This window comes from Blennius ocellaris (genome assembly GCF_963422515.1).
Source record: "Blennius ocellaris genome assembly, chromosome: 20".
NCBI classification, from domain to species: domain Eukaryota; kingdom Metazoa; phylum Chordata; class Actinopteri; order Blenniiformes; family Blenniidae; genus Blennius; species Blennius ocellaris.
Genome location: NC_137669.1, coordinates 13,126,728 through 13,246,282, shown reverse-complemented (window position 1 = coordinate 13,246,282; position 119,555 = coordinate 13,126,728). Strand labels below are relative to the sequence as shown.

At 41.3% G+C, this 119,555-nt stretch overlaps 6 protein-coding genes across 6 annotated transcripts; 4 read left to right on the top strand and 2 right to left on the bottom strand.

Moving 5' to 3' along the window:
• Positions 1 to 1,767: 1,767 nt before the first annotated feature.
• Positions 1,768 to 13,541, bottom strand: LOC308144432 (cathepsin K-like; the record flags this gene model as incomplete). Its single annotated transcript, XM_080515547.1, has 15 exons — positions 1,768 to 1,867; positions 1,961 to 2,063; positions 2,139 to 2,304; positions 2,382 to 2,603; positions 2,682 to 2,828; positions 2,908 to 3,030; positions 3,191 to 3,267; positions 3,487 to 3,494; positions 6,306 to 6,401; positions 6,496 to 6,601; positions 6,976 to 7,141; positions 7,963 to 8,187; positions 8,271 to 8,423; positions 9,451 to 9,573; positions 13,443 to 13,541. 15 exons carry the CDS (start codon positions 13,539 to 13,541, stop codon positions 1,768 to 1,770), a joined length of 1,914 nt encoding a protein of 637 aa, XP_080371673.1.
• A 2,796-nt stretch (positions 13,542 to 16,337) lies between these two features.
• LOC308145213 (leucine-rich repeat and immunoglobulin-like domain-containing nogo receptor-interacting protein 1) lies at positions 16,338 to 18,167 on the top strand (the record flags this gene model as incomplete). The annotated part of the gene is made up of 1 exon (XM_080516577.1): positions 16,338 to 18,167. One exon carries the CDS (start codon positions 16,338 to 16,340, stop codon positions 18,165 to 18,167), a length of 1,830 nt encoding a protein of 609 aa, XP_080372703.1.
• Positions 18,168 to 19,961: 1,794 nt separating this feature from the next.
• Positions 19,962 to 26,173, top strand: vps72a (vacuolar protein sorting 72 homolog a). Its single transcript, XM_080516261.1, has 6 exons — positions 19,962 to 20,322; positions 23,694 to 23,846; positions 24,477 to 24,597; positions 24,726 to 24,902; positions 25,082 to 25,226; positions 25,432 to 26,173. Exons 1-6 carry the CDS (start codon positions 20,206 to 20,208, stop codon positions 25,820 to 25,822), a joined length of 1,104 nt encoding a protein of 367 aa, XP_080372387.1. The 5' UTR covers positions 19,962 to 20,205; the 3' UTR covers positions 25,823 to 26,173.
• An 11,252-nt stretch (positions 26,174 to 37,425) lies between these two features.
• On the top strand, positions 37,426 to 77,764 carry syngap1a (synaptic Ras GTPase activating protein 1a; the record flags this gene model as incomplete). The annotated part of the gene is made up of 19 exons (XM_080516422.1): positions 37,426 to 37,525; positions 47,567 to 47,655; positions 47,818 to 47,939; positions 55,004 to 55,157; positions 56,416 to 56,514; positions 56,635 to 56,895; positions 56,992 to 57,327; positions 57,445 to 57,589; positions 58,278 to 58,422; positions 59,120 to 59,356; positions 62,344 to 62,545; positions 63,953 to 64,143; positions 65,195 to 65,399; positions 66,010 to 66,585; positions 70,770 to 71,450; positions 71,563 to 71,724; positions 73,387 to 73,598; positions 75,433 to 75,505; positions 77,645 to 77,764. 19 exons carry the CDS (start codon positions 37,426 to 37,428, stop codon positions 77,681 to 77,683), a joined length of 4,029 nt encoding a protein of 1,342 aa, XP_080372548.1. The 3' UTR covers positions 77,684 to 77,764.
• Positions 77,765 to 85,945: 8,181 nt separating this feature from the next.
• On the bottom strand, positions 85,946 to 87,157 carry LOC308145088 (relaxin-3 receptor 1-like; the record flags this gene model as incomplete). Its single annotated transcript, XM_080516421.1, has 1 exon — positions 85,946 to 87,157. The coding sequence occupies one exon, from the start codon at positions 87,155 to 87,157 to the stop codon at positions 85,946 to 85,948; it is 1,212 nt and encodes a 403-aa protein (XP_080372547.1).
• A 15,109-nt stretch (positions 87,158 to 102,266) lies between these two features.
• LOC308144873 (zinc finger protein 516-like) lies at positions 102,267 to 107,139 on the top strand (the record flags this gene model as incomplete). The annotated part of the gene is made up of 4 exons (XM_080516121.1): positions 102,267 to 103,602; positions 104,180 to 105,460; positions 105,547 to 105,611; positions 107,089 to 107,139. The coding sequence occupies 4 exons, from the start codon at positions 102,267 to 102,269 to the stop codon at positions 107,137 to 107,139; spliced, it is 2,733 nt and encodes a 910-aa protein (XP_080372247.1).
• Between the last annotated feature and the right edge of the window lie 12,416 nt (positions 107,140 to 119,555).

Genomic DNA, 119,555 nt, shown 5'->3' with positions numbered 1-119,555 from the left:
AAGGCAAACACCAGCTCAGACTTCCCCTTGCAAAGGCAAGGGGTGTGTTAAAGGTGTACAGGACTTTTTTTTTTAAAAAACAAACTTTTTTGTTGTTGTTAATGGCATGATTTCTGTCTATTCAACTCCCGAGAGCACACAGACCAGTCCTGAGTGTATCCTGAAACATGGATCAAGCCACGCCAGAAAACAAAACTCCTTCAACTGCGAGAATCCTGAATGACTTTCTGTTTGTGTTTTTTCTTCAGTTTCACTCTGACCTGTTTATTAACTGACAAAAGTTCTACTCTTAATGTGAGTTCAATTCAAAATAATTCAATGTACTGTGTGTAGAAAACTGTAGATGTTTGTATGTGCAAGTATGGAGTTTGTGCAACAACAAAAAAACAAAACAAAGGGAAACTGTTCCGAAAAAAAAAAAAGTTCAATATGACACAAAGAAAAAAAAAATCTATTGTGTGTTGTCCTTGTGTTTTGTAAATGAAGACTGAAAATCTTGGTTAATTCAGTATTTATTACTTCTGGATATTGAGAATATTTTAGTGATGCTGAAAAGGTGCTGTATTTATTTTATGTGAGAGTTGTTCATTATGCTGGGATTTGCACGCTCGTGCCATTTCTCCAGTTCTATGAAGAAAATGATAAATCATAAATAAAACTTGAAGAAAACCAATGTCATGGATTGAATTGACTCAAGTGGATTTGTCAAAGTATGAGACCCTCCAAGTTGAAATCTTCCTGATTTTTATAACATCCAATACCGTTTTATTCACAAAATGTTTCATCTAAAAGGCTTTTTTTTTTTTAAATCCATTACTTGCAATGAATTTAGTTCTTAAAATTTACAAATTTTCCTGTATACATTTCTTTAAAATATTTATGTTGGGAAAATTAACTCCAGTGCCCCGAAGCTTTTTCTTGCAACAGCCGAAAGGACAAGCCCACGCCATGTTATCTTTATGCAGTCAACATGAAGCTCAATTCAGTTCAGTCTACTCTAAAGTCTTGCTGCCTTGGGGCATTTTTATACATTTACATCGAAAAAATTGGAATATCAAGAAGTTACTCATTTCAGGAAGGCAAAGATTCACGAATATTTCAAGCCTTCATTTGACATTTGGATGATTGTGGCACACAGAAAATGAAAACCCAAAATTAGATTTCACAAGGTGTTCGCCACCAGAAATGTCAGGCTTCTGAAAAGTGCCTTCATTACTTGGTTGGCGCTCGTATTGCATGTGGCACTGCTCCGCTGCAATGGAAGCCCAGGTTGCCTTGACAGCTTTGTCGAGTCTGGCGTCTATTCTTCCTCTCCCCGGGCTTCAGATCAGACCAGTTTGCCGGCCGCTTAAGCACAGTAGCGCCACGGTCACTAAACCAGCCTTTGTACCTTTGGCAGCGTGGAACATGGAAATCCGCATCTCCATAAAGTGCTCAAATATCCTGCTAGATGGCAGCATTGAACTCTTATTTGTGATTCACCTGTAGATCATCTTCCTCTACCAACTTCAGGACTAAAATTGGGGCGCTGTAGTATAATTCCAGCAAAAGATGGAATAGAATTAGAACAAGTCACATGGCCAAAAATAGTGTCCTGCAACAATTATAGTCAAGTGTGAACAAGGAGCGGCTCAATCAAGGATCCCAATGCAGGTAAAATGTGCAGAATTTGATTAAACAACCTGACGGGAGTGAAACTATAAATGTAGGACTCAGACCATTTAAGCAATAAACTTTATTTAAATGTTGAATTTCCACTTCATCCAATCACATGATGGGAAAGCAAGAATAAAGGCCTATGGCACACTGGTTTCGTTTGTTCCGGGCCATTTTGATGTAACCTTTGTCTCCGTACTTCACGCCCCAGCTATGGAAGAAAGAAAGACAAAAAAAAAAAAAGAAACTTAGATCAGAACAAATTCTCAACTCAAAACATTTGTCATTGAAACATCTGGCTGACCTGTTTTTAACCAGCCAGTAGTCTTCTCCTCCTTCAGTGCCGTAGCCCACGACCAGCACGCCATGATTGACATTGTGAGTACACGTGCGGTCCCTGTACACACCTGTTGGCCAACACCAGGTCAGTAAAGCTCACTTCTAGTTAAAAAAAATAAAAATAAAAATAAAAATCACCTCACCGTTGCGGTAGAAGAGAAATTTTGGCCTGGAAGCATCAATAGCAACAGAGATGGGTCCAATTGAAGCCAGAGCCATTTTTAAAGTATCCTCGTCCCCCTTTGGTAAGAAGTTGTACCCCGTGCAGTTCGCGGCCCGATACTTGGGGCTGTACTTGCAGTGACCATGCTGAAATTAATTCAAAGATTAGGTTTCATCTTTTAGTCCAATCGATTTGCCACTAACCCTATTGGGTTATTACCCACCTTCCCATTATACGGGTAAGCTGCTTCTGAATCGATGCCTTCGTTTTTCATGACGTATTCAAAAGCGCTGGACATGAAACCACCGTTGCACCCGTTGTTGCCAAACTTGGAGCAGTCCACCAGATTCTGGGGGCTGAGGGACATCAAGAATCCTGTCGCCTTCTTCAGCTGTCCCTCCAGAGCGCCAACGGCACTGAAGGCCCAACAAGCGCCACAAGTCCCCTGCAGGAGAAGAGCCCCCCCCATTAGAACACAATGCAGAGGGACGTTCCACACTAGACCGATCTACTGGGACCGTACCTGCGTCTTGACTGAAGTCACCAGGCCTTCATCCCTCCAGTCCAGCGATTCTGGCAGGGAGACGTTTTTCACGATGAAGCTCGAGTCAATGTTGAGGTCAGCTGGTACTCTGGTGGTCATCAGGCTGCCAGTGATCTCCTCGTAGGTCTGCGCACAAACGGTGTCAAGACACACGCAGCATTTATTCCCAGGTTTAGATCCGTGTTCGACAAAACCACCAACTGACCAGGTCTCCCAAGTGGTTCATGGACAAATCAAAAGAGTGTAAACCCAGCGACGTCTCCAGGTTATGGACATCAATCATTTCCAAGTTCTCCTCCCAAATCCGCCTGCGTCCCGACTCCTCAATCTGGAACAAAAACAGCCTCATAATTATGCAAATGTGAACATCAGGATTACAAAACACCCAACTCCAGTCAATCATTCTTGACCTTTTGGTATTTACAATTACAAGCAATCAAATCATTGTTAGTGACCAGTCCAAACTGGTTTAAATACAGCAACTTTACCTGATGAGAATAAGCTTTGTTGTGGATTTTCTTCCACAACTCCCAGTGTCGATCTCTTTCTGAACTGCTGACGGCCGCTGCCAATCCACACATAATCGCGAGAAGCAGGCTCCGAAACATTTCAGGTTCTGTGGTGAAAATCAGATTGCACATCTACAGAAGCAGTCGAACGCCATGTAGCAACAGAAACTCCTTTAACTTTTGAGTATTACTCAGTATTTTCAGTTGCATGGTATTCAGAGGGCACACATGCATTAGAAGGAAAAGCCACGACAGGTACAAGACGTTACTCTCACCTTGATTACTGGGACCAAGAGACACAGCCGTCCTCAGAGAATTGAACCTGAGAGCACAACCCACCAACGTCTATTTATCCCTCGTCTCTGTGCAACACCTGGGAATCATTACGACCTAATTTCTGCCACAAGGTGGCAGCACAAACAAGCCATCACGTCACTGACAGCACAACTGCAGAGCAACTCTTCTCCTCTTCAAGTCTGTTGACTATTTTTAGCTCTGATTTTTGTCCCGGCTTCTCTTGATGGGACTTTAAGCTGTTTGATGTTCAACCCAACCTCTACTGTTTGGTCCTGAACAGGTAAGATGGTTCCAGGAACCTTTAGTCAGGAACCTTCTGATGAAGATTCACTAATATTGTGTTTCCATATTATGAAACTCGCTGAACGTCTGTCAGTTTGAGCCTGATATTGACGTTCCACTGTAGGTTTGTCCTACTGGTTGCCTCAGATAAAATGCTGGCTTTAATGGTTCCATCATAGTTTATTGAATCAGTAATGCTTTTCTCTGTATTGCTTTGATTCGGGTCTGAGCACTGACAGTGGATAGGACTCTATTGAAACGGTAGAGATTATGATTGCACGATGCACCTCGTTGGTTTCTCTGTCTTTTGATTTGTTTTGTTTATCATTCTGGGTCATGAGGTTTGTGACCTCAGTCTCTCCGGTCTTTTGGACTTGTTTCAGAGTTTTGAACCTCTGAACTAAGCTGGCTGAGTTTCTCCGGCCTCCTCCAAATTAGTGAGCAGCACTAAAGGTCCGCAATAAATCTCTCCATGTTGGTCATAATGGTTGTTCACTCGTCATTCTTTTCTTGGAGTTCCTTTTGGAGATGGACACACTTGGCCTGTTTAAGGGCCAAATCAGCCAAAACAGCGAGCGTCGGTCTCACAGTCGGCCTTGTCTAAACCATTGCACCAGACCTGCTGCCGCTCACTGACTTGACTGCATCTCTCGTGCAACTTCCTGTCAGCTTCTGCGCTTCTGGCGGAGCTCAGAGTTCAACTGTTCCTGATGCGACTCTAGAGCTCTGACCTGGCTGCTCAAATCCTCTTTCAGCAGTTTCTTAATCTGCGTCTCCATACTGCTGTGGCGCAGACGGATCTGCTGTGGTTCTGCAGTGATATCATGACGTCCATGGAATGAAAGCTGATGTTGTCATGAGTAAGCCTACATGGGTTGATGTTGCCATGGTAAAAGGGTAGCATGGCAACTGCAACATTATTTTTTTCTTTTTCTGTATTTTAACATTAGATGGAATCAGTCATATGTGCAATAAATGCAACTTGTAATATGTTGTATTTCTGTCTTTTACAAATAATTGAGAGGTCAAAAAAGGGGCATACCCTGTCAGTCGCAGCGCCACCTGGGGGACATGCTTCAAATCTCTGACAAGCAGGGATGCAAGGACCTGTCCAACCCTGTTGGCTGCTTTGCTTCAACATGATCTATCTATCGCACGCTGAAAGATTACTCATTTATCCAAGGGATTATTGGGGAAAAAAGGTTATTTTAATATTGCTTCTACTTCCTGTAACACGAGGTTTAGTTTAATATTTTTTATACTCTTGCATGATGGTTTTTTCCTCTGAACTTTTTAGTCAATTGACGTTTAGTCAATTTATTGACATTGAAAGTTGCCCTGTTCAATGATTCTACTTTTTTGTATCTGCATTACATTTTTTCCCTTAAATTAGATAACGAATTATGTATTCTGTTTTTTGTAGACACAATGTGAACTTTATAGTTTCAATCATGTTTCAAGCGATTATTGTATAAAACAATCTGAATAAAAGGGTGTGACACCTTTATTTATTATTCACAATGAACATCTCTTTCAATAATTGTAACCAATTTAGGTGAATCTTATCCTTCACATCAGACCATGTAAATGTAAAGGTGAGACATAATCATGAACAGATTAATTTGAAAATAGTACAGAGACGACATTTAAAGGAGAGGATGACATAGTTATCGCCTCTTTAAATTTAATTCCCCACATTAACAAAACTCCTTAAACCATGTGCTGCTTCTTGGTATTTCTAAATACGAAAATGGCTTGAAATTCAGTATGTAAACCAACTTTAAATCGGTCACACTTGGAAGTTTCTACATATTCTAATCATCCTCATAAAGATACTGATAAGCCCTAATTGTCAGGCCAGAGTTGAAAAATGTAAAAACACCAACAACTAAAAAACCTAAAGAAAACATATTCACTGAGTTAACACACCAAAAACCATGTTTTTCCACAGCTTTTATTCAACCTCTTAAAAATGAGGCTCACAAAGTGCTTGAACAGACACATACCCTTTCACAAACCATAACAAACAAACGAAGTGACAGAATTCAAATGCAAATGATGAGATAAGAGGGAAAAAAAATAGCACAAAACTGCAAATACATCACATTTTGTTATTGTAATTATTGCCACTTTACAGAGGAATGTTAGAATGAAAACACTCATCTATGCTGACCTTATTTAGATATTTCCAAAACAAGAAAAATGTATAATATCACAGTACAAAATTAACTGTTTTAAAGCTGAAAAGACATCCTTTTTTTTTTAACATATTGTTATCACTTATATTGAATTCATTAACATGAGTAGCTTCCACCACAAATATGACTATTTAAATAAATAGAGACTGCATAAGAGCTCACTATGACAAATATACAAGGTACCTGGCAAAAAAGGAGGTGTGCTAATAAAGGGGGGGTAAAAATAAAATGAAGATAAAAAAAAAAACCCAACAAAGATCGGACCTCTGATATTAAATTGAAAAAAATTCTTTGGGAGGGTTTTTTTTTTTTTTTACAGGGTTGGGTAAACTGCAAAGCTGGCAATGCCACACATATTATTCTTGTTCCTTGCCATCCGAATGTAGCCCTGCTCTCCCCATGCCGTCCCCCAGCTGAAACCACAGAGACACTCACAGTTAACATCAGGTCGAACTTATTAACTCGGGGAACTGCTTCTAATCTTCTGCCCAGGAGAGACCAGTTCACCTGTTTTTCACCAGCCAGTAATCTTGTCCTGCATCCGTCCCGTAACCCACCACCAGGACGGCGTGGTTCACTGACTTTGGGTTGCAGCGGGGTACATTGTATAAACCTGGAAGGTGCACACATTTCAAACCACTCACTCAGAGACTAAACTCTAAATATTTAAACTCGGCACTTCATTTGGGGAAGTCCCAGATTGAAGGGAACTGGGAACAATTTTTACAAATATTAGACCATGAATTTCTGGGAGTGAAGATCTGCTGAGGAGTTTCTACAGATATTTGAATAAAAACAAGAAATGGAGAACTGAAAATGTGTTAGTGACTCTTAAACCCACAAATGTCGGACAACTGATTTCATTGGGTTCATTTGCGCACATTTCTCAATTTTCTGAGTTATTACTGGAGCCAGACATGACAGCTCCAAGCTCCTCATTAGGAATCTGTTAATAAAACCCACATATTGGAGACTGATGAGCCTCACCTCCTCTGTACAAATGGAAAGACGCCAGCCTGGCGTTCACGGCCACAGCGACTGGTCCCACTGACGCCACCACAGCCTGCAGCTCCTTCTCATCTCTTCGTGGAAGGATGTGGAAATTAGAGCAGTATGCAGCCTTTCCCTTGACTGAATAGCGACAATTCCCATTCTACAAACACAACAAAAAATGGCTATAATGATACCAGAATTTGAAATCTAATATGATAATGTGAAAAACTTTGCTTGCTCGTGGGGTTTGATTAGTTTAACTTGCTTCTCTGCCGAAACAGGCTTATTGAGAAACAAGTATGTTTAGCAGAGCAGCAAACTGAACATGCTCCTCTTCAGAGCTTCTGGTCCTAGCTTACGATTGTTGCTGCTGTATTAAACAGGATCATGTGTCCAGTTTGCTGTGTGTGGGTGTTGCTGCTCTGTCAAAAATAACAGCCCATTTGCGTTCTGTCTTGAAAAGTTCACTGTGGCTGTTCATGGTCAAAAAGACCTGCAGGCCGATGGAAAATATCTGTCATTTAAGATCTGTAGTTGATTTCCTGAAGTGGTTTGATTTGTCAAAGAACAAAAGAAGCCGGATTTTACATTCTATTTAAACTATAATGGAATTCACAATACCCTATTTAATATATGGTGCAATATTCATCTGAATGCAGATATTCCACAGAATATTGTCTGCATCTCACATACGCAGTTTCAATGAATAAGTAGAGAGCGCGCAGTGCTATGCAAATTAGAATTCTCACACCGCCGCTGATAAAAAATGTATGTGTTTGACACTTTATGTTTTGACATGGTTGTCCTAACATAAAGCTTTAAGGAATTCAGTTGTTGTGTAATTATCAGTTCACATCCAGGCCAGAATAATGCTCCACCCAGAAAGAGTTCAAAAGAATAAATAAATCACAACCGAAACTGAGAAAGAGGCGGTAGCACCTTATTAATTTCACATTATGCAGACTGTGTGCTCTGCCTGACCTTGTGTTCGTAGGGGTAAAAGTCCTCCGAGTCCACGCCGCGGTTGTGGATAATGTAGCTGTAGGATTTGGAAATGTAGCCTCCTCTACAGCCGAGGTTCCCCTCCCTGCTGCTGCAGTCCACCAGGTTCTGTGGACTCAGAGACACCAGGACACCTGTCCTCTTCTTCATCTGACCCTCGAGAGCTCCCAGAGAGCTGAAGGCCCAGCATGACCCACACGGCCCCTTTAAAAGCAAATAAAAAACATGTTTACCGACCCTTTCCTGACAGATTGTTCTCATTTCCATATTTTAATAGCTGTTCTTACTTGGTTTCTGACAGGACTGACCATGCCCTTCTTCCTCCAGTCCAGACTCTCTGGTATCCGTGAGCCACTCGCTTCCCTAAACGTGCCATTTTTGAAGGGAAGAGTCTCCTCCTGTTTCAACCCGTTGAGCTTCTCATTAATCTCCTCGACTGTCTTAACAGAAATGAATAAAGCACCTCGAAGTTAGTAAAAGCGACTGCATTGCGAAGCTTCTCTGACCCTCCTGCCATTGAAATTTGCTGAAGTAGTATGTTCTCTACATATTTGTGTATTGAAGGCCATCGTGAATTCTGTAGCCCTCTTTAGAAAACCCGGCTCGAATGGAAACGGCCTCACTGGGACTCACAAGGGCTCTTTAACTGTGTGCCGTTGTCTTTCTATCAGTTTTTTCTTTTTCTGCCGGGGGGTTTTGCACTTGACTCTGCTTCCACTTTATCGTTGCACTATTTATTCTGGAGGTTTGTTTACCTCACAGTGGCTCCAAAATGCGATCACAGAATTAACAACAGCACATCTTAAGGTGAATTTGCCTTTCATATCGCATACATCACAGACACTCGAGCTGCGTTATGAAGTTCCACGAGGCAACACCAGGTAACACACTGTCCTCTGAAAGCAGGCCAACAGCTTGTGTGAGTCCCAAACATCTCTGCCAGTTTCCTGCAGAGTCGTACTCGTCACACCCATCCGTGCCTCGCTGCTCAGCCTTCCCCTTGTGCAGAACCCTCCTCCTCCTCCTCCTCCTCCTCATGACACCTTCGAAATACCCTTCTCCTCAGGATTCTTTTTAATGACAACCTCTAAAGGGAACTTCGCTGCAGTGGGAAGGAGTCGTGTATTTTGTATGATGGACTGAATCCTGCCCAGTGTGTGACGAGCTCCCCGCCACCCTAACATGGATATTGCGTGGACAGAAACTAGATAAATAGATGTTGTATAGGTCAGTGATTTTCATTTTGGGTTCGGCAGCTCGTTTGATTTCTGCTCACTACTGAATGATGCTTGGTGATTCCGTACTTAAGACATAAATCCATATCAATATGTTGGTTTTCTGTCCATAGACTTTAAGTTCTCTCCCTGTTAATTGGAAAGGACTTGGAGTGAGGCGCCACCTCATGAATGCCTTTCAATTATTTCTGATTCATTCTCAATTCTCAGTACTTTATCCTTTTTCCTTTACCATGTCTGCCAGGTGGTTGAGTCCCAACGTGAAGCTGTGTTTTCCCTCTGAAGCCTCCAGGTTGTGCTTCAACACAAAACGCACGTTCGTCTCCCAAACTGCTCGCCTGAGGACGATCTCAGTCTGAAATACAAACGCAGAGCAATCTGAACTGTGTTGTCACATGTGATGCTGAGAAGAGGTTTTCTTTCTTTTCTTTTTTTCCTTTGTCCCACCTTGTTACTATAAAGCTTGTGGTGTTGAAGTTTCCAGTCTTCCCAGGCTTTGTTTGAACACGGCGAAGAGTTACAGCGAACCAAAAAGGCCAAAAGCAGAATAACACATGAAACATTCATTCTGTAACAGAAGAAACATAAACCGATCACTTCATGGTCTCTGTAGAGAAAAGACATGAAGACCAGATACTACAAATATACATAAACTTGATTATACATTTATTTCTGTGTTTACTTCAAAGAAGAGAAAAAAACAACGTTAATAATGTCTTTTTAAAGCCTGCCAAAAAAAAACCAAACTAGTAAAGTTTTTTATTATCTTACACTTCTTGTTTATTTATGAGCTGCAAAACTATACACACATATTAAACACATTATGTCCTTTTCGTGTATGTAAATGTGGCCAACACATGTCTCACGGTAAAGAATTGTAGCTCAACAGCACTGCAAACCTACAAGTTTAAACGGAATACTTTGTTAATTTCAACTCAATCTGTTTTTAATATTACATTACATGTTTTGTAAAGGCAGAATTAAATTACATGCCTGTTTATGAAGCAGCTGGTGAGTATGAATTTGAGTAAGCCAATATGATGTGTTTGTTTTCTAAACATCCCGAGGACAACACAACAGTTTTCATCAAGGAAATCTCCGTCTGTTTCAATCTACACTTGCAAAACATCCGGTTCTTTAAAATCTAAAAACAAACAAACAAGATAAATACAACATTTTCTAAATATAAAATGCACAAAAAGTATAAACACTCACAGTGTTGATATTTTTGTAAGTATCTTGACAGAGGATTCAGATGAAAATAATTGAGATGACGATTGATGAATTAATTTTAGCACTGCTCTATAACAGTAACTTCTTTTTCTCCAGGTTTTGTCACAAAGGAGAAGTTCAAACATGTTACTGTTATCTTAAATCTTCTTCAGCAAACCTCTTCTCCTATACCCTTTTCATTCACACATCACTGGAACGCCTAAGTTCATTATAGCAAATACAAAATGAGGGTTTTACCTTCTTTCAGAATGACAAGAAAATTTTTGTTGTTCTGTCCAGGGAGGAAAATGCGCCAGTTTCCTACCGGACCAGTATATCTTCACACTTTAAAAAGGAAGTTTAGTTTCCTGGCATTCACTTTTCTCTCTGACTCGTCATGTGAATCTAATTTAGAAGCAGCAGCTCCAACTGCCCCTCCAGCACGAAACGCAAGAGAGAGGAGTTTAATTATGAAAATGTGTGCTAATCCAACTGTTTGCATAGAAAATATGAGTGGAATGAAAAGTTTAGCCATAAACCGACCTTTGCATTAGTTCAGAATTGACTTCTTCACAGCTGGTTCGACTTCCAACGAAACCAAAACATGAAAGCGCAGACTGCTGTGTACTGCCAGTAATGGTAATCTAATTTAACCAGGGTGACTTTTAACCAATGATTCATAAATGACTGAAATGTTTTATTTTTCAGAGTTAGATAAGAGCCTTGTATAGTTTGACGCTTGCTTGTCTTACTGAATTGTAAATCTGCTCTCATTACCAAGTTACCGCCACATAAATATGGACTATAGACATTATTATTATTATTATTATTATTATTATTATTAATATGGAAGCCCTTTGGTGAATAAATACCTCAAATATATGAACACACATTCATAAAAATAACAAAACATACTTGTAAACTGAACAAAAATACAAATGCAACACTGTTTTCGCTCATAAGCTGAACTCAAATGTCTATGTACGCAAATTCTCACATTCGATGGCGTCTGGTTCTCTGATCTGCCACAACTGTGAGGTGGATGGATTATCTCGGCAAAGGAGAAATGCTCAATAACAGTTTCAGACAAACCTGTGAATAATATCTGAGAGAAATAACATTCTCTTTGAAGTTATCCAATAATAACCTTTTCTGATTTATTATGAATACATTGCTCCTATAGGAAAGGGCTTCCAGAGGTTTACCATAGTATCACACTGATAATGAAGACACATCCACGCATATATTTATCTTCTATAACGCTTTATCCACTTCAGTTCAGGGTTTTTTTTTTCCATGTGACACATTTTTCATTTTGAAGAAATTAATGATAAAGGTAAATTTCAAAGATTGATGATAAATTGTCCTGTTTCACCAATCCAGAACGGCATTAGGTGGCTAACTAAATCAGGAATTTGTATTTATATGATCTTTTACTTGGTTCCATTTAGTAGAAGCTAAATAAATCTCAGAAAAAGGAAAAATGCCCACATACATCAGCGCAGTCCCTATGAGGAGGGAGGAGCCGTGAACACACAGCGTGATGATAAATAAACAGGAGGGTATTATATAATGTGGAACCTCGATCCGGCACCTTGCTATAATTAGCGTCCTCCTTTGACCTCTCCTCCTCCGAAATCCAGGTTTGGACTGAGTTCTGCTGATGAATGCAGCTTGTCTTTGGTACCAGATGGCAAGATCATGACTCATCAGCACAGCCTCTTTTTTTCCCCCTATAGTGATCATACATGTTCAGTGTTGACGCACAGAAGGGGAAAACCCTGATGAAACAAATGGATTGTTGCTGTTTTTTTTGCTTCAACAAGTTGTGATAAAAAATGAAGGAGACGAAACCTGTAGAATGTTAAATGAACCAGAGACGAGTTCCTCCGCTGAAACCTGAAACAGAAAGAAATATTGGTCAGACAACTTTGTTAATCATTTCCATCCACTAGTAGACAAACCATATTCTCAAATATCAAACGATTACAAATCAATGTTGCTAAAATGTTACATTTTGAAATAATAGATTTCACTTAAAACATTGGAAATGTTGAAAAGTTGGACTTAGCTGAATTAAATTATAATGAATGGAAAATAAATAAACAGTAAAGATAAAAAAGGAGAAAAAAAATGATTTGTTAAGCAGCTTATTGGCAGGAGTTTTAAATTAGCCATGATGGATTTTTGTGTTTTTACTTTAGCTTTTCCAAGTGAAGAACTTGTGTAAAAGCAGGGACATTCAACAAATTGCACCAGTCAATATATTTTCACTTGTATCAAACTCCTTGAAGACTCAGTGGAACCAACGGGCTGGAAAAGAATCTTCTTTTATTTCCAAGTGTCGGCGTTTAAATTCGATCCCATCTGGTGTTGCTCCGAAATTTCTGCGTTTGGCTGACCTGCGCCTGCCTCCTGCCTCATCCAGTGCAGCAGGCTGGATGGAGTCCAGGAACGAGTGCATATAATCCCCCAGCATGCACCGAGCCCCCGCGCATCCGCGGCCAGGTTGTTGTTGCCATGAGGACGGAGGAGCAACACGGGAACTGAAGCCGTGCAGCATCACGCTCTTCCCTCCCCGAGTTTGGGGGTGTTCAGGATGGGACCACAAAGCGTTCTCACTTCTGTTTCCTCTCAGATGTATTTTTGGAAGTGTTTTTGAGCTGCACTGTGTTTTCTGTTTTTTGTTTGTGGTTTTTTTAATTTTTTTATTTAAGGGTTGTTTTGTTTTTCCAGGCGGTGCTGATGAAACCAGGCTCTCGGCTGTTTGAATCATTTCAGACAATTCATCAAGACAGTTTAGAGAGAAAAAGGAAAAAAAAAAAAAGTGCATTTGCATCACAATGACGAGCGCTGCAGTCTGAAGAGAAGGTGAGTTTTTTTCCTTTGCTTTCAATGAGAATTTCTCTTGTTGTCATGTGGCTTTTATACAATCCCTCCGTTGTGCTGGCGCTCTCAAAGCTGTTGAGGCACCGCTAAAAACTGTAAGATCACCTTTGGTACACTATTTACACTTCCGGGCATGTGCACTCCCTGGAGGTGTTGAGGGGGGAAACATCCTCCATCACTTATTGCCGTGGGGAGCTGCTGTCGGCACCGACTCTGTCCCATGATGACATTTCCGCCTGAAAAGTATTGTCTCAGATAGAGGAGGAGAACATTTCAACCTGCTGCCCCCCGTGGCATGTTTGTTTGCTGTTTTCGTTGAGTGTCTGAGGCGATCGCAGCTTTTAGAATAAGATGTTTTATGTGGAACATCTTTGAGGCAATAAACGAAAGTGCAATGTAAAAGTTAGGCCAACATAAGTCAGTTTGCACCGAGGGGGGAGTGCAGTCATCAAGTCGATCTTTGTTGTTCCAGTCTTTACATCAGTGAACTCGTCTGTTTCTCTCACAAATGTAAGTAAATCCTCCCTGCTGCAGCCACTCATGTTGACGTGCTCCGCAGAACAACAACATGTGAGCGAAGCTGCCAAAACCCGAACCGAGGGCGGCATCACACTTTGAAGGCGTTATTATATTTTCTGTCACTCTCTGCGCAATTTAAACAGCACGTCCCAGCAAGTCACACATTTTATGATGAGTTGATCGCCCACTCAAATTTCTTTGGACAGACCTACAGTTTCATAAGAAAGAGTGCTGCGTTTTGAATGCTTTTTCTTTTTTTACATCTTCACACACATCCTAACACCAAAGTTCCATGTGTTTTCAGAGAGTTGCACCCCCCCCCCCCCCCACACACCCCAAAACGAATGAATTATAATAGTTTGCTTTTGTCTCCTCCTACCGGGTCATGTGATAACGATGGAATGACTATAATGAATCGAGGAAAAGTTACTATCTGCACCGGATATCCTTCCTGTCACACATTTTAAAGTTACAGGAATATCAAATCCACAGCCTTTCAGTCTACTGTCATTATTATTGCTCATCTTTTTGGTATGGTTACATGGACAGATGACATAAGAGGTTGAATAGTGAGAAACCAAGCATCATTTCACAGTGGATGAGGCCAAGGCTCTGGCTGAGGAGAAACACACGTCTTGTTCGCCTGAAACGAAAGCAGAAACTTTCATCCACCTTGCATCATCCAGAAACAGATATAAATCGATATGAGCTCTGCTTCAGTGGGTATGAAGACCTTTACAGAATAAACAAATAAACCCTGAAGTGAAAGCCTGAAACGTGCCTCCTTCTTTTCTTTTGTAATTTTTCTCCTGATAAATGTATTCTGTCATTTGTGTAAAATACAGAATGTGCAGAGGGATGTCAAGTATTAAAAAAAAAAAATGTATAAATGGAGCTACAAGCTACTCCTACAGAAGCAGCTGCATCAGAGTAAACAGTAACACATCAGATGTAATAACTGTGGAGCAATAGGTGTTCTTTTCACATTGCTTTTTGCCCCGAGAGAGAGAAGAGAAAGAAAGATGATATTTACAGTAGCTGCAGCCCTGCTGATAATTCAGTGTCTCAGTCCTCGTGTGGAGCAGGTTTACACTTTCTCCCATTGTCTGCTGTCAATCTCTATAGATTAAACAAAGGCAGAGTGGGTATACAACCTGCTATTCTTATTTTGGGATTTATTGACTCCTGCTCGAGCTGTCGAGCTGAAATGAAATAGTCCACAAGCCTGCAGACTGTGCTCTCGGCAACCGAGGTGATGCTTTATGCTTTACTGTGAGGAGCATGTGGGTTAATGATGGGAGAAGTGATTGCTTCCTCAGGGGTGGCACTCGTTATCTGTTGATGCCTCCTCACTAAAAGACAGCAACTGAATGGATGAATGAGAGGAGGTGACAGCTGATCTACAAAGTTATATAGGGTGAGTTAAGCTCTGATGATTGAATGGCATTTTTATTTAGAGATTTACCAAACAGTGATTTGGATGTGTAATTCAGGGCCAATTCACAAACAAGCAAGCTCTCAATTTTGGATGAATTAAAATGATATGGCTCATGCCACTATAGCCCTGTGCCCACCCGGAACAGATGTACACTGGTTATAAATCTTGCCTCGTGGCAAGAAGCTTCTAACTGGAAGTTTTCATGTTTTCTTGTCCATGCATAGGTTTGTATCCAGGTACTCCAGTTTGTTCCCACAGTTCAAAAACGTGCATTTGACATTAATCGGTGACTCCAAACTGCCCACCGAGATGAATTTAAGTGCTGCTCTGTCAAGGGTGTGCCCTGCCTTTACTTATAGTGGCTGGAGGCACATTTTTATAAGCTTTCTTCTATTTTCAACCTCTATGTGCAACATGAAATCTCTATTGTGAACTCCTTCATTTGTCTTTCAAGTTGAAGGAAGATCCCAACACGACTGCTGTGTGATGTATGTCGTAAGGAACCATATGGGCATAAAAATAGGTTCAGCGGAATTGTCCACGTAAATTCTACTCTGAACTTTGTGCTGAGAATCTTGTGGAGAGAATCAAAGAGAATGAGGCGTCAAGTTCTCAGGTTAATATCGGCCATGAACCAAATCTGTGACGAGATGACTGCACGGGACAAGAGGTCTAAAGGGTCAAGACTCAGTCATGATTTGAGAAGAATCAACTGTATACCTAATATGTTCAAACAATTGAGAAGACAAAAGTTCACCTTGAGGCAACATTTTTAAAAAGATGCACATATTGCATAAAGAAGTAAAAAAAAAAAAGATTACAAAGATAGACAAAATAAGCGGGATGAAAAACTGTTGACATCGGTATTCCAGTTCCATAGCAAACATCTGAGGTGTATATATAGTGAAGATTAAAAGCACTGATCACAATTTATTCTCCCTATTTTAGCCTAATAGAAGTCACTTAATCTATTTATAAGATTTTAGTTCAGAACTTGACGATAAAATAAACTTCATATTTTCACGGCTGTGTTTTTCTCCCACATGCAGGCAGGCCACCAGATGTTTGAGGGATCTGTCTTCCACCAAAGGCTATGCTGGGGAGCGCTCTACCTGCTGGTGGCAGGCGTGGCGTTAACACCCGAAACACGCTGGCTGTGTCCACCGTCCTGCCGCTGCAATGCCGTGCTGCTGGAGGCCAACTGCTCCAGCAGTCAACTCCCATCCGTGCCCGATGATCTCCCGCAAGAAGCCAAACTGCTTAACTTGACCCACAATGCAATCAGAACTCTGCAGCATCAGCAGTTTCACTCCTTCACTCAGCTGCTGGACTTGGATCTGAGTGACAATCTGTTGGTGTTCGTCGAAGTCGAAGCGTTTCTTGGCCTGCAGAGCCTCTTGAGGCTGCGTCTTTCTCACAACCACCTGAAGATTATTCCAGTGGGGGCGTTCGCCGGTTTGCCAAACCTGCAGTTGCTGGATATAAGCAGCAATCAGATCCTTGTTTTTCTCGACTTCACTTTCAGTGATTTGGTGAGCCTCCAGTTTCTCAAAGCAACTGAGAACGACTTAGTTTTTATCTCTCATCAAACTTTTACAGGACTGAGCAGCTTACAGGAGCTGTACCTTGATGGTGGGAACCTCACTGCCGTGCCAACAGAGGCACTCGCACAGCTGAGCGTCCTGAGATGCCTTCATTATTACCACCTGGGCCTCAACACACTGCCAAACTACTCCTACCGCCCTCTGGTGCGCCTTAAAGAACTGGTCATTTCTCAATGCGTCTGGCTTGAGACGCTGTCAGGAAACAGTCTCTTTGGTCTGAATCTCACATCTCTAACCATCACGCACTGCAACCTGAGTGCTGTGCCCTACATCTCTTTACATCATCTTGTCTATCTCGTATACCTTGACCTTTCTTTCAATCCTATCACCTCCATTCGTGGGAACCTTCTCGGGGACCTTCTCCGCCTCCAGGAGCTGCGTCTCATTGGAGGCTCGTTGCTTCAGATTGAACCTGGAGCTTTCAGGGGATTGATTCGTTTGAGATCACTGAATGTGTCCAGTAACTTTCTTACTACACTTGAAGGAGGAGTTTTCCATTCAGTGGACACCCTGAAAACCCTTGGGCTTGAAAACAATCCATTGACGTGTGACTGCCGTTTGCTCTGGATGGCGCAAAGGCAGCCGTCCGTGGACTTTGGCGGACGCCGACCAACTTGTGCTACCTCGGTTCAGCTGCAGAGCTGGGATTTCCTGGAGTTTTCCAAGGAAGAGCTCCAGACTCTGCTCACCTGTCGACCGCCTCGGATCCTAAACCGTAAACCTCAAGAAGTGCGCGTGGACCAGGGACACACGGTGGAGTTTTACTGCAGCGCAGAGGGTGATCCTGTGCCATCTGTCAGCTGGCTCAACCCACAGCTCAGACTTTTATCGCCCTACGGTAGAATGCGAGCGCTCTCCAACGGCACGCTGGAGGTTCGTTTTGCTCAGCCTCAAGATAGTGGCACTTACCTGTGTGTGGCAATGAATGCAGCAGGAAACGACAGCTTGACAGTCAGCCTTCATGTCCGAGCGTTCACATCATCGTCAAGAACCCCCGTCCGTCTTAAAGGTTGGCCCGTGTTACCGTCGCCCTCTCCGGACAGGACTGCCAATGAAAAGCTCCCATTTGACGTCAAGACCCTACTGATAGCAGTAACCATTGGCTTTTTCTCATTTTTCAGCTCCGTGAGCCTGTGTTTTGTTTTTATGTTGTTTTGGAGTAAGAGCAAAGGACAAATAAAGCACACAGCCACAATCGCATACGTGCCCCGAAGCGTTGTGTCCAATAGTAATGGAGGGACCAGCAGCAGGCAGGAGACAAGCAGGTTCACCATGAAACTAATATGACAACAGATTAAAGTTACAGTTTTACTTGCTATGACTGTGTTACAATGATTGTATTTTATTGTATGTTACTGCTTCAGAGGATGATGTTTTATAAAGTCTAAAATATGTATTTGCATGAAGTTGTTTAACATGAACTTAAATAAAGCAGAAGACAAGGAATGATTAACATTTTCCCAAAATGAGATTGTGAGGAACGTCAACCATTGCAAATATTGTTCAAGACAGAAACTGTACTGTAACAAAGGAAAGGGTGTAAAATAGCCAAATGTTTTTAATGCATGGGAATGTGAAAATGTATTACTTATAATAATCTAATGTTTTAGTTTGCTGCCATGAATCTTCTCTTTTTTGTGTTTCTTAAAGCAAACCACGACGGAGGAAATGAATGTTCACCTTATATTTAGCTTATTCTTCATTATACCTGCATCACTTGTTATATTCTTGATTCAACTATTTTGGTGGCATTCCTACCAAACTTCTTCTTCTGATGTCACACTTTTTTCATTGTTCTAAAAATATTCTCATTTGAGATGGGGTGTTTTTTTTTTTAAACCTTGTTTATGTTGACTATATTAAAATGTTTTGTTTTTTTTGCAGTGTTTGATGTTTATTTATTGCTTTTCACATTTTTAATAATAAACACCAGTTTCACCCTGTAAGTTACAATAAATGACTATGAATCAATAATGCAGCATTTAAAAAAATCTGATGTCATTAAAAACAAATGTTTGCATATTTCATTAAATTCTTATTATTTTTTTTGAAGTTTGTCTCCTGTTACTCTAATTTCTTCAACAGTTTTTCACTTCTGACAATCTTTGTCCTTAATTTTAGATCCAACTTTTAGATCCAACTTTTGAAACAGCACTGTTGATATCATGATATGTCAATATGTACAGTAGATTTATGAAAGGGTATACAAATAATGATACTTTATGGATTTTTGCAACTCAGTCTTATCATTCAAATATGGCATATACATAATATATTAATAAGAAATATACATATTTGATAATAAATATATATGTATACCGTATATCAATAAATATAGTTAGACTATAAAAGGAATTGGTATTGATAAATAGTAACAGCACTAGGCTATATTGGAGCGGTGGGAAGCACCTCACAGTGACAAGGTCATAGGTTCAAATACTAACTAGGCCTTTCTATGTGGAGATTGTGTGTTTCCTCCAAATCCTCCTGTTTTCTCCGACTTTTCAAAAACATGCATGTGAAGTTAATGGATTACCCCAAATAGCCCCTTGGTGTGAATGTGAGTGTGTGGTTGCCTTTCTCTCTGTGTTCACCCTGTGATGGACTGTTGATCTGTCCAAGACTGGGACTGGCTCCAACGCCCCGTGACTCTTCACAGGATAAAGTATGCATGATTGAACTTTGGCTGACCTTCATTTACACAACATACAATTTAAGGATGAAAACGTTTTATTTTGTATTTGAAAGTTTTAATTATAAGTGTGAAATTAATACAAACAGGGTGATAAGTGTGGACATAATGTACAATTACAAATACTGTTGTATTTGAATGTGCCTTTAACATATGGCGCATGCAAAATAAAATATGTGATTTTTCTGTAATATTTAAAAATTTTGGAAAATACATTTAGAAAATAAGGAATTAGAACATAGCCTCCATATAAAGTGGCTCTTTACTACACATTTAATACAATCTAACACAAGTAAAATTCTCAGCTCCTGCAGTTTCACTCTGAACACCAGGAAGTACATCTGCTGCCCTGGAAGTGACGTCATCAGAAACAAAAGGGTCCTGTTTTAGCTGTTAGCTCGTTGCTCAGATCGTTGTTACTATAGTTAATTTCAGTGCGACATTTCGCAGCCGAGTAGATGTAACTGGTCCCGCTTGATTTTAAATGGTCCCGCTTGATTTAAAGTGAGCAGCGAACAAACCGATGAGTCAGTGCAGTGAAGAAAAGCAAGTTATTCCAGCCTCTCCGTACAGTCGATAGCGGCTAAAGCTAAAGGAGCTAGCAAGTGTTAGCTGTGTTTGTGATATTCCACCATGAGTCTGGCGGGGAGCCGTGAGCCCAGAAAGACTGCGGGGAACCGCATGTCCAAACTCCTGGATGCTGAAGAAGAGGACGAGTTCTACAAGACCACGTACGGAGGCTTTAACGACGTGAGTGAACAAACTGACACTGCAAGTTGTGATGAATGAGCTGCAGGAAAGCCGAATAGGTCCACGTTGTGTCTGGTTGTTGTTGTTGTTATTGTTATGATGAATGAAAACGGTCATTTATTTTTTTCTATTGGGCTTCAACTGAGGGTTAAAGTCATCTTGAATCAGTTATTTCACAGATCTGATAGAGTAGCTGCTCTTAAAACCTTGTTTATTATTGTTTGACAAAATACATTCCTCGATCATTACAAAGAAGTCGCTCAAAATACTACAATACAATGGAAGCGATTTCTTCATTTAATGAAAAAATATAGAATTCAGGTTGTGAAACATGAACTTAAAATATTTAGAGTCTTTTCGTTTTTTAAGAATATATTCAAATTTCATTGCAGATGTAAAATGTAGGAAAGGCCAACACATTTCTTTGTAGATTGGTGTATTTCTGGTTATATATTTCTTCTGCGGTAATTATTATCAGTTCATGATCATTTTTGTATGCTCGGGTTCTGTTATATTTCTTTGGCTGCAATATTAAAGTGATTTAAGTGACTCTTAGAAGATCTTCCTCATCGATTCTCTATTATGTACTGAAACCAATATTAAAGCTGTGATGACACTCATTCAATCAGCTGTCTTAAATCATCAGTGCCTTGAGGTCTCTCTTTGACTTTGAATTTGGCGGTGGTCACGAGATGTTTGTTTTATTCGGCATTATTTAAAACTAGAAGGAACATATCTGTGAATTGTTTAACTCCCCCTGCAGTTGCACAAAGATTGATTATGGGTTGAATTGAGGACAGTTAGATTTATGGATCCATTCCGATTTTCTGAATTTCACCATGTGGAAATGTAATGTGTAATGCTGTTAAAAAAAACAACTGTTGTCCAATCTTTTTGAGTAATGAATATACCTTTAATACTGACTTATTTTCTATTTCAAGATAAGATAAATCAACATTTATTGTTGGAACCAGTTTGTATCTTGCAGAAACACTTCTATAGCTTATTTGTGATGTTTACAGTTAATTTTAAAGTAAATTAAAAAAAAAAAGGTTTTATGTTGTAATGTCGATGCATATTATGAATCAAATCCTAGAAGGTAATGAGGAGACATCTGCTGATTTTGGTCTCTACAGTCATGACCAATGGAGAGTTCCTGTGTTAGACTGCATAAGTTGTGTACCGGTACCTCCTATCTTCTTCAGCGTTCATCTCAAAAGTCCCACCACCAATAAATGTTATCCCACATACACAGATTTACTGGCATAATCCCTGCAGTTAATGCAGACAGATTAGTGTGGGGTTTTAAAAAAGCTTTCTCTGACTCAAAGTTTAGAAATTTGAGATGTCAAAGCAAATTCATGTTAAAAAGATTAGTCTACACCAGTGCTTCTCAAATGGTGGGGCGCGCCCCCCTGGGGGGGCGTGGTGGGGTGTCAGGGGGGGCGCGAGGCGGGCGCGACTTTCAGTATTAGTGTCTTTATTCATGCTTGAACAATAAAAAAAGGGCCTCCAGCCACTAGGTGGCAGCAGTGCTCAAACTAATCAACAGGCTGCCTGTTCACCCAGTAGAGAAGAAGAAGTACTACACATGAACACCGGTGTACAGAGCTGGCGGAGGAGGAGGAGGAGAGATGGAGAAGTTTCTGACAGGAGTGAAAAGAAAAAAGGATGAGGCATCAGAGGAAAAGAAAACAGGTGACAGTAACCGGTATAAACCTAGTAAGAGCAGGAGATATGACGATGCCTACATAGCCCTTGGGTTTACCGTGAACACGGTCGGAAACGAGGAAACACCCGTTTGTGTTTTATGCCTAAAAACTCTGGCAGCGGAGCATGAAACCAAATAAATGAAGACGGCACCTGGAGACCATACACCTGGAGACCATACACCATACACCTGGAGACCAGACACCATACACCTGGAGACCATACACCATACACCTGGAGACCATACACCCGTTATGTCAGTAAGCCACTGGAGTTTTTTCATCGTAAACTCCATGAGTATCGCCAACAAGCCGGTCATTTCGTCAGCGCGGCATCAGTAAACAAAAAAGCACTGTTAGCCTCTTACAAAGTTGCCCACCACATCGCAAGGTGCATAAAACCTCACACCATAGCAGATTTATTTTGATAATCAGGCGATTGTATGCAGAATGCTGGTGCCAGCAACTGATACAGTGGTTTATACAGATAAATAAATACATATTATCAAGTTCTCAATGGTAGTACAATTCGGGGGGGGGCCCTGAAAAAAATTCTGTCCTCTAGGGGGGGCGTGACAGAAAATAATTGAGAACCACTGGTCTACACAAATGTGTCAAATATTAAAGTCATTGTGTTCCATCCGTTCATTTTTAGACTGGCTTCTTCATCTCGGGGTCATGTTAGAGTGGAGCAGATCTCGGCTGGTTCCACTCTGGACAGATCACCAGTCCGTCACAGGGGGAGGAAGATAGAGAGACACAATCAAACTATTGGGAAATGTAATAACCCACCAAACCGCAGACATGTTTCTGCAGCATGGGAGGAAGTTGGTAATGGGAAATAATGCAGGAATGCACAGGGAGAACATGTAATCTCCACACTGATCAGCCTCCCAAGGCCGACTTGCACTCTTGTCATTGACTGTAAATGTTCTCTTGGCTGTGAAGATGAACAGGATGTGACTGGATTACCAACGTTTACTGTTTCACAGCCAGGGAGAGAAGAGAAGCCCACACTGACTGACTATCCTGTGTGGCAGCGCACACCGTAGAGCCTGAAATTACATTTTAAAATACTAACATTGCTTCCTCAATTTAAAGCCTGGCTCATTTTCCTCAAACAGCTGCTGGTTCAAAGGTCAACCTGTGTAGGGGGATTTGGCAGTGGCTGCTCTGGCAGTTCTGACAAGAGTGGTTGGATTATTTATTTGATTTCTTTTAAAGCATCTCAGAATCTGTGGGTCCTGAGATGCCTTCGTCATCTCTGCTGAGACTCCGATGAAACATTGTGACCGTGTCTGTGTGCATGCTTATACTTGAAGGACAGTCTGTTCTCCAGCATTTTCACCCTGTGGCCTGTTCTGCCGCTTGTCGCCACAGCAGATCCAAACTTTCACGTGCTGTCAGTTTCCTCGTCACTGTTGGTTTGTTCACCTTATTTAGTGTTTACACAGCGCTCTTGCAAGTCGTTCTTTATTGAATCTTTCCTATTTGATGCTGGTCCTTCAGTTAAATTCTGATTTATGTGCTGTACAATTCCCCCCAAAATCCTAAATATTGCTGTATTCTGCGAGCCTGAAGGTTACAAACTATGTATTTGAACCCCGAGTCGAGGGTGCTGAGCTAACCTCTTCAATCCTGCACTGGTGTTTGCTTTTTCAGGAATCGGGAGACGATGAGTATCACGGTGAACATTCGGACACGGAGGATGAGGTGGACAGTGACTTTGACATCGATGAGGGCGATGAGCCGGACAGCGACCAGGAGGAAGACGCACCTCGGAGGAAAGGCCGGGTCGTCACTAAAGCTTACAAGGTGATATTCATGTACATAAGAAGCTGTGAGACTGTCTTCTGCACCTCGGCGCTGAAAAATTAATTAAAACCATTGAAGGCTGTATTTCTAACTGAGACCTTTGAAAATCACAAACAGGCTGTCGTCGTTGCACTCTTGTGCTTCTCTCCACAAATTTTGCAGCCCGAATTCAGAAACTGTTTGTTTTCTCTCCCAACAATCAAATTTAGGAGCCGCCAGCATGTTTTTATCCCTTTGTAACTCTCCAAAGTCTTTTGAGCACATGTGCACCTTTTCAGCTTGATACAACTACACACTCAGAATCCTTAAAGCTGCTTCTTACCATCACTGCTCTGCAGCCCCTCTGGAGCCGCCATGAAATCCTCTCCCACAGCAGCTGATTGAACAGACAGCATCACAGATTCCACAACACATTTTTGTAGGATTTTTACATCCTTTTGGGGGAGAAAAGTGCTTATTTTGTCGATTACTGGTATTAACGAATGAAGACGGGCTTGTTTTGACGTGTTATTTGCTCCGTCGGTTGAAAGGAAGTGTGTCGCAGGCGCTATGAAGCGAAGGCTGTTCATGCAACTGTTCATTGATGAGGCAGATTTGAAATTAATTGATAGGTTTGTTATTCGATTTAAGGAACCTATTAAGGTGGCAAAACCCAAACCCAAGAAACCTCACGAGGAACAAAAGAAGACTGAAAAAAGCAAAGTGGAGCTGAAAAGGAGGATCCCTCAGGAATTCCAGGATTTTGCTGAAAGTAAGATTTCGGCTCACTGTTAATTGGGTCACATCCTCATCTTACTTACATGGTAATGACACGGTTAATGCATCGGTTTTAAGCATTGTCCTCTCTTTTTGTCCTCTTTTATTTAACTGCACCCCCAGCCCGTAAGTCTGTGCGACAGTCCACCAGTGAGCACACGCGCAAGACCAATCTGCGCTTACAAGAGCGGCAGGATGCCCCGCGGCGGCGGCGAGGTGCTCACCGCGACAGACCCCTGACCCAGGAGGAACTGCTGGCCGAGGCCAAAATAACAGCCGAGGTCAACATCCGATCCCTCGGTACGAGAACGTTTCAATGTGTTCGGCAGAAAGTCAACAGAAATATGACAAGTCGATACACAAAGGGAATTCCTTGTGTTTTTGCTGAGGTGTTAAAATGTATATTTATTTTGTGGCTTGCAAGTGATCCTCCCCGGGGAGGGGGATTCCATTTCCATTTGTATATTTTGTGCCTGTAGAAAACTATGAGCGTCTGGAAGCGGACAAGAAGAAACAAGTCCATAAAAAGCGACGTTTTGAGGGGCCGACGATCCGTTACCATTCTGTCCTCATGCCTCTCGTCTCCCACTCCGTCCTAAAAGAAGAAAACGTCGACGTTGAGGGGTACGTACGACCCGCACGCAGCGACACGGCTGCAGAATCAGTCCGGCAGAGGTTTCTGCTGCTCTGTTTAACCTGCTTCCGGGGTGTTTAGTCCAGTTTTTGTGGCGTCTGTAATGAATCTCATGGATTTGGCTGAAAGCCAACCCATTGAGAAAGTCACTGCAGAGCTCAAGCTAATTCCCATCATTTTCATGTCGTTCCAAAGGCTGGATCAAGATGTTCCTCAGACTGCTCCCCAGAACCCCGCCACGCCTTCCCAGCAGCCCGCCGGAGGCCTGTGCTCGCGCACTTACATAACGTTCAGCGACGACGAAGCCTTCGACGTGGCCTTCCCGCACGGCGCCCAGTCCAGCCCGCAGCTGCCCGTCCAGGAGGTTTGTCCCGTCACCCACAAGGCGGCGCTGTACCGCGACCCGGTCACAGACATCCCCTACGCCAACACGCGCGCCTTCCGCATCATCCGGGAAGCCTACCGCAAATACGTGGCCGCTCACGGATTCCCGAACACGTCGGGAGGAGCGGCGGGACTCGAGTCCTCGGCAGCCAAGGGCGCGCGGCAGAAAATGGTCGTCAAGCAGAGCGCCGCCGCCACATGAATGACAAAACAAGTACAGACGGATGTTTGTTTGTTTTTTAAAGACAGACTGATTTGATTCTGAAAATGTCCACTGGTCTCGACCTCATCAAAGACCTGCTCGCATCCTTTTCCCTGCAGGAGTTCTGGGGCTTGAACAGCCTGTCATACTTGGATTTAAGTACATAAAAAGTACAACAAACATGGAACACAATCAAGTCCTTGAATGTGCACTTGGCCTTATTTGAGATGCACCTGTCTATGTGTTTGTGAGAGATCAAGATAACCCAGGTGGAGTGGAAGAGACACGACGACGCAGAATAAGGTCGTATCTACACGTTGGCAGCTTATCTTTTTTTTTTTTTTCCCCTCCCCGAATGATTTGTATTTTATACTAGTTGATTCTTTTTGTTCCTACAATTGTACAACAACAAAAAATAAAAAGATTGAATCTCGAAATGATTAAGCTTCACTATTCCTTTTGGCTTTAAAGTGCATCTCACAATAACAGCCGCTGAGAAAAACAAACCACAGACATGATTTTTGCTCATCTAATATAAACAAAGAAGTATTTTTACTCTCTAGTCGTTCCCATCCACCACCTCTTGAATTATTTGAATGTGATAGAAAGTTATATTTAAAAAAAGAAAATGAATAAAATCTTGTTTCTGGGAAAACAAGTTGAAGTTATATGAGAAGTTGGACCCAGAAGTATCAGTTTGTGTGTCTGATTCATCATTGACAGTTTCAGTTGATCAAAGCCTTTCACACTTTAATTCCTTCCTTTTTTGTAACATATTGCCAAACAAGTGAAATCCTCTGTTCTGGGATGGTGCAGAAAAAAAAAAAAACATGTCCTCTGTCTGCTCGCTGCTTCTCTGAGTCGACAACAGGATCTAAATAAAGCAGACAATTTTACAAGCATTTTGAATATGTTCAATCTGGTTATGAAGCTTTTACAAAATGGGTTGGCGGGGTTTTTTTTTTTTCCTCCCTACATTCATTGTTAAGAGCAGAAAATTGTTTGGCCTTCAGTGGTGAATAATGAAGCTCCGCTGATCCTTTGTAGGACCCCCAAATCAGATTTTCTATATTTATTCTCCCAGTATACAATCACGGAGTACCAGAGTCACCGCTGCTGGTGTCCCGGAGCCGCCGCTTCATAAAAAGGCGCCTGGGGAACAGAAATAATCAAATGTTATGAAATCACAGGGCATGAATTAGTCGGGGCTATAAAAAAAAATCACACCAGCACAATAAGTCCATTTTTGCATTGCGGCTGTTTATAGAGTTCGGCTTCCAGAAATACAGGCAGACGTGATGATTTATACTCAAGCTGGGAACATGATGATGATGATGAGGAATCCGACCTTGAAACTCTTGGGAGGTTCAGGCAGAAGCTTCACCTTCACAGAAAATCTCCCATATTTCTCAGCCGAGTGCCAAAGAGATCATGTTTCCTACCGTTTTTCCTGTCGGGTGACGTCTCGTAAACAGTTCAGAGAAATGAGAAACCAGGTTTTAATGCCCGAGCCTCATCTGAGGATTTTATTTTTATCCTTTTCAACCTGTTTTCCTCTTTGATATTCATGTCCTGCTACTGTACTTCAGGAAACCTTGCATGTGTTTTTTTTTTTTTTTGACTGATGAAAGCTGCCAAAATGTTTCTTTTTATAACTTGAGAGGAGAAAAAAAATCCCGGTTGCCAGGAAGAAGTGGACCTCAAATCCGCAAAGATGAGCCATAACATTATGAGCGACGACAACAGATTTCCTCTTCATCACAGCACCTGGTGCTTTGTGGGATACATCCGACAAGAAGTAGACACTTTGTCCTCAGACCTGATGCGCTAGAAGCTGGGAAAGCGGACAAGTGCAGTAATTTGTGGGAGTTTTTGGAGAAAGGGTCAGATTATGATTGCTGAATGACTCAGTCTGAACATCTTGAAAAAAAGCGTTGCTCTCAATCAGCAGAGCTCGCTATTGGTGAAAAGTGGCCCAGGGATTGAAAAGCAGTAAGCCGGCATCAAGTTCACGTTCAGCCAACACTCACTGACACGTTGAGGCTGCAGTTTGCTCAGGATTTAAAGGATCGACGACGCGGTGCCAGGTAACAACACTTCCAGGAGTCTTTATAGTTTGTAGTCGGTTGGACTGCTAAACTTGGTGTTTTGCCGCACGCTTTGAAAACCACTAACGACCAAAGAGAGACTTTCCGCGTCATTAGGCCGGTGTTTATTCTGTCACGACTGATCAGTGCGTTTGCTAAAAGAGAAGCTTTCAAGGGCAGTTCAGAAAGCAAAACTGGTGATTTGATTTAGAAGCCCTTCAAAGACACTCAAGGTCAGTTTGTCAGAAATAATAAAGCTAAAAATACACATCAATTTTATTTTATTTCTTTTTTTAAATTTTTTTATTTCGGTTGAATGATGGGGATGGTCGGAGGTCTACAAAAGGATATGACAAGGGGAAAGAGTGGCGATGAAACGGCGAGATAGATACCGTATAAACCATAAGGAGCTTTTAATGGTAAGAGGATTTCAAATCGTATACACAGTTTTGACCGGGAGCCAGTTTGAACGTGGAGCAAGAGGAGTAAACATGATCTGTGTGTTTGTTTATGCGATAATCCGTGCTACTGCACACAAGTCATCATTGTCTTTTCACATGCTCTTGGACTGCAGGTGGATTATTTATAATCAAAGTAAATGTTGAGTTTTTAGATGTATTCTCCCACTAAGCTTTGAGCTTCGTCTCTTTGATCGCTTGTGTTTTTTTGCTGAAAGTGTCAGTGGATTGAGGACCCTTTTAAAATGCTGTCACTTGACACTGTTGTTGATAACCAACACATTTATTAAAAACAGTGATCCACCAGGGGAAAAAAAAAACATGTGAATAATCTGTTACATAAAGCCTATTAGCATAATTATGAATATTGATTTAATGCTGCCATTAATAGTAAAATGCCACATTTTAAAAGGGGTTGTGGAGTCATCATAACAAAGCAGGTGACTCGCATGACAGCAGGAGCAAAAATAAACTTTTCATCTCTGTTCAGGGTTTTTTTTTTTGGATGCAAACCACACTGCAGTGCTGCAGGAGAGATGCAGGCACACGTCAAGCATCTGCAACGGGCCGTCCCACAGCCGTCCTCACCTGAGTCAATTTCAAATAAATATGACAATCTTGTTGCGTAAAATTCACATTGCATGACAAGAGAACTGGACAAAGAAAATCCTGACACTGATGTGAGAGAAACTGTGTTGCTTTGGCAGGAAAAAAAAAATCCAGGATATGATTAAAGGCTCAAAGAAAGATGGCAAAAAAAAAAAAAAAAAAGAAGAGTCAGTGGGTGTAGCAGCAAGGTACTGTCTTAAGTAATTTCCCTTGTTATTTTATGACTAAATACAAGTTATAATTTTGTACACGCACACATGCACACTGTGCATTGTCGTCTGCACGTCGTTGACACAAGTTTCACAGTCAAACCCCCCCGAGACAAACCGTAATCCACACTGTGGCGCCTTCACTTCATGATGCAGATTCCAGAGAACAAGCTGCACGAAACGTCGCCGTCACGGTGTCACTTCACGTTCATGCCAAGCCGCTCCGCAGAGGAGCGAATTGTTTTTGGTCTGCCTTTTCTTATCTATCGTCCTCAATACTTGTTCTCCTGAAAGCACCTGCTGCCCACACACTGTGCCACTTGCTTTTGGTGAAGAAGAGGAAGAAAAAAACTTAACACATTAATGCAAAAATAACAAGTTATGCCTTGAAGCGATGCTGATGATGATGATGATGATGATGATGATGATGATGCTGATGATGATGATGCATTCAGTGTCGGGCAAAGACGACGTCCCTGGTGGATGGATGAACATGAAATATGCAGTTGAAATATTTAGCCAGCAGTGTTTTAGAAGAATGATACTTTCATGCTTATAACATAAAATAAACCAAAAAAAACAACAACAAACAAATGAACAAACTCCTCATATCCTGTGCAACAGCAGAAAGGGGAGAAAGCGTTGTCTCCCACATACTGCTCGGTGCATATGGTACCAATTGAACAGTTTTCAGAATAGGAAGAGAGGGAACTGCATTATCACCCGTTCTCGTGCGGTAGTTGCCATGGCGACGAGTGTAGGTGGTGTACTGTGCTGTACTCTGTGCTGTACTCCTTCCCCGGTCCTCTCCCCTCCTCGGGAGCCCACCCTCCCCGCGCTGCTATCTGCAACATCCGCACAACTTTAATTCCTCCGCTTTAACTCGCGCTCCTCTGCTTGTTTTCGTTCCGATGGTTGAACGGTCGAATTTGACGTTTTTCGCCGCGTCACGTTACAAATTACACTCAAATAACACGAAGGGGTTGAATTTAGTCCGATCGCAAGAAGTTAATTTGGGTATCAGCTCACCAGTTTGTAAATGGAAACAGATCACATCGCCATCATATCACGTTCCCTTCATTTTGCAGTGAAAATGATCTATTTCTAGTTGACACCTTTGCACACTGTGCGTCTTCCTTTTGAGTTTCGCAGCATTTTGTCGTTGTGCACATCTTCCTGAAGACCTCTCTCTGTTTTCATTTGTTCTGTGTGTTTGTTTCTTGCTGACTGCTCAAGTTCTGATATATGTTATGCTTTGTCAATCGCTTCTTTTCACAGGCCAGCTATTCTTTTATCAGTTTCCATGGTGATGTGTGTGTGACTGAGTGAGCGTTGAGAGTGAAACTGTAAGGATGTGTCGTTTCCAGGTTTTCTTCTTGCTGCATTTTTTTCCCCTCCCGAGGACTGCATGTGCCATCCAGAGTCTTAAATAAGACTTTCTCTTGATATAATTTCATCAAATCTTCTTCTGCTCCCTGCTCCTTGTTGTTTGGCGAAGATGGATTACACTTTTTAGATTCTCATAAAGAAAAACCCCAGTAGACCTTGAATTTACTCCAGTTTATTCTTGGAAAATAGAAGAATACAAGAAAAAATGATTGTCATGTAAACACAGGACAAAAGTAGACACACACACACACATAGAATTTAAAATCCAGACTTTTTTGTGTGTGTTTCTAACAGATGAAACATTTAATTAAGTCATGGATCCATTACCATTCATGAAATGTTTCCTATAATATGATATTATACCAAAATCCCATGTTTGTGATGTAAAGGATGGAAACCTTACTGGGCTTTCCGGGATTTACGTAACAGTCTTTATACATTCCCACAAAATAATCTATGACACATGCAGCAACAATTACCATTACATCCTTATGTAACATGTTTACATACAGATAGCAAAATAAAGATCCTTTGAAACAGAACACAAAATTCTCTGAACACAAAAAGCATCACTTGGTACCATTAAGGAACAATCCACATTTTAAGCAAGTCTGTTGAATAATGCTCAGTGGCCTACATGCACATCAACAGTCATTGGCTGAGAAAGTCGTTCTTTTGAAATAGGGAACAAAATCCAGTCTTAATTACTGTGCAAAAAAACCTTTTCTACCATTCACCAAGAAGATTATACAAGGATTTAAGCAGTTAGTTAAACCAACTGTGGATTTTTTTTTAAGTTATCTTTTGTGTTACTTAATTTTAATTTAGCGAGGAATCACTGTCTTAACACAAAATGAAAATCCAATTTTTTTAAACACCAGCTCAGGCTCTGAATACATTAAATCTTCACAGTTCCAGACTTTCAAAAAACACACATATATAACTTTCCACTTTTTCAGCTGGTAGGACAGACCTAAAGGGTCACAGTGGCTATATGATGTCGCTTTTAGGCACCAGAACGACCACAGGTCAGAGGAACAAACAAACTTTTGGTTAAAATCAGTAAAATAAGCTTTGGTAAATGTTTTTTTTTTCTTTTTCACAGGGATAATGAATAGTAGTCTCAAGTGTGAACATCATGGATTCCACGAGCCCCATTTTGTCCATGTGGCTTCTTTTAAGTAGCAAACAAACTGTTTTTTATTATTACAGAAATGCACTTGTTGCCATTTCATCACTGCTACCTTACAGGTCATACAACATATTAAATATTTGAAAATCTAAGTAAAAGGCTGTGACTTTGGAACATTCTGTAACTGAAGCAGTAAAGTCTGTCAGTGAGCTTTTGAGATAATGCTGCGACTCTTGTGCTGATCCAAGGAGTGTGTCCTGGATCAATACTCGGGTTGTCAAAAACCATCCGTCCGTCTTCCGTATTGCTTTGTGCAGCTGACTGGAGGTGATCCCAGCCTGAATCACTGACTGAGTCACTGGTGACACACTCACACATATCAGCGATTTCGCCAGACCAGTTAAGGTCAAAAACATGTAAACTCAACTCAAAGTCAGAAAGTGGAGGTTCTTGTGAAGTAAGATTGCTAACCAGCCTTGTGCATTGGTTTCAATATTGATATTTGACTTTGTCAGTTAAAATGCAACAGAAACGGATTGTCTCATGACCTGTAAGAATGGAAGAATTTATTAAAAAAAGAAAAAAAAATCCAACTCCTCTTTCAATTTGCAATTAAATACGTGATCATTGAAGATTTCTGAAAAGACTCCAAGTAATTATACAGACGCACAACCTCAATGGATGTATGTACAAAAAGGAGTAAGTGTTAAAGCTTTCCATTGTGTTCAAAGTTACCACACACCCGTGGCCCTTGGGAATATTATTACCAGAGATCTGTAGTGACACACAGAGTGAGATGTCTGTCTTCATCCGTAAAGGTGGATGAGAAACAATCAACCATAAATATTCTGGATAAAAATAAGCATGGGGACGTTTGGATGCCAACCTGTTAGTACAGCACCCACGCTTCCATACTCCAGTCTGCATCAGACATTTGCATATTGAAGAAGTAACTTAAGATGAACTTTGTAACTCCCCTGTCTCGTTTCTATTATAATTTTTGGGCGCAGTGGGCGTCACATCGCCTTTTTTAATTTTTTTTTTTAATTCTCATTATTATTTCTACTGTTACAAACTCCCAGATGATGGTACATCGCAGGGCGGACTCAGCTGCCATTGGAGGCGTCGGTTCTCTGTTTGTGTCTATCTCACACTCCATCTCCGCCCTCCAGGGAAGAGACTTCACTTCACCCACCACCTCCGAGCGCAGATGAAGACGAAGGTGTGACGGACTGGAAGCGCGCGGAGGACGCGGCGACTGCTTTTTTTGGTTGGGGTTTTTTTTTTGGTTTTTTTTTTGAAGGGGGGCTCCGGGATTTCTTAAGCCCTCCTCTCTCCCTCTCTTTCTCTCTTTCTTTCTCTCATTCTTCCTGGGATTATGAGGACGTCGCTATGGCACAGGGGCTGAACTACGCGCCGCTTCCTCAGATCCAATCTCCCCAGAAGATGCGCACGAATCCGATTTGGTTGAAATTTGCTGCAGCGCGCCTCGGGTCCGTGAACGCCACAGGACGCGTCGTGTTTCCCGGACGCGTTCGGGGTTTTTAAGTGCGCGCGATGTGCAGCGGGGCTGATCGCGGCTCAGAGTTGAGCTCCATCACCGTCACCATCGTGTCAATAGCAGCGTAAATCGCCGCCGTTGGTTTGTAAAGCGCGCAGGGTCGCTAGACGTGAGTATCGGAAGACGAGATATTGGACTGAATGCGCCAACAGGAGTTCATATCATCCTCACATTAAAACGCAACGCAGAGGGGTTGTGGGGGGGTGTCTGTTTTTTTATTTTATTTTTATTTAAAATTTTTTGGAGGGGGGTGGGGGAGTCACATGCGCCCAGAACAAACATTTAAGATGACAAAAACCATCCCCAGAAGAGATTGTTTCTATTTCCGAGGAAGCTGCATTGGGATCACATCCCAGTTCCTGGATTGCTACAGAGTTGGAGGAGAAGGAGCAGAGGAGGAGCAGAGGAGAGGAGAAGCTTTGGCTCCAGTGATGGACTGATCTGAAGGTTGACAGTCAAGCTTCACGTTATCCCCAAGAATCCCCCCCCCCCCCCCCCCCCCCCCCCTCACCCCCCCACCCCAACACACACACAAACACACGCTGCAGCACAGGTGGGGGACAAGCGGAGCTGCCCACTGGACACCACAGGTCGGCCTAATGTTTCAGAGAGGACAGCACTGGCCTTTAATTTGGAAACCTTCTCTCAGGTCTGCACAAACTGTTTCTACCTTGGTCCCAAAAAGCAAGTAATCCTGGAAACTCACCCCACCCCCTAACCCCCCCCCCCCCCCCCCCCCCCCAACATTCTCCCCCCACCCCACCCCCAAGTGCCCTGAAAGCCCTGCAGGATTCAGTCTGCACCCACAGATGTAACTAATCTGTCAATATTTCTTCACCAGGAAGTCCCGAGATATTGGGTAAGTGATGTGTGAAATGTGTGAGAGGAAAGTTGCATGGATTACCCCCCCCCCCCCCCCCCCCCCACCCCTACACCCCAACCCCTCCCTATTGAAAGTGTTTTATTCAAGTCAAGTGTTCACCTGGTGTCAGTGACAGCTGATGTAGGGAATACTTCCCAGCCCAGGTGTTGCAGGTGGCCATCCACCTACATCAGCTGGTAATACCGGCGTGAAACTCGGCAGAGCTGCACACAGAGAGGAGGAGGAGGAGGAGGAGGAGGAGGAGGAGGAGGAGGAGGGGAGGAGGAGTCCACCTTCTGTGTGTGTGTAGCTCATGCGATGAAGAAATACAGGCTGCATGACCTCCGATGACTCAGTGATGGGTTCAGGCAAAGCGGGACACGGATCAAGGTAGCAGAAATGTGAACCGGCTGCATGGTGGACCAGAATTGTCTCAATGAGGTGCAATTATTTAGGAAGCAACCGGTTCTTTTGTGGACGAATTCTCCTCAAGACTCTATGTTGCTTAGGTGATTTGGCAGAAAACCAGATCTGAACCACTGTAAGGATTTGTTGGCTGTAACCAGAGGCCGCCCCCTCCTTCAGCTTTAGCAGCATGAAGGCTTTTTGATAAGAGTTTTTTCCACAGATGCAATTCTCTGCATGCACCATTTCAGGCTACGAGGCCCCGAGTATCACAGGCTGCATTACAACTGCACTTCTGCATGAAATGCCTGCAAATCCTTACAAAGGGGAGTTTAGGAAGCCGTAATGTCGTGAAAAACACATCGCATCCCTCCGCACACATTGTAACGGACGTGGAATTGGACCTGGCAATTCAATTTGAGTCACGTTCATTTCTGATTTGATCCTTGCACAAACCTGCTGCTCTCCTCATGTCAAGTCTTGATTGTTGAAGGGGGGGGGGGGGGTCACTTTTGAATAAGTTAGACTTCCGTGCCATTTTGCTCTAATTGCACTGATACCTGCAGTTAGCTAATTGGCTTTCTCAGTGTTGCACACTGAACCCCTGCATGGTTTATAGGAGGCCTCTGGGAGCTGAACTCCATGATGAGATGTGAAAGAGGGTGTATTTGGATTCCTCTACTGATTCCTACTTTTTAGGTCGTGGGTCAATGAGAACCTGGCATTTGCCATGAAGTGTCCCGGCTTTACTGAACCTTGCACTGGGATCTCTAGATTTTAGAGGAACGGAGAAAATATGTGTGATGTTATTTAATAACGACTATGTCGGTTTTCTTCCCTCTCAGCGGGTGACAGACAGCCACCATCTTCATGGTCTATGATATTACACTTAATGCTCACTTCTTTCATAGACGTCCCCATTTTGAAGCAAAAATAAACTAAAAAAAATAAAACATAATGCGGTGGAAATAGAAGCCCTTCACTTAATGAAATGTCTAAGGCGGCGCACTTGACGAAACAAGATGAGTCCGGTTCAGTCTGAGTCACTTGCCCTCGGTGGATTTCCTCATCCTCCTTCACGTGAAATGGCTATCCCAGCAAGATAGGCCAATCTCATGCAATCTCTCTATGGAATTATTCTGTTAGCTGGAATCGAAAGCTGTGATTCACCGACGCTTATTAATCTCGTCGCAATTCCCTCTGAATTGCTGAGAATTTGGACTCCTCTCGCGCGTTCGGTCACAGTTGTCAGCCGGGAGCCTGACAGCCGGCAAAGAGCCGCCCGCCTCTGCTCCAACACCAAGTTTCCCTCGTAATTCGCCTGTTCTTCAGCCATCTTCAATGCAACACACAGAGGGAGCTTTTTCTTGCTGCCAAGGACAGAATGGCTTTGTCAGTCTGTTTGAATGTTCTCGACAAAAAAATAATAAAAAAAATAAAAAATAATAGGAGGTACTGTCAAAGCTCGTGTCCTGCAATTTTCTCAAATTGTTTTCTTTAGCCGCAGGCCGTAAAGTCTTCCCCATTCTCATTGTTTGAGGGGAAAAATACACCCAAAACAAACAAACAAACAAACCTGAAGATATTTCTGCTCTTCTGGTAATTGTCTGGCTACACACTGTCTCACGATGCAGAAATGTCCTCCGAGCAGGACTTGTCCAGGAAGCCAGGTCCTCGATTCCTCCTCCTTATTATCTGTTCTCACATGACCAACTGGAGGAAGCCATGATGGATTTGCGTGTGTGTGACTCGCTGGCGTCTCACACAGCTGGAACGAACACTTCCCCGTCGAGCAAACGTCACAAGCGACACAAAACCGAATTGACCGCTGCTGCGTTCACATATCGTAACAAAGTGAAGCCATATTTGATCATTTCTTATTCTGGAGTGCAATTTTCACGACACAAAGGAAGAACATTGAATTGACCTCAGTATTTTCTGTGTGACGTCAGGACTTTGACACGGCAAAGACTTACTGTACATCCATCTGCGGAAAGTGAAAACGTTTCTGAAGTTAATCAAACTCTGTGTGGAGATCAAACATAATCTAATCAATTTAAAGCTCTTCTCAGTAAAACATGCGTCTCATATTTACTTGTTAAACTTTAAAGCTAAGAAGTTTGAGCACATTTAGTCATTCTGAGTGTTGCCGTGAGGCAAAAGGCCTGTCAGTGTAGTTTTTGTTATTATTGGTAAACAGACAATTAAATCCTTTAATGGGAAAATCTTGTCCGACACAAATTATTATTCAAAGCAGAGTATTCTTTTTATTATTATTATTATTTTTTTTTTTGCACATCTTCCCATGTGCCTGGAGGGGATCTTTAAATGCCGGTGATGTCTGTAGAAATGCTTATCAATTAATCATAGTAGCAGCTTGAGGTTGAGCACTGTTGTGACATTTAGCTCGCGACTCCATAAAGGGCAGCTGTGATCGGTGGAGGAGCCTCCTCCCGTTGTTCTGCGCCGCACACACCGACACGTTTGACGACAACTTTGTGAGTCTGTGCACATGCTCCGCGGCCGCTCCCGACTGCGCCCCGTTGCATTGGAGTCACGTTTGTCGGTCCCGGCTGGAAAACCTGCTCCCTCCAGAGTCCTCACACACTTATTATAAGGAGGATAAATACGGCTGATTGCGTTTTTCGATTGTTTAATTTGTGCAGCATGATCTAACATTGTCCAGTTTGTTTGGTTTTTTTTTGGTTAAATTTCATCATACCATCTATATTAATGTTGTTTTATCTGTTATTCTCATGTACATACTTTGCTGCCCAAACTTTGTTTGGTTATTGTTGTTGTTGTCATTCTAGTGCTATGATTGGTAACCCATCAAATGTCAGTAACCTAAAAGGAAAAATACTTGACTTGTGTCTGTGTCATATAGCTGCATGGACACATCCTCAAAGACGTGGCTGCCGCATCAGAGTCAGTTTGGGTTGGTTGGTCAAGCGGAGGTTTGCTGTGGCGGACCTGGAGTTTTAACCCCAAGTGAGTCAGTTTAGTCCAGATCCGGTCACAGTGTTACTCTTACGCTGTTATGCTCTCGGCTTTGCCTGCCTGTCATTCCTTCAGCTTTCTCTCCCATCTGTTGTGATCTGATGAGATTTTTTTTATATCTGTTCTATATGTTGTTTTTCTTTATATGTGCCCTTTAGTCCGCTGTTCTCTCTGAAATCCTGCTGTTGCCAATGGTTGAATGAAGGGTTTAGCATGCGCTCTCACCTCGGCCACACAGCTCAGCTTGTCTCTCTCTTTGCCTTGTCAGTCCTTTTCAGCATTATAAAGCCCTACAAAGGTACCTCAGTATATTGAGGATTTTTTAGATTTTTTTTTTTAACCACTCACTCCTCCGCTGGAGCATCACTCACCCTCTGAGCCCCTGCTTTGTCACACTCCCGGAGTTTTATTTTGACATCCTCAAGGTTTGATAGCGCCATTTGCCTTTTTACACCAGCTTTGAGTCGTCGTCCTCCGTGTGCTCTCTTTACTTCCCCCACATGAAAGCAGCCATCCCTGTTCCCTCTGGGGGACAGGGGGACAGGGGGACGGGGGGACGGGGGGGGGGGGGGGACAGGAAGAAAATAATAATTTGCAGTTAGTTAGCGCTCTGTGTAAAGCTTTTGTTTAAGTTCCGACATCAGCAGCTGCCACAGCAATGTTTAGTGGCGATATGAGGAAACAAACGGGGTGGTTGGGGCTGTAGGGGGGCTTCTCAGTGGAGGCTGGATCTGTTTTCAACTGCGCTGCGGTGAGACGCCGCAGGAACATCAGAGTGCAGTCGCTGTTGAGGGCTTCAAATTGCTGCTTGATCTCTTTGATTTCATTCTCAGTTCTTTAATTTGGGTCTGCTCATTTACAAGCATCGCAGTAATGCCTCTAAATACATTAGTAAAAATGAAGGTAGTTTGGTGGAGAGCGGTGCACAAGCTGCAAACACGTTCCTATGGTAACTAGGCCACACTCCTCTTGGCTAGTACACACACACACACACACACACACACACACACACACACACATACACACACACACACACAGCAGAAGGACAGGCAGGAGAGAAACTGGCATCATGCTGGAAAACACACATGACGGGTAGCAACTTCATTCTGTTTACGGAGGCTACTCTTTTGCATGTGTGTTCAGAAATGGTGGCGACACTGCAGAAAGCTGGACGTCACTTTGTTTGCCGCCCCCCCCCAGAAATATCTGTCAGATTCAAGCTGATGGCAGGTTGTTTCCTGTGGCTCCCACACCAGCCCCACTTCCTCAGCCCTTCCACCCACCTCCTCTCTAAATCCTGCAGCTCTCCCTCTCCTGTGCAGTTTACATTCACTTGATTACAGTGCTGCTTCTAAACATAGCAGCACAGTGACTCTGAACCAAGCACACTTTCTCAGCGGTGTCACTCAGCAGCAACCCATCAGCCTAAGAGTTAAAAAAATAAAAAAAGTAAAAATAAATAAATATATATATATATATATCGTTATGTAATTAAGCCTTATTAACTTTTGGGTGCCATGTATACCAGGTTCATGAAGAGGAGCTATTTTAATTTCTCCATGTTTGGGTCTGGAGGCGAAGGGTTCTTTAACAGCTTCAAACAGCTGTAATGTTTCCCTGGCTTTGCATTTGAAAGCAGGCAGCAACATGCCAGCAGTGTACATCTCCAGTGCCGTTTCCCGTTTTGTAAATCGCTGCTCGCGCTCACACCGTGTCGAAGCTCCCGGGGCACTGCTGCCAGCATGTCAAAGAGCCATGAAGTTGATGAAATGAGGTTTTGCTCCTGTCAGTCATGCAAGCTGATTGTTTGGACGGCGCGGCGCTAATGAGCGGCCTTAACTTTCTCCACACATTGACTCCATCTGCTGCGTTTCAACAGCTGTGATGCCGCTCTAATCCACAAAAGAAAATGAAGCATCTTCAAGCTTCTTAGGAGTTGCTTGAGTCCTGTAATGCGCATTTATAGAAGTGTGCATTGTTTAAAAAGGGTGTTTACTTGAGAAGAACCAAAATATATGACATACCTTTCTCTTGCGATATGTGGAGACATCTTCTTGTAAGGCTTTTAGTTTTTTTTAGCTCTTCAAATAATGTTGGAATCGACACACACAATATAGCTTTGTTCTTTTTCTACAAAGCTTTTTACACAACAATTAATTATTTGATTGTAAAAAAAACAAAAAAAAAACAACTGCAGCTGTAGTCAGCACTGTAGCCTGGTGTGCTACATAACATCACAAACCAACTGCCAAACTTAATTAACTCCCTCTTTCAAAAAAACACTTAAATTTACTCTTATTTTTATGAGACTTGAAAATAATAATAATCTGTAAAGTGCAAAATTTGATAGCATTTAGGTGAAATTTGCCCCTAAAAAGTCCATAAATTATAGTGATTTTTACATTTCACAAATCAGTTTGGCTCCTCGAGACATTACACTGTTGGATAAAACATACAGTTTATCAGTTATAGTGTCACACAGCACATAATATGATGGCATTTTCATAATGTGACCCTTCAGAAGCCATAAGAATAAAAATAAAAAACATTTTACACATAATTTACCTACAAAATTGAGCATGCAAAGCACTAAGTGAATAACATACATACTGTATGCATCATGAACTGTAGAAAAAAGGACACATTGAATTCATAATAAAAGTAGGCAAATCATTAATATACACAATTGCCAACATATGATGTTAAAATGTCATATATTCGCGGAAAATATTAGATTCATACGCATGTACATTCATCCATTACAACTTTACCTAAATCAAGGTTGTGGAGCCCAAAGGTAAATACAGATGGACACAACATACACCCTGGACAGGTTGTCAGTCCATCATTGTGCAAATAAACATGTGAACGTTGTTCTAAGGACACAAATCCAGGTTTTTACAAAAACAGATATTTCCCCCTCTATGTTTACATGAAAGTCTTAATTTACATGGACCTGCACATACACCTAGTTCAGAGCTACTACTCACAGGTTTTTAAATACCCGGGTACATGTAAACGTGGCCCCAGATTGCCAGAAAACGCCACACACAAAGTTATTTCCTATAGATATATGTAGGTTACAATATGTGTTAACAAAATATTGAAGTCCATCTAAAACTTAAGAAAAGTTTGATCGTTTTTACCATTTTTATGAGAATTTACCAACATATCAAACCAAACGGTCTTCATATTCTATGAAATGTATTCAGTTGCACAGAAATAGCAAAATAAATAAAATCATGGCTGTGCAATATAGTGCGAATCAATCTTCATATCTGCATGCAAAATATATATACAGTATGGCAAATGACCAAATGAATGAATAAATTCTATTGCACTGATAGAATTTTCAATCTGAAATAAAAGTGAAATTAACTGATTAATTCACAAAAATTGCCAATTGATTTCTTAAACCTTTTTATTTTCAAAAACCAATTTACATCTCTCACTTTCACACCTGTTGTAGAAGTAATAAACACAAAAATCAAGGAAAAATAACCAAATACTGCAAAGCCAATGAACTAAACATGGCAGATGTGATGGAAAATATGGAGAAAAAAACCCCAAACAAACAAGAAAAATAACATTAACTACTGTATTTAAGTGTATATATATATCTATCTATTGGAAACAACATAAGTATCATGTATGAGCCCAGATATAAATCTATTAGAAATTAATTGTAATGATTTTCGCTCAGTTTTATCAATTTTTTGCCATCTATTCAGAAGTGTCACATTTGGACAAAATAGTGTGTTGAAAAGAAGCAGTTAATCATGAGTCGGGTTCTGGAGACACATTTATATTCTGGACACTGGGAGCTGTCAGAACAAGAGCAGAGTCCCGTGTTGTAATTAGCAGCTGGTTGTGCACATGAACAGTGTTTACTAGTTGAAATATGGCAATTACGCAGACAACATGAGTGCGACATGAATGAGTCCGCCCCAGCAGGCCCGTCTGTGAGTCACTGGAGGCTCCAGACCAGATGTAACGAGATCCTGCGAGCGTGACTGGAAACACTGCCACAAACTGGACGGCAACCATCACTACTACCAACAGTCACAATGGTGTGAAGCCCACTCAGTTTGTCTGCAAAAAGATGTGGCTTCCCACATTAATGCAGTGAATCAAACCATGTTCGTAGCCATTGTGACTTTGAAATGTGCTGCAGACACGCAGAAGGTACCTCAGAGATGCTTTTATTCCTCATTTAAAGATGTTTTTTTTTTCTTTTGGACTCAGTGTGCCAGTGACAAAAAAAACACCCACGTCGGCTGGTAAATACTTTCATTATTTAAATGTTTCAAAATGTGACTCACTCTATACTGTACATAGTGACTTTATTTCACCCATTCAAATGCTAAAAAGCATAAAACATGCAAATTATGTCTTCTGAATTCGTCTCTAACGTAACCACCCTGAAGCTTGTATTGTCCCACATTGTTAAAGAGAATCTGCACCGCACTCTTCTTTTTCTGAGTCGTATCCTCCAGATGACACAGGTATAATTTGAGAGGAGGCAACGTCTTAAATAGATTTTAGAACAACTGCCACTGTGATCTGCTATTAACGGCTTTTATAATATACCGAGAAATCAGCTCATTTTGTGTCTTTGGATCTGTTTGTTTTGGATCAGTGTTGGTTAAAGACGTTTTAAAACAGTAGTTTTTGCATTAGTCAAAGCAAACATTGGTTACTTTCAGGGATTCTGCATCTCTGTGTCCTGATCACAAAGCAGACTATGAGGATTAGCATCAACATGCTAATATTGCTCATAAGTGCAGCTTGGTAGATTAGAAACGTTTTTATTTTGGGGTTTTTTTCATCAAATGACGAAATGAAATCAAACTTTCAGAAACACTTGAACAAACATGGTTGTGACAAAAAAAAAAAAGAAGTCTGAAATAATGAGAAATAAAAGCCTCTTTGGGGAAAAGTTGATCTGACATTCATTTTGATTTGTTTTACGTGGTGGGAGAAGGTTTCATGTTATTTCCAGCAACAAAGGAAGTTCATGACGCTTTCAAGCCACTCTGTTATCCACCTTCACACAGATGTCAAAGTGCTGCAAGAATGACATTTCCCTGTCACTTAACCTAAAATTTCGCATCACCCTGTTTCTAACAACAAAGAGCAGCTGTTTCACATGCAGCACCTGCTAACATGTCTGTGTACAGTTATTTTGTGTATTTTACCTTTTTGCCAAAAATACTTCACTTGAGATATATTCCTGAGGAAGCTTTCAATTTAGAATAGTACAAGTAAACCTTCAAGGTCAAAATTGTGGGAACGGATAATGTAATAACTGCCAGTAAGATACTAATTTTGGCCATTTTGAATGTAATAAAGGCATTAATGTAATAATCTGCCAATATTATAATAAAATAGAATGTCTTTTCACAATCCCGATTGAGAGTGTTCAAAGTATAAACCCTCAATAAATGAATATGACGACTCAATATGTACATATTTTTACAAAATTGACAAAATATCCTGTAACACTATTGACAAGTTATTACTTCATTGGTTTTATTACATTTAAAATGGCTAAAATTATGCGATTGTCTATTATCACACGATTAGCTGTTACATATTGGCTCAAAATCATTGTTACCAAATGAAACGTGAAATTTATTGAGCTCCTACTCACAAACCACTGACTTCTATACAAAGTGAATTCTGCAGACTTTGGATGCTGTATCCTTCATGATGCTGTTAGACGCGGTAACATTGCTGTGAGCATTTCTGTGTTTCAGTGCAGCCTGAGTGAGCTTCTAGCAGCTCTCCGTCTCATTGACCTCGAGTAGATCTGTGTGAGGAGGGTTTTTTTTTCTTCCTTTTTTCTCCTCATGCAGTGTGGCGGTGTTATGTAAGTTAACATGGAAGCAGGAATCAGTGGCATTGCTTGTTGTGATTGATCGAAGTAAACCAATAAGACAGATTTGCTCAGGGTGAGTGATTAATTAAATAAACTTATGATGATGGTGCAGACACTCCTCTTGTTGCATATTTGGAAATAAGTCTGGCTTCGCTTAGATTGATAGCTGAGGTTTGAATTTGCGTATCTCATAGCAAAATGAATAGAGGGAGATTTCATGATTATTTGAATTACAATTTTATAATTAGGATTTTGTTTGGGTCGTTCTGTTTACGTGCCGTAGAGGTAGCACGTTATGTGCTTTTGCTTCATCTATTTATATAATCTCCAACAGGAGAAAAAAACTAAACAAACAAAAAACACCATCCTGTTTAAAAGGTCAGGATTTTATTCCATTTATTAAAAAAAAAAAAAAGAAAAAAAAAGCTAAGTTTCCAATCTGTATTAATAGCGATATCTATGCTAAAGGTTGAGTATGTTTCTGCAACACCCACTCACAGCCTTACTCTCTGTCTTTCTCTCCGCCTGTATCACAGTTAGCTAGAGGCTGTTGCCACCCACACACTCCGTCCTGACAGCAATTTACATTCAGAATAGCCCGTTGCGAACACATCCATGTGTTCTGATTTGTCACGTTTACTTAGATCGCTGCATGTTGCGGGAGACTGCTTTCAGTGGCAGGTGGAAATATGACGACTGTTCCCCCTGCAAAGGTCGTTGGATCTGCATTGTCTCTCGCTCTCTCGCAGAACAAACTGAAACGTCTCCTCCCGTCGAGGAAGATTCCTCGTCCTGGCGGGCCGACAGGCTTCGACCGCTTCGCTCACACACGGCGGAAAACACAAGTGTTACTTTGCTTTTCTCTCTCTCGTCGTTATTGTGCAGTTTTATGCCAACATCTTCTACAGTTCAAGTAGGAGCCCTTGGAGTTGTTTCCATGGATACCAAACAATTAGCTAGGATTGAGAATAGAACCTGGAGAGAAGCCTATTTACAGGCTTTAGGAGCAGGGAAATCATCAGATGACAGAGTGTCTTCATTCTCTGCTGCAAAGAGGGGAAAAAAAAATAGAAAAAGACAACTCCTTTGGGTAATAGGTAATTTAGAAAAAGGCTCAACAGATCAATCACACGTTAAGATGAAAGAGGCGAGTGAGGATCAACGTACAGCTTGATCACGCTTTGACACGTCACGTGAGGCTGTTGTTGTCATCTGCGCAGCCATTATACCCACTTTGTTCATGAAACAGTGATGCAGTGGTTCGCAGTCCGTCCTCACTGTGAGAAGACCCTCAGTTTGATTCCAGGCTCGATGGCGGCATTCCCCCTGCATGCGTGCAGGTTTATGATGGAGGGGGGAAGCATGCAAGCACAGGAAACGTCTCCAAACTTGGGATTAAATGGATGGTTTTTCCTCACTTTGAGATGCGACTTCTAACCACTAAACTATTCGTGTGCATAAACAGTTTGACAAAATGCCTCCAAATAAAACAGGTCTGACTTCATTGAACACATTTGAAAATCATCTCATGCAAAAAGCTGCGTTTTCTCTTTTGACGGGGCTCATTCTGCCTCGTGTTGCTGTGTTATTACAGAGTCCGAACTGTGTGTGGCTGGAAGTAGGACACCTATTCAAAAACCGAATGACACTTTTTTCCTCCTTTTTTTTTTAAGAGGTTGAACAAGAGAACACATTTTTTGTTGTGCTCATAAAATGTCTTTATAAGGATACAAAAACTACTACAAGTGACGTTCGACAGTATTGAGCCCTGGTTATTTGTTTCCCTGTAGATATATCGCCTTCATATCTATAAATTAGATCTAAGACAACAGCCAGGAGCTGCTTAGCTTCGCTCTGCAGCATGACTGTATGTTCAGCAGGTAACACAATACCATCCAGCTTCTTTGAAGATGGCAGATTGAGACGGCGTGTCTTAATACTTTGATCCACGAATTCAATTCGGAGGTAAAGAATTACACAGCGTACATGTATTTGTTCTTTTTATAGGTATTTATTGTTTATTTTTGCATTTTAATCGACATGTATTTGCTGTTCACTCACACAACTTCCTGCATCACTAAGCTAATGTAACGTGGTCAAAGAAAGCAGTGATAAAACAGTTTAACAGAGCCAAAGTAAAATCATGAACGTTTATCCTACTTATTGCATTCAGTGGAGTTTCTCTTGCTCCTTCAGCTGCCAGAGCCTGTAATAGCTCGCTGTCAGGGCCTGCAATATAGGCTTGAAATGACTAAGTGCTGCTCGAGCGCAGCAAAGCCCACAGTGCAGGAAAATAGCACACAGCCTGACATAGTGAACCTGCCAGGCTAGATTCAGGGCAAAGAACACCCAGTTTATGGACAAATCTTGAAATAATCCATCTGATTTAGAGGCACAAGGACATATCAAATGTCACACACACATTCCAGGTACGGGCACAAGGATTATACACGAGCACAAATGATTGTTGCCATAATGGCCGACGGCGAGCTTTATCCGGGGATGTACTTGCGGTGAGGTCAGAGTGCAGCTTGGACAGGACTGTAGTGCATTGCAAAGACACAACTTACTGAATATGACTCCTGTGACGGGAGAACTGAAGTGACATAGCTGGAAGACGACCAGATAGTTGATGCTGGAGCATGTTTACTGTACTAACGGTTAATCTTTAGCCTTATTCAGAATGGGTTTAAAGTTCAAAGAAGAGAAAAGTCTTCCAAAAATTCACTTTTACACTTTGTGGATACTCTGTAATTTGTAGGAAGCCTATGCACAGAGAGAACATGCAATCTACACACAGAAAAGCCCAGGCCTTTGTAATTACAAGAACGTGATGACTGCCCTCTCTGCGAGACAGCAAATAACTGTCAGTCGGAGATTCCAGGAAGAAGTGCCTTCATTGCATTGTTAATAAAAACTTCTCCTACATTTCTTCTGCTCGCACACAGAGGTAAAGATTACAGCGCAATATAAGATTCTTTTGCATTGGCTCCATCCCCGGTGGTCAACACACAGCCATGTAGAGAAATCATAGATGATGATTCCCTGAAGACAGTTGCTCATGCTTTTATAGATCCATGTTCTTTTTCAGAGTTTGTACTCACCCGAAGTCAGACTAAGACCATCCGTTTCAACATGACTCATTGGAGTCTTCCTTCCAATATAGCTCCCGCATCAGGCCTTCGCCTCAGTTCCCACCGGCCCCGGATACAAAAAGTTTCTGATGAAAAGTAGCTGCATTTCCAGAGAACATACAGATGTCTTTCACTCTGTCACAGTGTTATTGTTGTTTGTGGGTTGGTTTTTTTTGTTTTGTTTTGTTTTTTTCTGGGGGGGAGCAGCTGTAGCTGTTTGTTCTTGTTGGTGTCAATCTTCAGCTTGAGCTTCATTGTCCTGGTTTCCTGCTTGTGAAAAGTGTTTGTGTTTTCTAATTCTGTTTCCCCACTTCTAAATGTGACTGAGGCAGCTGTGCGTTAGAATTAACTGTGTGCTATGAATGACCGTGTCAAGAGGTCCTATGATTTGAAGTGATGATGCACAATGTGAAAATGTGACATTTCAAAATGTTATTCAACATTGCAGTTACAGTATCTGCTCAGCCGTTTTGCGACCCTTTATGTAATAATTATGCAATACTCTGCCAATGTGTTTTATTCTTCTTAGATCTGTTGTTTGAATTCTCAGCAGTGTGTGAGAAATTTTGTATTGTGAGCCAACACACACAGTTAATTGTCAGTCACACCTCTTTCAACTATAATAAATTGAATCGGTTTTGGCTCCAGATTCAAGACATTAAATATTTGGATAATCCTGAAAACGACATAATTAATTTGATTTTCTGTATTTCTATCTTGTAATTGGCTGCCAAATTAGTGTAGCTGGGGTTTATTGACACATGCTGCATTGTGAAATTTGATTGCATTTATATATGCAGTCCTACAGCAACATGATGAATGAAAATCGCCATAACACAGCAGCTCATGAATTCGACTTTCATGAAATAGTAAGAGACCAACGAAAGCAGTGGGTAAATAAAGAAAAAACACAGTATTACATTAAAAAAGTAGCTTTTCCATGTTTGCTGTAAAGGTTTAAAATCTTTCCCCATCTTTTTTTTTATTGTTCACTTATTTGGCACTTTTTCCTTGTAGACCAATCTCGCAGGGCAAGTTTTGCCTCTGTAAGACAGTCAAGCATGGAGACACCGCCGAATGCGACCCCGCAGCCCTTCAGACAGCCGGTGAGTACGGCCAAGTCACACCAGGGCCACGAGGCGCACGACAAAAGCTTTTCAACATTGCAGATTTATTTTTAGCCCCACTGGAAGAAGCTCATGGAGTGATGTCGTTGTGCCGGCTTGATAAAAAAATGACCTTATTTCTTTGGTTTGTGCAATTTTCAGAGTTTTCTCAATCGAAGGCTGAAGGGCTCCATCAAGAGGGCAAAGAGTCAGCCCAAACTGGACCGGACCAGCAGCTTCAAACAGATGATTCTGCCCCGGTTCCGTAGTGCTGACCAAGAGAGGTGAGTCCCCTCAGACCAGCGTTTGTATGATCCCAGGTCTCCTCATCTGTTTGCCGAATTCATGTCTAATTGATGGTGTGGATGTACCAGTGTGTTTAGGGTGAAAGCCAATAAAACTGATTTCTAGGTTAGGGCAAGGAAGGCAAACAATGCCACAATTCATGGTAGTCTTCTTTAATCCACTGAAATAAGGTCATCGATCTCCTTTTTATTGTGCAGTTTGGATAATTCTTCAGTATTGTCTATTAAAATGCACTACAGCATCGATTTGTGAGTGTCGTGGGAGGTTTAATGGTGCAGAGACAACATATGCAAACACGTACGTGGAACGTAAACCGCATGAAGAAAGGCCTTTCATTTTTTTCGACTTTTTTGAGAGCTGAAGTAGGGCCTTATAGGAAAACATTAGGAAAGAGTGTGTACTTGTGTGTGTACGTGTGTGTGTGTGTGTGTGTGTGTGTGTGTGTGTGTGTGTGTGTGTGAGAGAGAGAGAGAGAGAGAGAGATAAGGAGAAATGGGTAGATGACATTCAGCAAACTTCCCCAGCTGGAGGTGAATCACAAACGCCGTGGTTGGCTTGAATATTAGCAAACTTAAGACGGATAGTGCACTGCAGCTGACATTACTGAGCCGATCTACGCTGTTAAAAAATCATAACAATTAATGATGGTGTTTTTGCAACGGCTGACTTGTAATCAGATGTAGTCCCTGCATGTTGGGGACATTTGGAGCGTACACACTCTCCTGCAGAGTGGGTCCACTAATGTTTCTTTCAAAGACCATTCACACTCGTGGGTGCATTTCATGTTTCTTCAATATGCTTGTCCTCCGTCAACAACTTTATTATTGGTGTGTGAGCTTTTGGAGCTTATTTTTTTTTTTTTTTGTTTATTTAGATTTAATAGGTTATCATTAAACTGTGGTCATAAGCAGCTGTAGCTGCAGTTGGTAGTTCAATGCCGATTCACTCCTCGCTCATGTGTCAGTGTCCTTGTGCAAGAAACTGAATCCCAAATAGCCCCCAGTGGAGGTTGAACAATTTGCATGGCAGCCGTCACCAGTGGTGTGTGTGTGTGTGTGTGTGTGTGTGTGTGTGTGTGTGTGTGTGTGTGTGTGTGTGCTACATTGCATGAATATGACAGTTTAAATCGCTTTGAGGCTGCTGAAGCAGCACCCATCTGTCTTCCATACAGCTTTATCCAGTGTAGCAAGAGCTGGCGCTCGTCCCAGCTGACTTTGGGAAAAGGGCAAGATACACCCTGGACAGGTTGTCAGTCCAACACAAGGCAAACACACACACACACATGCACACACCCACACACAGACAGACAGACAGACACACACCACCTCTGGGCAATTGAGAGTCACAATTTAGCCTCAAAAGCATGTTTTTGGGTAGAGAGTAAAGAGACAAAACCCTCACACATAGAGGGAGAACATACAAGGTCTTCACAGGAATCTGGAGATTTTCTCTCTGTGAAGCGAGAACACAAACCACACCATTGTGGTCCCAGATAGCCCTGCAAAAAGTTGTGTACACCTTTTTCGCCGGGTTTACTGCTGCTTTGAAATAGCCGTGAATCTTTGTGGGGATGTTTCTTGAAAAGAGATGCTGGGACCAAACGCAAGTGTCCTTTTGAGGGTATTGCGTTTTATACCTGCAGAGAAGCTCAAAGAAAAAGGTGCAACAGGAGCTGTTGCAAAATTAGAACTGGATTTCAGCACCACAGTGGTAGATTTGGGCAGTGAAGCATAGAACCGAGCAATAACAGATTTTACATGAGAAAATAGTTTCTTCAGTAATTCATCGATGTACTGTTTGACCGATTTTAGATTTTGATACTTCTTTGACACATTGAACTTCACTTACATTTTGAAATATTGATCTATGCGAAAAGACAAAATAGCAAATCGCTATAAGAGCTATTAAATTAATATGCTGGTTTTCAGGCGGAACTGGATTACTGCTTCGCTGAGATTTACTCACTTTAAAAAAAAAAGTGATGAATGCACGTGCAAATGACAATGTATTAGAAAATGCAAAACATACAAGGAAAAACCATCCGACTCTGACAAACACTATCCTTTTTTTTTTTTTTTTTTTTTTTTTAAATATAACAATAAAACAAATAATTTTCAAAAAGTTAAATATTTAGAATATTATGAAATCCCTTCCATCTAGACAACCAGACAAATATGTAGATTAGGACTGATTGCACACAGAGTAAAAACAAAGTCTGCTACTTGTCCTCTTTGGCTCAATGCAGCAGAAGTGACACCAGCATTCGATAATGTATCGTTGACTCAGCAACAACAACTTAAAAAGTGATTTTGGATGTCTTTATGCTTGGATGGGGCAGAAAACCAAGCGGTAGACCAGGGTACATGGCTAAAAAAAAAACCCACAAAAAACTCACTGTATACAGTCTAATATATCAAGCAGCATTCATCCATTCATTTATTCATTCGGGGACTGTAGTTCCAGAACTAGTGAAGTTGCCAGTTTTCAGGATTAGTTAATGCACTGCTGTTGCTCTTGGCATCCCTCTAGTTGTAGTGTGCCTTAAACATGACCGAATCTTTACTATATGTGACAAATTGATCACCATCAAGACATGATTCACAAAAACACATATTGTAAAATTTTGACTGAAAACCCAAAAATTGTGTTTTCATGCACTGTGCATTCATGCTCCGCATCAGATGCCCCCCGATTATCTTCTTGACAGTGGATCTTATTTAATGTCATTGTTTTAACACGAGTAACAAATCCTTGGTACCAGAAATGTGACCCAACAACAAGTCAACTTCCTAATGCTTATGACTGACAGTTGCAGTGCGATTTTATTTACAGAATGTGTCTAATGAGCCTACAATTGCTGCTATTTGGTTGCTCTGTGATTTTATTCTTTAACAGTTGGCCTCTAATTGGCTCACACAGTTTGCTGTCCTCACCAATGTGGCGCTCTTGGCAGTTGCCAAATCCGCCTCTCCGGCCGTGCCAGCGCTGCCGCTTCTTTATAGCGACGACCCAAGTCAGATTCTTACACGAGCATCGTTTTACATTTTTCTTGGGGGGGGTTATTTCTTTCGTCCATTAACCGCGGAGTCCAAGTTGTTGCGTAACGTCAGGAGCCTGTTCTGTCCTGGCGTGGACGGATCCTCCACCCTCCACTCTGACTGTGGCTCCGCATCAAGCACTCTGACGAAAGCAGAGCCCGGATGAATGAGGGACACTGCCTTTAGTGATACCTTCACAGATGGCTCCGGGCTGCTTTCAGGCAGCGACTGAAGATATTCATTAGAGCGATATTAATAGCAGCATTACAAAACTGTTTCTCCAGCCGCTGCAAGGCTGCTATCAGAGCTGTGACGTGTTGCAAATTAAGGGAAGAGGTGCAGGCGAGTGAAAAAGCTCATTGAATGTGGAACACGTATCATCAGTACTTAGAGAAGAGGACTTAGGTCTGTCTGCACAAAGGATTAAACAATAGGAGCCTAATTATATGCACATTTATTTAAATAAGTGCTCCTACTCTCTGGATTCATGCATTTTTTATGGGGTTTTCATATTGCACTGCTTGAATTGTTGTGAGATGCAGATTACCCTGGGCAGTTCGGAGCTCTTGTAAAACACATGAATGACGGAGTCAATTTTTAACACTTTGACAGTAATATACTTTGATTCCAAACCGAGCTGCAGTTACATGGACCGTAAGGAACACAATTAAAATTGTGTCACATAATCAGACTAGTTAGCGTAAATTGATGAAGCCACTTTCATCTGACGCCACAACGTAACAGTGTCTTGGAAAGGCGCTTCGTAACGCCATAACTTGACACCACAACATGACGCTGCCTCAGTACAGTGCCCATGAGCAGTTTTGGCCAAGAGTCCTGCTCAGAGACCCACAGTTTTGATCGGTCAGTGGAATTCCAAGCTTCGAGAAGACGACTTGGTCTTCTTGGTCATGTCATCAATGGTCAGCATCAGAATACAAAGCATTTTAGGGATTGATCCACCGATTGAATCAGATGATCTTCATTCAGGTTTAAAGAAAATATGGAAATCTGCTCGATCAGTCAGAGAGAATTTAGTCAGATTGACAAAAAAGTGACCGTACAAACGCAGCCGCTCTCCTTTTTTTAAAAATTGGTGCAGTCGGTTTAATAATGCAAACATACAAACTAAAGCCGCCTCTTGTTAGAGAAGGTTTATACCGAAGAGCCTCCTGATGGAAACCGCAGGGCTGCTCCACACTTAAGGCATCGGCGTGATTTCTATGGAGATCTGGATACGATCGCTTGCAGCACTGGAGGCTCTCATGACAGCTGTTTCTTGTTTTGTATTCTGAAGTGAGGTCAGACCCCAGCGGATTCCTGCTTGCATTGCGATCAAAATTTTATGCAGTCCTTGCACAGACCAGTCACGAAGCACATATGCGAAAGACGTAGACGAGGAGAGAGCAAAAAAAAAAAAAAAAGGTACTGCTGACAGCACACTTTTCTTCAAGCCACAAGAGAGACGTAATAGACATTTTCAGGGCAGGTGTGGACGTCCAATGAGATAAACGGTGTATCATTTAGCATAGGACGAGAAAAGAAACCCAACCGTGAAAACAATTGCGTTGACAATGATTGATGATCCCGAATGCAGGAGGCTCCTTCAAATGTATAAATGGATTAAACCCCGAGATGTTTGGGGCAAACGTAAAGGTGTTGGAGTTAAAGAGGCGCACGTCCTCAGCCGCCGCGCTTTCCCCCCCAACCAGAGCTGCTCACCGCTGCCGCAGACAGCTGCCTTCACAGCCTGCTTTGAGTTCTGCCCACACACACTTAATTCACTCAGTAGTGTTAAGTTGACTTTGCTATAAACCCGCAGCATCCAACTTCACACTCTTAGCTTTCCAGCGCAGCTGCTCTGCCTCTGCTGCCAAGTCGCTTTACCAGAGTATTTTTTGCGAGTGCTGCCCTCTGCCAGCGTCGGTTCCTCAGACCGGATGATTCACTGCCGATCCACATTAAAGCTGCCCTTAAATTAGTGTTCCCTATTTGCTGTATGATTAACATATATTTCTTCGAAGCTGTAACCCCCCCCCCCCCCCCCCCGTTATTTTTGTCTCCTATATTTAAACCCAGCGTGCAAATCTTCGTGCAGATGAACCCCACATGTTAAGCTCTTTGGAGGCAGTTTGAGAAAAGCAGCCAGAGAGTAGTTAAACATTAAATTCGCTTGTTTGCTTTAATAGGAATGGAAACCAGGAGTACACTGTCCCAATATTGTTTCAACTTGGGTTTAAACCTGATTAGATGCTATCATATCACTAGAAAATTTCAAGAATTTTGGCTGTGGCTGCTGCTTATTGCCTCCATTTTGTGTTTTTCAACAAAAATCTCACTTGCTTTCACTGGCAATTTTTTATTTTTATTTTTTTGCAATTCTTGCATTTCGTTGTGGAAACAATGTAAATCAGATTTTCATCAGTGGATGCAACAGTCAAATTGGCATGTTGTGGGAGGATGAGCCTCTCGTCCCTCAAGTACTCATTTTTGTTCCAATACTAGGTTTCTCCAAGTGTTTCCCAATTAAAGTACAATAAGACTATATACGTAGTCTGCAACTGTCACGACTGTTACACTGTATATTTGGTATTAAAGTTTATCCTATCCCCCCTGACCCCCTGATTTTTCCTGCTGCTTGAAGTTGTCTAGAGTCGCCATTAATCTGTAAACCGCTGTGCTAAATTGAACCTGAGATGACAACCTAAACACACCCTGAGGCTAATGTAAACACACCCAAGGTGCATTTAAGGAAGATTAGAGGAAATCTGCCTGTTCATGCTGAGCACCCAGTGATGGAATCATTCACGGCGAGATCTCAAGCTAGAAACACTCGTATCTATTAATGAATTCAAAGGTATCATCAGAATTTATGCTAAAGGGTGAATTTTTGTTTTGAGTAAGTTTTCTCAGTCGTTTCCCGTGCTTTTTTTAATAAACTAAATCAACTAGTTTGAGAAATGTGTTTTTGGTTACATAACTTGATCTTTGCCATCCGTATCTCACATCTCCTGCAAAACGATTTACTGGCTCACAGTGTAAAGCTTCAGCTGCACTTAAAGGGCAGGCACCCACTCAGCTGCTTGGACGCACGCGCGCACGCACGCGCGCGCGCACGCACGCACGCACGCACGCACGCACCCACCCACCCACCCACCCACCCACGCACGCACGCACGCACGCACGCACGCACGCACGCACGCACGCACGCACGCACGCACGCACGCACGCACGCACGCACGCACGCACACACACACACACACACACACACACACACACACACACACACACACACACACACACACACACACACACACACACACACACACACACACACACACACACACACACACACACACACACACACACACACACACACACACACACACACACACACACACACACACACGTTGTCTCAATAAAAGGTTTAATTTACTTCTCCTGCTTTTCTGCCTCTGCTCTCAGCTGCAAAATTCCTACATTTTTTGATTCGACACACTGACCCTGCTTCACCTTTTCTGCTTCCAATTCCACCACTTTCCTGCTATTTGATCGCACTGCCCCGTTCCAAAGGTTACTCTATGATCAGGCCATTTTCCACCCTCCCGACCCTCCACTTCTATACTGCAGAGTTGTATTTCGGATTCAGGTCAGAGCAACATTATGTTTCTTTATGTCTTTGGTACATTTTTGTGACTGTGGAGACAAATACAAGGAGTTGTATTGTCAGACCACCCTCCACTCTGAGCCACTGCGGGCCTCGAGTCGACAACAGACCAAACTGCAAATACAACAAGTGAAAATCTGGACGCGACTACTATTTTTTTCTCCCCCTTTTTAAGAAGCACGGAGCTAAAAATGAATCATTCTGAAATTGCAGGAGAGACACATGAGTACTTTTTTTTTAAGCTGTAGTGATGCGTGATACATGAAACGAAAATGGCAGAATAATTATATCCGACTTCTGAAAGTGAATTTCTCTTTTCTTTTTTCCCCTCCATTAGGACTCGCTTGATGCAAAGCTTCAAAGAATCCCACTCCCATGAGTCCCTGCTTTCTCCCAGCAGTGCTGCAGAGGCTCTGGACCTAGTTCTGGATGAAGATGCCATAATCAAACCCGTCCACTCTAGCATTTTAGGACAAGAATACTGCTTTGAGGTCTGTTAAGTGGTTTCACCTTTCTCATCCCTGTGTCATTATCTTTAACCTAGTTGTATCTTTTATTTCTTTCATTAAAAACAAACAAAATTAAATAAATTATTATTAAATTTGAATCTTAGACCTGGAGAGACATTTGAGTACATCTCCCTTTTTTTAGGCGTGTACAAACTTTTCAGACTCTCTCAGACAGAAACGAGCATGTCTTTTATTGGTAATCTAATGTAAGATAAAATGCAAATTAAAACTAAGTTCACAATAAATTCAATATAAAAGAACCTGGTGATCATCAATGACACAATGATAAACGTGACATTGGTGGTTTGCAGTTTGCAGTGGAGCTAAAACACCAAGTTCACATCTTCCATCTGCTTCTCTACTAAATGTCAACAATTTCCATCCTGTTTTCTTTTTTTTTAATAATTGCTTCCCTCCACAGGATCACTGTTAGTGAAGCGGTTGCTGAAAAATAGCATGTTTAGAAATGACTGACTTAATCAGAGAGACCTAAAAAGCACCAAAATGAGGAGATGCATTTTTGAATTTATTTATTTGCAGTTGTTTTGAGTTGGTCAGAGTTGGATCCTCTGATTTATCAACCCAAGAGTGTAATATATGATAAAAATGAACTAAAAAAAAAAAACTAAACAAAAGATGATACATTTAATTAAAGGGTAGTAAAATAGTTTGATGTGTCTGTAGTTACATCGAAGAGGAGGCGGAGGTGTTCGGGGTAAAAAGAGACCAGGGTGCAAATAACGTTGAATACTTTCATTTGATCAAAACACAGATGCTTTGATATCAAAGTGTGTCACACACTTACTTTACATCACTTCAAAATCATCAGGGTGAAATCTTCACAGATAACAGTAATAGGTAATTTCATGTATGTTTCATTACATGCATCATAGGGAGAGAGTTGCAATTATACTGAACAACATTTAAATTGTACTTTTATATGTTTTAAAGCTTTTTCAAATGTTCTGAAAAGATATTGATTAACCAAAGAAATTTTTCAGAAAGGATTAATTGTATAACATTGCCCTAAAACAAAGGTTTATTGGCTACTATGCCATCATTTATAGAATAATAGATTTGATTGGGGAAAATCATGTTGGCCATTTTGTTTATCTTAAAACCCACAGGTGAATTTAACGGCAAAAGCGATCAATTAGCAGTGGAAGCTATCATCTGTCGCCTCCGCGAAATGAATATTTTATGGGCCTGAATCTACTATAATAAGGAGTTCTGTCTGCAGGTAACCACCAATTCAGGGACAAAATGTTTTGCCTGCCGTTCAGCTTCAGAAAGAGACAAATGGATTGAAAATCTACAACGAGCGGTCAAACCGAACAAGGTAGAGTCAGTTCCTTTTTAATGTTCCACAAACACATGGTGGTCTTCCACTCTCACCCATGACATATATATCCAACTAATGAAGGGTGGGACATTAAGAACAGTTATAATCCAGTAACAGAACTCCTCGTTTCAATTCCAGGATAACAGCCGACGGGTGGACAATGTGCTCAAACTGTGGATCATCGAAGCTCGAGACCTCCCGGCTAAGAAACGCTACTACTGCGAGCTCTGTCTGGACGACATGCTGTACGCGCGCACCACCAGCAAACCCCGGACCGACACCGTCTTCTGGGGCGAGCATTTTGAATTCAACAATCTGCCTACCATTCGTAGCCTTCGTTTGCACCTCTACAAGGAGACGGACAAAAAGAGACGCAAGGTAAAAGGGGGTTTCCTATTCGACTGTGATTGATCGTCAGTTAACGGTGAAAAGACGTCATATATGACATGAACACAACGATGTCTTGTCATCCAGGAGAAAAGCACATACCTTGGCCTTGTCAGCATCCCCATATCCAGCATCACGGGCCGGCAGTTTGTCGAGCAGTGGTACCCGGTGATACAGTCCAGCGTGTTGGCCAAGAGCGGCGGCGTGGGAAGCACCAAAGTCATCAACGCGTCACTGCGGGTCAAATCCCGCTACCAGACCATGAACATCCTCCCGATGGAGCTCTACAAGGAGTTCGCCGAGTACATAACCAACAACTACCGAACACTGTGCGCCGTCCTGGAGCCGCTGCTGAGCGTGAAAAGCAAAGAGGAGGTGGCGTTCGCTCTGGTGCACATCCTCCAAAGCACAGGGAAGACTAAGGTAAACCTGGTTCAGGCTGCGACCAGCGCATTAATTTCTGCACACTGCTCATTATCGCTGTGAGTGTTTATTGCAACAACAACAACTACAAAAAGAGGCTTTGGTGCAATCTCTTAGGAGTTCCTGTCAGACATGGCGATGTGTGAGGTGGATCGATTCATGGACCGAGAGCACCTGATCTTTCGGGAGAACACACTTGCTACAAAGGCTGTGGAAGAGTACCTCAAACTGATCGGTCACAGATACCTCAAGGAAGCTATAGGTGATGTTCCCCGTCACTGTCTTTACGATTTTATTATGAAGTGACTCTGCACCTATCAAGTGGCTGTCAGTGTGTGTGTTTGTGCAAGAGACCCATGAAATAAGGAAAAAAGGGCTTTTTATTATTTAGCATTTACCATTCACCTCAAGGGAAATTACATTATATTTACATACTATACAGACTGGGTGACATTTATATATATATATATAATACCATCTTGCATTTGGTAGAGTAAAACCCTAAATTGTTGTTAAATCTTTTTCATTTACGTCACCACTGTCAGAATAGTGCAAAGGTCACACCAGCATATAAGAATAATGTTTTCTTAACTTTGTCGTTTCACACAAAGTTCATCTTCTGCTTTCTTTCCCAGTAAAATGAGCTCCTGCAAGACTTTGAAGCCTCTGCAAAAGTTGTAGCTTGATTTGAGGTTTAACTGGATGCAGCTTATTTGCATGTTTTGTCATTTAGTGTGTGCAGGTACAGGCTATACTGCATACTGTGATTATAATACTCAACATTGTCGCATATTGGTTAAACCAACGTTGGTATTTTTTGTACAAATCTGTGTTCCTGCTGAATATATCATGTTTATAGGTACATTTTCATAAATTCACTCTACTAAAGTCAATTTCTAATGTATTTTTCAGAAACAATGTTTAATGACAGTGTGGCCTTCGGCTTTCAGGTGACTTTATTCGAGCCTTATACGAGTCTGAGGAAAACTGTGAGGTGGACCCCATGCGTGTCCCACCGTCAGTCCTCGCCGACCATCAAGCCAACCTTCGCATGTGCTGTGAGCTGCTACTCTGCAAGATCATTAACTCCCTCTGGTCAGTTTTGCCGACACAGAAAACATGTGCATCTCTTGAGTTTTCCCCATTCCCAGAAAAGAACATTATTTAATGAAAGTATGATGAAAAAACAAATTTTACATTAAAAAAAAAATCTATTTATTCAAAGAAATAACAGTTTAATTGAACATTTTCTGATTTATTCGGCTTTGATTGAATATTATGAAGCTTCAAAGGCCTTCATACATTCAAATTGGTAAACCTTTACCGCACGCGTCTGCCTTGCCTGTTAGAGCTCCATTGATTTAAGTGTCAACAGCTGTGAGAATTTTATATCTGACAGCTGACTTTTACCACATGACTGATCCTTCAACTGTTGACAGCAGTGCCAATGTAAAGCACAACACTAAATGTCAGACTTCATACAACAATCTTGTAGTTCATCACTGGATCGTGGCAGGAAGCTAAATTTCCTGGAAAACCTACGTATGAGGACAAAGAAAGAACATGCAAACTCCACACAAAAAGTTTTTTGTTTTGCTGTGAGAGGCCCCTGCCTACCATAGTGCCAACCGTTTTTATTTAGCATTTAACATGTTCAGTAAAATCTTCTCAAACAAAGTCCAGAATTTTCTCTCTGTTTTAGTCTTAGTCTGAATTTGAATTAGTCATGTTAAACTCTTTTGCACAATGTTCCTCGACATTTGTTCAAAGTGAAACGTGCTTTAAATTCCAGCATATTCCCCCGGGAGCTGAAGGAGGTGTTCGCCTCGTGGCGAGCCCGGAGTGCCGAGCGCGGACGGGAGGATCTCGCCGACACCCTCATCAGCTCCTCCCTGTTTCTCCGCTTCATGTGCCCGGCCATCATGTCGCCCTCCCTGTTCAACCTGATGCAGGAATACCCCGCCGAGCGCACGTCCCGCACGCTCACGCTCATCGCCAAAGTGATGCAGAACCTGGCCAGCTTCAGCAAGTGAGAGTCCCATCGCACTAATAACCCAAAGCCAAAGTCACACTTATGACGCAACAAAATATGGTACTTTGGTGTCAGTATATAAAGTAAAATATATAAACTACGCACAAAAAGCAGAGGTAATTATATCGGTTGTGCCCTGTTAGAGCCTGATATACTGTATAACAACGACCCAAAATGCAACAAGGAACCGATTATTATAAAATATAATGTAATAAAACCAAAAATGTAATAACTGGTCGATAATGGAGCAAAGTTCTGAGCCAGAAATGCAATGTAAAAAAATAAAAGTAATAAAACCAAAATGTAATAACTGGTCAATAATGTGACAACACCCTTCTGCCCAAAACTTCAAAATGTTTAATATTCCATTATGGGGCAGGCAAAATATTTTTTTTGCCCTTATAGTGTATGAATTTTATTACATCATAGTCAGTCAATTTTTTTATTGTTTGGACTTGAACTGATTTAACTTGAATCACATTGAAAGAACGAGTTCTAAAAGTTTGGACTATTTATGTATGATTGCTGTTGCCCAAGTCATTTATGGTCTTCTGTTCTCTATAATCTGTAATCAATTTCTCCAATCATCAGTACAAAAAAAAAATGTATAAGCATCAAACATATTAAATTCTTGGTAAATCTTTTTACATTATTGACCAGTTCTTACACTTCAGGTTTTATTACATTATATTTTAGATGAGAACAAACATGGCCTTTGAAAAATTTGCCATAACATAAAAATCCTTCTGGTTTCCTTGGTCTGTCTCAGAGACTGTTTCCTCCGTACACTATGGCGCTCCAAGAAACATCATTACAACATATGAGCTCACATATGTTAATTCCTTACTTTTTAAGGCAATAATGAATGATGGCAGCAGTGACAGTGACTTGTGGCTCAGTTTAAAGTTTGCAATGTTTGTATTTTTGGTGCTGGGATGTATTTCACACTCACATTTATGTTTTTCTTTTCTTTTTCTTTTTTTAAATATCCAACTAGAATCTTTTTTTTTAATAGACTTCTGTGACTAAGACATCAACAGTGTGACAGTTAGTAAAATGTTGTAATTTTACTAGCTTCACTCGAAGAGTATTTGATGAAATACTCGCACGGTCGCGCCTGTTCTCGTCTCGGCACCCTGAAGTGTTTCACTGGATGTCATCAGATATTTGATGAGGCGAGTGTAGCTTTCGCACCGACGCTGCTTTATCTCGATGGCTCCCTGCAGAGCGGAGACAATTAGTCAGTGACTTGACGGAGAAAATAAACCATCCACCATCTCATTTAACAAATTCATCCTACAGGTTCAAAGCAGTGGAAGAAATCCACACGGGATCCAAACTCATCCAATTATAAACTATACTGGATTTTCCAAAATATATTTTAGTTTTGGACTGACAAACAAATAATCTGAAACTACTTTGGCATTTGAGGAATTTCATCAGCAGTTTATCACTATGACCTGAACAATGGTTAGTTTTTTGGCTGAAAGTTGTCGTGAGTTTAATGAATGAAGTTGATTTCCTGTCTCTCAAATCAATGAAGCTAAATGCGCTGAGTTCACGTCGGGTGAAATTAATTTGAATTCTTGCTTCTGTTTGTGTTACATTTTTGCTTGTTTGGTTGATTTTCTTTGCACAGATGTGTGTAATTTTAAAATCCAGCAGCTAAATTGAAAAGATGAAAAAAAAAAAAGAGAAAGAAGTATAAAATTAGCCCAGTATGACAAACATAAATAGTTGTGGTCCATCGAATGAGACAGTTCTTTTAGAGCTTTTATCTGCCCCTGTCAGCTATGAGTGGACTGGAAGATTAAAGAGGATATTCACTTTTGATGGAAAAGATACCTCTGAAAATTGACCATGTTTCTTTTTTCAGGTAAAGAAAGAGCTGCAGTTATGAATGTTTTATTTCAATTCGATACGAAACCAAAGCTGGTGTCAATCATTGTGGTAGACTCACCCCCTCAACTTGAAATTACACAAAAGGTTCCTTCTTGGGGATCATTTAATCATACCACTTCAGAGCAGGGGTAAATGGTGAATGGAATTCACTTCTATAGTGCCTTTCCACCGCTTGATCGGTCCACAAAGTGCTTTGCATTGTTAATCACATTCAGCCATTCACACACGCCCACACACAACAATGGAGGCTCTCAATCCATCCATTGGGACCGATTCAGTTCAGTCACTTGCTCAAGAACATTTTGACATGTGGACCGAGGGAAGATCGAACCTGCAACCATGCTGATAATATTTGATTATTTGACAATAAGTCCATTTAAAAACAAAAAAGTTTGCTTGTTGGATAACCTCTCTGCCATTACTGGGATTCGAACCCGAGTCCCCGCTTTCAAAGTAAAGACTTAACCCACAGTAAAATTGCAATATCAGAAAAATAGAATGAAACAGGCTCAGATAAGATTTAGAAAAAAAAAAAAAAAAGATGGCTGAAGATCTGAAGGTAAAACCCAAACAATGCAAACTCCTGCTATATGGTTGTTGATTCTGTGTTTATACGCTACCAGCAGGTTCGGTGTACCTTCAATAAGCCACTCCACCAGGCAGCCACAAACTTTTAGATGTATTTTACCGTCATGCTTCCATCATTCAACTAAAATATAACTGTTACTGTGTCAGGAACACAAAATACTGCAAGATTTTATTTTTACACAACATCTCAATTTTCCACTTCACTGAACCCGAGGTCTGGTTTTCTTTCATAGCACTGCAGTGGTTTTGAAGAGCTTTTATTGTGGCACTAGACATAACCTGACTGTGCTCACAATATCAGGCAAAGGGTTAAAATGGCTGCTTAGATGTCTGTGATTCAGCACCAGTCTTTCTTTTTCTTCACTGCAAAACAATTGCAACTCAGTAGATGACAGGTGTCTTAAAATATATATATATAGATTATAAATATGTTGCCATATAAACCTAAAGTGGTCCCACAGTATGTATCTAGCCCTTGTTTGTATTGTGTGCAGATTTGGACCCAAGGAGGAGTACATGTACTTCATGAATGAGTTCTTGGAGATGGAGTGGGACTCCATGCAGCAGTTTCTATACGAGATTTCCAACATGGACGCTGGAGGAAACGCTGGAGGCTTTGAGGGCTACATCGACCTCGGCAGAGAGCTGTCCATGCTGCACAGCTTACTGTGGGAAGTAATGGGCCAGCTCAGCAAGGTAGGGCTGACGACTCTACTCTATCAAACGCTTGATATGGCTTCTCGCTCGCTGTTTAACAAAAAAAAAAAAAACATAGACTCAAGTGCATGAAAGTGAACAGCTGCAGGTACCTAGTAGACTGAATATTAATCTTGATGGAAACTCTATGTCAAATTTAAGTGCTCTCTCCTGTAATTAACTACAATTGCTCAGTTGTTTCTGTATAATGAAAGTTGTGACTGTTTCAGGCTCAGCTGCAACTTGTATTGAAGATTAATCGGCTTTATAAATGACGTTCATCTTTTTTGAGTGGCGGTCTCATCGAATCTAATGAATGAAGCGCGGGACTGCGGGACATTTTCTCAATTCATTCACATTACAAAGCTACAGATTTCCGAAAGTGTCGTGCGGATTGGTCGACACCGAGGTGATGGAGTTCTCTCCTTCTTATTAATATTGCACAAAATAATGGCTATAAGATATTTGTGAACTAATTCACAACCGCCTGGTTCAGTCTGTGCTTCAGCAAAGACAGTCGAACAACTTTAATGCAAAAACAGGTCACTAATCAGTTTTACTGTGTCTTTTTATCCACATGTAAGGAACTGGACTTACCACTGCAATCAGAATACAAATTATACCTGTAAATATTAGTGGAGCAGTGCTATTGTCATCATCTTAAATATCTTTCTGTATTTTTTAAAACAATCCATCAAAATTAAGATTTATTGGCAAATATGAGCTCAGTTTGATCAATATCATGAAAAGCTTTGAGCATGGACTCGTCATTAACATTGATGTTTTCAATTGTACATTTTGGATCCGAGTTAAATTTAGTTTCACGGAAAATGTTCATGTTTACTCTGACGCATGTTTTGCCATGCAGAACTTTGATCACCAAACGTCATGGATTTCTCTTAGATTTTCCAAAATGCAGATGACCAGCACTCTGGACTATCCCAGAATACACCTCAGGCTGTGTACGCTGGTAAACAAACTGCTCACGCCACATCACACCATTACCAACGGGTGCTTTTAGTGGAGGGTTTTTTTTTTTCCTCCAGGTTTTTAGGGAGCTGTGAGAAAAACACTTGAAATAGAAGGAAACCTTTAATTTCATTCACCTTTAGGCAGATTTGGTTACCAAGTAGCTGCTTTCAACTAATCTTGCCAGTTGCATAAGCCTCACATCTGTTTTACAGTGAAACAAGTAGACATTATCGCGAGAGGTAAAATGGAAAACATCTGTCAAAACGTCATTTAGTGATTACATTTTAGAGTCACAAATCATTTAAGTGTGTTTGGTGGGATGACTGGAAATGAGGTAATACACCTCATTAACGCCGTCCATGTTGTGAGGAAGGCTGAGACCTCCTGTTCTGTCCTTGTGGATCTCCTTGAATTCAAAACCCGTCTGTCCCGCAGGACGCTATTCTCAAACTTGGACCTCTGCCGCGGCTGCTGAACGACATCAGCGTCGCGCTGAGGAACCCGCAGCTTCACATGCCTACAAATCACCAACCCGACCGACCAAAGGACCGACTCTTCTCCCGCCCGTCCTTCAATCGTCTCATGTCCTCCGACTTCCAAAGCCTTATGATGCGTGACTTGAACAGGTATCGTTCCCCGTTATTGTTTTTCTCTCTCTTGTTATCACTTCTCGACAGGAAATTGTTGCATATCCTCAAAGTGAAAAACACCACAAGCAGATCCGGTCCCTGCTGTGGCTTTACCCAGACGCCATGCATGGTTATGAGAGGGCACCTAACCCACAGAAAGACGAGAAACGCAGTTTCAAATGGGTGCAATTAGCAGTAATGCATCCAAAAAAAGGGGGCAAGAATCAACAAGAAGTGAGAGTTCAGTAGCTCAGAACAACACGGGTGTACTTCTAAGAGCCCATAATGCTAATGCTAATGTACCTCTTTAGGCTTTTAAAGTATTTGATCAATCAGTAATTGCAGGCGCCATCTGTTCCCAGACGCTCTCACCCAAACCTCTTGCTCTGTGCTTTAATTCATGTCAGCACTCTGCTTATTGCCAAGAGACAGTTGCTCCATTACTGCCTGGTTAAAGAACTCTTTAAGTAAGATAAATACCAGCAGTATTATCAAAGGACTCCACCTGCACCGACTTTGCGTTCACCATAATCCACTCCTTCCAAATATTTGGGGAGGAAATCTGGAGCAGTAAATATGTGATGGACTGAGAATGAGTTGAGTGTGCTGCAGACAGGTTTGAGAGGACGGAGATGAAACATCTGGGAATTTAAATCAACACCTGCCAGCTCCGAAACCCCCCGAGGTGCCACGCCACGAGTGACTGACAGGATGGAGTCATGTCTCCTCCTCGCCGGGGCATTCACGTCTTTTATCATCCAACAGTCACGTAATCAAACATGCAGTTTTTGCATGAAATCACCACATACACGGAAAATGTTGTGGCATTCAGAGAAGTTTTCAGGCAAATTGATGTTGGAAGACGCTCTCCTGTACATCAGTCAACATTTGGTTCATCACTATGCTGCTTTACCCCAGAACTTAGAAAGAAAACAAGTCAAATAAGCAAGATGGGGAGCCTATCTAAATATAAAGAAGAAAAATGTAGACCAGGAAGTGTTACACATTTCAGTATGTATGTAGTTATTTATGAAATCGGTGTGTGCAGCTCTATAGACATCTCCCGCCTGCCGTCGCCTACGACCGGAGTGTCAGCAGTGGAGTCGCTGTCCTCCAACCTGAACATGAGGCGCCACGCAGAACGAGACCTCCGCTCATCCAGAGAAGTTTTCTACGTGACCCGGCCGCCGCTGGCTCGATCGAGCCCCGCGTACTGCACGAGCAGCTCGGACATCACGGAGCCAGACCCTAAGGTACGGACTCAGATCGTCATCTACTTATTGCATGTGTACTTTTATGTCTTCTTAGTGAGAGAAACGTGAGGTAAACAATGAGTAACACACAAAAATGGTAGAACTGTTCTATTTCTGATATATTAAAAAAAAAAAAAAAAAAAAAGGAATAAAATAAGGATGGAAATAATTATGATATTTATAACAATCAATCTTAGGAGACACCAAAATGATCATTTGGTCCAAACTGTCCTGTGTCATAAACCTCATTCACTCCTCCGATGGCTCAGCCACACTTTCAAAATAAAGTAGAATCTCCGTTTGAAAATATGTTTGATCGTGAGGTAAACATTTTGATACTGTCCATTTATTGGTGCAGCACAGAATTATTATTTTATATTATTATTACATGCTTTTGGGTCATAATCAAATTATCATCCTCAATTATGTTCACCTTCATTCACAAAGCGGCCTTCAAACATAAGATTTCAGAAAAAAATATAAAATTATTAACAGAGGCTAAGAAATCTAAAGCTGAAATGAATAATAAAAAAAGGAGATAACTAAAAATTAAAACTCATTCATGCCATTTTCGTCACTCCTCTTTGGTCCTATTTTCTTGCGTCCTCAGGTCCATAGTGTAAACAAAAGTGTGTCCATGATGGACCTTCAAGACTCTCGTATGAACAGCATCTCCAACCTGAACTCAGTGGGAGACATGCTCACCTCCTCTCAAGCCTCCATCGCTGGTCTCGGCCACAGCTTCGGGAACCTCGGCGGTCCTCTTCGTATGGGGGGCCATATGCCGGCCGGTTCAGCCGGCTCCGGTCTGAGACTGAGCCAGATGGGCCACGTCGGGGGGCCGACCGAGTCCATCTCTCAGCAACAGCAGCAGGCGGCAGCCGCCATGAACTTCCCCCTGTCTTTCCAGAACCCGCTATTCCATCTGGCTGCCCAGAACTCCCCAGCTCAGTCCCAGCCCCCTCCGCCCCTCCTCCTCGCCCCCGAGCCCGAGAATGGCCACCACGACTACGCGCCGGCCTTTGGCAACAGCGCCTTCTCCCGCAGCGAGGACTTGTCCGCCCTGCGGTCACAGAGCAGCCTGGTGCAGCCCAGCATCGTCCACTCGCACAGCTACAGCGACGACTTCACCCGGCAGAATCAGAGCAACGACTACGCCTGGCACCAGCTGTCGCTGCAGGTGCAGGTAGGGATCTCTCGCTCATCCTCACACACACAGGAATCTGGTTTGGAAGGACAAGCAAATGAGATCTGCTTCAAAATAACCATTTCTTTCCTCCAAATACTTAATTCCCTGTTCAGGAAAATAAGCAAGATACAGCAAAACTATTAAAAAAGAAAAAAGAAAAGAAAAAAGTTCTGGATTAGAGTTCACGAGGAACAAACCAGTTTGCTTAAAGATCTTTGATCCAGATAATCACCAGACACTTATCTTCAGATGAGTTCTCACAGAGTAGCTCATTAAATCCTATTAGGACAAAATTCACAGCTTGTTTACAAAAAAAAAAAAAAGACATCCCTGTGTGTGTCTGCTGTGTGATTGGTGAGGGTGAACTCTTAGTTCTGAGGACTGACTGTCTTCATGCTGAAGTTGGTGTGCTTCTCATCACATGCGGTGTAATCGCGGTACCTGATGAGACCTCAGGCTTCGCAGACTCAAAGTTACGCTGGTTTATTTCATCTCTCCTCGCGGCACTCAGAGGGGTTTTTAGTGTCCCAGAAATAATCTTGGCTTAACCCGAGTGATAGTGTTCAATCATCTCGTGTCAGATTTATCAGGTTTTTATGAGTCAACTCACAAAAATCTCTCCTTCCCCAGCTTTTCTCAAAACTTGCAAAAATGGAGTGATAACCGAAGCGTCACGGACTTTGTCATAATTTGTGTCCACGGTCTCTTTGTCTCCTATTGATCTATTTATCTTCTGAGTTCACAATAAGCTGAAGGAGCAGGGACTTTTTAAATTAACTCAAAGCAGTTCACCAAGGTGGTTTCCATTAATCACTGACACTGCATTGATTTTTATCTTTTATAAATGTGGGGGAAAAAAAAAAAAGAAACAGTCTGTGTCAAAAGTGCAACACTTCTATTTAAATTTGGATCATTATAGTTGTCTATTCAGTTTCTTGTTCAATCATTCATCTCCATAAGCCAGGCAGAGTGATTCAGACAGTCCTAATGAATTAAACGGATGCGTTTTATTTTCAGAGTATTATTTAAAGGGAGCTGATTTACCGACCAATTGCATTTTGTTTAAGTCATCTTTGAAATGTTCTTTTGGAAGTTGTTCCTCCATATTATTGACATCTTTATTTAACTTACCTCCTCAAGGGAGCCAGTACAGTGTTTTTTTTTTTTTTTGGGGATCTCATGATAACTGTAGTAAATTTCATTACAAATTGCAGTTTTCGCTGGCTGCGTGAAGAGATGCGCTCAGCCCACACAGCTGTTTTGTTTCTCAGTGACTCCTGTTTGGTTTATCAAAACTAAAGTTAAGGTTTAGTATTTCTTAGGTTAGTATTTTCTCTTTAAAGAGTGCCGTTTGTATTTCGAAAGCTATTTTTGCACAGTCAACATCAGACTAAACCTTGAAAGTTCTTCATGTTGAAAATTTAAATATTATGATGCAAAACTTGTAAGATCATTAATCATTTCACTGCTGATGTCATTTTTTCCCCAACTTTGATTTGATCTGTTTGATATTAAATTTGCAGTTTGGATCAAATATTTAATAAAAAATATCTGCTGCTGAGTTTGGCTGTCGAGATATATATCTGACTGATGGGGGCCTGAAAATGTACTTCTTAAATAGAGGCCCGGCAGGAAAAAGGCTGAGAAAACACAGTTGTTTTTTTTTTTTTTTTTTTAAATCAGAGGATTATTTTAAATGAATTCAGTTGCTGTTTGCTGTATGAAAAATGAATGCGATGGAGTCCTGAACTTCAGAATCTCGACACAGAGTAAACTTTGCACTTCGAGTTTTCAGATCACTCAACGTTCCTCACAGCTCTGAGGACCTTCCAGATATATGTAGTTTGTTCCAACAACGTCCAGTCACATTTGTGACTCACAGTGAGTTGTGTTGCAGGGGCAAAGGACAGAGTTCACTTTATTCTCTACTAATTTGATTTGAACATGAATAGAACTCGGCTTACTTTTACATTAATCTTTTGTTCATTATACATTATGTTGCTTTGCTATTTGATTCAGCGTGACAATGTTTATACCTCGACTTGTGTTACTGAATTCATGTTACCCCTCATTGCATGAAAAAAAAAAAATAGAAATGTTGACAGAAATGGTCCTCAGCTGCATAATATGCAAATGTGCCATCAAGGCTCTTGTTGTGCAAAAGAAATGTCAGATCTGCTGAGGAGGATGATCTGATTGAATTATATATGAGCTGTTATTACTTGTGTGTCCAAGCTGAAGATAGTCAATCGAGCCTTTTCAGCAAAGAAAGAGATGTATCCTCCTAAACTTCTCTTTAGACATATATTAAATCTAAATTAGATTTTCAGCAGAGTTGAGACACAATGTTTAGCATTTTGCATAATTTTTGTTGAAACTTAAAGCGCTAAGCTGGAGATCTATCACTCAACAAATTCAATTTGCCTGGTTAAATCATACTGTCAAGTAGTCTTCAGCTATTTCTGTCAGTCTGCGTGGGACCTAATGGAACAAACATCACACTCCGGCTTCAGACAGGACCGTCCTTTATATGAATTAATTATCATCCTATCCGTCTGTACATTTATCAAACAGACGCAACCTAATGTGCATTTCTGACAATCCAGAATCCAGTGTCAGGTTGACAGAGGCCGACCTGCCGATACCTTCACACATGCTTCACAGATACTGTGACTGTGTAGAAACATGGTGGGAGAGCAGGAGATGCTTCTCTGAATCTGCTCTTTTCTGGTTCACAGTCTCTTATTAATATGGTACACATAAGTACCACTAGTATATAAAGGAATCAGCACTCAGAAAAGGAAATCAGTCTTGATGTTAGGAAGGCATGAACTCATCTAAAGTATTCCAAATCAATACAGTTGATATAATACAAAAGTACCTGTTGAGAGTTCAACAATTTTTATCAAGGAAATCGCAATATACAGTAAAAAATAGCTCTACTTTACAACAATAAAGTATTTCGTCTGTGTAACGCTCTCTTTTTTTTGTGTCTCAACTTTTATTTTTCAAAGCAAACCTGAAAAATCAGCCCCTGTGTTATTTTAACACTCTTTCTGGCTGACTGATGGCTTATTTATACTCTCGAAAAACAGTTTGCAATTTCCTGTGAGATTTTTGCAAAATTACATTTTTATACTTGCTGCTCGATTCGTGGGAAAACCCCCCCCACACATCTTCCGTCTTCTTTTTTTTTTTTTATGAAGCTTGTTATGTTGCGTTGTTGTTAGCTCCATCACAGAGGTATTAATGGAACAAATGTGCACAATTTACTGCAAAATCCGGGGGTTTACAAGGTAGTAGTGAGAACCTGCTGTGATGCTTGGTTTGGGAACAAGAGGCCGAGTTAGACGATGAGATTTTCATTGGGAGTGAGCAGGATGGACATGAATGAAAATGAAAAAGATCAGAAGGACAGCTGAGGTCGAGAAGGACGACATGGAGTTTGTTGGTGTTGGAGCAGAGGAGGTGGGGGGGGGGGAGAGATAGGGGCAGATTATCCTCTGTAGTGAGTGACATCTAAAGGGAGCAGCACAACAAAGGAGACCGCAGTATTGAAAGCGGTTGCTAATAAAATCTGCATGCCTCATGTATTCTAATGGAAGAACACCTCTTGACAACCTAACTTTCACATTTCTGACGGTTTCACTTGAACATGCTGGAAAGTGGCTGGCATAACCTTGCAAACTTACATTTTGAAAATTTTTATTATTTGGTTTTATTGCAGAACAATCTCAGAAGTTTGGTATTTAGCATGTCAGTTTTTTCCCCTGTAATTTGTGTATTTATTTATTTATTTTTTTACATTTTTGTGTCTTAGATTAGTTGCAAGTTTTCTGTAGCCCAGTGGGATATGGGGCTTTTTATATAACTCCCTGTCATTCATCCGTTTCTTTTAATTCAAGTCACTGCATGTGGAATGTCTGCGATTCCAATCACATCAAATAATTCGGATGATACATTTTCTTGTTTGAAGAAGAAGAAAACTGTGCAAATCTGGCCAAATGTATTCAGTGCAGTACATGTTGCTTTCATTCATCTCAGTGGGGGGAGTCTTGTGCAGAAATGTCCGCCTGTGTCTCTAATTGGATTTTGCCAGTGGGGGCATCAAAGTGGGCTGTTGCCTTCACTGGCTTTCAGTAAACATCTGCTTTATTTTCCCGCTCCCCTCTGCCACTCAGGAGTCTCTCCAGAATCAGCACCTGATGGGAGTCACCTCTCAGACCGGCACTGGCACGGGCACTCCCGCCTCCCTCGCAACGCCTCCGACCACCGTCCATCCTGTCCGCCAGTCGTCCATGGCCGCGTCACATCTGAAATCCCAGCGGTCCATCAACAACCCGGCCACCGCTACCCCCCCGAAGGCTCGCCCGCAGAGCAGGAACCTCCTCCTCGGCTCGTCCGACACAAACTTCAGCGGCAGCCAGTCGAAATTGCGCCAAGCTCAGCAGGCGTCGCAGCAGCAGCAGCAGCAGCAGCAGCAGCAGCAGCAGCAGCAGCAGCAGCAGCAGCTGCAGATGCAGCTGCAGATGCAGCTGCAGGCGCAGGCGCAGGCGCAGGCGCAGCAGCAGCATCAACAGCAGCAGCATCAACAGCAGCAGCACCAACAGCAGCAGCACCATCAACAGCAGCAGCAGCATCAACAGCAGCAGCAGCAACAGCAACAGGACGGTCAAACGTCCGTGACTGACAGTCCGGCTCCTGGGCTTCCGTACCAGAACAGCTCCACCAAAGAGAACCAGGGCCAGAACGCGGCGGCAGAAGAGTCGACGGACACTCCCACGAAAAGCACTAAGAAGTCTCAGCAGTCGCAGCTGCAGCCGCCACAGCAGCACCTGCTCAAACCAGTCGTCAATAAACAGGTCAGTCCGACTCAAAGTGTAAGAAAGGCACCATCTTCCAATTGTAACGCAGTGGAAACAAACAAAAAAAGTGAAGCCATGGACTGAAACCACTCCTCTGCGGTTGTTCCAGGGTTCTCAGTCAACTTTGAGCACCCCGACCATGAACGAGCGGACGGTGGCCTGGGTGTCCAACATGCCACATCTCTCTGCAGACATCGAGAGCCTCCGGCCGGACCGTGAAGGACAACTGAAGGAGTACTCCAAGAGTATGGATGAGTCACGACTGGAAAGGGTCAGTACTTTTGCCTCCGCTCACACAAAAACATGAACTCCCACAAAATACGTTTTTTTTTTCTTGACAATCATTATTTAGTTCCTAGATTGTATTACATTTTTCAGTTGATGAAATTGAATACAAACTGCAAAAATTAAACTCCATATTGACACAGATTCAACCCTTTATTTGTTCTTTAAATAATGAGAAATAATTGCAGTTATTATATTCTGATATGAAGTTAAATCAAAACACACTGATGTATTCAAGTGTTCATTCATGTAGAAGCTGTACATTCATATGCCAGCATATATATATATATATATATATATGTAGAATCTCCCCATCTGCAATGATTTTATCCTCTCAAACCACTTCAACTCTAATGCACAGTAACTAAAGTGTCCATTATGACGTACTTACTGGGGGAAAAAGGGCGAAACATTGTCCTTTATTGTACAAACTAATCTGCACGGTGAATATTTCCTCATGTGACACCAGAGGAGTCTTGATGCAGAGCCACACTTTTTATCTGTATACTGTGCACAGTATTCATCACACAAAGCTTTTCTCAGTACAGCAGTAATACCGCTTCATCTGCTTTATCCTTCCATTATGCTGGAACTCTAACAAAATTGTCAGGCAGAGTCTGCATGTATTTTCTCTAATAATTCACTCCCACACACCCCGGTAAGAAGCAGTTAAGTGCTTATTTGAACTGAAATAGGGGTTTGCACATTTAAGCCGAACCCAGACGGTCTCGGTCTGCACATTCATCTAACTTGCTGCTTGGCTGCACAGGAGAAGATTGTCCACACCAGAGTTTTTAAAAGAGTGGGAGGATGAGCCTCATGGAGCTTGATTGAACACCCCACTTCTCGCTCTGCATATGCTTTCTTTCACACCAAGTAGTCATTTTTGGTTAAAGCCCGGACTTCCTCATGTAACTTGTTGGGATCCATATGCAATGAAAAGTGTGTCCCAGTACAGAACTCTCCAAATGAAGCACAAGTCATCTATCAGAGCCTCTGACTGTTGTTGGCCATGGATTTATAGCCTAACATTCTGTTTTGGTGGTAGTTTGTCAGCGCAAACATCTGTTAAATATACTGTAATACAAGCAGGAAAATATGTCTGCAAAGCACATTTACTTTTAACCTACATCAAAGAAAATTCCTTTAAAATTCCTAAAAACCTTCATGTGAGAGCTGTGCGTGTGCATGCTTGCACTAACACATGATTGACCTTACTTTAATTTATATGAACTTTTTGTGCAAGTTAGATATTTCTAGTTGGAGCTATCTGTTAAACCTCTATATGGGTGGCAATTGTTGTACTTGCTACACTAATGGTTATTTTAGAAATTCAACCATTCCGTTTTGGCCTGGAATATCCCTGTTGTGGCAAGTAATAAGATAATATTTAATGTCATTTATTCTTTATATGAGAGAGTTTCCAAAGAATTGTGCCTGCATGTGCTACAAAGGCACATTTTTTTGAAGCTTGTATGTTTGCATTCGTACACACCTGCACCCTCGATTCTCTCTGCATGCATGCACAAATACAGACGTGCCCTCTGCAGGGGGGTGTCGGCCCCACCGCTCATCTAAAAAGAGAAGGATTAGGCATGCAGCTCGGAGATAATTAGAATAAAGTGACTTTTCCAAATTCCCCATTCAGGTAAAAGAATACGAAGAAGAGATTCATTCGTTGAAGGAGCGTCTGAAGATGTCACATCGCAAGCTTGAAGAATACGAGCAGAGACTGATGTCGCAGGAACAGCAGACTAACAAGATCCTGATGCAGTACCAGAACCGGCTGGAGGACAGCGAGCGCCGCCTCAAGCAGCAGCAAGTGGAAAAAGACTCCCAAATCAAAGGCATCATCAGCAGGTGATTAGTGTTCAGGCTGAAGAACCTGGCAGAGATGAGGCTCATGCTTCAAACGTGCTTTTTAAAAGTTGCAGTCCAGTTCATAAATAAAATAATTTGAATCCATGTCCTTAATCATGATAACATCTCATCTGTATTGAGCAGTGTTTTAAAATAGAGAAACTCCATTAACATTGGACTAAGCGTAATCTTGCTGTTGCATAAAGGTTTTGCAGCTGCAAAAGCAACAATTAAGATATGCAACATTTCGACAAATAGCAGACTTCAGGGAAGCTTTCATGGAAAGTAAAGGTGATAAAAAAAAATGTGCAGCAGATTCACTAACTATCATGAAATTACCTGAATTTTAATGAGATTTGCGCTGAAGCCGGGAATCGTCTTGCTCCAGCGCAGCATGAAGACTGAAAGCATTTCTGTGTACAACCCGAAGCAAAAACCTCACCTGAAAGCCACAGTCCCATAATATTTGAAAATGGCAGCTTAATTAGGAACCGTGTGCTAGTTTTGAAGCTAACCTTTATGCTATAAGCTATTTACTTTCTGGCTGTAGCTTATTGCAAAAAGGTTTTTCTTTTTTTCTGTATTTACAGTCTATTCTGAAAATGACAAAATCCCATCCATCCATATTCACAAAACAGACAAAATCCATGTATAAATTAAGACTGATTGCAGGCAGACGTAGACAGAATAGATAACACAAAGCGTGCTACTTGTTGTCCTGCTGCAGCACTGGGTGACAAATCTGCATTCAAGTTCCACAGCTAAACAATAAAGTCAGAATAGTGCTATTTTCTTAAATTGCTGATGTTGAATGCAGTGCAATGGAAACACAATTGGAAAGTAAACCATTGCATATGACTAATGTAACTTATGTTTTTCTCGGAGATTAAAAGTAACAGCACACGTTACCAGTTCAGTTGGTGAAGTGATGAGGTTTCCCAAGAAGTTGCTGCACTCATCAATACATCATCCACCCACAGCACCACAAACGCAGCCTTTAAAACATGATCTAAAAAGTCTGTTGTCCAAAGTCTGTACGTGCAGCTGTTCTCTTTCTGTCAATATATACATATATTTTTAAAATTCATGAAACTGTGCATTTACAAATCAGTGGAAACAAGTTGGAAAATTATCCAAAGCATTTAAAGAAAAGTGTCGTTTTTCTCTCTTTTGTAATAGGTTAAACGCGTTTACAAAAACACTTTAAAATGTAATTTCCTACCAATAAAAATAGTTGATTAGATGTGTGTAGATCTGACATGAGGAAGATTGTCTGTAAAGATCCCAAGTAAATGAAAACTAAATCATCCTGTTATAGGCCTAAAACTGGTCGGTCAGAGGTTTACTTGTAAATTGACTCAACAAATGTTCACACTCGGGCGACTTAAATCATAGGAGACGTTTGAATAGTAATATTTAGAGGGTGGGAAAAAAACTGAAGAAGAAAAGGTAGTACTTGAAGGAAATATCAATTGGAAAGCAGTACGATTTTACCAGATAAAAGATTTGCATTCATTTCAACACAATCAAATCTCATTTCGTCTGGTAGAAACCCTGCTGGAAGACGGGCGCACGCGTCACTATCCTGCACACACCCATTTCACAGACTTCCTTTTCCCCCAGAGAGCTGAATGCGAACTTCCTGCACGCCTCAGAAGGCAGTTCCCATTCAGCCTCTGGGCGCTCTGAGGATAGCTCAGTGTGCCCGCCAACACGCCAGGACCTTAATATCATCATATGGCCGTATAATCCTACAGTCAATCTGGAAGAACACCGGCTTCATTAATTCTATTTTTGTCAACCGGTATGTTTGTTTCTATTTCCCTGTTGTCAGACTCATGGCTGTGGAAGATGAGCTGAGAGGGGGTGCCATTCCTGATATTAAGCCTCGAATCCTCACAGACCAGGTTTGTGCCTGAGTCTACATCTTTTATCATCCCTATTCGCTAAGCCAGTCATGTCCTAAAACAGTTTGCTTCATTCTTGCATCACATCCCGAGCATTCGCCGAAGCCAGTGCAGGGGTGGGGGTGGTGGTGGGGGTGGGGCAAGAAAGTTTTGCAGCTTCCATGCGCATCACCGACTCCCATCTTTCAAAAAGTACATTTATGTCACGCTTGAAATCGCATTGCACCATTAACCGCACACGTTGATCTTTAAAAGAAAAAAAGAAATAAAGATTTGTGTGCAGAGGCTAATCTAGTCCGTCTCTGTGAAGGAATAGCAACACCCCAACATGGAAAATAAGCATTATTTGTCACAGAAAGGTTTCCATTATACCATAGGATGCATTCAGCGTTCGAAAAATCCTTGACTGTGACTCACCAGCGGCGTCACAGTAATTCTTCGGGGCTCGAGCTTCTTGAATGCACCATGTGGGCTGAATTGTGACGCAGGTGAAGAGGCTGTGCGTGCCGAAATAACTCGGGAGAAACGTTCGCTATCCTTGAGATGCACTGTCGCCTTCTCCTTCTCCACAGCTCTCAGCCTCTGGAGTGAAGGCTGCAAAACAGCCTCTTAAAAAAAAGAAAAAAAGAAACCCCACAGTGACCATTTATAGAAATGCTTCTCCACTGTGAGACTAACTGTTGTTACTTCACAAACAAATGTCTGAGCGGGATTATTCTGCAAGCTGCGGTTTTTGGCTCAGAGTCCCGAGCGCTCTCACGACGAGTGTTACAGTTGAAGTGAAGGAGCATCAAAGTGTTGAGGAATGTTATTCCTTCAGAGACGAACAGCGCTGATTGTTGATTACTGCCTCTCCTCCAGACAAATCACGTTAAGACGATAATTGCGCGCGGTTATTTGCCTTCTTGCCAGGATTTAGCGGAGCAGATTGTAAAGTCTGTGCAGTAAATGTGAAGCTGCAGCCAGATGATGCTTTGTATACTTTTTGCAACGATCGGCGAGGAAAAGGGGAGAGCAGCCAGTTTTGGCTCAGTTCAGCGGGAAAAACAGCCGCTATCCTGTCCCTGGAGTGGTTCAATCTTGACCACCAAAAAAACAACAAAAACAACTGAATTGAGGGTTATGTTGTGGACTGATTTTCATAATAGTGTTGAGTCGTGTCCAAATTCATGGCTGCATCCTCTGAAGATGCACTTTATAAAGATGTAGCCTTCGGGGGAAAAAAACACAGGACCTATTTTAAAATTGCCTGCTATTAAAAGTCAGATATTTGACAATATGCACGCTATATTATCTGTAGTACAATATATGTAGAGTAACATTCATTTGGACTAAATATATTTCAATTTTATCAGAAAGTTGCTGATTTTAACAAACAGCTGATAAACTACTGCTTTTCTTTATAAGATGCAGAATGAAAAGACACAACTGGTTCAGTTGTTTTAGAAATTTAAACTCTTGCATCTTAATGCGTCCGTCATTTCTCAAATGTTTAAAGAAATATATCATTTGAGCTCTGCAATACATGCAATATTTTTTTGACCAAATGTGTATGCCCAGCAAGTACTTTGAATATATCCATTGTTTGTAGGATTTACTATTGCATCATGAAAAAACTGCTTGTGTTGCTTGGCAACCGCGAAAGCAGCTACACATGACACAGGAGAAATCTGACAAATAAATACTGGATCTTGTTCCAGTTTCTTTTTCTGGACATTTATATTTTTTACAGTAGAGGGAACAGACACACTGTGTGTCGGGATAAATTTGGCTGCAAGTCAACAGAAATGTAAAGGTGGAAATCACGGTGCATTCAATCAGGTGGAAACTCCCAGTTTTGAGTTCAGAGTAGCCCAATTAATTAGAGGTAAATTAATCCTTCAAAATATGCATTTAATAATTCAGCTTGGAGCTCTGTGAGCTCTTTTTTTTTTTCCTGCTGGGAATTTCTGTTTAAAACGACTCAGATTTAGATTTTCTGGCTCAAAAGTTGGAAATGTCCTCCTTCCTCATGAATTGCAAATGCAGCCCCGGAAAAGTTGCCGAACCAGCTTCACGTTTACTACACAGTCCTGAAAGTTGCGACTGATTTCTTAAAAGGAGAAAAGAAGTAATTTCAGCTATTTTGTCTCCCTGTAGTCCATCAGCCAGGGCTACGGGGGCCACCCAGGATCCTGACTGCGGTTTCCCAAGTGACCAGAACTCATGACGGTCACTCGGGTGTGAGGAGACTCATTCAGATCTTTCAAACTAAACAAAACCTCCATCAAGACAAATCTACAGTGGATCCAGCCGGACTACTGGAGGTGTCATCTCACAATCCCCCCCCCCCCCAAAAAAACAACAACTTTGCACATGTTCAAACTTGGCCTGTACCAGAACTTGACAATCAGCTTAGCGCGAGGACCAACGTGTGACGTGACGTGAATCTCCTGCACATGTCGCCACAAGAATGGCAATACTGAACCCATAATGAGTTTATGTCATTAATTGGAAATGGTGAAATGAGGTGCAGTCATGACTTTCCCTGCTAGAGGCAGCGTGATTGCTCCTCACCAACATGGCTGCAAACAAATGTAAAAAAAACCCTAAACTAAACAAACTACACAAAAGGCTTTATAAAAGCATAAAAAATCCCTTCATGGTGGCGCCTGACGACCAACTGCCACCTCCGTGCGACGGTTTACCATTTGGCTCTGATGAAATCACTCAGTCACACATTCACATTGTAAAGATGTAGGATTTTGACATCTTTTTCTACTTCAGCCATCTCATCTGAGACGACGCCAAACGAGTTTTACAATCAACCTCTATGTACAATCTGAATCCTCTGGTTGGTGTTCCCTCTTCCTTCGGCACACAGTGTAGAGGTTTGACTCCCGAGTGTGTACAAGCGTTTCCTACATCTACCGAACCTTTTTTTTTTCTTTTCTTTTTTTTAATAATGGAAACTCTTTGCAAAAATGATCTGGACATTTAAAATCCGTTTTGTTGACTTTGTAACGATATTAATAATGGAAATATTTATGATCATAAGTTATTTGAATCACATTTCAAAACAGTGATACAAAGTGCTTCTTCAGTAAAGTGAAAACGACATTAAACGAATCAGGGAAACTGATATGGACAGAGATTGGAAGGCCGCTCCATCGACTCCTGTTCATGAGAATTTGATACTGAAACCTGACAAGTTTTTCTTTTTTTCCTTTTTTTTTTTGAAGTAAAATATCATGGTGCATCTAAAACAGAAGGATACTCTCAGGGTTTTTAATCTCTTTGCTACATTACAGACAAAAGTTAGCAGAGTGTCTGCAAAGAGGCGTTTGAGTACAGTGATGACCGTGAGTGAGTGTCACTACATCAAAACGGACTTGGTGTGCTTTAACAGTTTATAATGCATCTGATCCAAAAAAGAAATATCCTTCCATATATCAAGGATGCTAAAGGTGTGACAGCTCTATTTTTTTTTTATTTCCCCATTCAGAAGCTTTCTTGTACATATTTGCACCGTCTTGCACTTTTCAGCAGATCTGATTGTATAGAAATATCACACATCTTTGTTTATATGTCCCCTAAAATCTGAACATGCCTGTTTTCTATTCTTAGAGTTAAAGGCCTTTACATACAGGGAGGGTGGGGTGCAGATTAAAAACATACATAAACATCAAGCTGCAATTATTTCACATCAAGACTATGAATTTGAGACAAAAAAAAGGATCCAACGTTTATTGTTGTGTTTAGTGAATGCCTTTTTTTCCTATACACAATAAAGCAAAAATTTTTATTACTTTAAAAAAATGATTTTTTAAAATATATGTATACATTTTCCATTAAAACACTGTCAGTGTGTAATGGCCCTGAATTAAAAAAAATTTAAAACTCAATAAGCAATTAAAATTGACATTAAAGTTGGGTGACATCTACACAATGACTGTAAATTGGATAACAAAAATTACTTACTTTTTCATGGATTTGTCACAGATGTTTAGTAAACATTTAAGATTTTCTTATTTGTTTGTTACTTTGTCTACAAGAAAAGAAAAATCACACTACAAATCAACATTAAACTTGAAAATTAACTGACATTTTATCTCACTGATCTCTGAACATCGAGTACATTTACTGAACAAAGCTGCTGGCGGGTCGCCCCTTTTTGGAAGCTCTTCTCTCACTCCGCTGCCTCAGATTTGTGAAGCAATGTCCAAAATATATCAAAACGTAAGCAGGGGTCTGCAACGTATTGAGAGTATTGAGATACAGTTTTTCTTTTTAATAATTAAATATGATAATTGCCAAAAAGTTTGTTGTGTGGAATATAAAAACCAATAAGGTAACAATTTTGGCCATTCTGAATATATTAATGCCCAGAACATAATAACTTGCAAATATTGTAATTACAACGTAAAATAGTTTTTTACAACAGTGTTTTTGAGTGAGTGTCTATACTATACCTACTATTCCATAAGCAAACTGCACAAAACCTGCTTAAAAAAGGCTATTATTTTCAAGAAATTCAGAATATTTATTTATGAGCCAGTTATTCCATATAGAAAGAATTTTAATGCTACTTCAATCACGTAAAAACTTATTACATGATTGGCTTCACTACAATGAAAAGGGTCAAAATTATATTGTATTGACAGGTATAATATTATTAGTTGTTAAAATTAGTTGTTTGCATCGTTAACATCAAACCTGATATTTGAAAAAAAAAAAAAAAGTTTAGTTTTCTTTAAAAAAAAAAGTGTTTCAACAGCATCTGTCTAAAATGAAGATTAAAAACTGAACTCAACAATAAACGTCAGATAAATCATAAAAAGGATTATTTGGATGTTGGCTAGAAAGAATAAATGTTAAAAGCTGTAAAAGTAATGACTTGAACCCAAAATCTTTTAAAAAGGCCTTTTTCTTCACAAGTATTCCTATTTTCCCAGCATTTTTACTTTCCATCACTTTATGTTTGAGTTACTGTGCAGCACTTTGTTCCACTGCTTTGAAAAGTGTTCTATAAATACATTTTGATAACTATGATTCAAAACAAATCCTATTATCGCAAGTCGTGAATTACTCACCTGTTGTGTTTAATGTTTCTGAAGCGTAGATGTGCATCGGTTCTGCATGAGCTTTTTAACTGCAAGGACGAGTAACACAGTTTGCTGGTATTATACAAATGTACAAAACAACAACACAAACTCAGCTTTCTCGCTGGAAGCCGTCTTTTTCTAAACAACTTGCTGGCTCTTCATTTTTTTGGTTGTTTTTTTTTTCTTTACAGAAGAGTGTGGCATTCAGCCTTTTGCATTATACCACAAGAGAGTGAGGCGATATAATGGACGAACGTGGAAGTAAAATGGGAGCGACAGTGAAAACAACAGAACAATAAGGAGTTTACAAACAGGGATATGTAGTATATGTGCATAGGACTTGACTGCCTTACAGTCTGTGCCACAGGGCCCTAAAACAACAATGCCAATACAAAAAAAAATGTAAAAATTTGTATAATAAATGTCTTTTTTTTGTAGTCAGGTGATGAATTAATAAGCAGTGTGTTGGTTTAACTTTGTATGTTGGTCAGAATCATTTACATAACCAATTTCATGGTTGATATAATTTATCTTAACCTCTTGCCTTTAAAAAGACATTTTGTTTTTAAGATGAATATAGATGATACAAATTTAAATGTTTATGTTACCAGAAATGTATAAAATAGCTTAATGTATATCTATTCTTATATGTAAAATGTATTCAAATCAAGGGTAGGCCTTCAGGCATGTTGAAGTTGTGGTTCAAAACTGATTCTTATATTATCACAACTCTTAACGCTGCAATCCAGAGGCCACTCTGGTTAAATCGGTGACTTCTGCTCGACACGACAAACCCTCCGAATAGCTCAGCTACGTCGTGTTGCGCCGGTTCCAGCTCCGCTGGATTGCAGTTTTAAGAAGTCTTCTTTTGAAATATGCGTTTATTTATTTGGCCTTGCATTGCAATACAGTATTTTGAGATGTTATACTGCACTTCTGTTTTCACTTAACAAGAAGCTGCACTCCGTAATCTATAAAAAAGATGTTTTTAAAGACAAAGATGTATAATCTACCCATGTATTATTGAAACCTTCTCTGTATTAGCTGCAGTGGTACAGTGTGCTACCTCTGAAATCAGTCTGCTTTATACCACGACCCGAGAGGACGCTTTATTCCACTAGGCAAGAAAATTTATTTGAGTGACAGTGCTAACGGACATGTTATATATTTTTTTGCTTTCAAACCACATGAAGAAACCAGGTTGAGATTTAGTTTTGCTTGTTTATTGCTATCTTTTGGGGATTTCTCATGTACACCGCAGGGCCATCCTCACCAGTCTGTCCTGTTCAATAGTGTATTTAAGTGCCGTTACCATCACGCTCATATGAAATCTCCTTATACCGATGGGATGAGATCGATTGTGTTCCAGCTATTCGTCAGACTCTCAGGTGTTACGAGGAACACGCAGATCACTTTGGACTATCTCTGAAGCCAAATGCACAAAATAAATGGAAACACTAGTTTGGGTTTGTTTTTTTTGGCTTTGCAGCTAAAGGCAGTTCAAAGAGCACATGAAACGACGGGTCTGTGTGCCGAGACACCTGCTCTGCTTTCATTTGGGTCGCCTCTCATCCTTCAGACACTTTGAGTTACTCTTTTATTATATTTAATAGGAACAAGAGTTTTTTTTTTTTCCTTGATCCAAGTGAAAAATATGACGGATGCCCTACTGTATGAGAAATATTATAGTAGATATTATTGAAGAAGTGCTTTATGTTTACAGAATCATAACATTATAGATGATATATGAACCTTTGTTGACTCAAGGGGAGAAAGAACTGCCGCTTTGCTGCAGCTAAAGCAGGACCCGATATATGAAATCATATATATCTTGTATATTCAATCCACATATTTATGTTTCTAAAAATGGATGTATTGCATTTTGGAAGGAAACTAAATATTTTGTTCTTGGCAGCTATTATTCTGCACAATTGACCTGCTGTGTCACAAATATATAGTTGATGGGATTTCTGACTTGAATTAGGCCTACTGGATGTAATACCTTAATTTACTTGAGATTTCTTTTGAAATAAGCCATGCCCCATTGATAAGCCATACCCTCCAGTCCCCCGATGTTGTATGGTGAATGTTTATTGTTGGTAGTTTTATTTATATTGGTATTTATTGTAGGTATGATTGCGCTTGTAATTATTATTATTAGTGTAAGTATACTTGATTGATATGATTTGTTTTGTTTGAACAAAGGGAATGTATTCATTTTTCAGGTGATATTTTTTTTTCTGAGTGATTTAAATAAATTAATAAATCCCTAATTGACATTTTTTTTCTTTAAGTATTCGAGCGAGTTATTATACAAGGTTTTTTTTATCTCGGTCAAAGGAATAATAAATATATCGTCACTGGGATTTGATGTGTAGAAGGACAAGACAACCCGAGTTTAAATTTGACAAAAGAAGTTGAACGGTTGTGTTTGAATTGTTGTGAATGAAGTTTCAAAATGTTTCAAAAAATATATAAGAGGTTGCATAAAGATGAAAAGCTGTGAATAAAGTTCAAATGTTGCACAAACAAAGTGGAAAGGCTGTGAATAAAGTCAACTTGTTGTAAAATAAGTGAACATTATGCATCTAACAATTGTAGAAAAATGTTTCTAAAGTTGAAAGGCTGTTAAAAAAAGAGCAATCGGAGATTTCTGACGTCCTCCAAAGGTTTCATCTATCAGTGGTGAAAATCTTTCATGTGGTTTTGACATAATCTGTGCAAAAATCAAAAATCTGTGCAATAGTTGAGACAAAATCTTGCGAACAGACAAACAAATATATGCCAATGATTTTATTACGTCCTTGGCTGACATTGGTTAAAAAGCTAAACAATTTTGGCAAAAATTAAACTAAAAACATAAAACCTGTGATTAAAAGCCTGAAGACGCACTTTGATTTCTTACTTTGAAGTAAAAGGCTGAACAAAGTCCGTGTTGCACTGAAAATTAATGGGTTTTCAGTTAAAACGGTGCAAGAGAAAGTAAAATGGACCAAGAAGTTTAAAGACTGAAATAAAAAAAAGAAAGAAAAGAAAAGACAAAACAGATGGTGACGGTGAAAAAATTTGAAATTTGTAACAAAAATGTCAAAATACATAAATGTTGTGAAAAAGCTAACAATATTTATTTCAAAATTGAAATAGCTTTGACGAGTAAACAAAAAATTTAAAAAGTTGGACAGAAAAAAAGAAGCAAATTGTAAAAATGTCTGAATAAGGTAGAAAAATGCTGCAAAAAAACCCAAAAACCTATACAAAACAGAAAAAATAGAGAAGGATTGAAAGGTTGCATTGAGAAATGGCGATTAAAGGTCCAACCCAGCAACAAAAAAAAAAAAGAAGTTTCTTATGAATTAAGTGGCTGTGACAAGGTCTAAATGTTACCAAAGGAGGAATAAAAGATCAAAGGTTACAGGAATAAATAAATTCCAAGTGTTGCTTCAAGGTTTTCAAAATTAAAAGGTAGTTGATGAGTGTAAATCAGGACAGAACCCTTTAAACTGATGCAACAATAATGAAGTGTTGCAGTCTAAAGTGCGGAAATGTTACGACTCACCAGCCGGTTTGTTGAGCAGCTCATCCCTTCCTGGTGTGACTTTCAGTGGCTGAGTGGGTAATGGGATGTCAGCAGCTCTCCGTCAGGGACCCCGGCCAGGCCAAAGGAGGACTGCAGGAAAATGAAGGTGAATCATTTCCCTGCTCTCGCTGGTCCTCCAGCCTCCTCACAGCAGCCTCATGTGACGCTTTCACAAGACTCCTCGTCTTCACTTTAACCAATTTCTATTCTGCCCTTGACCCACTGGTGTTCATTTGTGACTCAAAAAAAACAACAACCTGGATTTGTGTTTTCATTGAGCAGAAATTATTTTACAAAGTCAATTTCTTCAATCGGGATATTTGAACTTTTTCTCAATCATCTGTGCATGCTTTAATTGGATATGTTTAACAAATATAATTTGTTTGTGTATTATTTGGTGAAGCACTGTACTTTTGATTTATTGATGCAGAAAATGATGAAATTCCAGCTTTGACTTCTTCTTTTGTTTACTTTTACCTGCACTATGAGAAGTAACTTGTTAAACAGGTGCTGTTATTTTCCCTCCTTGGAACTCTGGGATTAAAACCAAAAAACTAATCAATGAAGAAGATTCAGTTGTAGTAAAAGTTCTTTATTGTTGTGGGAGCACAATTTCACCTTGACAGAAAACTTCAAATTTAAGACGTTTTTTCTTTTTAAAGGAAAGTAATTTGTGCAAGCAACAGTTTCAGTAATGCTGTTATTCATGCAGACGTTCACGTTAAAGTTCATTTACACACCCATTTGTAAGGACTCCAGCAGGTTGAAGGCTTATTAAGTTTCAACTGTTAACCAGCAGCACCATCTTGTGGCGAACTTGAGTTACACAATGAACAATCAACGAATGATTTCTTTCTGCTGCATTCCAATGATATATGTCACAATTATGTTTTGGTTTTTTTTTTTGGGACATGACAAGTTCTGCAGGTTTCATGCAGCAACATCTATACATGGACCGGAGGTATGATCCCATCCTCGTGTCCCGAGACCAAAACATCCAACTCGGAGTTATTCTCAGTGGTAAAGGAGTTCATCACCTTCCATCACATGAATGTGTGGGAAGGAGACTTTGCGTGAAACATTGTGGGACTGCTAAAGTGGTGGTGGAAACCCAATATATGTCAAGCAGTGGCATTTTACCGAGAAAGCTGAAAGCTTTTGAAAATGTGATGGACCTTGGTGGTTGAAAGTGTTGCCATACATGAGCCATTAGTTTGTGATAATATAGATTTCGGTTTGAGAAAAACAAGCAAAAAAAATAAAAACATCTTCATGAACAAGAAGTCATAATATAACATTTTAAATTGATTTTTTTTTTTTTTGTATTTTGTTCTATAAAAAAAGTAAACCAAAAAAAATCATGGGAGTGAAATTCAAAGTTGATTTAAAAATTTTTATTCAAACAAATCAAACCAAGACGACCACAGTTTGGACCAACAGCGCAGCAATATTTACTCCATTACATTTATACAGGATTTCAAACAGCAGTAAACTGTTGTATCGTCTAAACAGTACAAACGATAAGACAGATATGAGCTAAGCCGTTGGAGGAGGTATTACACATGGTAGTAGGCTCACTTATGGTCAATTTGAAGTTAATTACTGAACATTTCGGGACACTTGTCATTAAATGTCATGCAGACCAACGCAGGGCTTTGGTACATCTTCTCACATGTTCAATAATATATACTGTACATGCTTAGAGGAAAACAAAAGGGCTCATCTCAAACATGCTGTCAAACTTCTGGAAACACCTCATGACTTGGTTGTGCGCTGGCTCTACAGAGTGGAGGCCACAGTCGGGAGGGCTGACAGGGGAGCATATCTTCTGGAGTCGGACTGAGATGTCTCCTTGTACATGTGGTTCAGTGGAATAGCCAGCTGGCCGGTCTGCCCCGACCCGTCCTCCGAGGTGATGCCGTAGGGCATCTTGGACATGATGGCCAGACTCAACTTGAAGAGCACATTGTGCAGAGCCAGGCGGTACTCCTTCCTCACCAGGCAGTAGATGACCGGGTTGAAGCAGCTGCTGGTGAAGGCCAGGCAGTTGGCCAGAGGGAAGAAGTACGTCTGTGCCTGGTAGAACGACGGGCTGATGTCGACGACATCCAGCTGGATCAGGACGCCCCAGAGCGTGAGGACATTGTACGGAAACCAGCAGGCGCAGAAGGAAAGCACCACCACCGCCACCGACTTCGAGATGTCGGCCTTTCGTCGGGAGCCGCTGCCTTTGAGCTTGTGCCGGCAGAGGAAGCGCAGCAGGAGCAGGTAGCAGAGGATGATGGTGGCGTAGGGCAGCAGGAATCCCAGCACCACCCTCAGGAGCTGGTTCAGTCCGAGCCAGGCCGTGCCATCTGGGAAACGGAGGAGGCACGCCGTGTCGTTGCCGCTGCCCACGAGGCTCAGGTCCGCAAACACGGCCCGGGGCGCCGCTGCGATGAGCGCCGCGGCCCAGATAAACGCCGTGACCAGAGGAGGAGCGCACGGCCTGCTGCACAGCGACGCGCCGGGTTTCAGGGCCGTCGCCACGTAGCAGTACCGCATCAAGCTCATCGCCGTCAGGAAGAAGCAGCTCGCAAAGACGTTGAGCCCCGTGAGTAGGGACACGGCCTTGCACGTGGCCAAGCCAAAAGGCCAGCTGTAGTCCAGCGCGATGTCCACGGCCCAGAAGGGCAAGGCCAGTGAGAAGAGCAGGTGTGCCAAAGCCAGGTTGAACACAAAGAAGTTGATGGTGCCCGTGGTGATGGTGTGAGTGGAGTACAGCAAGAACATCACCAGCAAGTTCCCCAACACTCCGGCTGTAGCCACAGCAAAGTACACCACGGAGACCAGTATTCTTAACCAGGGGGATCCATCATCAGGAAGCTCCAGCCCATTATCACTGCTTGCGTTGTGAAAAAACAGCTGAGAGCCGTTACAGGATTTTCCGACACTGCAACCACTCAGGATGTTGCTGAAGAACTCGAGCCTCTTAAAGTCGATGTTTGACATTTTTGCTGCCCGGAGGGTTCCCTGGATGAAGACGGCGATGATTATCCTTAAGATCCTGCGATGCGTCCACTTCTCCTCCTTATGCCAACAACAAATTAAAAATGTACTGCAAGTTCTGGATGTCAGTTTATTAGATGACAGTGTGTCCCTGTAAGGAAAGAGGAAGCTATTATTGCATAATAGGCGCTGTAGTTTATGAGTAAATAAGTGGATTAGCTTTGTCAGATAAACAAATTACACTGAAGTGTTACCCACAGAGTTAGATAATCTAATTTTGGCCCTAAAGAATCAAAGAGGAAATAGAAATGCAGCTTAGAGCTATTAAAACTAATTTCAACCATTTGAAGTGTAGAAGCCTGTCAGCGGGTTTCCAGAAGCTCTTTTTGATAATGACATGTATCTGTAGATAATCAAGTGCGCAACCAAACATGTGAACTGCTCATGCTGATATAAACACATCGTGTGTCTCAAGCAATTCTGAAAATGGTGCAAAGAACAGAGATATGCGCAGTGATGACGAATCAGGAAGAAATCTAGAGTTTTATGAAATTTACATTTTTGTGACGTGAAGTTTTCACATAAATTCTGACATTCACGAAATGATCTCAATTATTATGATCCACTTCATCTTTGGGGGACTCGTGAGACCGTAGTGGTCGTTTTCATGAGTCGGGGTTAATAATCATTCAGCGGATCACTTCAACAAATGTTTATCTGAGACTATGGCAAATAATTTGATTCTAACAGCTCACAGTTAAAACAAGCAGTTTTAATTCAGATTTTTCGGCTGTGTCAAAATTGTTTTACTAAACCAACCCCTCTAACCCCACAAATATGATTTCAAAACCATATATGATCAGATTCCATAGAGTAATATGAATTATCATATGTGGCATTATTAAGAAGTTTATGAGCATGATAGAAATTTCTCTTTTCGTTTCCCACCTTATGTATGATAAAAAATGCAAATCAATATAAATCCTTATTTAGACAATAAAATCTCAACAATTTAAACACCACTTAAAAATGACCACTGCCATTTGTAAACAAATTTACTATTCAAAATAACTGCCAACTGTCTGGTATACAACATTGGAAATTCTACTTTGCTGAATAGTATATATTTTACTATACACATGTTCAAAGGCCAAGAATAAAGAATAAATCGTACCTGAATATGCAAAGGCGAGAGATCCTCAGCGGTTTGTCATTGTAGCCACACGCTCTGCTACACAACGCCAACAACAACAACAATGTGGATGTAACCCACCCTGAAATCAGGCTCCACCCCCTCGTGTTCTTCGCTCTGCATATTCAGAAGCACCGAACATCCAAAATTCCAGGAAAACAGGGGTACAAACAATAATGATCACTTCACGTCATGATTAAAATTTGTAATAAATCCTGGGTCAACCTTGATTATTACACCCCCAAGAACCTGCGTTCATACTTCATTGATGGCATTCATTCTATACTCTGGTAAAACATCCCAATGCTAAACTTTTTCAGCTGGATCACACAGACGCCACATATTTAAAAAGGATGCATCAGAGTGCAGCTATAAGATATTTTGTGGTGCGATTCCCTTTACAGATCCCTGTTCAGCTTCAAACTAAAAACAGACAAGCTGAGTTCATCATTACATATCCTGGGATCACGTGACCTTTCTTTGACCTTGAGATTCTCTTCATTAGTGTGTTGCAAGCTGTTCATTTTGTTGTTGTTGTTGTTTTATTTAGCTGTATGGTTGACTGTTGTCCGTTTTGGTTTTTTGCTCTTCACAAACACAGAAACACACCACGATGAAAGTTTGGCAAATTTAAAAGAAAAAAAAATGAATGGTATCAAATTGATACAACTTTATTTGACTGTTTTTAGATGAATCAGTTTCAAAAAGGCAGATTTGAGCACTTTTCTAACATTTCTAACACTTGCAGATTCATTATCTTTCTCCGCTAATGTGATAACTTTATGCAGAGCATATATTTCCCACATGAAGTTAAATAGTTCACGTCAGGATAAATGATCTTTGCACAGATATAACCTTATCATATGGATCACATGTTTACAAACAATATTTGAACTGCCAACAGGTTGCACAACGACACCGACGATAAATCCATAGGAAGGCCAACTTATTATTGTTTGGTTTGATTTTTTTTCTATTTATAACCGGGGCGTTGCATGAAGATTAGATTGAGCAGCAGAGATGACTCTTCATTACAAATCGTTGATAGTGGAAAGAACATCAGCAGTGACTGACAAAATGAGATTATGTGGGGAAAAGGCGGAAGAGTGGGGGAATTGATTTATGCTGATCCGTCCGAACTGAGGCATGATCATAAACTAGTGAGTGAGACATGCAGCTCTCCGAGACTTTATGCTTTTATAGACGGGCACTAGGGAAACCTGCATGTAAGAGTGAAGAAAAGAGAATCCTGAACATTCCTTGTGATGTTCCTGTCTACTTATTGGGTGACTGCATGGATAAATCCTGCATACAATGTTAAAATTTTAATAATAAGCCAACATTATTTCAATGACATACATTGCAAATACTAATGAATCTTTTAACTTTCTCAAAATGTTCTGCCTTCAGGTTTTTAAGAGCCTGTCCTGACCCCGGCTTGTATGCACTGTATAGCTTTCAAATACACACGGTCAAAGAATTTTCATTTTCACTGCGAGCAGCAAGTATAGTTGTTAAAACTTAAAGGATGAAAACAATGTTTGCTTCCAGGCCAGATCCTTCCTGTGTGTAGTTTGCATATTCTCCCTCTGTCAGCATGTTTTATACTAGAGCTAACTGAACTAGTGATTCTTAATTGTGTGTATATGTACATTTTAGTGTGATCATCAGTCAAACTTGGCCAATGTTAGTTGGGATACTATAATAATTTAGATGAAGTTCTTTCAGCATCTTTAGTGAATGTACGAGATTGCACTTTGGGGCGATGACTTCTGGTTGAAATGAATGTGGAAAGATCAAGATTTTTAATTTGGCCAAATCTATAATGATAGGCCTGACTGATTCTGCTTTAAAAGGATGGAAGAAAGAAAGAGTGTGTGTGTGTGTGTGTGTGTGTGTGTCAGATGAGTTGTGCCTGGGGGGGCAGAGGGTCTGTGGGCAGTGAATGTAGGCCTCTTCAAGACACATGACTTTGTCGCCACCCTTTGTAAGAATGAGAAAACAACACTTCACTGTGCGTTACAAGGGGGGGGAGGAGGGAGGGGGGGAGAGAGAGAGAGAGCGAGAGAGAGAGCGAGAGAGAGAGAGAGAGAGAGCGAGCCCTCTGGTGTTAAATTTGAGCCAACAACGAGCAGTCTGAGGCCATTCCCTCGGAGATGGAGGGGGAAGTTGCTCCTCAAGGAAGACATGTATTATGCAGTCTCTTTGTTGTGACATTTCAATCTTGTAAAATAGAAAATGGGACCGCATTAGACACAACTTCAATTCGCCGAACCAACAGCAAGCAAAGATCCAATCAAACACTACATTTCTGCTTTTGCGATATCTTGACTTGGTGAGTCAGAAATGAAACCTGACAACATAAAAGGCACATCTCAAAGAGAACAAATCTTCACAAGAGGAACAAATGAAAACCGTGCTGCATAACAAAAAGCTGAACTCGACATTCACCTCTTGTTTTAATGTGTATATGTGGAAGAAAAAAAACTCTTGGAGAGAACAGCCCAACACCAAACATTGTTTTGATGCCTGTGATTTTAACCTTGATACTAATAATGCAGCTGTATAAAGGGAGCAGATTTTAATCTATCACAGTCAATAATGCATGTATGACTAGATCACTGACCTGTAAAACAGTTTGGACCCTCTCAACAATAGAGGATGCTTAATAATACTGAAATTAAAAACAAACAAACTGTGATTCAGTGTTATTGCCATTATTATAGATTTGTTGAACTTGACTAATTATTCATTATTAGAAGTATCATCGCAATGAAAAGAGAAGCAGAATAGAAGTTATTTTTCTATCCACACAATTGCATTTTTATTTTTACAAAAGCATAGAATAAAATATTAAATAAATATAATATTACAAAAAATCCAGGTCAAAATCCTGGTTGTGGCAGGAAGAGCATCTGGCATAAAAACTGAGCAAGTCTACAGTGCAAGGCGCAAATGTTGACATGAAACCATGCAAAAGCATTAAAAAAAATAACCCAATCCCTAAATGCAAGTAAAAATATGCAAAATCCTTTCTCAGGATAACTAAAATGACGTTGAATCAATGCATGATTATTTTTAAAAAGTGATGAATTTAGAGATGGTTTTCAAACCTGCTTTTAGTTTTAAAGAACTTGTTTCGCAAATAATAGGCAGAACGCACAATACTCTCATTCACAATTCAATTTACTACCTGAATTGGGTTACACTGGATAAAACCCACTTCATTGAAAGAAGCCATAGAGCCACTGTTCAAAAGGTATTTATATTGTTATTGTAGCCCTCACCTGTCTGGTCCAGCAAATTCACTTCATACCGAGTGAATCCACTTTATCCTCTTGTCTGTCCTCAGTGCAACAAAACCTAATGAAGCTGCAGTGAAGTGTCGCCACTGGTGGATAGAGAAATAAGCACACCAGTGAATGTACAGTTGCTCAATACTGCATGCAGATTGAACCCAGCCAACCGTGCTGTTGCAGTTATAAAAATAATGTTGCATAAAATCAATATATGAGCTTCACAATATGAACAGCTGTCCAGAATGCGTTTTGTTTTCATATTTTCCTCTGAGGTTGGAAATTCCAGTGAGTTTACAAAAAGACAAAACAATAATTTTTACTGAAAGGTCCTGAATGGCTCTTTTACAGACTTTATGGAAATAATAGAAAAGAGTTGTGGGTTGAATACATTGTTTTCATTTCTTCTCACCCCCTTTTCAAATATGTCTGAGTGTGGGCGGTGGGGCCTGGAGGGAAGCGAGCTTGTGACTGACTGTTGTTTGGCAATGGGACCACCGCTGATGGTCTTTGAGCAAGATTTTTAACCACAAACTGCTCAGATTACATATGAAGGGCATTTGGCATTGAACCTGTGCCACATCAAAACATGTTTATTACTCTGTGTGTGTGTGTGTGTGTGTGTGTGTGTGTGTGTGTGTGTGTGTGTGTGTGTGTGTGTGTGTGTGTGTGTGTGTGTGTGTGTGTGTAAAAAACAATTAACTTTAAAAAAATGTATACAGTAATGTTATGTATGAATAAAGAATAATAGTCTTTCAATGTCTTGTGAAGGTTACAAATTGTAACAAATAACCTGTGGGCAGGTTGTAATTGTACCAGTTGTCATGCGTGTGTTTACACATTGACTTTTTCATGTACTGTTGTATCTGGGAGAAGAGGTCTTCCTGAGAATAATAACAAGAATTTGATCATAAAGCTAATTTGACGAGCTGTCATCAGTGATGGCGCAAAGCTCTTCGAAATGTCCCACTTTACCAATGGGAAGTTCCGAGTTTCATTCCGGAAACTTTCTTCTCCTCCTGTTATTTACTAATAATGACATCATTTGATGTAATTTTGAAGCTGCAAGTTTCCTGAATCATTTCGTTTAGACTGTAGAATCAAAACAGCATTAGTTTGTGTTACTTTTCGGTTAAAAGCTGTTCACCAATCTGTAGATTTCTGAAGACTGAAGCGCAGATGGTTTGATATTTTGGATGATTTTGTGTCTAAAAGTGGGGCAGATAAAACCCCAAGTGGTGTGTGTGTGTGTCTGTGTGCGCGCGCGTGTGGGAGAGGTGAGCGGCAGTGCACGCGGCGGCGCGCGGGGCAGTGAGATCACTCACTTCTTATTAACGTTAATAACGTTATCTCTCGCGTCACTCACGTCCCCGCCGAGGACTGAGCTCCGCCACCGCTGCTGCTGCCGCTCCTGCCGCTGCAGAGGAGCCGGAGGACGGTCTGCAGGCTCAGGTGCACCGCTGTGACTGAAACAAGTTCCAACATTACAGCGGGGACAGAGACGAAGACGCCCCGGTGAGGGATATTACGTCGCTCGCCATTGTTCTTTTTTTTTTTTTTTGGTTTTTGGTTTTGTTTTTCCAATGTGTGATGGGATTCCTCCGGGAGCGACCTGCCGCCGGACATTAACCCCTCGGAGGTAAGGAGTGGACCCACACCGCGGTTAAACCCCCCCACGGAAGGCGGTGCGCTCCGGCAGCTGCTCGAGCGTCCCTCTCCGCGGTGATGCTCGGTGCTTTTTTTGTCGGTTGTTTTGTGTGTGAAAGTTAACTCCAACATCCCGGCCGGTCGGTCGGTGACGAACATGGATGTCAGTTACGAGGCGCGGGTGTTTTGACACAAACCCCAGCCCGTCTCAACTCCGTCATTATCGTTCATTCAAAAGTCTGCATCTTTAATTAACATTTCGGGGACACAGCTGCGTGCCGACCATCAGCGAACACGGTCGGCGCACGCAAACTTGTGGTAAGTGAGTGCAAACGGGACAGACAACAAGGCTGCCATTGTACCGGATCAGCGGCGGATTAACGGAATTCCTTTTCTCTGCACTGTCTGAATGGCCTCCAGCCTCTCTCTCTCTCTCTCTCCCTCTCTCTCTCTCCTTCTCCTCTTCCCGCTGCACGGCGAGGCTTTTAACACCTTGATTTCTCGCCACGTCCTCCGCCGCCACTTGTTTGGAAGCAGTAAAGTAAAGGAGCAGATGTCCCAGCGGGCTGGGGGGGGGGGGGGGGGGGGCACATGTGGACGGGCCGCTGAAGGCCACTGAACTGTCGTATTGTTGTCAGGAACATGGCTGAAAACTAGTGATTAGTGCACTGAAAGACTGCCACTTAATGCTGCGTTCCAGTCTTTGCTGAAGAGTTTAGTCTCCTTAAATCCTGAAATAAACGCCTCGCAACACTTTAATTGCAATTTTTTTTTTTTTTTTTTGGTCTGATGAAGAGGGTGAGTATCAGTGACGAATACAATTTGGCAGGATGAGCAAATGATGGCTCTTTTGGGAACCAGTGATATTTATACAGTTCTGTTCAAAAAGTAAATTTGCCTGTCGACAAGCACAAAAACATGAACCTTGATGTGCAATAAGGGTTATACTTTTTTTTTTTTTTTTAAACTTGACAATTTCAGCTGTGTTCAGTCTAACTTTATGAAATAAACTCAGCAAATGTCAAGTCAAGCGAACTGTATTTACAACTGGCGTTTCCACTTCTGACTTATCATAAAACAGTTATTTTTTAGTGTTTGCATGCATTTTTGTTTGTAATCCGACTGGAAATCCTACCCCAACCTCTTTGCTTTAAGGTGATGTCACTGTGCTTTTAACTGGCTTGTATGGAGTTAATGAGCATGAAGGGACAAGTATTTGGTTGGAGAGGTCTTTGGGGTGTTTGTCTGCTCTGCTGAGAGAAAAAAGCTCTCGTCTCATGACCGATCATGAGCAGTATTAGCATTGAAAATGGTTGTGTAGGTTGCCAAGAGGTTTTAATTACATCCCTCAGACAATCGGACCGCCTCTGGCTCTTTTATATTCTCGTGCTTACAGGCGGTAAACAAACATAGGCCCAGATTTTGTATTTCTTACCCCTCCCTTCCTCCATACACTTGCACATCATGCACCATCCCAGCTCTCTCTCCCCTCCTCCCCCAGAGTATGTGGCCAACCAACATGTGGGGAGGTAATCCCAGCTATTAGGGTAATCTCCTCAGCATGACGATCAATAGGGGAGGGTGTGCGACAACTACCAGACAAGAGTAGTGGGGGGACAAAATTTGTGCTAAAGAAAAATGATTTAATCATCTAGATTAGGTCAGGAGACTAGGGTCTGGACAGGGGCTTGTTGCTGGTAAGGGGGGAGGGGTGCAGACAGAACAGACAGGAGGATGTGAGGGGTAAGGCCATCCCTACTTAGGGCAGCGCTCTTGTGTGACAATAGGCTGACAACACGTTTTGGGTTGTTGTAATCTGAACCAAATGAAAATCGACATGTCGATGCTTGTGAGGACGTCGCCGCAGCGAGCAAGAGAAACGAAGCAAACATGTAGCTTCTTTAAAAACAAATTTTTTTTGGAAATTAACAATCAGTGATCGGATGACATTCAAATCGAACATTTGGATCTCTACATTTCTTTTATGAAGTGTGGTCTGCGGTGGCAAAAAGTAAAGGAGAGCGTGTTGGTTCAAACAGGTCAAACCACAAAGCTGTTGTTCAACATGAATCCAATGTTAAGTAGTGAAACCACAGCATGTGCGAAGGGCCTGTCAAAAGAGGACCATTGTGAAAATGACAAGGCAAGGCAAGGATTGCAGTGCAGCCACTTGTCTTTGTGGGCCACTCTTCAGTTCACTTGTGACATCCTCCAGGGCAAAATATCTCACAATATTTACGAGCATCTGTTGATTGTTGCTTCGCTGAAGGAGAGTCTGATGAGTGCCAGATCATTGTTCTCCTTCACATATCGAAACTGAGTTTATGTCGACTAGTTGTACTCATCGTCATTATCGTAACTTATCAATAAGGAAATGGGATATTTGAACAAATAAATGCACCAAGACACTTATATTCAAAAAAGCAAAGGCCTTCGCACACCGACAGGATTCAGCTGCACGTGTTCCACTGATTAAGAATATTCAAAAAAAGAAATGCAGTTTTAAAATACATTTACTTGTAAAAGTTGTTTCAGTAATTACATTTGAATGACACATTTAAAACAGAGATCAAATTATATCAGTCTCCTGAATAGATCATTGATAAAATACTGGGAACTACTATTGAATACCTGAATACTACTCTCTTTAATATGCTAATCTGCTTCTGAAGTGGCACACTTTCTGCTGAGCATACAGCCTCTCTTCTTTTGTAATTACTCTAATTACTCTTTCTCTACAACTCTTTCTCTTTGTAAGTTGTAGTTTTAACAGCAAGTGATTACGAGAGGCCATATCTAATTAGAATATATGACAACAAAATGCTTTTAAAATATTCCTAATTTTCATTGTGCGGTAACAATAGCGTTGTACCGTTTAGGTAAACATGCTGTTGTATTAAAACGGTGTCGTATCCCCCAAAGGCACAAAGCTGCTTTACTTTGTTAACATTATCCCCCCCGAAAACATATGACTGGAACAACAGATTGGAGGAGATTTCCAGTTTGTGGTCACACAGGTTCATGGGTAAACAAAAAAAAAAAAGACGAACTTGCCCTTTAAGTCTCCAGTAGAGGAACTGGAGTGCAAACAGTGGCAAAATGTCCAGATGGAAGATGGGAGGGATGAGTAAGGCGTTCACAGATCCCTTCTGTTTGGTCCCATTGAGACAGAGGGAGACGAGATTGGATGGGTCGGAGGGAATCAGGTTACTATCGGCCCATTCTACTCCAAAGGAGCCCTGGTGTAAAAATGCAATACCCCTCTGGGAAACCTAATCCAGGCCCTCCTGCCAGCTGTCATTCTTTTGCTCCACGGTAAAATCGCAAAGCAGGTATCACCTTACCCTTCTCCAATCCTTACTTTAATCGTCGCAGGAAATGGGAAATTAAACATATGCTGTTGCACTTGAACGTCAACGAATTAAGCTTAGAATGTTCATCTTCCACACGGACAAACAGAAATATAGAGAGGAAGCAACAAAACAAGTAAGGTTGGTTTGTTAAACTTTTGAAATATAATCACAATAGTGAGGTTGTTTTTCTTCAAATGTCAAAATTCAGCAGATTTTCAAACCTTTTAGTCCTTTTTCTTGGTGCGTAAAGAGATTTTGTTCCCTCAAGATAAAATCATGAGTATTTAGTTTCAGAGAATATTGGTTAAATGTAATTCTACTTTGTCATTCTATCATGGATTAATTATTAATTTAGAACTAAATTTCTCTCGAATCGAAGGTACAGTTCAGACCCAAACTGCTGAGTTTGGTTGAAAGTTTTTTTTTTTTTTAATCTTATTTTGTGGGTCAGAACAAATCTAACAATGAACATCATCGCCAAGAAGATTAAGTCTTTTAATTGATTGATTCATCAATCAAAAAGTCCACAAAAACAATGATGATGACAAAAAGAGTTCACTTGTGAACATAAATTATTTAAAACACACGTATTCAGGTTTCTCAGTGGATTTAAGCATTTTCTTGGTTTTATGTTAGAAGTTGGATATTTTAGATTTCAGATTAGATGGCTTTGAAGAAGAGATGCAGCATTTCTACCACTTATGCTTAATTATACAAACCTACACACGCCTAAGGAGAGAAGGTAAACAACGGGGGGGAAACTGATACAGTAAAAGACAGAAAGCCGAGTGATAGGGAGACATAAAGGGAGACAGAGTGAGTGAGTTGACCTTGCCCTGATAATCTAATCCCTGTCGAGAGTGCTTTTTTTAGAGAGCAAGTTAATGCCAGCAGATTATACGCCAGTGTCTCCCACACTGGCCAATCCACACTCAAAAGATAGAGGGTCCACTTTGGAGCCTCGGAACCGCAACGTCAGATAAACGAACGTGAACTTTGTCAGTCGAATGTCGGAAACTATCCAGAGGAATCACTTTGCCTCCCTGCTCTGGAGATCAGCTCCCCTGTGGCGTCCATGTTTGGACCCGCATGAGACCTCCGTTGTGCTTTTCACAACAGGTACCCAACCTCTGATACGAAGCTCACTCGTCTCCGTGGCATCACTACCTCATAACGCACTGAGGGGAGTCGATGACAAAAGGCCACTCATTGAGCAGCTCATCTCATGCAATGAAGAGTAATCCCTGTATACGTTGTGTAACCAAGTGGAGAGTTGGCCAAGGAGGGGGATGGGCACCAATGGGTGCAACTTTGTCCGTGCTTGTGACTGTTGAGCTCATGGCTGTCTAATCTTTTAGGTACATTAGGCTGTTCGCCCACATCAGTGTGCTGCATCACCGTTTTTCCCTGCTATTAAGTCACTCTAGGAACAACATCAGCCTGGAGTCATACCAGGCGTCAGTGGTAAGCTAGAAAATGGAGAACCGGTCAGACATGGAGGCATATGCTAATCAACACACAGGGGAAGATGTTCCTGATGTGACTGATGGATGGAATGTTTTGCCATATTCATTAGGACTTTCCTGAAATGTGATCGTCTCAAAGTCTGTGGAACTCCAATGTTGCAATCAGGCCATGTTGGCAGATGATGTCCTGTTGCTGTGACGTGTGAGCATTCATGCATTAATCTATAGATTCAACCTCCTACCACCGTCCCTCCAGTCACACCGAGCACTGATAACGTAGAACAATATCGCTATTATCACAATAATATATGCACCGTTTTGTGTATTGACTTAACTCATGCTACTAACTAGTTTGTGATCACATTTATAGTCTTCTGAAGTCTTTTGTAGTCACGTGTTTGCAGCATTTACTCACTCTTGAGCGAGTTAACTTGTGGTGGATCGTCTGTTCACACAGACACCTGGGAGCCCGCGTTCACTCCACTACATCTGGAAGGAATCAACACTTGAACTGCATCAGCAGTGACTCAGCAGAGCGTACAGTTTTAGCATACCTGCTTCTAAACTTAAGAACACGAGAAAAATATTCCTTTATTTTGCAGGAGCATCAATCTGTACAGGTGTTAAATACAGCTGACTGGCTGTTTGACAGTAAAAAAAAGTAAAAAGTAAAAAAACAAAAGAAAAATGTAAATGCTGCAAATTTCAGAAAGTTGCTAATTTTAGGTAACAACATTGTTGTTTCATAGTGAGGAAGTTGCAGGTTAAATTCTATGTGTGTGTGTGTGTGTGCATGCGTGTGTGTGTGCTGTCTCCTTTTTTTTCTTCTTTTAATCGATAAACAATCTACACAATTTTAGACTTAGATAATTCTTTTAAAAGCACTTTCCAGTTTTTGCTTAGAATCCCAATACAATGATCAAGCTGATCCCGCCTCCAGTTTGATCTATGTGCTGGATTTCATTTTCTATAATTAGCAAAGAAAAAAAGAAAAAAATTTGGAATTATATTCATCTTGTTAGGAAAAAAACTAAAAAGGAGGAATTAAACAAAATACCATAAATCTGAATTGGTAAAAATCTAAATCTTTGGACTTAGACTGTGCTCACTGCAAAGACTCCTATTGCATGTTTGTTGTGTTGTGCCTCTGTTTTGTTTGCAGTAGGTAGAAACACACAGGATTATTGGGCACAAAACAGTGGATGCGCGGTGAAGCTTAGCGAGCGACTGTGGCTTTGAACACTAGCATAAGGACAGTCACATGCTATCTCCAGTCAGGGGTATATTGGCACACGCTTGTGGATGTGACTATTTGGATGACTTCAGCACACATACACACACAGGCAGTCACAAGGCACGCTCGTATATTTTCACACTTTCAACATTTTGCACCTGCATTAGCTCCAAGTAGTCTTTCATGTATTTAAGTCAGGCTTTTGAGGTGTTCAAGTACAATATCTTCTAAATATTAGATGCTATTTCCAGTCCATGGAAGCAACCAGGCACACAGGCGGTGCACAAACATGCGACACGCCGACGGTGGATATTTTCGAACACACACGCACATGCACAGACACGCACACACACACACACCACAGCACACAGGCTCTCAGCATCAGCGTCCTGACCATAGGGAGTTTGTGCTGAGCTGGTTGGGACGTCAGGATGAATCAATGTGAGGACAGCTGACTGGACATGCCTATTCATCTGCCAAAGAAAAGAGAGAGAAAAAGGGAGCGAGGGATTCTAAAAGAAATGAGCTGAGCCCTGGAGCAACATGTTTGGCTATCTGCATTACTTTACAGATACTCCAAAGGGCTGCGTGTCCATGGGATGAAGGCAAGAGAGGTGGAAAAGATGGCAGAGGACATAGAAGAGAGACAAAAAAAAAAGAAGAAACTTAAGGATCCTAATGGTTTTTGCTTTGAAAAGCAATTCACTGGTTAACGCCAATACTATAGAAATGCAATAGTGTAAAATTGTAGATGTTAATATGTAGTACATGCTAAGAGCTTTGACAAAGACATAAGCCTCTACTGTAGAGGCGACCAATTCCATACTGATGGCCCGTTTATTCCCATCTGTTGCCCTCAGCTCTCTGACTTTATCCCCATTGTGTTAACTCATTACATTCGCCTTAACCTTAACCCCATAATTGCCGCACTCCAGTTTCTCTAGAATATCCTCCCCCTCTTGGAGACAGTGTGCCACATCGGCCATGCACTAATCTTACAGCGTCTGCCTACCAAACACCTGCCATGCCCCGAAAACCTCCGAAACACCCCCATCTTCCAGATCCTACACCCACTCGGCGAACACAACGACTAGGACTCCTTGCATGCATGCCCACGCGTGGGCAGATGCAACCACAGATGCAGATAGAGATAATTAGACAGATATACTCATTCTCTGAAAATCATACGAGTCAAACTTTTTTTTTTCTTTTCTTTTGGTGCAAGTACACCTAGTTTTCCCTCGCATTTATAGACTGCGAGGCAAACAAGAGTTGTCCTTTGTCCCGCCTTTTCACCCAGACATGCATTCGAAGACAGTGATGTGTAGGCCCAGGCCCTCTTTGGGTTAACAATAACTCTCTCGACCTCCTAATGAGGGGTGGAGAGCCAGACATGAGGCGATGTGACAGTTCTGGTGCGGCCAACACAATAGCAGGTTTTTCTTTTGACTGCCTGGCCAGCTCTATAAGCACAGACCACCTTCTTTCACTGAGACTGTCGGACAAATGCTCATGTTTGCCCGAGGAACATTTTTGTGCTATATACTGTACTATTTTTCTTGTGGAGTACTGCAGTTGTGTTCCTGGGTGGTTTTTGTGGTGGTTTCAATCAGGTATTTCAGACCTAATGGAAGCTCTTATATCAAAGTCATGAGGCTGTCATGAGACAAGTTAGTTTTATCCTACTGATGACATGTTGTTGCACCAGTAATCCTATCAGCTGTGATCATTTAGATTGCATGTAGATGCAGTATGGGATTTCTCCTCTTCAAAGGCACGAGTGAAGGTTCAGAGTAGAATGTATCTAAACATAAAGAATAACATACATTGTCATTCTTGATTCATTTGAACAAAAATACACCTTGTTGCTACCTTTACTCACACCCTTCCATCAGCACTTACCCCAGAATCAGGACTCTGAATGTGCCAGTAAGTGCGTTTCCAAAATGAAGTTTGTTGATAATGGATTATTGATTGTGAATTAGACTGGATGGCCCCTCTGGGCTCATCCCGGTTGGTCAGGAATGAATACATCTCTTCATGCTTCACCTCACACACTCAATTTAGGCATAGGCAACCAAAGGACTGACAGACACATGCATGTTGAGACACTGACCCGCAGTCTAATGTGTACAGACAGGCGTCGTTCATCCAGCGAGAGACAAAGATTAGTCTAAAATCTGTGTGATGCAAATGGTCTCTCACTCTTTGTGCAGTATGCTGGGGTTATTTGTCTTTTAACACACATTCAGTCAAGCTTCCTCAAATGTAGAATCAACATCTGTTCACGTTTTCTACGGCTCAAATATAACAAAGCGTGTTTGACCGATTCAAGATTCTTTCACATGTATTTGAATTCTCAACACACACATATATACACACAAAATGTTACTGTAATCTGTACTGCATTCAAGCTCATGAGCTCATAAAAAAAACAACTCAACAAATGCTGTAAGCTCTATCGTAGTGTGTTTCAGGATTTGAAAGTTGAGCTTTCCTCTGATTCAGAGTTAAGTTGACTAAGAATATCATTAATAGTAGCCTGAGTTGTGCAAAAAGCACCACAGACATGATATCCTTTAGTATTCAAAAAACATTTCAGTAATTGCTTGTTTGTAGCAGTTAAAGGCATTTTAAGTGAAGAGAAGCCTCTGCACATTTACTTTCAGTGCATGCAACTTAACTTAGGGTTTCTGTTGTGATTTTTAAACATAAATACAATAGCACATGTCTTACCTGTTTTTTTCTGCTTTCATTTTCAGGTAATAAGAAGTTCTTCATGAAAATCTCAACCAAAAGATTCAAGATGGGCGGATGTTAAAGCTGGGATGTGTTGCAGATTTTTACAGTCTTTTCTGAGAACTCGGTAAACTAAAACAACAACTTTGAATACTGAGGGGGATTTGTATGCTTCTGGAAGAGTGATGGAGACAGAAGAAAGGGAGGATGCCTCACAAAAACACACAGCTCACATAAAGGCAGAGGCAGAGGAAGATGCCACTTCGGGCCACACCTGTGGAGTGTGTGGTCGCAGCTTTCCTCTTCTCAGCTCTTTGTCGCAGCATATGAGAAGGCACACCCGGGAGAAGCCGTACAAGTGTCCCTACTGTGAGCACAGGACCGCTCAGAAGGGAAGTCTGAAGGCCCACGTTCGCAGCCATAAGCTGGGCCTGCTCAGCCATAACATTAGTGACAAGGAGGGCGACGGACAGAAAGATGACGCCAATACTCACGACCCTCCAGAAACCGTCGGCACTTCAGACAAAGCTCATAAGGTCAACGGTAAGGTGAAGAAGAAAGGCACAAAGAAAAAGGTGAAGCGTAAAGGAGGCGTCGAGGACGGCGATGAGGCTGATGCCGGACCTTTTACCTGCACCATTTGTGGCCAGGCGTTCCCTCAGGTATTGCTCCTTAAGACTCACATGAAAAGACACCGCGGCTCCCAGGATCACGGCTGTCGGATATGCGGACGGCGATTCCGCCAAGCGTGGTTTCTCCAGAGTCACATGCGCATCCATCGGGTCAAAGGCCAGTTGCGTGGCGGCAAAAGCGATGATCCGCCTGCCACCATCAACGGGGTTCCTCAGGACCCAGCGTCGCTGACAAATGAAGAGTGCCTCTATGAGCTCTGCGCAGGCTGTGGGAACTTCTTCTTTGACCGCAAAACCTTGCGCATACATGAACAGCTACATAAAATGAACCACAGCAGTGGGGAGGATCAGAATAGACCTCATGAAGATCCCAAGGCCTCTGAGCAACACATTGATAAGAGACGCTTTTTGGAAAACCTGAACCTCACGAGTGCGGGACAAAAAGACACCAGTGAGGAAAAAAGTCTGGGCAGGAGAATTCTAGAGCTGGATCCAGTTTGTAGTTATCAAGCATGGCAGTTGGCCACAAGGGGGCGACTAGTGGAGGCCTCAGAGAAATGTTTGGGATGGGAAGAGAGACTGGCAGATGCGGAGGTGGCATACGACATGGAGAAAGGAGAGTATGTACCTCTGAAACAAGAGAAGAAGAGGAAGCAGATCGACACGGCCACCTCCAGCATCAAGAAGAAGAAGGCAGACCCAGGCTTTGATCACACACCCAACAGTGTGGCTCACACTAAAGGTGTTGACAAGAAGATGTGCCAGAAGGACCGTATTCTGCTGAATGGACTTGGACACGCATTTTATGAGGCTATGCAAGCTAAGAAGGTCAAAGATGTTCATTTCTCTTCAAAACAGGCGAAGAACATCAAGAGCCAAGACCAGCAAGGTGAGCTTGAACACACTACCAGTTTCTGCTGTGGTGTTTTTTTTAAAAATAGACGTTTTTAGACTTGCAGGAGGTCAATTGTAGTCATATGTTTTCTAAATTACAGTGTTGGGGATCACCAATAGCTCATCCCTGTGGAAAACAGGGACCTCTAGTGATTATATAATTGAATTACAACAACTTCAGTCTTACTTTTGTGCAAACATACTTTAAAAATGCAGGTTTTCTCACCTGGGATTTTCAAATAAACTCAGACATCACACAACAGCCCAGCCACAAATTCTGCCTTTATAGAAGTAATATCATGTAATGTTTTCTGAATTTGTCAAATTGGTTTTAATGCAACTTCATTCTTGTGATTTTGCCATGCAGTGGTAATGAGCTGCAAATTTTCAAATGCCTACAAACTTTGAAATGTCTCGGTGTGTAAACCGATCTTGTTCAATCTTTTTGTGATTTGGAAAAATCTTTGCAGTTTATATTGAATTGTTCATATTTGGTCATTTATGCTGGAGCAAATGTCTGCTGAAATAGGGTCAATAACTTATCCTTAAACCCTGTGTTCTTTCTCCCCCAGATAATAAGTCCTACTTCTGTGATCACTGTGACTTCCACACTGATGACGCCTCACTACTCAGGTCTCACTTGCTCAGGCAGCACCAGGATTTCCTGGGACCCTTCAGCAAACAGACCACTGTTGTGGACAGTGTCCGCAAAATTGGCTCGAAGGCCTCAAGATACATGGACTACCTCAGAAGCAGGAGCGCGTTGCTCAGTCAGCCATACTGGAATCCCTACACATGTCCTCCAAGCCAGTTAGTAGACTCAAATATTAAACTAGAAAAGTCCAACGGCGTGGAGGTCAAAGGTCAGGGCCATGCTGCTGTTGAGGCTTGCAGCCTCCTCAATCTCTCTTCGTTACCCATAACTGATAAAGACGGTAGTGGGGGGTTTTCAGTAAAGACAGAGGGCCTGGTGAGGCATCAGTGCCCATACTGCTCACACACGACCACCTACCCAGAGGTGCTGTGGATTCACCAGCGAGTTGCTCACAGAGTAGACAGCAGCAGCTCTGCGGCACCCAAGTGGGCACCTTCTTTTAACTCCCTGAAAAGTTTAAAGGCGGGAGCGTCTCAGTGGCGACGCACGGGCCCGCCCCCTTTCCTGGAAGGTAAGGACTGCCCAGCTTTACTGGCTCCACGAGCGCAGCGCACACAGCCCCCGGGTTGTACGGCCCCCGGCAGCAGCAAGCAGGCAGCCCCCAAGACACAGTCAGCCACCCTGAAGTCCAGGCATCACTCAAAGGACCCGCGGTCTTCAGACGGGACACAGTCCAGCACGAAGGCTGGACCTCAACCCCAAAAGAAGTCCGGTGAACATCGAGCAGCTGCGTGTGGAGGTAAAGGTGGCAGCGTGCAGGCGACTTCATCAAATAGCATCTCGCACAGTAAGAGTCTCCAGAGTTTTCAGCCGACGATCAGCCCCAAACACCAAAGCAGCAACCGAGCGACTGTGGAGGGGAACTTCCCACAGGAGGGGTTGGGCTTTATGTTGTCAAGAAACCACGGTGCAACGTCCTCCAGCGCGGCTGCAGACAGACTGCATCCCCGCAGGCAGTCCTCAGACTTCTCTTCAGGTCCCAAGGGTCCTGATCTCTGGGCAGCCATTAACATGTGGGGGCTGCACGGCAGCAAAGCGCTTTTAGACCCGCTACTGTTTGCTCAGGGAAAGAGCGGTTCGACGGGAGAAATGCCCATGGACATTGATATTTTGAGTCTCTTGAAGAACTACAGTCCTCACGAACTGGCGGCGCTCTATCAGCACTGGGGGTTTGTTGACCCGAGACTGGACCCACAAGGTGAGTTTGTTGGTTTTTTTTGTTTAGTTTTTTAATATTGCAAATTTTTGTACCATTAATGTCAAAATGTTTCTCTACTTTTCCAGCAGCGTTCCAGATTAATGGAAGTTTTGGAAATGAAGTCCATTCTGCCGCTGAGGCTTCCAAACAAGTACGTTGCTTTTTGCAGCATCTAGTGGTGCTTGGTGGGATTGTATCTGATACTGACACAAGACAATAATCATTTCCTTTCATGATCATTAATCTGTTGATATTACAGGTCACTGTGAGAATTCAAACAAAAGCAAAGTCCAAAATGAAGTCCAGCTAATTTAAGAAACAGAGTGTTTTTTCCAAACGGACCACAGTTTTAACTGGAAAACTTATTATATACATGTACAGGTAAAAATTCACATTTACATTGAGGTTTGCAGAATCCTTGTAAATGAAGCATATACATTCATGCTACACCCTTTAGGGGTCATCACAGCGGATCATGTGATCTGTGTGTGTTTTCCTTGAGCACAAGTTTTAGGCTGGTTTTGCTTGAAGATGCACTGTGGCGACCCGTTAACAGTGGAAATTAAACCGCAGAACCTCCAGTTACAAGCTTACTTCCCTGCACTTATACCTTAATGAGAATGACCGTTCATAGTATAGGACTGCTTTAGTGAAAGTATTATGTACACCAAGGATGTAGCTATAGTAAAAACCAGGTTAACTTTCAGGACTTGTAAATCGTGGGCCGAGTGCTTTATATTTTGAGAGTTATGTCATAATAATATATTAAACTCTATCCTTCACGGGTACGTACAGTGTCTTTACCAACTGTGTGCGCTCGCTCTGCACCTTGTCGGTCTCTGTCATTCCTCTGCACATGTGCTTCTGTGTGTTTGCATGTGTGCTTGTCAGCTCCCACAACCTGGCTGTCGCTTTCTTTTTGCTTCCATGAGAGAAGCTGACAGGGATGAGGCAAACGAATATTAAAAAAAAAAAAAGAAGAAAAAAAAAGCAGTTGTCCCCCCTCAGGGTAAAATTCGCCCAGCATCTCCATATGGTGTGTCATCAGCCTGTCAGTCAGGCCCACCCTGATGCTTCCTACAACTGTTCTTTCTTTCCCCTCCTCCCTGGAGAGTAATGTGTGTGTGGACCTCTTTGAACGTCAGTGATGGGAATGACTATGACTAGGTGAGCAGTTAAACTTTTTTTTTTAATTTACCCGGATGCCCGACTTGAAGTAAACGTGCATGGCCTTAATACCTACACACGTATGATATCGGTAGTTTTTAACATTTACTGTAAGTTTCCAAAGTTTACATGTCCTCAATACTCAAGTAAACGACAAAGATGGAAACTATAGCCGCCTCTGTTAGTCTGTGTTCATATTAAAGTCAAATGACGTTTTCTTTAGAAGCCGATTAAGAAGCCTTGGTCTGATTTTTTTTTGCACTCGGTTTCAAGAAGGCAGCTTTTATAGCTGCACTAATGGAGCAATGTCCCTGGTGTTTGTTTTGTCTGAACAAAAGCCTCGTGGTGCGAGCACTTTGGGAAGTTGTGTTCCAAAAAGCACATCCGATTTATGCTGATTTCCGAGATATGCGCACACTCATCAGTGTCTGACTCGTGCGTCTCGTGTTTGTCCTCTGCAGATGAGCAGCCGCTCCACGTCCTCCTCAGGGTCCCTCCATAAAGGAACGTGAAGAAGACACGGCGTTCCAGATTGCACAAAACTTCTCCGTGAAACAAAGAGGCCTGCTGTGCTGCGAGAGGAACCAGCCATAACCCCCGAGCAGACACAGGCACCGGAACAATGCACAATGTATGCAAAGCAATGAGCTGGACTTTTATTTTCCTGATAAGGTTGTTTTTGTTTTTTTTGAAGTGTTTCGCATGCTTTTTGTTTGTTAAGAGTGTAGATACGTTGATAGTTCATAACATTACACTCAAGAGATTTGGTTTTGAATAATTATAATAAAAGAAATATAGTAGAATTACTTGAGCTTGTTGTAAAAAAGAATAGAACATTGTAGAAGCACTACAGTTCAGTTGGGGGTGAAATATCTTGGAAGAGTCACATGGGTAAAGATTAGATTTTGGCTTACAGTCCTAAAAAACACATCCAGTACAAAATACCAAATCTAAAAATCTGTGATGCGAATGTATGTTACTACCTACTGTATTCATATTGAGTTTCAGTTTAGTTTTTTTTTGTAAATGTCTTCAGTTGGGTTTTTTTTTTCGATGTTTGTTGTACTTTCAGGTTTACAGATAAATGCTTCAGGTTTCAGCCTGTAATTGCAAAGTGAGCGCTCATCTGACGCCAATTACGGAGGGGTTGAGTTACTGCTGGTTTCTATCCATTACCGCGCAAGACCACAAGTTTTGTCTTGCTAAAAAGGAGAAAGTCACAAGAGAAACACAGCGAAGGGTGTTTTCACAGTCAGTCGATGTGACGGTCAGAATCTCAGCTTCATCAACACTAATCCGCCATGTGCAGAGAGGAAAAAAAGATGATTTTCTTTTTCTGCCATGAACAATAATCTCAAAGCAGAGTAATCAACTTATCACACGTCTGCTGTGTTCTTCTCCTGCCGGGGACTTTTTCCTTCTGCAAAGGCAGAAAACTCAGCGAGCACATCTGCAGAGAAAGAAGGGAATCGATGTGATGTCAGAGGGTGTCGTCAATCACCAGATAGTAAATAGACAATAACTTGTGTTTTTCCTAAATATCAGGTCTAAATTCAACATCCATGTTGTCTGGAGCAGTCAAGTGGTTGCACATGGGAGGGAGGGGGGGGGGGGGTTTAGTAGTTTAGTTCATGTTTACTATTGACACACGTGTGCCCAAAGCCAAATGTAATGTCCAGGAAGTGACGTAGCCATTTAAAGCTGTGACGTCTAGAGGTAGAGACTGTAGTGATGACGTTTTCTACTGATGTGGCCCCAGCCCGTGTTCTTCTTTAAATTCACCTTCGACTCCGTTTGTTTTCATGTGCTTTCTGTTTTCAACGTATCTAGAGTATGTTTACATTTTAGGTTTGCTTTTTATCAGTGTATTATTTTCCCGTAGAGAGATAGTCTATGCAGTTGACAAAAAGCCATCAGCTTATGGATTCTCAGCAGATCTCGAGAAAACATAATTTATTATTAGAATATTGTTGTTGATCTGTGTGAGGGGAGTGCATTTGTTTTGTTCTTTTTTTTTTTTTTTAAATAAATATTGTAAATGATAGTTTTATTTAATGATCTTTTTTTTTTTTGTTTTGTTTGCTAAGAGTGGAACTTCACCACTCAGAAGTACTTGATATTTGTAGCAACAGGTTGTGTTAAAATTTGATGTTTTAATTTCAGTGACATGCTTGTTTCAGGGGTCATGAGCAGCAGGCGGCGGCACGCCTGCTTCAGGTGAAGCGCCAGAAATCTTCACTGTGACGTGAAGTGAATGGAAACAGTGAGACTGACTTTTATGCAAACATAAAGCTTTGAGTTGAGCTCGTCGTCGTGACTCGTCGTAAACACGTTTCATAGGTGATCGTTTTAAGGGTACCAGAATTTATATTTTCACCGGTTCCATAATTTGTCTGACTGTAAAACGGTTCCAATAAAGTTGGTTAATGTTGATTTGTATTTAAAAAAAAAAAAAAAAAAAAGAATAGTGTTGTTGTCATTACATCACACAGGCCGGAATCCACATTCACCAGCTCTGAAACAAACTCATTTCACTGAGTGTAATCTCTGCAGCTTTAGGATTTACAGATTTATCAGTGTTTCAAATTTCTTATCATAGAACTGCTAAAAAGACCACATCGAGGACTTTCCAATATACAACCAGTGACATAAAAACTACTGTAACCCACATTCCACAGTATAACCACAAGTGATTACAGAAGACATGCAGGTGAAATTAAAATACAGTGGGAAAGTGTATTGTAACATACATGATGAAAGCACCTCTATGTAATAAGATATGTCTTTACAGTTTTCAACCAGAGACCACAATTACCATAATTAAAATGTGGAATAACTGATTAAACAATTCACTTTCCAATTCTGCCATTTAGAATTTTGTTTAGATGCAACTGTAATAAAAGTTTCAAGATGAAAATAAATACAAATCCAGAACATTTTAATGATTTTCTTTCGAGATGTTTGTGGATTTCACTGGCTCTTAATAACATTTGTAAACTAAGTACAAATTAAAACATGGCCAATGTAAATGTGATCCTCTATGCAGCAGTCTGCATTCCACACCACCAGGGGGCAGGCAAGATCAACAAATAAAGGCACCACAAGCCGCTTTGTTATGAATTTATCCTCACTGGGTCATTTTTCTAACCTGGTCTGTGATTTCTTCGGAGGCTCTTCACCCTTTTCAAGCCATCAGCACATTAACATGTTTATTTAGCAAACTTCCTCTTTGAGTACAACTTCATATAACATCATCTTTGAGTTGCTGATGATGCTATTTGACTCGTTTTTCTTCCAATGTTTTGGTTTAAACAAAATCAGATCATCTTAATCTTCAGAGAAAAACCAACAACAACAACAACAACCTGACTCTACAGGCGGCATTCACCATTTAATCATTTCATTGGAGTGGAGAGGAAACAGTAGCTGGAGTTTCAGGCTGATTATTATGTGAGTGATCTTGTGTGCAGCCAACCTGATCTGGGTGCTGGAACCCAAAGAGGAAAACAAACACTGAATGAATAAAGAGTGCTGCTGCTATAACTGCTGCTGTGCAGCTTATTGACGAGCCCTGACAACATATCCGACTCCGACTCTGTGCGTGTGTGTGTGTGTGTGTGTGTGTGTGTAGACTGGTATGCCTGTATGTCCTTGTCACAGCCTGTTTGTCACTGACTCGTGTTATATCTTGGTGTAGTGACAGCATCAGTTGGCTGCCTGAGAGACATCAGAGATCATGTTCACGGTGCCACCAGCAAGAGGGGCTGAGAGTCGACGCCGGCTGGCCACAGGGTCCGGGAGTAGATAATGTCAGGCGGCTCGGAGCGGGAGAAGCGTGGTGGCATATGTCGTCTGACAGGGAAACGCCTGGATGTTGTCGGGCAGCGGGGAGGAGGGGGACGGTCTGGTGGCCAATGGGAGTGACAGCTGTCAGGAGCTGCTCAGTGTGCAGTGTGTGAGTGAGTGTGTGCGTGTGTGTCTGTACTGCTGCCCTCATGAGAACGACTCCTACTTTAGGGCTCAAAAAAAAAGAAAGAAAAAAAAAAGAAGCATTTTTTTTCTTTTTCTTTTCTATTTCAAGTGGCTGGTTTCAACATCACTCTTCAGGTTCTGTGGGTCAATTTAGGTCAAGAATTTATTTTACATGGATTGAAATGTTCAAATAACACCGGTCTATAGATAAGGCTTTAATTAAAAGAAGAATGTTTGACATATACAGCTCTTTATGCCCCCGAGAAAAAGCCACAATCATAATTTTAGAAGTGCGCATTTCACAACTAAAATATTAAACTATTAAAATGAAAATAAAACCAAAGGAAGGCGATTCCCTCCAGCACAATTATGGAATACGAAATCAGGTTTTGGGACTGTAGTATGAATGGGAACAACAGGGAGTCGTTTAAAAAGGTTGTTTTAAAGTGACCAGGTGACATTTGAGGTTCACACAAAATAGGTTTAATCTCATAAAAGTATATTCATCTAATCGCGGGAATACATATCTCACCACGCTGTCTAAAAGAAAGATATATCTTCCAAGAAAGATTTGGGTGAAATGGTATTTCTATTTATAATTTCTGTCTTGAGATGGGCACAAGCTTCACTAATGAGCAGAAAAGACATGAGGCTGCAGCAGAATGCAGCTTCATGTTTGTAATATTCTCTGTATAGTTCCCGAGTGTAGGTTTGCAGCATGGGAAATGACTGCCCTTGAAACAACCACACATATAAGGTTTGTCTCCTAAGTTCTTCCTCATCATTTCACCTTGTTCTGTACAGACAAGATATGAAAATAAAAGTGTAAAATCATTTAAAACGAACAAAATCTGCAAAGAAATATTCTATAAATTATTGTTATTGATGCATGATGGAGTGGAGCTTCATGTATCCTCTGGGACACACACACACACACACACACACACACACACACACACACACACACACACACACACACACACACACACACACACACACACACACACACACACACACACACACACACACACACACAAAATGACTTGAAGTGGATGTGATGTAACTCGGTATCAGGATGCAATACAGATAAACACTGATCGTATCCTTCCAACAAAACAGGCCTGTTGCATCACTCTCTGCCCCAACGTCTTGTTTTTAATTTGACACGCACCTCAGGAGGGCCTCCATTTTTTTTTTAACCTCATATTTCAATATAAAAGTATGTTTCAGTTTGTTTCAAGTCCTCCGAGTCCATCGCCGTGTCTCGTGTTTTTTTGATACCGAGACCCCACTGTGACAGTAATGACGAGACAGCGGGCTCAAATACGGAGCGCCGCCTCAGACAGGTGGACACTTGTGATAAGGAGATTTCCCAGCAGCCACAGCAGGTGATTGTAAACGCTGTTCCGCACACCACAATTGTCAGAGGCGGCCATTGAAGTTCCTCATGTTCGTAATGTGTCTACCACATAGGTTACTGTGCAGCTTTTTTTGTTTGATGTTATATACTAAGTGAAACCCTTTCATACAAATCTGCTTTAACGCATAGTCGGTTAAGCACAAGCTCAATCGTTTCAAATCAACACCATCCAGAAAGCGGGTAACTCGAATCAGTATGCACACTCTTTCTTTCCTATGAATTTACTGCAGGAAATGGATGTGAAATGTCACATTAAGGACAGATAAAATGATGAAGAGCTGAGGGTTTTTTTTCCACCTCAACATACAGTCTTCCAGTCACCTTTGTTGTTTTTAAAGTTTCCATCTTAATCAACCGGCAAATCCTCAGCTGTCAGCAGGTAATGATACTTTAAATAAAGTGAAAAGAGAAGTTGTAAAGAGGAGGCTGTTCACTATTGCAGCAGAGTCCAGGTAGAGACACGCAGGAAGAAGTGGAAGGCATATCCATCAGATTAACACACAGTAATGTCTTCCTGGTCTGGCTCCCAGCATCAGTGATTTATCAATGCAAAGCTAATAGCATCAATATGAATCTAACTAAAAATCAATATTTCATTATCTAATTGTTAGTGGGAATGAAGAAGGATGATTGCAGGCGATGGCGTTTGAGAGCATCTGGAGTTCACAGAGACATCTGGAGGACAAACTCCGGCAGTAACTGCACACTCACTTATGACACACTTGTGAGAAAGAAAAGAAAAAAAGAAAATCAATGCGCACGCCTTTAATGTGGGGGAAAAAACACTAACAACAAACAGACAAAAATACCATGATTTGTTGCATCATGCTTCTGGAAGGTTAAAACTGTGTCACAACCCAACACTTTAACAAATAGATCTTCGATTCATCTACACACACACACACACACACACACACACACACACAAACTGAGGTCTGAGGCATCAATTTAAAGTACCGATGCTCATAGTTATGAAGCCAACACAATCCTCCCAGACCTCCCACATCCATCACTCACACATCAACAAACAGGGCGTGCTGGCAAAAGTAAGCGTGATGCAATTTGGTAACAAAGACGCATAAAACAACCCCCCCCCCCCCCCCTCCCCCTTTCAGCTGCTCTGACATGAAGTCACCACATCACTCACATCCGCATCTCCTTCACTTGGACATTGTCCACAACAACCTACATCGTTGGACTTTGCTCTGCTCGTTCTCTGCCAGGTCACGCTTTCAGCGGCGATACAAGGTGGACAAAGGTTAATGCAGCCATCGACTCAGTCCACAAAGAGTTGGACCAATTTTGGCTCCACTTCAGGATAAAACTGTCAGATAATATAATTGTGGGGGAAAAAAAAATGCTGAACGACCCCATTAGCCCATGTTTTAATAGTTTTCTACACTGTGACGCTGAGCAACACTTGTCTTCAGTGACGACGAGTCAGGAACAGATGAAAAGTCTGAACCGAGCAGAGTAGGTAAACAAATAAAATTCCTTGTTTATATCTATTCAAATCATTTACCTCATTATTTGCCCGAGAAATTTGCTTTAAAAAGATATTTTATAGATTCATTAATTAAATCAAACTGCTCACAATAATTCAAGTAAACTTGCACGTGTATTTTTTTTGTTTTTTTGTTAAGCAACTATACTTTACCTGCAATTGAGTGTAATTTAAGGAATGTATCTAGTTTTCCTGTAGTTCAAACTTTAAGTAGTTTTCTTGCCTCTGGTTGGAACATTCAGTATGTACAGCCGCAAGGATAGGTGCTTGTATAATTTACTCATGTCAAAGTGCGGCACAGTAGAATATTTAATGGTAATGAAGACCAACATGAGCCTGGGAAAGGCTGAAGCTCTGTAGTGACTTTTTAAAAAATATTTAAATAATTTTGAAGCACAGGAATAATCTTGCTTTAGGAAAACGTCTTAATCAGGTCATGATGCTCATGTTGTTCCCCGACTCAGTCTGTGGTCGAATTTTCTGGATTTACTGCTTTAAAAAAGTGTCAAAAGTATATCCTGCTCCAGAGTCACCATTTTCAAATTTTAGGTGGTTATTTGTTTGGTTGCTTTGTTTATTTATTTTATACATTTTAGGATTCTTGCAACTGGGAACTTACCAGTTGGAAATTGGGAAAGTCCCATTTCTATGACTACAAAAAAGAAAAAAACAAAACCATAAAATAAGAAAATCAGAAAATAACAATTCTTGTAGGCAAGTATCATAAACAAATGATATTTATTGTGTGCACAATGTCATTATGCCCAAAAGTGTTCCCTGGTATGATGTTTTGATTTGACGACACTAAATACATTTGTCAAGCAGAAGAGGGAGATATATATTAAATATTAAGTATCATAGACTATATTTTCTTTTATTGGACATTGGTTTTGGACAAAAAAAAGGGAGAAATGCAAAAACACCCAACAAAAGAAAAGTTATAAACTTAAATCAGCCCAATAAAAAAAAAACCCTGCAGATATGAATACATCTTCACTGGTACTGTGTTTTAGGTAATTTCTCTAAATTAAACGTGTTACTCCCCACCAGTCCTTAACATTCTTATTGACATCTCAGTGTAAATTTCCCCATTCTTGGACCATTAAAGGATTTTCATAACCAATTTCTCAACATAACAAATTGACTAAATTTGTAATATTTACACAGACCTACTTATTCTCATTCACTGTTTTGTGGTCTGATCAATAAAGATAAAGTCCAGCAGCTCCCGAAAAGCTGATGAGAAAAACCAAAAATGTATTTTAATATCATTCATGTTATGCAAAGAATTGAACACCATAAATGTGAGTTAAGAGGATAAACGGTGTGTAATTCAACGTTTGGTTACACTTCTGTGCTGTGAAGATGCCTTGACCTGGTGTGACCGTAAACAGGCTCGAAAATTAATTTTTCTCATGATCTTGAACCGCGTTGCCGCCTAATCCACCATGTTGCGCCGCATCGCAGTCCTGCTCTCCTCAGCAGTTTCTGCTCAGGTAAAGAAAGTAGCAGGAATTTCTGAAAGTCGGGGACAAAAAGGAAAATTGAGCGAGCGTTGAGTTTGAAATGCGACGCCGAGGAGAAGTGAATATAATTTGCTCTGCCACGGATTCTGCAGTTATAAATGGATGTGAGATTCAAGACAAATTGTTTTCATTTTTATCCGATGTCTCAGCCAGAAAGAGCAGATTTCTAAATGTCAGTTTTCTTCAGAATTTGCATACAGCAGGGTTTTAGTGTCATAAGAACAATGAAGTCGCATGTAATCCTTAAATTGGTCTTTGGTCCAGTAAATGTTTCTGATTGCGTGTGTGTTTTAAAACGGAGTATTTCACTGTGTTTTCCTCAACTTCTCAGCCAAAAGGTGTTAAAGACCGGTTGACATTCCTTCTCCTGACCACCGCACAGGAATACTACAATATTCACCAGCTGGAAATCACAATTTGAGCCACTCAAATGAAGCAAAAGCAGCTGATTTTGAGCAAAGCTGTATTTTAAAGCAAATGAAACAGATTGTTGTGGATTTCTCACCCAGGCTTCATTCTGTTGCTTATATATATTTCTGTATCATGAACAATATTTAAAGCAACGTCTTTCTCCATGTACAGCAGAGCACCTGCACAACACCCATTGATCTGTGTGTGTGTGTGTGTGTGTGTGTGTCACCTCATTGAATCCTGGCCCCGTGCCGCAGTGGTTGTGCACCACTTGGCCCTAAAAGGAACAGTAGGAGGAGCAATGGCATCTGTCACAAAATAAAGAGTAACCTGCCCGTGAATATGAGGGAGTCAGTCTGCATTTTTGCGAGACCTTGAAGGTACCACCGCCCGTATGCCGCAGCTGTTAAAAAGACTGAGAGGATATTATTTCTGTGGCGGCAGAATAAATCTCCCAGCTAAAGGTATTATTTGTTATGTCAAAGATCTAAATGTGTGCCGACACCTGTTAATGCTTTGTAATTTATGAAACGGTGATTTACTGGCTTTGAATGTGTAGCACCGAGTGGAAAGCGAGGTTTTGGTTTAATTGCTGTGGAGCAAAGTACATGACAAGGCCCAGGAACTGGAAGGGAGCCAGATCCCTCCACTGTCGGGCACTAATAACACATCACGGTGACAGAGATGCGCCTCCTCTCTACCTTGCTGTATCGATCTCCCATCTTGTTGTTAATAGTCCTGTTAAACACCAGCTCTTGGCTCTTTACTGTGTCCAGGCCCACTGAACAATGAAACCCCCCCCCCTCCCCGCTTCACCTTTTAGAAAATGCCTGAGAGGCAGAGGAATAGCTGCAGGCTATTCACATATAAATATGTTATCCTGGAGGATAATATGTTCACATTTGTAGCCCTGGAAAATCTGCCTGAATTAGTATGAAGTAGAAAAATAAAGTAAAACCTGCCGCAAGAATCAATTTGCTTGCAGAAGAACTAGCAGTTAAAAAAAAAAACAACAACAAAAAAAAACCTCCTGTATGTTGCACATGCACAGCAGCGTGAAATTGAATAAGTAATAAACAGATGAGTAACTAAAGAGCAGAAGTGTCAATCACGGAGTCACTGTCTCGTCTGCAGATAGAAGACCGATGAGTGTGGTGGGTCGTCAAGCCGTTGGAGGACAGAGTCACTGCGAACCTGACGTGAACCTTTAAACACACAGAGAGACTCACGGGATCCATTCAGCCGATTCCTTTCAAATCGCACAACAAATCAAGAGTATTTCCTTTCGCCGCTATCGCACCTATATGAGGAGATAATTTACTGTTGGACTGAACAGAAAATACTTTCATCATCATACAAGGAACTCAATATCTGTTTGGTTAAAAGTAGATATTGATAATTCTAATAGAATAACATTCTGATTTGGCTTCTCATGAATGGGTCGGTGGTATCACGTCAGTCACGTCAAAACAATGCAGAAGCCAGACGGGTTAATTTTATCCCACCGAGGATGTCGTAGTAATAATGATTGTGCTCAGTGTAAAACTATTGTGTAAAATGAGCCTGTGCATAAAGTAAAAAACAAACAAACGTGCCAGTCATTTTTTTGTGTTTTTTTTTGTGAGAATTGTTCAGACAGGAATCAGGAAGCAAACACACGAAGGAGTTTCAATTACTACAAAGAAGTCAATAGCAGTGTCATCTGATTTAAAGGGTTTTCCTGGAGGGTCTGCATCTTTTGGAGGTATAAACGTTTCCTGGAACAAACGTTGAATGTGAATTAATCTCGTCACTTCTAATTCTGCAGCAGGCTGATATTAAGTGGTGACTAACTTACTAACTCCAACCAGCCAACAACAGTAGCTGTTCACTGTATCGAACAGTAACAACAAACCAATTAAATGGTCGGAACTACATTAATGCCGTGGTCTGAACATGTTTGAACACGCTTTTGAAGGAGAAATAATACAAATCCTCCGACAACGCTTCGATCCTCTCATTCACAGACGCAGCAGACATCTGTGTCGGTGAAAGAACAAACTGAAGAGTGCATCAGGTATCTGCAGATGTGAGAGGAGCTGGCGGAGCTTGTCTCAGGAAAACAACTGCTGCCCATGTAGAGCAGACATCCACAGGGAGGCCAAGTCTTTAGTCAAGGACTTGAGTTTTATTAGTTGAACGATATAAAACATGACAAAATGCCTACTCAAAGAGAATCAAAGATTCTCAACCCCTTCCCACGGGGACGTCTATATAGGCCAAGAGCTCCTCGCGTCTCTCAGCGTTTGTCTGCCCCCCCTCCCCCTCTCCTGTGTGGGGTGTCACATCAGAGGAGAACCTCTTCCATCGACCACCAACCGCCATCATGATAGTGTATCCAACAATAAAAAACAAGCTAGAAGCACCACATACCAGCAGTTACACACACGCGCACCCCCCCCCCCCCCCCCCACCACCCACACACACACACACAAAGTTATTTTCACAAATTTTACACTTAAAATGTTTTCTTTTTTATTTTGTTTGCTCCAGTCCATCGAATAGCTTTAAATAGTACAAATGAAAGTGGTGAACTGCCAGAGGTTGTTAAATAAAAAAAAGGTAAGAGGACTAAAAACGGGAAATTAATGTACATTTCACAATTTTACCAAAATGCCTTTTTCAGGGAACAAGAAATAGGTTGACAAGCTGTTTCTTCAGCAATGGAGGTTGATTAAACTTTGAAAGTTGGTGCTACCACTTCCTAGAGATGTTCCAGCTTCTCTGGATTAGTTACAAACTGTCTGACTCTGTCTGCATAAAAGCAGCAATGGAAAACCAGCGGTGGTGGTACCAGACCCTCGTCAGCATCAGTTGAGCAGAATTGTATTGCAGAAACCTGTATGTTGCTATCGATATATATATATATAGCTGTGACCACTCTCCACATGCTTCAAAACTAATATGTGCAGGTTTGCAGGTCAGCTTTAGACAAAATCAAGTCTCTTTGACATAGATCTGGTTTCAACCACCTCAAAACACGCTGATGAGGATGCAAATACTAAGAGTAAATTTATAGAAGGGATTGTGGATTATTGTAGCAGTTTTTAAAGTCCTACCAGTGCAACATCAGTCAGGAACCTGCACTGGATGAAGCTCTGATCGGCATTAAGAGCCATTCTTTATTGGCACCAACTATCCAGGAAGGACATTTAGACAAAAGTAGTTTGTCAAACCTTTTTTCTTAAATCCACATTACAGGAAAAACAAACAAACAAGCAAAAAAAAAAAACCTCAACTCTGCATGCGCCTGCTGTGAACATGCTGAGATAAGAAAGACAAAAATGAGACATTTTTGCAGAGGCTGTGAAAGCACTTGTGCTTTGAAACTTTCTCAATCGCGTTCTCTCTCAGAGCGGTGGTTGGTTTTTGCAGAGAGAGAAGTCCAAAAAAAAAAAAAAAAAAAACCACCATTTGAGCAACTCAACAGGAGCATAAGTGCGGTGTTTGTTGTTTTTGATTTCACTGATGCCTCAGGAAGGAATCTCTGGCTTTGGTGATGTGGCTTTGAAGAGAGTTTTCTTAAAGGTGTGCAATGTTTTCCTTGTTTCAAAACAGCATTTGATTTTTATTTATCCTGCTAATGTCACGTCTCACACACACACACACACACACACACACACACACACACACACACACACACACACACACACACACACACACACACACACACACACACACACACACACACACACACACACACACACACACACACACACACACACACACACACACACACACACACACACACACACACACACACACACACACACTTCTGTGAAGTGTTTTGGTAAGATGGAATATTTACTGGGCCAGGCTGTGAGATTATAAATGTTCATATTCATAGACCTATAAACAGAAAGAAAAGTCAACTCAGATTTTACTGCTCTTTGTTTTTTTTTTTTACAAACAAACTATACATCACTTTCATATATGTCCACAGCGGTCCTCGTCAGGACTCCGAACGCCCTCTTAAAAATTGATACCCGGACTGAGCTCGGCGGGGACGGTGGATGGCAGCCTCCCTCTGGCCTCATTTCCTGTGACTGTCAGCGA

Bases quoted from the DNA above. Each gene is read 5' to 3' on its own strand.
- vps72a (XM_080516261.1), top strand. From the start codon at position 20,206: ATGAGTCTGGCGGGGAGCCGTGAGCCCAGAAAGACTGCGGGGAACCGC. The intron at 24,598-24,725 runs GTAAGATTTCGG...CTGCACCCCCAG, and splicing joins ATTCCAGGATTTTGCTGAAA to CCCGTAAGTCTGTGCGACAG. The intron at 25,227-25,431 runs GTACGTACGACC...GTCGTTCCAAAG, and splicing joins GAAAACGTCGACGTTGAGGG to GCTGGATCAAGATGTTCCTC.